This window comes from Azolla caroliniana, unplaced genomic scaffold (assembly GCF_043228905.1).
Source record: "Azolla caroliniana isolate FFs.n. ecotype wild unplaced genomic scaffold, voAzoCaro1.0.p SCAF_1, whole genome shotgun sequence".
Classification (NCBI taxonomy): domain Eukaryota; kingdom Viridiplantae; phylum Streptophyta; class Polypodiopsida; order Salviniales; family Salviniaceae; genus Azolla; species Azolla caroliniana.
In genome coordinates, this window is record NW_028230436.1 from 6,926,308 (window position 1) to 7,070,486 (window position 144,179).

Consider the following 144,179-nt stretch of genomic DNA (forward strand, 5'->3'; position numbering starts at 1 on the left):
TAAATATTTTCAATGATCAATGTTTAAACATTCAACCAAAATTTTAGGCATCATGATTCATAACTAGTTCCACACATGTGCCAACACTATCTCATTTGGGTTGGTTCATAATGATAACCTTTGGAAAATGAGATAACAGACTTTGATCCATTCCTTGTCCTCCACAATTATGAGGGAAGTAGGCCTTGTTGTTTTGAGGTGGAAGTATAGATGTTATGCTATGAATGCAACAACGAGATATTTTAAATTTCGAACAATCAAGTGATTTGAAAAAAAACATTTCTCTGATGTTTTTAGAATAAAGCTACTCTTTATCACATGGGGTACATGTCTTGGTTCAACAGTTTTTGTCTCCTGGAGAAAATCCCATCGCAATATGCCTCAAACATGTCTCGTCGTTTTTTCCTTGAATTCAACATCATTAACTTGAAGGTTTTGAGTTTGTCATATTCGATGTTTTCATATGTAATTACTTATGTCACTCTCATAATGTTGTGAAACCTACTTCTTGCAACTTGTTGAGGTATAACATTCAATCGACATTGAGAAGTGGTTCTTATACATTGTTCCAATTAACACATTACAACATCGTATTATATATGTAACATGCTTCCAACTCTAATTTTTTTCTCCAATCACGATTACTTGGCGATCTATTATTTTTGGTGCCAGAACATTGTCAAGTGTTTGTGCCATGAATAGTCTCTTTATTCAGGTGGGATTCCTTCTTCTTCTTTCTTAGTTTGTTATGAATGCAAGGCACTAGCCAATGATAACGTGTAGAGCTAGTTCTTGGTTAGGCATCTCAATCAATGAGCATTCTCCCTTTTGATAGAGTGATCACTAAACAAGCACAACATGTCCAATTCTATTGCAGGAACTTATCTCTAGCATTGATAGTGAAGGATTTCATTGCCGATGATCACAACTTATTTTTGTCTCGGCAAACCTCGTGTAAAAAAATTCAAGAATTTCAATGGGAAAGATCTTGAGCAACTTGACATTTCTTTTTACCCTCACCTACTTGTATGATGTGTATGCAAGTCCACGCTTCATTATGAAGATAGTGGCCATCCCCAAAGTAAAGAGCATTATAAAAGTGGCTCATGAACCTCAATGGTCATAGGTCATGGATGAGATTATATCGATTCTCTACCACGATGGAATGTGAACCTTATCCCAATTTCACCATATTCGCACCAAACGATAGTTATCTCAACCCAACAATTTTGAATGAAATTTCCCTGTGCCCACCTGATCCACTAAGATTGAGGCGGGATGCAAGAGCATTAGCAAAGTCCAAGAAGGAAATCCAAGCTCTTCATAGAAATTATTCAGCTTGTGTGAACGCTAACTCCTTGGGGAGTTTGTGTTAGATATGCCATTCACTCTACTTAAAGAGAAGTTCCTAAAAAACTATGTTCCCCCTACAATATAAAGTGTTATTATGCAATAAATTATGTGTTCATTATTTTATACTCATTGTTATTATAGTCTTCTTGTATTTGCAAATATTTTTGATGTATAATTGTGTGTGTTTCGTCATTCTAACACACATGATACTTAACTATCTATGTTGATCATGTAAGGACTACCTATCTAATTCTCTACACCTTTACAAAATCAACAATAATTGTCGAGCTAAATATTTTTGTAATATGAGAAGATAATTACAATTTTAATGACCTTTGAGTTAACAAATGAGAAGGAAAATTAGAGTTAACAAAGGACCAGAGAAGTTTGCCACGATTATCATCTTATTAGTATGCAAGACACTTTTGTAATTTCATCGATCTATTTTAGTACTCGATGAGGAAAATCATTACAACTTTCAAACAGTTTGTTGTGAGCACTAGGAAAGCTCATAGACAAAGTTGTTAAGAAAGTTATTGTACTTATTGCTTCCCTATGTCATTAGCATCTTCTTAAACCCTTTCTACTTTTAAATTGCTAGAAACTATGTTACTTATTTTTCCTTGATCTTACACTACGAATTACTCTCAAATGTATCAAGCTTAAATCATCAAATGGTTTTGAACAAGGCCAGCTAAGTAAGAGAGAACATCATAATCTTGCCACGATATAAATTTTGATATGGTATTATCTCACCTTGAACAACCTTAGAATTTCAAAGTGACCATGGAAGCCTACAAACAATGGGAAAGAAATGCAATTGTATGCATGCACATCGGAATGCCGGTAAAGACCTTCATCCTAGTTAAGGACAACTACTTGTACCTATCAAAGACCATTTGATCGATTGATCCCCTACACACACGACTCTTCTCAACAGGCAAATGAAAACCCTCAAGTGTGGACAATCTTCCTTTCCAATAGCTGCGATAACTCGCCCAAAGGCTAAAACCCGAAGTTATATAGCCTAAGGAGTCAATATTACTTCTACTCGAGGATCAAAGCTCCAAGAGATCGAGGTTGACTACATGTCACTATTCTTCTAGTGGCTAGAGTCTCTACTTTCTCGCTTATAAAGAAGAAGATCATGTTACAAGTGGGTTCCCTAAAATATACAATTTGTCTTGTGAATGGGACCCCCCCCTAGAGGGCTTGTGACCTCCATAACTTCTTTTGACTAAAACTGAAAGACTAAACAGAGGAATTAGTTTGGTCTATTGTATTCCTCTGTTTCTCCACTTGAGCTTCCCAGTGAAATTGTGCGATCTCGTACCATTAGCTTGATATGGCTACCCCCTGAAGCTTTAAGGATATCAAAACACTCCTCCAAGTCTGCATTACAAGTGAACATGACCCATTCTTCGTCATCATCCAAATACTTCAAATCAAAGGTATCCATCTTTAATCTGAACCTCCTTGCTACTTGTTCTTGTATATCGGCATACATGGAGTGAAAGCTTACTTTGAACCTTATGGTATCATCTCGATACCTCACTTTGACGATGATTGTCGCTTCTTCTAACGCGTGTCTTGCTCCTCTTTGAGAACTGCCTATTGATGGTGATCCCGAATCACTACCTTCCAAATTTGAGGGTTCGAACTCATGTTGATTCGGTGTTCCATCTAAATCGACAGATTGTTGGCTTGTTTCGATTTCAAGCTTTGGCTTCTTTTGCATCGGGATGTCCATATTAGCACTGGTTTTTGGAAAACACTGGCGCTGAGATAGGTTATCCACACTATCAAACTGTATAGCATCTGCCCTTGTCAATGCGGTATAAGCTTCCAAACATCCATGTACCCGAGACTCCAGCTTAACTCGATGCCATCGATTTTCATTGGTAGATTTTAGTGTACTCTTCTCTTCCCTGCTGTACGCAACTAAGCTTACTTGCTCGCTCGGTTCAACTTTAGGCAAAGGTGGACTTTCTCGAGACTTTTGTGGCAACGTAGTACCTGGAAATGGTTTACCTTTATATAAGACTATCCATGCATAATATAGTAGATGTTGAAATTGTTACTTGTGTTTGTGACATGATAATGTGTAAAAACTTTGATTCCAATCCTAACACAAACACTACATGAGAATTCCATCTTAGAATGAGCATAGAATTTTACCTGAATGAGAAACTGATCCATCTGGGGCCATATTGTCAAGACAACGGGAAAGAGGACTACCATCATTTATCTTATTGGTTTTCTTCATGCCATCTCCATTATTGGCTTGACCGCCAGTTGGTTCATGCAGAGTTAGGCTTTCCTCATTGTTGCCACTAAGAATCCCATTGGCTTTTGCTGACGTACACTGCGATAAAGAAGAAACATCGACACTCTGTGCCAATGATGTCCGAACAAATTGCATTTTAGAGGGAGAGAAACCTTTGTTTATTTGATCTTCTTTTCTTAACACACCCGAACGTTCTGGAGACTTACTAGAAACAACTGACAATGTCCGGGCTGCCATTTTGACCTTTGGCATCACACATGCAGTTTGCATCCCATTCACGGCACCAGCCACAGACACGAGTTCATCTTTCAAGGTATTGATTTTCAATGCCCCATCAGCATATTGGACTGAATCAATCACTCCCTGAAGCTTCTTAAGTGATCGGCTCACCTTGTTTATTTTCCTTGATGGCCACCTCGATATCCCGTGTTGTCTACAAATCCTCTTAAGAGTCGTTGGGCAAACTACAACAATCATCCAACAAAAGAAAGAGAAAACCTTTTTAGTCATCTCCAAACATGGCCTATATTTTTTTTCATATTATATTTCTATATGTCCAGAACTCTCCTATATTTTTGTCAAAATATTGCTTATTTGACAAATATGCTCTACATTTTGTCCAGGACCATAGCAGCACAAGAGCTCTTGGACATCTTCACAAATGATTACCACATCACTGATCAGAAAAATCACAGCACTATGAGCTTCTGTCAGCAGGCAGCGCATGCACAGCTAGGTATGCTGCACACCTTGCATACACAAGCTCCTAATGTTGAACACACAATGGAAACATGAGTAAAAGCGACTCTTTCAATTAACAAGAAACATTTTAACTAATTTCTTATGTATATAGATGCACAATGCATTAAAATTTTGAATGTTTGCATACCACCAATCGTCTTGGCTGCATCCTTCAAACTACCAGCAAAATATTGTTGCAAAACACTCAAGCTGATTGTCTTCTCCATCACCCCTCTCCTCCTCATGTCCAACCGCTTTTTACTCCCGATATTATTGTAATCATCCTTTGAGGAGTTGTGCTCATCCTTCATCTGGGTACCCAGAAGACCAGAAGAAGTTTCTGAATAAGAGGTGTGATCTGGCCCCGGAAAGGTTTCTAAACCATCAAGAGTATAACGAGGTAAAATATGCCGCTTCAACTTGACTTGTTGATTTAGACCAACCGTAGGCTTGTGTTGATTGAGCTCTTCTGATGCTGGCGATGGTTGACTTGAGAGACTCCCATCTACACCAAATGTTACATGATGGGTCCTTCCTAAAGCCAATGTAGGACCCATGTCATTGCTTTCATTGGCATTAGAATGTGATCCAAATGGATTGTAGCGGGCTCGATCTTCTTCCACTTCAGAATCTGTAACTGTCCTCAAGCTTCTGCAAACATGCTGCATCGTTACGGATATAGCATTCAATAACTCTTGTTGCTCTGTGGGGTCCATGCATGCTTGTGGCAAGAAGAACTCCAACACATAGTCATTCCCGCCTGTGTGAACACTCCGTAGGCGAATGGCAACAGCTGCACTGAGTCCAAAAACCCGAGCGAGATGACCAAGTGGATATTCAGCTTTGCTATGGTCTTTGACATCACTAGAAAAGAAAGGCTGGTTTGTTGTAAATGCTTTCCCAACAACACCTTGGTCCCGTTCCAGACAGTGTTCAGAGCACGCCTGTCGGAACCCTGTGATGGCAGAATCGTTAAGGCAATAAGGGCCATCACCAGTAAAGAGGCCAACTTTACTTGCATCATAGCTGGCGAGGCTGGCGAGGCCACATTCACGCATGTTGGAACCAACTTGAGAACAATACAATCTACAAGGGACCCAGGTCTGAGCTAAAGGAAGTCTATGAGTCCCACATACTGCCCTCAGTACCTCGGAGATTTCATCGAAGACAATTTGCCGAGCATCGGTTTGGACCTGACCACATGGCCGAAAAACCTATGAATGCACAAATGTTCTAAGAGGGAAAAAAATTTGTAGAAGTCATATACAGCATACAAATAAGGGTTGAAATACCTGCGATGGCAGACAATACAACCTTTTGGTGCTGCTGAGGTTGACTTCCTGCAGGGGGTCAAACAAGAACCATATAAAGGGGAGACCATAAGAAAAAAAAAAAAGGTTTTCAAAGTAGACATAATCAATGATAGGATTACTTTTAAGCCTTTTTTTTTATCAAGAAATGATTTCACATTGAGGATTATAACATCTAACATTATGAAAGTTCAGTAGGCGAGGCGGAGCATACCTAGCTAGGTATGCGGAGCCTCACCTCCAGAAGCTCATAAATGTTAACTTTGAACATGGTAGGATAAAACATGAGGAAAAGTGCGCTTTCTTTCCTATATCGAGAGCGTTCGGGCCCTGGGTCCCGGAAACCCCCTAGCTACATGTGTTCCGCGTCGCCACACCAAAAGCTCATAATGTTGAACACACTGTAGGGGAAAAACATGAGGAAAAACACTGGGGTCTTCCCCTGCATGGGGAAGTTTACAAGTATAAGTAACCCAGAGATTAAGTAGTCAAAATCAAGGCAAGAGAAAGAGCCCATTAGCTAATAGACAGCTTTGTAACTGGAAACAGACTGAAAGGCCATTATCGGGTATTAGTCTATTCTCAAAAAAGAGGCCCCTAAGTGAGTGGATGGCCCTTAACCTGACAAAGTTTAGTTGGCTACGATCTTTATAGGGCACATACAGAAACAAGATAGTCAACTCTCTGTCTCTCATCAACATATTCTAGATCTGTCTTTCATACCGTCGCCACCCAGAAGTGGGGGTAGCAACCCAGTTTCGTTGATCGATGCCCTAGATCTATCATGGTGCAGAGCATTTCCATAAGTAACATAAGTTGCAGAGCTTTTCCATAATTAATGGGGAGCAGAAGTTACGGCTTACAACCATAAAAGCTAATGAATGTTCTGATGATTAATAATACTTACAACATTTCCATTTAAAACTCACACAAAAGTCTTTGGGATTCAAGGATATACGTGCTTTCATCGACGTGTTAGGATTAATATGGTATTGATACCACTATTACAGACCGATACCCTAGATCAACCTTCTAAACGATGCATAATCTTCTATACTGTGTCTGGTAATGGGCTGTCCATAGGCTAATGGGGCTTCTCTCTGGCCTTGATTTTGATTCCTCAAATCTGGATTGTGCCAATGCTTGTAACAAGGAAAACTTAAAATAAAATCTACTAAACTTATTTTAGTTAATTGAAGAGATCGAGGTTGATTTCGATTACCTCAAGCACTTGACACATGTTCTCCATTTCGGCTCGATATTCAACCTTTTCCATCAACATCACAAGCTCGATCACTCCAACACAGCTTCCAGACACATTCTCGAGCACGGGCAATGCGAGCGAGCCTCTAACATTGCACTGCTCTGCATCGCCAATACGTAAGCACTCACTCTGCTTATAGAACTGTACATTTGGAGTCCATTCCGGGAGCTTCTTCATAAATACGCGTCCAGGAAGGCCGAGAAATCCCAACGAATCAGCTGAGAATGTATATTGGGTCGAGAAGTTTCGATACGCCGAAAGTCCATTATCTATATGTTGTTGTTGTTGCAGAAGAAATGGTTGGCCTTGTGTTGTGAGAATCATCCTTTTACCATCCTTTTGGGGTACCCAAACTTGGATGAGGATATCACTCTTCCATGAACGAAGAAAGTTGGTTAATGCATGGTTGATCCGATGCATCAAAGAAGAAGAAATAAGCATTGTTGATGATGATGACGACGACGACGATGATGGTGAAGATCCAACACTAGGTTGAATGTTGTTGAGAGATTCCACAGCCACATTTAAGGTGGGTTTTTCTTCAATATTATGATCACTATCTCTTCTCTCCCTTGGGATTCTAGATAATACCGCAGAAGGTTGTTGAGAGTGTATATTGGATAAATCAATTTCTGAGTCAAACCCTACAGATGGAGAATTGATGTGAAGAGGAGAGGTTTGATAAGCAAAAAAAGGAAGACTATATAAAGGAGGGGAAGAAGAAAAGCTCATTAGATATGGTGCGCCCATCTCTAATGAACCATTCCCTAGTGTTGTTGATGGATTAATATGGCCAGCTAAGTCACCAAAATCCATATACTCACATAGTTCATCATCTTCCATTAACTTCATGTGAGGGTTAGGGTTATGGCTAGAGCTAGGGTTGTGGTTAACGTTGGGATGAGGGTTGGGATTAGAATTTTGGCTATAATTCTGGTTAGGGTTTAGGTTAGTGCTAGGGTAAGGGTTTTGATTATGGTTAGGGTACGGATATGGATGAGGGTAAGGATAAGGGTTTTGGTTGTTATAATATTGGTTGTTAAATTGGTTAGAATTAGGGTTTTCGTTATTATATTGATCGAATGTATGGTTTTGTTTATAATATTGATCAAAACTAGGATTTTGGTTATATTGATCAAAGCTAGGATTTTGGTTACTATATTGGTTAGAAATAGGGTTTGGGTTTGGATTTAGGTTATTAAATTGGTCAGAATTGAGGTTTTGGTGATTATGTTGGTTGCAATCAGGGTTTTGGTTATGAATTTGGTTAGAGTTAGGATTAGGGTTTGTAATAGGAGTAAAGTTAAGATTTGGTGCAGCCGTAGGATAGATGGTAAGGAATAGATTAGGGTTAAAGATAGAATCATCAGAGGGAATTTGTTCTTGATCTGAGAACAGACCCATTAATGGGTTATATTGCAATAGGAATAAAACCAGAGTATTTTTGTATTAAAATAACAAAGAATTTGAAACAAAGAAGGAGAAAAAAACCGATGTGTTGTGATAAATAAGTCAAATAAACACTTCAAAGGTTTTTTTTTTTTGTGTTTTTAACCAGGGCTAGAAGCTGCCATAGCCATAGCTTCGATCCTTCTTTTTTGATGAATTAGACACGGAGAGATAAATAGAATGATAAAAGAAGAAAAACAGAGTAACCCACTAAATGATCTTACCTGCCCTATTCTTCTTCTTCTTCTTCTTCTTCTTCTTCTTCTGGTTTGCTTTTTTGCTTTTACCAATGTCTTTCTTCTTGTACCTCCACTCTATTTTTCTTCTTGTCCTTCTTCTGAATTTTTACCCCTCAACGAGACTGTTCCTCTAGTACTAGTCTTCTTCTTCTCCTTCTCCTCCTACTACTCTGATTCTGATTTGATTGTAATTGTAATTCTGATTCTGCTTTTGCTTTTCTTCTTCTTTTCTTGATTCTATTACTGGTGCTGCTGCAATTCTTCTTCTTCTTCTTCTTCTTCTTCTGATTCTGATTCTAATTTTGCTTTTGGTTTGTCTTCTTCGTTTGCATTTGCTGTTTCTTCTTCTCCTCCTCCATTTGCACTACTCCTCTGTTACTCTGTTTCTCCTTCTTATTCTTCTTTCTTTCTTTCTTTCTTTCTTTCTGTTAAAGCAAAGGCTATGGAGAGACCTTTCACAGGAATCTTCAAGGAATCTACAAGGAAATGAGGGAAGGGAGAAAAGTGCATATACAGAAAAACAAAGACTAAAATCATCATAAAGACCAAAAAGCAAAATCATTTATTGTTCATCTCTAGGATCAAATAAGTAAACAAAATGCATCAAAATTGAATCTGAATGAAACATTGAAAAACACTTTAGCATCATCACATGTTCTTCTTCTTCTCCTCCTCCTTTTTGGGTCATTGCTTTCTTGTTTGAATAATCTGCCTAATGTTTTTTGAATCAATGGAAACAAATCTCTTTCGAGCGCTCATTGGTTTCGAACTCGCAACCCTCTCCGTGGCGGGCGGGTCCCATCCCCACCCATTTGCATACACATGAGGCACACCAATGAAGACTTCCCTTCCTTCAATCTGCGCGAATCTCGGTTCCCTCTTTTTTCTTTCTTTTTTCTTTTGTCTATGGGATGTTTGTTTTATGTTTGAACGAGAGATCGTTCCCGTCTGACAGAGACGTTTCGTCCGAATGAGAATACTCTCGAGGGTTTCATTTAGGTCGTCCCCTTTGCTTTCGGCGAATGCGTTTAATTGTTAGGATGCTACAAAACAAAGAGTCGGTTTTAACATTTTTTCCATGCGGAAAGTTGTCCTCTACCCCACCCCGTCAGCGAGTATTTCAGATGCATGTATAGAGAATGCCCTCAATATCTTTTAACTTTTCCAAGTTGATGGAATGTTAGTTAGTTTGTTAATCACACTCAATCCTCATATATTTATGAATATGGGGCTTACATCTATGTTTCTTCCTTTTTTTTATCTTAGATATGAGGAATTTTTAAGTAGATATCCCTCAAATCTATGATTTTTTTCCATATTCCAATCATTTTATTGGCAGTAGTTCATATGGATCATATATATGCAATTACTATATCTAGGAATTCGTTGTGGAGGAACAAGGTCAATTGGTAATATCACATAGAAATCATAATGTTTGGTGATCTTCTTCATGACAATAATATATAGTTCAATCAATATTATACATGTAATGTAACAAACCGTAGGGGGCGAATGATGGTTCTAAAGTAACGAAATTATCTTTAACTCACCCATATAATCTGATATTATTTTTTAATTTACTTATCAAAACTGTATCACAAGCCTTGAAAACATACTCTGTGCCTCTAGTTTCAATGCGCCTTGAAAAGAATTGGAATCCCACTTTGTGTCTTGTCTTAATCATTATGATAGATGTAGGTAACATGAATATAGAAATCATGTACACACACTTAGTTTAAAATGTCACTCATTGATCATTTCTAAATGAATTCGTCTTATTTCATAACTGTTATCATGCCCCCGCGGGGGTCCATGGATAATGCCACAAAGTCACCTATTATTAAGGTTTTATATACATATTGGAAACATTATTGAAAGAGTAGAGGTAAATGAAAGTTGTCATGACATATTAAGCTCCATATAAGAAAAAGATTGCAAAGTCAACCTACATTTGCATACTCCCATTTTAGAAAATATATTTTAATGTACATCATGGCCACAGCTTATTCCTACGTGAGAATGATGTGAAGACATTTTGATATATTAACTCATGAATGGATTAAAACTACGTGCTAGGTATGCAAATAATGGAAAGCTACATAGTATTCCCTTGACTAGAGGTTGGTTTTTACCATAGATATAAGACAAGATCAAGTTTCTTGTTTGATCTACAAGTCATCAATACAAATGAAGCCTACAATAATAATTTTAGAAAAAGATTGATTAATACTATATAGACTCGTCGGAGCAATATGACTTGTGTTGGATCATCACACATGTATTGGGATAAAATAGTGACATTAGTTCCATGAACACGAGGATGGATGAGATGCAAATGGGATATTTCATTGTTGTATAACAAATTCAAATCAATGGCAAAACATGCTTAACATTTGCATCCCACCTTTGGCATGGTGTAAGGGATCATCCACCCTTGGCATGGTGTAAGGGATGATGGTCGGTTAAAACTTTAGTGTCTCCCCTCGAACTAGCCCCTCATAATTATTCACCACTCCCTACATTTAAGGAAGTGAATGGCCTCATGAGTCCATGACTATCTTTCCTTCCCACGAGGTGGCAAATTTCATTTTAACTATAACTCTTAACTACTTTCTTGTTTTTCGAAAAACAATTGCCTATACCGTGACGAAGGGAGTTAAAGGATTGCATTCAACATTGAATGCCTGAAGAGGACACCCTTACCAATCAAAGTATACGGTTAACTCAATGGAAATAGGATTTAATGGGGAATACCGCATGATTGAGTAGTGGCCAATTGTGTTTCAGTGAAAGAACAAAGGTAGCCAGACAACATGAACTTCAACAAATGTAAGTGAAATAATATCATAAGCACTGAGCAGATAGGTCAAATGTGCACAATCATGTTCTTTGAGAGGGAAACTTAAATATTGTGGGTAGATGATAAATGCACTTACGAATATCAATCTTTGATGTATTAAATGGTAAACCTTAATGGCAAGGGGTGCATTTTCTAACATGCTTTATGTTTTCTAATCAGCCGCTCACTTTCATTGGTCCACATGGGGCCACAACTAACAAACAACCATACTCTCGTCCAATGGCCAGGCTTGGGGTAACCCTTACATAAAGGGCAATGTGCGTCCGTACAAACTATTAAATTTGTAAAAAAATGTGTAATTTCTAGACACATTACATCATGAAGACATGATGTAATTATAAATCGTGTACTTAGAGAATCCAAGTTTTATTCGGGCCATTAATGTTTCAGGGAAAACCACGCTCTCACTTACTAAAACCACTGGTTGAATTTTCGAACTTGTTGGTTGGAGATATTTACAGAGGGAACAAAACGCGACAAGCATAATTAAATCATATATGTATATTAATATCTTGGATAAATGCATAGAGTTGTGTTTGCATTTTCTCACAATTTTCTATTATTTAAGAAGACTTGTCATGGAGACGAGGGCATATCAATGACCTTCTAGATAGGCTGTGTTATTTTTCGGTTAACTTTATCATTTTTCTAAAACTACATAAAAAGACAAAATAGAAGAAGAGCAAGCGCATATTTGTGATAATAACAATAAAAGCACTACATTAACTCTAGGTATGTTGGTGAAGTCACCATAGATTCTGTGCATTTCTCTCCACTACTCACATCTTCACACGTGGCACCGCACCCCATGTGACCCCTTTTTGGATGACGTGGGAAAAGGAGCAATCACACACTAATTTTAGTTATTTATCCTCAAACTAAATAATATAAAGGGTTTCAAAGGCTAAGAAAAACAAAATGTAATGTGCCACTTTGTCTTCATTCTTTTTAGTTTTTAAGGACTAAATTACATAATCAGTCATCATCTATAACATGAATCTTCATTGCTTGCAACTTGCAACATGAGAATCTCAACTTAACTTTCAAAAACTCAAATGCAACTCAATAATGCAACTTAAAAGTCACATGCCAATCCCCCCCTTTAGGGTCCCGCACACAAAGAAAGTATCTCATTCCATTGATTAGAGCACCTGCTTGCGATCAGGGTCCGTCACAATCTTGATGGAGAATTTACACACCTAAGACAACTAGGAGGTGACTACTTTTTAATTGTTAATAGATTATGAGCATCAATTGTTGAAGCCTTGAAAACTTTCAACTTGAAACATTGAGACCTTTCTTACAAGGTGAATCATCAAAAGTTGATTTGCTTGCATTATGGTCTTGTTCAAAATACAAGTCCAATACAATAAGAGAAGGAAGAATCTTGTTAGGCAAATTAACAATAGAGAGAGAGAGAGAGAGAGAGAGGAAGAGATATTCTTAGTTGGTAAAATGTAGTTCAACCAGAATTGTTGTCCAATGGAAACCAAAAGTCATGTGTTTAATTCCTACATTGCGCAATGGCATCTAGTAAAGTTGAGCATATAGTGAGATTTGAACTCGTGTATGGGCAAGTAAAAACTAGCTACCATTGTGTGCAAAAACAAAGGAAGAAATTCTCGATTAGAAAACTTACACACAAGCCATTCAAAATTACCAATTATATACCATTGATTCATCAACAAATTAACAAATGATCCTATCTTTCAACAACTAGAAGTTATAAAAGTGCACATACACTATTTTCTCCACACAACTTACAAGCTCAATAATAATGGCCTATAACACTTCAAGATTCCTTCTCACATTCTAATCATTGGAGGTTAAACACATGGGCATCGAGATGCTCTTGCAACATCTAATGATTTGATATGGAAGATATCCTCAAGGAATTCGAAATCATTGTGTGAAAGGCGTGTTTCCTTTTTGGTTTGTTGGCCTTAAAAACGCCAATTCTTTTTGTTCACCTTGAGACAATATCACTGAAAATATTGGCATTAGGATGTTTTACAAGCAAGTTGTATTGTTCATACCATAGTACGTAAAATTCGTGTTTGTCTAGCATAACATTCGTTTTCCAACGTTGGAAAACGAATGCGAATGTTATTCAAACATGCTTGTGTGTTTTTTTTTTGTTTTTTCCCATTTTTTTAATGTTTTTTTTTGTATTCATTTTTAGGTTTATTTATCTTATAATAAATAGTTAATCCAAAAGTATGGTATTTATCATTCGTTGAGGGTGTTTTTCTTACACGAATGATTGAAACATTCGCGAATGCAAATGCACGTATGGTACATACGGTTCATACTATGGTTCATACAATGTCTTAATCTATTTACTGTGTAGAGTATATATTGCTACGAAATGATTATTGACACATCATTGCATGCATCAATTGACCACTACATTACATTCCCATGTATGATAGTTGATTTTATTTATGGATTATTTAGTGAGAAAAGTAGGGCAAGTAGAAAAAGAGGAAGTGATTGTGGTAATTTGTTGTGGCTATTGTCTAGTGGAACTAGAAAGAGAGGGGAAAGTGAAGAGTGGGAGGTGAAGGTGGAGAGAATAGATAAACAAAATCTAAACGAGTAAGAGGACACCCTAGATTTCATTCACTAACTTACACACTTTGTATACGTCAGATCGTATTTTTTGTTCTCTTCAAACCAACAAGGTCTTGTTTTCTCTTTTGTTCCATGAATATGTTCGTTTATCTTATTTCAATATGAGATCAAGGATACAATGGATGAACATGGATTCCTCAAAATCGACTGCGGACATTCATATGGAAATAATTGCTCCAAAAAGGAGCAATATTATATTAGAATGTATTCATTTAAGTAAAGGATTGAGTGGTTCAAAAGCCTTAAGGTTGTTAAGGAAATATATTTAAAAAACAGTAACATGTTTTGAGGCAAGATTCCTAGAAGATGGTCACATTGATTATCCTAATTGTGATCGATTATTGGATTATGTCCATACATTGTTGCCTAATATGCTAAAGGAGAATGTGTATGAAGCAAAATAATTTCTTGATGAGGATGCGCACGATGTGGAAGTCAATTGCAATGCTATTTTGCAGTCTTATTCAATGACCATACAAATATATATTCTTTTATCGGAGAACTCTAACTCATCAATGAGATTAAACATTGGTTGAACATAATTGTATCACCTAACTTTGTTGAGGATATGTATACAAGCTTGTGAGGGTTTTAAAATGTCATGTTCTGCTCTCCTTAAAGTCATAGTACAATTTTGTCTTTGATGTTCATTATGGAGAAAGAGGGATAAGATGGGAGATCACAAGGGTTGTTAACTGGGTTGAATGGAATTATCTCACAACCCCTCTGCACTTACGGAGATACAACATTGGACTTATCTATGCATATGATGATGTATAGATTCTTATTATTGTAAGACGTGTGTTTGTACTCACAATTATGGATATCTATTATCCAATATTTCCTTGCGGACAGTGACACATGGAAGTACAACGATTACGGGATTATGGTGGCTATCACTTAATGGAAGTATTCCATTTAAAATTTGTTGTTCTTCATATGCTCAACTCTTGGTTATCTCATGGCACAAAACACTCCTTGTATGTTTATTTGACCCATCATCTAGTAGAGATCATTGTAATTCCTTGCAAAGGAGTTACTAAAATCTTCTCGATTATTATGGTGGCATGGAAGATAATGATTCATCTGTCAATTTAATCACTCATTACGTTTAGTGGTCAAAGAGTTGGGGGATGTCGTTGAGGCTCAATATCAAATATTTGTGGACTTTGCCGAGGGAAGATTATTATTTTTATTATTTTATTATTTTACCAAAAACATATTCTTCATTAGTAAAAATTCTACATACATGACAAAATGATTAGATTGACAACCTTATAAAGCTTGTAGCCGTGGTAGACGAATAAAAACTACAAAGAACGGTGAACACATATAGGAATCTTCTTTCCATTCATGTGATCATTGGCTTAAACACTAAACTGTAAACACTAAACGGTGTATATGCGTGGCAAGAAATCATGGCAAGAAATCATGAAAGCATGGCAAGAAATCAGAAAGGGGATCATATGTAGGTGGAGAAATTATGCATATGCGCGGATATACATGCCAATTGTGTGGAATCCATTGATTAGAGATGTGGATGGGCTGATGATAGGCCAAAAAACAGGTTTCAAATGGGCTGAGTTAATCAATTCCCAAGGGAATGCATTAGTGGAGTGGGAGAGGTTTTTGTCCAATGAGGTGGGCACTCAAAAGGCTAGAATATGGAGAATAAGCAGGGGTAAAGGCATGCTCAAGAGAATTACAGATGCCATTGCATGCTACAAGAATACATTGGAAGAGGAAGAAGTAACAACCTCTGAAATTGCGTGGACAGGTCTTATAGATGTTGAAAACTGTTTAATTGGCATTAAGGGAATGAAAGTAGAATCGAACGAGGTATGCTACTACAAACTAGAGCACGGAAGGGCAAGAGGTGAGCAACCAGTCTTTCAAAGAGAAAAGCCGATTAGGCTGATCGTAAAAACAGGCAAGAATATGATTATTGACCCTAAGCCAAGGGAGATCACACCGGCGACAGTGTGTTGGCCTATAGAAGGGCATTTGGATCAGTTATCATGGGACCCAGCCAGGTATTTTTGGAGAACTCAAGGACAAATTGATGGGGAAAAGTTGGTTCAATTTTTCAGGTATAACACGAAGATTGGGAGGCAAATTCTTCTAGAACAAAAACATGACAAGGTTGCGGCAAGGAAATTTTGGATGCAGGAGGGCATAAGTGAAAGGAGACTAGATAAATTCTGGACAATGATATGGCATGACAAATATGACCGCAAGATAATGATGTGTTTATAGCTTATTGCACATAGAGCCTTGCCGGTAGGGACGTGGGGTACAGGCCCCAATGTAGACCCTAGATGTATTGCATGTGGACAGATAGAAAGCATCTCCCATTGTCTATGGGAATGTCGTGATGCAATGGCTGTATGGGGAAGGGCACTTCGTTTGCTTTGCCATGCCTCTAGTTCGTTCACCCTCAACTGGGGACATGTTTGTTGGATGTGTCTTGACGTTGATGTGGCGACATACGATAGCACATGCAATGCTAAGTACAGAGGGGAGAATGGCATTGTTCGGCTTATCCCTGACAACGGGGTACCTACAACTTGTGTACAGAATCAAAAACTTGAAGATCTTTGGATGTTGCTTGCCCCCATTACTATATGGCATATATGGACAGCAAGGTGTACCAAGGTATTTTCCGCACACAAACGCCCTCCAGCTGAATCGATTAAGCTAATTTGGCACACACTCATAACTACACTAAGAGCTCAATATGAGCGGATTAATGGTACTAATGATGCTGCAGACCTAATGAGGCTGAAGTTTCGAAAAAGATGGTGTACGACACCGATGGCCGCAGCAAATGGAATGGATATACGATGGAAGTATGATGTACCCAGATGGTTGTTTCCCCCTCCCATTAGTTGAACGAGGGGCGTGAAAGACATGGCAAGTGGGATAGTGAAGGTAGGTGATGTATCTGAAAGGATGGCTTGAGTCATATGTAAAAGTGTAAGATAAATAAGTGAGATCTCGTATGTAGGCTAGGATAATGTTGGCACGGCCTACCTGAGAAAGGGATCGTGTTCATGTATATTTTAACTAATTGAGTATATTCTTTTTTGGAAAAAAAAAAAAAAAAAACACTAAATGGTGTATAAAACATTGAACGGTGAACTGTAGCCGTGGTAGACCTGAAAGAACTTTCATTTGTAAAAAATGTCGTTTGCCGAGGGAAGATATTATTACGTAATCCAATCAATTATGGGATTCTTTTGGCACCTACGTAATTTAACACTAGCGTGTCACCTAATGCACTATAAAGCAACCACAAGTTGATTGACAATACGTGGTCAAACTAAGTTTTTACAAATTACTATTGATTTGTTGTACTATTGCTCCATTGACTCTCATCGATGAATATCATCTAAGGCTGAATAAGAATGGAGAGTATGTAACTTTATTGTGGATGATGGCAGATCTTAAAACATTGTTGACATTCTATATTTTCACTTCTCAAAAATAATTTCATTAGGGAGCACGGATTGGGGGGTTTACCTTTGGGTTTATCTCTAAAGAGAGGTAAACTAGCAACAAGCAATTCTTAACATCAACAAAAACCTGTTGTGATCCATGTGACATGGCATAGTCCATGGTGAGGTTGTTGTGTAAATTTATGACCAGAGAGAGAGAGAGGTTTGTGGAATAGAAATTGGGGGAAGTCAACATAGACATCCTCTTTAGCCATAAACAATATATGGACATTTTATACTCTAGTCTTAAATTAATTTGTTTACAATTGAATTGTTTTACCGAATTGATATATTTCTACAAATTCATGAATGACTTAACATGTTTTCCACCTTATGTGTTACACTTGCTTTTATGCTAATTGAAGAAATAGATAAACCTCATCATTAAATAGAACAAAATCATGAAGATTGCACACTTGATAAGTGGTATTGAATCCTCTAATATGCAAAGAAGGATCTAACCCATCTAGTTCTTTTGGCTCCCATATCGTGCACCTTATGTATTACACTTTCTTTTATAACTATGAATGGATTACCATGTCTTGCACCTTTCATTTTTTAAATTTGTTATACCACTTTGCATGTTAGTTGAAGAAATAGATAAACCTCTCTGTGAAAATTAACGTGTAGAAGTGTATAGACACAACCAGCTCTGTCGGATAGCAACAGAAAACGGAATGAAGGTTTACTAGAAAGCTTCAAAATACACAGAGAATACGTGAGACGGACTGAGAGAGAGTAGAACACACAAAACTATATTAAAAAATACTTTGTATAAACTCTGTACATACAAGTGTGCTTTAGAACACTTTTTATACAATTCCTTAAAAGGACTGACAGAAATACTAACAAGTACTTCAATGCTCATACTGAGCTACTTACACTAACTCCGAGAACCATAACTACCTAGTAGACTAGGAGTGTAGGCCTCCAACGGCCTACCGATTCGCACATGGATCCAGCCCTCCAATCCGGCTCAGCGATCTGGCTCTCGGCTTATTCAACTGATCCGGCCCACGTTGAGCTTGCTTGCTCAACACTCCCCCTCAAGCTCAACTTGAGGTTGGGTCGTCGTGTTAGTGTCCGCCAGTCCTTTCCTTCGGCTCCTCCTAGCATTTTCTTGCCTTGCTCGCGCTCTTCGACCCATCTGGTTTCGCACACCTCAACCTTCTCAGTCCACTTGTCTACTCATAAGGCCCCTCTCATCTCCTTCCCTACTGTGACTTCGGCGCTTCTCGACCCGTCGACTTTCGTTGCCTTCTCATCCACTTGGCCTTCAATTGATTCGGTTCCTCTGAATCGAACTTGTCCGAATTGACCTTCTTCAATTCGCCTTCATTATTTAGGCCCTTCACCACATCAAACCATATCCGGGTCTTGGCCTTCATCTTTTGGTCGGCTTTGCCACTGTTGCCGCTTGTTTCGACTTTATCGTATGTGTCGACTTCTTCAGTCGACTCAACTTCCTTTTTCTCCTTGTCTCCCCATGTTTTGGTTTCGTTCTCCTTCTTTTCGACTTCTCTAGTGGCTTTACCTATTTTCCTAGTTCCTGTTGAAGTTCTCCCCCTCAACTGCAGCACATCGAGATGTTGTCGCCCTAGCATCTCTTAAAAGTGTTGCAACTTGTCCAATCCGAGTGGCTTGGTGAAGATGTCTACAACCTACCGATTGGTTTGAACATATTGGAGTTCGGCTTCACCACTCACACACAAAGTGATAATGCACTTCTATGTGCTTTGTCTGAGCATGGAACACAAGGTTCTTGGCCAACTGCATGCTAATGATGTTGTCGTAGTAGATCAGGATCGGAGTTGGTACTTCGATCTGGAGGTCTTACAGCGGCCGCTGAAACCAAATGGCTTCATAAGTTGCGACGATAGCTCTTCGATACTCAACCTCAGTGCTCGATAGAGCCATTGTTGGCTGCTTCATGCAACAACTACGCTACCAAGAGAAAACATGAAGCCAGATGTTGACCGACGATCCAACGCATCACTGGCCCAGTCGGCATCCGTATAGCCAACTAGTTGTTCGGCTATATCGTGTCGGTACAACACTCCCCGATCCTTAGTGCCACTCACGTATCGCAATAGTCGATGCGCACACTAAAGGTGCTCGACGGTTGGTAGCTGCATAAACTAGCTTAGCACCCCGACTAGATAGTTGATGTCACGTCAGGTGATAGTAAGATATATTCGTCTTGCGATAATTTGTCAGAACCGTTTCTCGTTGTAGGCTAGCCCTGAGTTGGGACGCAGTTTCTCATTCCGGTTAAGGGGTGTTGAGACCGGTCGCCAATCCGTCCTACTAAACTTGAACAACATATTCAGTACATAGTGGCTTTGTGACAACAATATATTGTCGGGGGTGTGAATCACTTCGATCCCGAGGACGTAATGAAGGTCCCCAAGGTCCTTCATCTCAAATGATGCCACAAGTTGAGACTTCACGCAACCGATTTCCACCGTGTCGGCGCCGGTGATGACTAAATCATCAACATAAAGTAAAAGACTTACCGGACCATTCCTACTTTGCCAGATGCAGAGTGAAGAGTCTGACTTGGATGTAACAAACCCCATCCAACACATGTGTTGCGTGATCTTCAGGCACGTAGGGTTTGCTTTAATCCGTAAAGAGACTTCTTCAATCGGCATACTGCTGAAGCATTCAATCCGGATGGAAATCCGAGTGGCTACACCATGTATATTTGTTCCTCAAGTTTTCCTTGTAGGAACGCGTTCTTCACATCCATCTGGTGCAAATGGCAACCCTTTGCTGCAGCGACCGCAAGCAAGACACGGATGATCGTCATCTTCGCGACCAATAGAAACGTCTCGTCGTAGTCGATATCGTGTGGCTCTACATAGCCCTTGGCCACTAACCAGACCTTGTACTGTTTGACAGAGCCGTCATTGTTGTACTTGATCTTGTACACCGACTTGCATCCGATCAGCTTCACACCTTTGGGGACGTCAACTAGGTCCCAAGTCTCATTCTCTATTAATGCTCACACCTCTTCCTCCATGGCGGCATGCCAATTCGCGTCTTTCGTCACATTTGTGTAGTTCTCCAGGTCACACACTTCTGCCACTTTCGTCAAACAAATCCGGATCTGGTAAAGCCAAACATGGAAATCGGCAGTGGCCACACTACGCTGAAGGATCAGAAAGATCCGGAACCAAAAAAACCAGAAAAGGGCCAACCTTTGTGATGAAGCACAAGGCGAAGTCGATGAAGAAAACCACCTTACAATCGGATTAGGTGTGGTACGTTGACTCCGGAGCATCAAATCACATGACAAGCCATGAAGAATGGTTCTCATATCTAGAGAAACCGGAGCAACCAGGAGTGATCAAAACCAGAGACGACAGTCTACACGTGATCGAAAATGTCGGTAAAGTTCCCTTAAGTCATGTCGGACAGAAAGGGAAACTCATGAACGTGTCGCACGTTCCGACAATCACAAAGAACCCGGTGTCGGTTGGGCAGATCCTCAACCAAAGGTTGCAAGTTTGATTCACACATCTCAAGTGCTTCATCGAGGAAGAGGGCCAAATCATCGCTCAAGGGTGTCGGGACGGGAGGATGTTCATCCTCGACACCAATGACATTGGCACCGCTTTGTTTGCGAAAGGACAGAAAGTCGAGTCGGATATTGACTTATGGCACAAGTGGATCAACCACGTCAACTACTAGAGGTTTCAAGATTTGCATCCAAAACAAGTTGTTTTCAATTAGCAAAAATTTAATGGCCGAAAGGCCCAAATTTGCGAAGCCTGTAAGCTTGGGAAGCAACATCGACTTCCATTCCCAACCGAATGAAACCAGAGCCGGAACAAGCTCGACTTGATACATTCGGATGTATGGGGACCGACACAGAATGTTAGTCTTGGCTAGAGTCGATATTTCGTCTCCTTCATCAATGACTACAGCCGACACACCTGGATCTACCTCATTGAGAAGAAGAGCAAAGTCTTCGACTATTTCTAGAACTTACAAAGTCTTGTCAAACGGGAAACGCTGAGGAAGATAAAATGTCTGCGGTCGGATGGTGGAAAAGAATACTTTTCCAGCCAATTCAATTGTTATTTGTATCTTATGGGAATTTGGAGAGAATTCAACTACAGATATACGTCGGAGCAAAACGGCGTACCCAAACAGAAGAACTAGTTGATTGTGGAAGCGGCACGGGCAATGCTGGGGGAGAAGAGCATGCCCAAGTTCTACTGGACCAAAGCAGTCTGAACCACCGTTTACATCCAAAACCGGAGCAGGGAAATAGTGTCAGCACATGAGCTATATTTCGGGCGAAAGCCAAATTTAAGGCACCTTAGGTTGTTCGACAACATTGCATATGTGCAGGTGCTGGATGAGAAGGGGAAGAAGTTGGACGCAAAGTCGGAGAAGTGCATATTGGTCGGCTACTCACATGAGCAGAAGGGGTATATTAAGTGTTATAACCTCCAGACCAAACAAGTTCAAGTGAGCGAAGGTATCGAATTCGACACATCTACATCTTGGTACTCCCTACCGACTCTGACTCTGACCCTTGACAACTCTGACCACTCGATCACTGAGGATGAGGCCAGTGAACCTGACATGATTCGGGAAGAGGAAGAAGAAGAAGACTTTGGTACTCTAGAATAGAGTCCGATCTCATTCCGGTTGAGTGGGCCAAATGAGAGACTGAATCGGATCGACTAGTCAGATGAAGGGCCGACGAGTGGTGAGGACTCGGTCGTGCAGTCCTCGCGCAAGGAACTGAGGAGACGGTTCACGCGTAAAGAGAAGGGGAAGAAGATGTCGGGGTACGACACAGACATGGAAACGTCGGATCGGAGCGACTCCAACACCATAAAGAATGAAGACACACCTTCGGAGACGAAGTCCAAGTCGGCCAAGAGGGCCCTAAAATCAGCAAACAAGAAGTTACGCTAATCAGCATCGATCGCAAGTCAAAGAAGGACAGTGGCTTCTCCCAAGTACATATTGTTGTCCGAATTGGCCCATACCTCTGCGCTAGACCATTGAGACAAATCTGCACCATTTCATCTTCGTCCACGGTCACGTGGATGGACCCTAGCTCATCGCAAATCTCCTTGATCTTGGTGGTGTAGTTGGTGACCGACATGTCCCTTTATTGGACACACTTGAGCTCTTGATGGAGCTGCAACTTGCGCCAAAAATCTTTTTGAGATTTTCTCAGGCTTCCTTCAACGTTTTCACATCTCTTATTTAGCCGAGCATCTGGTCATGCACACATGATGCGAGACAGTACAACACTATGCTCGCTCCTTGTTCCTATGTCGGGAAGTCTTTGTGTGTCGGCTCCGACACTACCTCGTCTGGTCCTTCGACATAACTCCAATACCCATGTCCAAGCAGGTATTGGTGCATCTTGTACGACCAAGACGCATAGTTGTTCTTGTCGAGCTTCTCCGTCAGAAGCGAGCTTGTTATGCTTCTATCCATCTTCTTCTTCTGTTTGTTCTCACTAGGTGTTAGAGTTTGTCTGTGTTACAACTCTTGTTGGCAGTAGAGGATACTCAACCCTCACGCTCTGATACCATGTGAAAGTTAACATGCGGAAGCATATAGACACAATCAACTCTGTTGGATAACAATAGAAAACAAAATGAAGGTTGGATGGAAAGCTTCAAAATACACAGAGAATACGTGAGAGAGACTGAGAGAGAGTAGAACACACAAAACTATATTAAAAAATACTCTATATAAACTCTGTACATACAAATGTGCTTTAGAACACTTTTTATACAAGTCCTTAAAAGGACTAACAGAAGTACTAACAAGTACTTCAATGCTCGTACTGAGCTACTGACACTAACTCCTAGAACCATAACTACCTAGTAGACTAGGAGCGTAGGCCTCCAACAGCCTACCGATTCGCACATGGATCCGGCTCTCCCATCCGGCTCTCGGCTTATTCAGCTGATGTGGCCCACGTTCAACTTGCTCGCATGGTTGCCATATCTTGCACCTTTTATTTTAAATTTGTTATACAACTTTGCATGTTAGTTGAAGAAGTAGATAAACCTCACCATTAAATAGAATAAAATTATGAGGATTGTAGTCTTTTAAGTTGTATTGAATCCTTTAAGATGTAGATTAGGATCTAACCCACCTACGTCTTTTTAGGCTCCCATCCTTGATAGAGAGAATATTGTTCGCACTAGGTCATTGATAATTGGGCCAAAGATTTGAGGAATGAATATGGTATTTTGGTTACATGATGGGCGGAGCACATGTTGGAAAGGTTGTCCCATCAATGTAAAACATTGAAATTATAAAACTTTCATTAGTATTTTTATTACCTTGGAAGATGGGATGGTGATGAGATACTATGCATTATCTTATGCTACATTTTGGGCTAGTTCTATTTCGTTTTTACATCAATATCCTTATAGTTTGAATTGAATTCACTAATATATATTGTTAGCATGTTTTGTAAACCATTTTCCCTAAGTTCATATAAGTGTGATTAGCAATGGGCACGGTTTCGGCTCGGACCGAACCGTTAAGCCATGGCTTAACGGTTTATTGGTTCAAAGATAAATAAACCGTTTGGTTTGGTTTCAAATATTATGATGTAGTTTGGTTTCGGTTCGGTTCGGTTTTGAATTTCATGGTTTAGCGGCTTATCGGTTTGGTTTGGTTTGGTTTTGAATTTCACAATTTAGCAATTTAGCAATTTCGGCTTATGTGGTTTGGTTTTAAGGTTTTAAGGTTAAAAAGTTTTGAAGGTTTAAAGGTTTATAGGTTTGGTTTTTTATTTATGATAAACCGATTTGGTTTGGTTCTAAAATTTTCATAAACGGTTCAGCTCTAAACGGTTTGGTTTAAATGGCTTCATAAAATTTAAACAGTTTGGTTTGGTTTTTAATATAAATAAATGGTTTGGTTTGGTTTGGTTTGGTTTGGTTTCAAGGCCAAGAAACCGAACCGCGCCCGTTGCTAAGTGTGATACAATTACGATTCTCCTTAATGGTCATATACCTCAAATGTTTATATGTCACCTTGATGGTATGTGACAACTAAAGCGCTTGAGTATAGACTTGAAGTAAGGCTTGGTGTGTCAAAAATGGAGAAGCTATGTGAGTTTGGTGCATGTGGAAAGTGGTTGTGAAAAGCATTCTCAAATTGTTGTGTATGTTTCACATTGTCGTGTGAGATTTGTGTCATCCTTGATCTCACGATTAGGGCAAAGTTTGCAAATACAATTTGTTGTAGCAAGTTCTCTTCATGGTCCATTTTTTAATTCATATCTTGACGAGTTGAGGATGATTGGCCTTCTTGTGTTAAATGTCATGGTGTGAGACGATGTGGTTAGATGTGTCCCTTATTACCGTTTAGGTGTTTCAACATGTTGGAATTATTATTGTAGTAGTATCACATCTCGTTCTTGGAATTCTTTTTCCATTTGGTTGTGATTGGAACATCAATAAACCCCGATTCAATGCTTGCCATAAGCATATCATTAGCGTGTAGCTTGGGTAACAATTCTTATTGTCTTTTAAACTATTCTTGTATTGTGTGCTGCACTAGAATAAAGAATATTGTTTCTTCTCCTTCCATGTTTTCTTGCCAACATTCCAAGCTTGGGTTGCTTGGTGATGTGACTCCATGCCCCTTAATTTAGTCACATACTTTTGGACGGTCATCAAAACCCCTATTTTCATGAGTTTGGCCCTTATTTGAAGGAGCATCAGAAAGTATGTGTGGTGATCTTGGTGCCAAGGTGGTGTCATAAAAGCATCATTTATAGATTCTCAATAATTATCCGTCTAGAAGAAAGCATGTTTCTTCCCTATACTTTCTCACCATACTAACAAGACTAGGACCAATTTCAAATGTGAATTTGCATTTGGATCCAAAACTGTGGTAGCTTGGCCAACCCATGGTATATGCAGTGTGCACGCAATAGGATTGGAGTCAACACCTAAGTCCTTGAAAGAGTTCACCAATTCAATAACATCGCTCTTATAAGTAAGTAGTGGGAAATCTAGGTATATGATATTCAACTATATATGTAATTGCTTTTCTCGGCATTCCACGAGAGGAACATTGACATCCCGTGAGAATAGCATTACATAGTTTGTAATATGTATAATGAAGTAACGTAACCAAATGTTTGCCTAACATTGGGTTTAGAGTTCCTCATTGTGTGTTGCTTATATGACGAAATATTGTAAGTGCTCTATGCAAAAACTAAATAGCATGAGTGAGAGAGCGTTATCCTAGCTTCATTTGATATTGCTTGTAGAATCATCAAAGAACCCATTTGTTTTTACATACAACACACTCTAATGAAGTTTTGTCCACTACAAATTGGTATTCTCTTTTGTAATCTTGCCTCAATTTTTGTGAAATCCATAAATCAAATTTTCCTTTGAATTGACCCTCCTAACCTTAAGGTTAATTGGATGACTATCATGGAGTGTTTGGGTTTGAAACTAGCTTCTTTGATGGGTCTTTTATTGTGTATTTCCAGTGCACAATTACTTCTTTTCTTCTTCATGATTGTCCCATATAGTTTTGCAAAAATAGAACTTACCAAGATGCACAATATGTAAAAAGCTTATTCGAGTTTCCATGCTTCTAGCTAAATGGCTACTTTTCTAGAATTTTGGAAACCTTTTGCTATTTTGATGTTGAAGAGTTTTCTAAGATTCACCCAATCTTGAAACACAATAAGGAGCAAGAAGTATATATATGTACACCATACAATATAAGTTAATTATTGTGGGATTTGAACATTTAACCCGACTATTGTTATGTTTGTGGGTTTATTACCTAACATTTAGTTATCCATGAGGTTCTTTATTTTATACCAATCCTCTACTTAACAAAGGAAATGTGTGAGGACGTAAAGGCATTGTGAGGTTTTAGAGATGTTATGTGTTAAGATCGATGCTAATGTTTCTTATTGTCAAACAGTCTTAGGATGTACAGTATTTATTGGGAAGACGCCCAATATCCCCAAGGAATTACCAAAATAATGCTACATTTTTTTCAAGGTGGTCGTATTTCCTCAAAATCGCCACAACTTACCCCTAAATTTCACAAACTTACAAAACCACCACTACTTTTGAATTGTAACCTTAATATCTAATTAGTTAGTTTCTAATTTGTATAGGTGATTAATATAAGTAAATGACTCACTTAGTATAGGTGATTAATGACATGAATCACCAAGTTTTTTGTGCCTAATTAGCAATCCCTTTTACCAATTAAGGACTAATAAGTTAAAGATTATTTATTGGAATATGGAATAAAGTAGGGGTATTTTGGTATTCTAATGAGTTTGAAAACCATCATGGTACTCTCTGAAAAGTTTGGAAGCATAGGAACTTCTTTTTCAGGTTTCGGTTGTTACTGGTTAGCATTTAGCCTTGTACTAGGAAACATGTTTCATGGAATCACCACAATCTACAATAGCTATATTTGATTAAACTTTACATGTTCAAAATATGCATGCCATTTAAAGTTAAAAAACAAGTGCCTCGTATCGATCAAGAATTGTACCATTCAAAGAAATACCCGTATATTCAACATTTATGGGCATCCTACATTGCTTCTACGATACCTATTCTAGAATAAGTGTTTGAATGTGTAATCTCCCCTTGGTTTGAGGAAGTCATGAAACCTTATAAAGGATAATAATATAGCTACATAATGCATTTGCCTATCGCTCATCTTTATGGTGAGATAAGAAGAACCAGATAGTATTTGCATTATGCTTTCCTACAAATAAAATATCGAGAACGCATTAACATTCATTTTCTTTATACCACCATTGTATAGTCAAGCTTACCTTCATGTGTAGTGATTACATTGATGTGGATGGTGAGGCGTGTATTTGCACCTTTCACCCTTTAGCATGAGAAAAAATTGAAGAAATAACGCTTCACAATGGAGAGCAGAGGGCCACCATTAAGCTGAGATTTTGCTAACAAATCATCTTTTATTAAGTTTATGTTTCTTACCTTTTTTCTTTTTCCTTCATATGCATAGAATCTAAGGTTAGTTTTTCGACAAGTCGCAATATTGCAAGGTTATTTCACATTAGCATTTATCTTGCTATAATAACTTCCAAGCTAAAATATTATATAACAATATTGTCTTGTTAAGAAAATAGGTCACTACACGTGAATTATATCTACTATCTCATATATGTACGAACAAGACACTTGTTTATCTATAGACAATATAGAAATTAATTTCGCAGTGACAATACTCTGAAAAGTTTCAATAGAATGGTATGTACTATTGATGTTCAAGTTCAACCAATTTGATTTGTCCCACATTCAACGTTCCACATCTATGCATATGTGAAAAAGAAGACAATAAAGATAGATGCTCCTGTATACAAACAAAATTTTGTAGTTGCAACAATCGAAATGGCTCGATCCTAAATTCTAAGAATTTAGTGGAAATATACACGCTAAATACATCGAGGCACAATTGAGTAATAAGAAATTCACATAGTGTATGTTTGCTTTAACTATTCCTTTCCTTCAATACCAAAATAAGATGGGTAAAGACGTACTCTTTTGCCAATCAATGATGTTAGCTTCAAGTGAAGCCATTCACTTACACATCATAAGCCTCTGGTGTAGATCAATGGCGTCGCTTTATCAAGGACGATTTGTGCTCCTCCAAAATTTGGATTACCTCATAAATCTATGCAAGCAAGAGAACCTAATATAAGATTTAAGTGTGCATTATTATATATACATATTGTCAATGCAATCCCAAGTGTGTTTGTGGTAAGAGTTAACAATTGCATATACGTAATCTTTCTTTCTATGCAAACCATGTATACCATGTGCATTCTAACGACATGATATGTCAACATTTGCGCAAATGAATGCATTCTTCTCAATTTCAGTACATGTATATTACAAAAAGTACTACCCTTACTATGTAAATAATATGTAAAAAGATGCATCTTTCTTTCGGATTCTAACCCCCCAAGTTTGTAGCAAATGGCACACTTCCAATGCCAAAAACAAAAGCTCGAAGCCATAAACTTATCAGTACCTGCGATTTAAACCGGCCGTTTGTTGTAGTCTCGTGAAGTGCCGAGAGAGCCAATAAAGGGTTCATATTCAAGACCATGGTCCTATGCCTGGAGCTATGCCTACAAAGTTGGAAAAGAATGAGAAGGGCCAACTCTTGGCTCTTCCTGGATCCTCTCTCATGAATGACCTCCAAGAGAAACTTGATCCCTCCTTCCGCAACAAAGGCAACCCTCCCTTCTTCTAAGCTCACAAGGTTCCTCAAGATAGCCATGGACTTCTCCATCATCCCTGCATTGAGGCCCTCGTCTGAAATGAACTGCAAGAGGAGCCTCGTCGCCCCGCCTCGCACCATCCTCCTCTTGTTGTCATCCATTGAAGACAAGCTATAGAGCGTAGTGGCCGCGTCTTTCTTTCCCCTATCTGACCCATTGTGCAACAATTCCAAGAGCGGGGGGATCACGCCCATCGACCCGACTTTCGCCTTGATGTCCTCGTCCTTCCCGACCAAGTTCACCAACGCAACGGCCGCATTCTCCATGGCAATGGAGCTCAACCCGTGCGAAATCGTGCGGACTAGAGACTCAATGGCATTGCCCGATGCAAGGATCCTTCCTCGTATGTGATGGTTAAGGGAGAGGTTGAGCAAGGTGGCGGTCGCCTCTTGTTGCGAGATTTGGTCAGGGTCGTCACCGTCGGCTCGGTCTGAGGTGTCGGGATCCATGAGCTTCAATAATGGGCCCACGGCCCCGGCATCGAAAATCACCATCCGCTTGTCATCATCGTGCTTCGCTAGCAACCGAAGCTCCTTAAGGGCAGCCCGGCGCGTCTCGAGGAGCTCGGATTGTAGCCGGAGCACGAGGGTGTGAACCCTCGACACCGTATATTGGATCGATTCTAGATCTCCCTCTCTTATCTGTAGACCAGCACCACCACCGATGTTTGAGTGTGGTGGTGCCACTTGATTATGCGAACCCGCATGTGACACCCTTTGGGGCGAACCTAATTCCGATACCATCTCGCCCTTGTGCTTCTGGGACAAGGGGAATGACATCGAGGCCGAACCGCTGGTGCTCGGGTACGAGGAGAAGCTTTCGTTGAGGGGTCCCCGGAAGACTTCCGGGAATGCGCGGCTGCTGGTTGTCGAGCACGAATTGATGGAAGTAGAAGAATTTGAGAGGCCGCCATCGCCATGGAAATGCCGAGGTTTGAAGCCCGACCAGGAGTGGTTGTTGGTAGGACAATGGGTTAGGGTTGGGTTTTGCTTTGTGTGGGTGGTGCGAGCCGGTGCCGGGTTGGTTGTGCCGGGGTCCCGGGAGGGAGTTCCGGAATGAGAGTTGGACTCGGGCTCGGATCGGCGCTGGGGCTGGGGCTGGGTGGAGGAGGGGCTACACTCATGGAGGTCTTGGAGGAGCTTGGGAAGAGGGCTGGACGACGACGACGAAGAAGAAGAAGAAGTGCAATGGCCGGAGAATTGGGCCTCCTCGAGGCCGCGGAAATGGCCGGACAAATCGTCGAGCCCCATACAAGGCCGGTGGATGGGCAATTCGCTGGACCGGGCTCCACGGAAGCGGGAAGCGGCGGCAACACGGCTGGACATGATGTTCTGGACCACATGAGACTTGTTTAGAGAAGGATCTATCTTCCCCATCTTCATGGGAAAGGGAGTGATGTGGCAGATTAGGGGAGGAAGGGTATGTATGGGAGAGGGATTAATTAGCAAAAGTGTGGCATGCTGAGTTTAACTAGTGGTTAGATATAGAGAGGCTGAGTGAGGTTTAGGGTTGTGGTGGCCATTGGCATTGGTTTTGGTTATGTGTGAGGCCACCATCGCTTGCTAAATCCACTTCATCTCCTTCCCTCACTCACACCATTTACTCTCTTCTTCTTCTTCTTCTTCTTCTTCTTTGGATCATCACCATCAATGGTCAGATAAACTTGGAAGATTTTCTCTTCTCTCTCTCTCTCCCCCTCCCCCTTTTCTTTTATTTTCCTTTTATTGCTTATCCCCCTTTCCTCTGCTTTACATATTGAAGAACAACAACAAAATCACATCAATTGTGAATTGTGTGTGTGTGTGTGTGCCTTTTGCTTTAAAAGTTTTTTTTTTGGGGGGGGGGTTAAATAAAAGCTTGTTTTCTTATTTTTATTCTTCTGTTTTTTTTTCCTCTTGCCTCCTCCAATGGTTGACCTGGTATTTTGATTTTTGATCAAAAATTAAGAATAAAGAAAAGAAAGAAACTAATTTAGAAAATTAGCAAAAATTAGTAGCACTACAAAATTACCCCCTTTAAAAATAAATCCCCTTTCCCCATCTCCCCTAGAACTCTCTCAACTGCTCCAACCAACTGATCCCACTTGCCCACTGGATGATAGTCTCCAATATGTTCATACATGGGAAAACAAGATTGCACGAGAATGAGCCTAACTCGTTTGGTTCGGTAACATCCGACAAGAAGGATTTGCACTTACCCCCCCCTCGACAATTTACCCTTCAAAACTTACCTTGCAGTTTAGCCGAATTACAAGAGTAGCGATCCCTTGTCTTTTTACAAAACCTTACAAAGTTGTGTTCATGGTGTTTAAGACACCCCCCCCTCCCCTCTCACCAAGACGAATAGCAGGTGGTGAAACATAAATGGGGCGTGGGTAAAAATTTCACAAAAGTGAGCCTCTACTTCACTTCAATAAGTGATATCACCCTATGCTTTTCCGGCAAAGAAAGATAAGGGCAACATAAATGTGGGGTGGTAAAAACGCAAAAACAAGCCTCTACTTCACCAAAATTAATAACACCATCCTACGCTTTTCCGACAAACCTCGAAAATCAGCCAATGTTCTGCTTAACTGGCTCACGCCAATAACGACTCGAGCATAATGGACCATCTACTGACTCTCTACTTCAATGGAGATGAAAGGCCCCCCAACTTTCAAGGAGCTACATATGGAGTTTGCAAAAGTGATCCTCAATATTGTGGTAGACAACTTTATAAAAGCTTGATATTAATAAATGATCCTTTATTTCACTAGAATTTAATGGAAGAGCGTTTTACAAAGATGGCCCTCGGGTGGGTTTGCTACAACTACGAAAGCAACTCCTAACTTCATGAAAATTGCAAATTTTCCAATGGCACTGAGATTGACAAAGGCTGGAACAGAATCATTGGGAAAGTTGCTTTGCAAATTTAACTTAATTTGAAATGGAAAATCAAACTCTCCTATTCAATAAACTTCTAAAGTTGATGAGGTCAATGATGACAATAGTATTAGCACAAAGCTCTAGGAGAATCATTATGCTCCCAAACTATTCTCTCCACTAGGCTTATAAATTGCTTGACATTGATACTATCAACATTAAGCTCCAAGAGAATCATAAATCTAACTTTCATTGTTGCCGAGTACGATAAGTGGGAACCCAGTTATCCTATGACTTGGGACACACCTATAAGGACCAGTGCCATGTGGGAATATGTGGTGGTTTGGGTGCCTTAGGTGTTTGGGCTATTAAGTAGACTAGATACCCCTTTCATTACGGTATCTTGAGATGGTGTTGAGACTCTATCGACGAGGTTAAGCTATCATCTTCACATTTGTTATTCAACAACCAAGGTAGAATATAAGGTAATGTTTGATGATATGGGACACTCATTGGTATTTTATATTTGTCTCATGTCTTTCATTTGGGGGTGTTAGGTGTCGTTAAGCACCTTTAATCCATTCTTTTCCATAATAACACCTAATTATATTGCTCATCATAATTTGATTCATAACACCTAGCCTTTCCAAGATCATGATCACATTGAGCTATGATGCATATCCCATTCTCAACGGGAGGCGGAGTTATCCTCACTAATGGCACATAATTAGAATGTGGGAATGAGCACAATGTTGTCCGATAAATTATGGTTGTATGTGAGCAATCTTTTGACCAATTTCACAAGTCATACATACATGGATTAGGAAATGAAATATGCACACATGGAACATGCATTCAAACATTTTCTTCTTGGACCAAGTATAATATTTTGATTTTTGTCATCAAATTAGTCATCCAAAACACAACGCCTATAGATAGAGCGAAACTGACCCCATAGATTTCTCATTCAATTGTGCGGATTTGAATTTGATCTAAATTATCATTGTAGTTTTGGACTTTTCATATCCAAACTTAAATGAACCTAGAATTTGTGACCATGTTTGTTTTGTTTTAAAACTATTCATGCATATTATATATCTTTCAAGTTGTGTTGCCCACTCATTATTGTTTTCTACCAACTTTTTCAACAAACAAAATAATATCGTAGTATGTATACACATCTAGAGAGAATTAGTGATGTATTCCACAGTGCATTATCATATGAGTATATAATATGCATAGCTATTGTGGACCTCTCTAAAATGGATGGATGGGTAATGATCGATTAAACCCAAGCCTTTCCTTATCCACAATATGGTTTCGCAAATGCCCACAAATGGCTTCTACTTATATGTCTCTACTTTGACTAATTTGCATCTACGTATATTTCTATATTGAAAAGATGGCAATCTTGTGTGTTTCAACTTTCACTTTGATGTGTTATAACCATATCACCCAAGCATTTCATGGTTTTTATTATTACATAAAGCTTCATATTTATTACACCCTATAAATAATTGGGATTATTATGATTACATACATGAAGGGTCATAGTTATTACTATCAAACACATGTTGCTTTGTTTTCGAAACTATGAAAGTATGCTTGCTTATTTAGAAATTGAATTACATTCTAATGAATAATTACCCTCTCATTGCAAAGTATTCATGCACATTTCATTTAACCAACTATACTATGACATGCCTTCACCACTGCATGCTAAAGTGATTGTAATTATTAGTCAAATTACACTAATTGATGATGCCTACACACAATTATTAGGCTAACTTCAATAATGCATGTTATAAATATATAATGTGCATATTCCTGATTTTTAAGTGAACCACGTGTGTAGGTAATTTTGCCAATAATCAAGCATACTCTTGGCCTTCAGATTTGATATGCCTATTTAGGTCATTTTTCCGTAATTTTGTTAGAATAGGCATTCCAGCTCAACACATGTGGTAAATAAAGCAAATCTAAACTTTAACACTGAACATATATTACAATACTTGCAACAGCTTCAATAAAATGGAAAACAACAATAAATGGATAAATCACATACCGTCGACATGTATTACCAACTAAAAGTAGAAAAACATCATGTAAACGTCATTTATCTAACTCGTTACATTTATCAAGGACAAATTTATGTCAATTTCTTGTTCAAATGAGGTAGTTTCGTGATTAAATAAGTCCTTCATTATTTCAAAATCAATTTTCTAAGGTTAGGTAGCTTTGTCTATACATACATATGTTAATTGTTCTATCTTCTCTCATCTATAGATCACTTTATACAACATACTGACATCGACGTTCATTGATTGCTTGCTTATCATTATATGACTATGTATTTTGAAGCCCTCTAGACTACTTTGTTGTTCACTTGGGACAAGCTTTTAGATCACTTGAACCACAAAATCAAGGATACTTTAAACTATTTTGCTTTCGTGCCAACATAGAAGTTTAGGAAAACTAGAATGATTAAGGTTGTGTGGATAAATTTAGCATAATTGTGAGCAACATGTTTAGAAAAATATTTTATCACCTTACAATATAAGACAAATTAAACTTTTATACATTTTCATCACATGCCACTGTAGTAAACATCAAGTTTTGTTATAGTTTAGAGGAAATAATAGAAGATGCATCTCATATGTTTACAATAACATCAACAATGCTCCTCACAATAGTTTAGTCAACACCTAGAATCTACCAACTAATAAGGTTTTTGTATACAACATGATTGCCCTCATATATTCCCAATAATATCATTGAGAGCCCTTGTGGTATTTTTCATTGAAATCTTGAATATGGATGCCAACAATACAATCAACTTTGTTTTATGTGCAAAAAGATACCCCTCATATGTTTGGGGTAATATTGACAATACCCTTCTTTGTAATTACTTCCAATGACGTCCAAATATACCCTATAAAATTGAGTTTCAGCTTAAAACTGCAAAGTGCCTAATGAAAAAAAATTCACCATTTTATTTTAGTTAAGATGTTTAATTGTCTAATAAATTGGCATATTTATCCAGCTCAATTGAATACCTTCTTAATATTATTGTCAAAACCATGCTTACATACTTGCATTCATAATTATTGTTCTTATTAGTAATGATATATTAAACAAAAAGATTGTTATCTAATTCTTATGGATTGTTTAGCATAGCAATTATTACAATTTGAATAATTGATTATTAGAGAAACTAACTAGAGGCTCATTAATTCCTAACTAGCCATTAAGACATGATTAGAAACTCAACAATAATCATGAGTAATAAAAACAACATCCAAGAGATATCAATCGGGTGAGAAAATTTGCATATCTAAGGAGTTTGCATCTTCTAACAAGTTGGGTTCTCTACTTTGAGAGCAACGGACATGTGTTGAAGTCACACACTAGAATGTAGTATGACCTTATGTAATGCGGTGAAGTGCAAGAGGTGTTAAGGGCATAATCCTTGGGTAATGGCGTGATCTATATTTGAATGTCGGTAGCCCTAAACATAATAAAACATGTCATTGTGGGACTATACTTTGTTTAGTCATCTAGAGAGAGTGTGTGAACATAAGAGATGTGACACATCCTATATGGGAGCTCTCTACTCAAGTGTGTGAGAGAGAGAGACAGAGACAGAGAGTCACATTGGAAACTGATGGCCTTTCGGACAATCATAAATAAGTTTCATATACCACATGGATAAGGGTATATTTGGCAATCAATATTGGCATTGCCTATATTAGTTTTCCCAATTCCAGAGTTGGTGGTCGAGGAGACATGGAAAGATTGGTCATTTGATATTGGGAAATCGATTTTTGTGGTGCACACTAATCATGTGTACCATAAGTTGGTTGAAGATAGAGCTTGGTTAACAAATAAGGTTTTGGAGATGGTACATTACTCGACATGTAAAGTGGTGGCATAGAGTTTTAAATGTAGGATGGTTGTCTCATCTTCCATTTCATGCAAAGGTGTTTCTTTGGCATGTCATAGTTGGTGGGTTGTCTTTGGCGATGGCCTTAAAACAAAGACATATTTCGAATGGGACATGTTTTTCCTATACGGTGGTTAAAGAATATGCCATACATAGGTTCATTAAATGTTTGGTTGCTAAAGCCATTTGGGTGATTATATCACAAATTTGGGCATGGTTAACAGAAAATATTTTGTTACCTTATAAGTGGGTTTTTATTGATGAGGATAAAGTTATGCCCGCACCATCATATAAGGTTGTGTTTGACTACCTTAGATATTGGGGGACATGGTTTAATTGGACAATGAGAATTGGGCCCTTGTTTGATGGACTTCATGGGGTAACACAACAACTTTGTAGGATGAAAGGGAAGTTGGTTTGGCAATTTCCACAACTATGTTGTATGGGAACATTGTCCCAAGAGGAGATAGACCAGTTTTACAACACTTGAGAGGGTTTCCCTTACACTATCACTATTTATGAAGTAGTGAAGATAGCAAGGGTTGTATTATCATCTTGTTTTAACAAACATTGATCTCTGAAAGGCAGGAAAGAGATAGAGCCTATATGGATGTAGCTTAGATGGTAAGGTTGTCTAATAGAGACCAGGAAGTCATGGGTTCAACCCCTACATTCTACATTGGCATCTAGTGAAATAACAAGTGAAAAAGGCAGGAAAGAGATAGAGCCTATATGGATGTAGCTTAGATGGTAAGGTTGCCTAATAGAGACCAGGAGGTCATGGGTTCAACCCCTACATTCTACATTGGCATCTAGTGAAATAACAAGTGAAATAACAGATATCTATGGAGAAATTGAGAGGTGAGGAAAAAAATGGCTTTTGAACCCACGATATAGTGCTCATTGTGTAAACGACTTACCACTAAGGTAAGCTAATTATAATAAAAGAGGAGTATTGTGGAGCAAAAGGATTTGCATTCCATTTTAGCACCTCAACATTAAACTTATCTTTGCATCTAATGGCTCACATATTTTTGTTATTGCAAGTCATGTGTTGACGCTCACGATTGTGAATATCCATTGTCCAGCATTTCAAAGGGTGCAACATATCAGGGGACCACAATTAAGGCATTGTGGTGGCAATTACGCAATAGACATATTCCACTTAAAATTCCATGATCTTCATGTGTTGAACACTTGGTTGTCTCGTGGCATGAAGTGTTCTCCTTATTTTTATGGGCACCATCATCTAGTAGAGAGCATTGTAATTCCGTTTGAACGGAGTTACACAATGGAAATGAGAAATTGCACTTTCAATTTAATCACGTGTACTATTTGGGGATCAAAGAGTTGGGAGATGCAATTGAAGCGCACTATGTCAAATATTTTTGGACTTTGTTATGGCACACGGATTATGACGCATCTCGTCCAATTCTGAGTTTGTTTGACAGGAATTACAAGGTATAACATTGATGGTGTGTGTTACCGATACCAACCAAAGAGTAACCACAAGTTGAGAGCAATTGGGGTTTATGTGGTAAGACTAAGTTTCTACAAGTGACGACAATTCCCCATCGAGTTGGGTTGTGTTGGGTTCTCTCGATGGTGATTATCTAGGGATGAGCAAGAATGGAAGGTATGAAACTCAGGCTATGGATGGTGACAGATCTGCATTGCCACTTCCAGAAAGAAAGAGAAGGTCTTGATCTGGAGAGTATTGATCAGCGGGTTTACATTTGGGATGAATTGTATGTAGCTCTAAAGAGACGCGGACTACTACTATTACTAGCCGGAATCAAGCAAAAGCACAACAAAGCATTTTGGCTACTTTTTTGCTATGTCCAAAGGCCAATGGAGATAGTATTGTCTCATTCCATTCCAACAGCCCATGCACACAAAAAAAGCTCCTGTATTTGGAAGAACAGAGAGGAAAAGGGTATTTTGGGGAATTTCCTGATCCCTGGCATATTCAGAGACAGTGGAAAGGGGCACTTCTGCAAATAAGGAAAACGCTCAGGCACTGCTTCTGAGGATTGCTCATGGCAGATGATGAGGAAGCAGAGCTCCAAGGAGTCGCCATGGCCATGGCATCTGGGATGAGGATGTCGGAAGAGCAGAGAAACCCTCCCCCATCTAAGCCTCTCTGGAAGAAATGCCATCAGATCCTGAACCGGAAGATGAGGATCGGAGTCTCTGATGGGCGATTCTTCTTGGGGAAATTCCATTGCCTCGATAAGCAAGGGAATATCATCCTTCAAGATACTGTTGAATGGAGAGAAAAAAATGGTCCCCGGTTAGTCGTGTTCTCTCTTTCTCTCTATCTCCGGGTTTTCTTCTGTTCTTTTCTTCCTGTTTGATGGAATTGTGTATCGTTCTGCTCTTCTTTTTAGGTCTTTCCTTTTCTTATGTTCAATTTTGGTCTTATCTCCATAGTTTTCCTTTCTTTTGTTTAGTTTGCTCGTTTTTTCGGCTTTCGTTTACTTGTTTTCTTGCTTTTTTTAGGGTTTCTATTGTGTAGTTTACTTGGTGGAAATGTGTTTCGTTTTACTCCTTTCTTTGCCTGTTACGTCTTTGTTCAATGAAAGCGTCTCTCCTGCTGGTGCTCTTTTCAGGGTTTCATTTTTTTGTTCAGTAAAAATGGGTTTTCTTTTGCGTTCCTCTTAGTGTTTCTTTTCATGTTAAGTGAAATTGTGATCCGTTTAAGGTTTAGTATGGCAGGTCAAAGAGGGTTTGTTGTCCAATATCAGAGTCCTTTTTTTGTAAAGTAAAAAAAGGATTTTGTTTTGAAGGTTTTCTGCACTCAAAAAGAAGTTCATTCATTTGCTTAGTATTAGACTTTCATATATGCAGAAAAGGATTTCAGCAACAAAACAGTTTTTCTTGTTTATACAGTATTAGGATTGTCTATGGACAGAAAGACTTTAATTTAATAAGGTTTTTTATGGACAGAAAAGGGTTTGGTTTTTAATCAGTTAAACAGTGCTTCTTTTAAGGGGGGATTTTCCCATTGGCAGAAATGTTTTCTTCTGTTAAGTATCAGGGTTTCTTTGTCTTCAGTATTAGGGTTATCTTTCTGTGTGGTGTTCTTATGGACGGAAGAGGTTTATTTTTGTTCTGAGAAAAAGGTTTCCTCCAATTTCTCATGGACAGAAAGGGTTTTTTCCCAGTAAAGATGATCTTTTTAGGTGTTTCCATGATTCCGAGCATGGATCAACAGGAAAAGGTTTCCTTTTGGTCTGTGAAACATAATGATTTCAAAGAAGGAAAGGGTGCAAAAGAGGTATTAGAGAAGGTAACTGAGAGGATGCCATTTAATGGCAACCTTATAATGTGGCATGCTTTGTTAAGTGCTTGTAGAACATGGGAAAATGTGACAGTTGCAAGATTAGCTTTCAGACATGCAACCCTACTCGATGAAACAGATGTTGCAACTTATATTTCCATGAGTAATAGAGGTTTGCCAGCCTCCGGAACAAAATGCATAGAAATGATTGGCAGAATTCATGCATGATGAAGAGAATGAGTAGAAATAATGGGCTGAATCAAAAGAATGTTGGATAGGGAATTGAGGGATTTATGTCATAAGAATGAAGAGTATGATGGCTATGTTTTGAACGCAACTGATCCTTCATTTGCAGGGATAGTGCCGATGCTTCATCGCCACCATCGATATTAGAGCAACGTAACCTTGGCCTGGTTCTCATCCCCGCCCGACACCGTATCTCATGCCTCATAGAAGGATCCCTAGATGAGCAATTCTCATTATTCTCACTACAAGAAAGGTGAAGTCATGGTTTTATATTATTGTATGATGTGCAACGTCATTGGCTCGGCTTCATTCCTTCACAATACAAATTTTCCGGTTTTGCCTCTATCGTTGTCAAAATGTTTAAACTATTTTACGGGATGTTGATGAGGATTGGAATTACTGGAGACAACCATGCAATGCTTGTGGAGGTACAAGGGTGAAGTTCATTGTTCAGATTTTTTTCAAGAGTTACTCTGATTTCAATAGACATAGCCTTCACTTCATAAATGTATGCAATGTATTTGTGATTGTATTGCTATAACCCTAAAGAACTTTATATAACTGATGCATTTGGAAATGAAATAAGCTAGTGACAATGTTGGTCTGAATTAGTGTTGGTATATTACAAGTTATTTTGCTTGGATTCCTCACCACACTAGGGGTTCAGAATTCAAGATTCAAGATTTCTTTGAAGCTTATATGGGGTAAAATTCAAGTGAATGCAAGAAGTCCTTTTATTTATAACTAGTAAACATATTGAATTATTTAGTTTTTAAATTTTAACTAATAATGTATCATTTATCTTATGATGCATGTGTTGCAAGTATCATTATTCACTCTACACTCCAGTTCTAGACTAAAAACAATGCAAGTCAAATTTCAATTGTAAGGTTGCCGAGACATTGTGTTCATTCTTCCTGCAATAAGGCCACATGTTCCTTGACTTTGGATATGCTGTACGTTTTGCTTGGGCAAGTGGACCTCGTTTAGGTCAAGTTTGGACATCCTCTTCCTCTTGATCCTTGGGTATTACAACAGTTATGGGAATGGATTTGGTCGAGGTTAGACTAGGATGAGGCTAGCATACTGAGCCTCAAGATGTGGATATGTTGTAAGCTGCTTGAGCAATTGGACATCTTTAGGTCAAGTTGGGATATCCTCTTCCTGTTGCTTCTTGGGTATGGAATCAATTATGGGAGTTAATTTGGCGGAGGTTAGGCAGTGAGACTTTCTTTGTTTTTGCTTTTGCTTAGCAAAGGTGAATCCTTGTTTCCTATGTTGCAATTTTTGTGCTAGTCATTGGGTTCGAGTGAACACATGAAGACCAACTTTGAAAGGGACAGTGGATAAACAAGTTTATCCTTGCTTTCTTGTATTTCAGCACTTTGAGATTGCATAGTCTTGGCCACAACGATGGCACATTGCCGCTTTATGGAACCACATTATCTTCCAAGGTGGTCTTCTTGGACCATAGTAAGTATCATGTCAATCCTCCTTTTTCTTTGTTCATATAGTTTGTGTTTCTTATGGAGGGTAAAATGTCTCATTCTGCCTCATGGAGTTTCTATCCTATATTGAAGTTCAAGCAATCTTGCTTCAATCATAGGTGAGGGGTGTTGTCTTGGTAGGATAGCAAGTTGTGGCAGTTCGGGAGCATGTGGGGTGACTCAAGACGCTCTATTAATTGGGGTTTGTGTTGATTTAATGAAGTGTTTTCATGCATATTGTAACATATTGGTCATTCTATTTTCTTAGGTTGGGTTACTTGTGTGTACGGGATACAATTCCTCTTGGTTTGGTAGCTATCATAGTCGACATTTGGATGCTTACCATAGAATCCTCCTTTACCGTCAATATAGATCGAGTATCCAAGAAAGAACAACATTGTTGCACAATTAATGACATAGTCAACATTTGGAGGCCTACCATAGAATCCTCCATTACCATCACAATTGAACAAGTATCAGAGCAAGCACAACATTGTTGCACAACTAAGAAGTTATGTAAGGTTGGATAAAAAAGATCCATGATGAACCAAGTTATAAGTTTGTCATAGACAACTTACCATTTGTTCATATAAATTATGTAAATTCTTAATGCACAGCATGGTATGAACCATACGTACAATCGCATTTGCGAATGATTCAATCATTCAAGTATGGTAAACACCCTAGAAGAATGGTAAATACCATACTTTTGGATTAACTATTTATTATGAGGTAAATAAACAAAAAAAAACATAAGAATGTTTGAATAACATTCGCATTCGTTTTCCAACATTGGAAAACGAATGTTGCGCTAGATGAACACGAATTTTACGTACTATGGTGCACAGTATAGTCACACAATCTCTATTGCTTCCTATTTTAAGGAGAACAATTGGTCTATGGGGTTCCATTTTGTAGCTTGTTATGAAAAAATTAGTGGTGAATATCTTCGATAAGTTTTAGTCATGTAATGAGTCCTCTAAAATGGTCCTAACCAAAGTAGTTTTGATGTGTTCCTTATGGGACCAAGAAAAATTTCCTCACCAACTATTGTTTCCGCTAGGTTACACACTTGAAGACCTATACAAAAAGTCAAAGAGGTTTCTAATGGTTACCAAGATTATTGTTGCTTGTAGCTTCTCAAAAGGACAATACATTGCCATCAATGTTGATTACATCTATGATAGTATTATTCCCATTTTTTAAGAGAACATATGCATTATAGTGCTATAATTTGGTTAACAACCTAGAAAAATGTGCACTATTGTAAACTTTCAAGTTTTATCGGTTCCCAAGATTGCCACTTAGCCTTCCCACTCAATATGTTCAATTTCTCTTTTTAGAAGTAACCAAATGAGTATTAAAAGCACACTTTAGCATTTTGCTTTCTTTAGGCTGACTAGGGATAACATCCCTAAATGAGATTGTCTATTAGAAATTATCAATCATAAGGTCACCATACAATGTTGCAAGCAAACCATTTGCATTCATGGTTGCTTTTATGCCATTGAAATTACAACACAAGTGCATGCTTAAGAATTACATTTGCTGAAGCCTGACACCATGTAAACATGAATATCTAAGGAATACAAGCTTTTTTATTATATTTACAAATGAGCTCCCCCACATGTGATAATGGCTCAATTATATAGGACACAAACGTGAGGTTAAAACATCAACAAACGCACACATGCCTATGCTTATGAAATTAAAAATGCCTTTTTATTCAAGTATTTTATGATGTTTAAAAAAGAAGTCCCTCCGAATTTGATAAAGGCTCGAGAACAAAGAAAGTAGACAACATGTGAGCTTGAAAGAAAGGCATGTCTTCTTAGGTAAATAGGCAAATTTAAATATAAAATTTTAGCATAGGAAAATGTTGTTCATAAACAAGATTTGAGACGTTTTCCCCTAGATACATGCCAATGAAGCATTGCTTATCAATTCACAAATTGCTTTGCAACAACTCTTAAAATTAAATATATAAGTAAGGCGATGTTGTGCAAAAGTTTCTTATTTGCAAACATAAAAATGTTGTGGGTGCAAGTCTCAAGAAATAAGTGTTCATTATAAGAATGTTTCATGTTTAGAGTTTCAAATCATGCACTATCATAGCGGATTTACAATTTCAAATTTTGAAAATCATAGAATTGGCTTGTACAAGGTAGTGCAAAAGAATATTATTGCATTACTGTATTAAGTGAAATATGAGAACTTAACAAAAGAGAGTAAGATGGACACATGCAAAGCTATGTACAAAGGGGAGAATGGAATTGTTCAACTGATCATTGACAACAGGTTACCCACAGTTATTGCGCAGAAGCAAAAACTTGGAGATCTATGGACGCTGCTTGCACCCATTACCATATGTTGCATATGGACAACAAGGTGTACTAGGGCATTTTAGCAAACAAACGCCCTCCAGCTGAACCGATTAAGCTAATATGGCACACACTCACTCAGAGCTCAAGATGAGCGGATTGATGGTACTGATGATGCTTCGAAATTAATGAGGCTGAATTTCAAGAAACGGTGGTGTACTACACCGATGGCCACAACAAATGGAATGTATATACGATGGCAGTATGTAGTACCCAGATGGTTGTTCCCCCCTCCCATTAGTTGAAAGAGGGGCGTGAACGAGATGTCATGTGGGATATTGAAAGCAGATTATGTGTAGGAAAGGATGGCTAGAGACACATGTGAAAGTGTAAGGTAAATAAGTGAGTTCACTTATGAAGGATTAGATAGTCTAGGTAAGGCCTACCCGAGAAAGGGATCGAAGTTGTGTATATTTTAACTAATCGAGTATATTCTTTTTTGGAAAAAAAAATGGACACATGCAACATTACTAAATACTAAATATTGAAAGACCTATGGATAGTAGTTCAAGAAGTACATGACTCTATGATTATGGAATAGAGAAATAAATTGCAATCACATGCTTTCTAGAATGTGATACACTATGACTTCGACAAATTGAGGATGAACTCATAATTCCTAACAAATGGAACCAATGCACAATGAATGCAATGACCAATGTTGCACCATCATTGCAAAGATATTTAATCGAATTGGAACCAATACACGACAAATGCAACAACTAATGTTGCATCTCCATTGCAAAGATATATAATCGAATTGGACAAGTACTTCGTGTTTTAGTACCATTCATAATCAAAAGTCGATCATTTGCCATCAACCCTAAACCCTCTTCTAATATAATTTCACAACCCAATAGAAAACTCATAGTATCTAGTAAACAAAGTCGAACGTTTCCTCTTATCAATCATTTTCATCGAGAAGAGTCTCTTAGAAAGTACCATTTCTACTTTTAGTGTGGTAATAATATGATTCAACTTTGCAACTGCATATGATTATGTATCCTGATGAAACTAACATCCTCAATTGTTCCAACTTACAATGGTATTGTTTCTTCATTAGAGGTGGAAAATATATGTAACACAAGTATTAAGGCTGTAAAATCCAGAATAATTCCACTTATTACTAGTGAGCATTACAATTAGCTGAGTGCTAGTGTGTTAAATGAATGGATTAATACTCCAATTTTGATACGATTCAACACTGTGGTGCACTAGCCTCGTACATGTGGTGATTATCGACTTTTGTTATATTAGATTGACCTGAAGGGTCCATTGGTTCCGAATGTGAAGCTTGACTAGAGCTCCAGTGTGGGGACAGAAGAGAGAGAGCACAACCATAATCTCGAACTTGATCAACCGAGCCAGTAACAGGCACAGTCTCAAAGCCTGAGAATATCTCTCCATGAGTTGCTGCTAATGGCAAACTCGATGGAGTCCTGGAATAACTTGCCAGGATGTCATTGTTCATCAACATCGTTCTTGGATTTTGTTGACACGGTGGAAAATTATCATACGTTAACGGAGAGAAACCAGTTGCTCTTGGGCTTTGCTGATGTAGAGGAGGATAATTATCACATGGTAGTAGATCAAAAGCCTTTGCTGGAACTTGGTTTTTGTAGTCATAGACTGGCCTACCTTCGCATTGATGCACGATACACTCTGGCCATGTGAAATCCCGATACACTTGCGACAATGATGCCGTCGTAGAGGAAAACTTTGGTTGATGCAAGAAAGACCATTCTATAGAAACATAGTGACAGAAGAAAGGGGTTATCTTCCAGAGGATGAAAAAAATCAACACATTTGCAAGTTAAAAGAATTAATATAACACAAGGAATGGAACCTTGTAGGGAAGCTTGTAATCGTGATTGCATAGCCAATGGATCCGGTTGAGGTTTCCGACGACGCTCATTATGCCCAGCAAGCCTTCTCCGACAACTTCTCTTTGCATTATCAAACTCAGGTAATTGATGAAACCTGTTTGTAAGTCGATACCAGCATGTGTTAGAATCCATACACAATTGAAGTAATACAAATGCAAGGATGCGTAACAATACAGCATCATCACAATAGGATGGAACCCTTAAAAACAATCATTACAATTTTTTTAAAGAGTAAGATGCGTACAGCAATCAAGAGTGCATATGTCAATAGTGATATGATGGTTTCTCTACTCTCACGATTATTATAATTCATGCGATGATATAAGAACATCCTTTGAAGGTGTTGCTGTTAATGTCATCACACAAATGGCTCTTGAACTCATAGTCAAAAGACTTCAGTTTGCAAATGATTTACTGGTTATTTAACCTTACTTCATGAGTTCATTTTTAACTACAAACAATTTCACTGTCATGCAAGATTTTTGGGGATTGTGAGCTATCTAGATATTACATAGCCATGTATGTACTGTAGACAAATTAATATGCTAAAAAGAAGTGCAAATTTGTAAAAGATGCCGGTTTGCATAAAACACAATGTTTTTCTCAAATATATAAATATAAAAACAATTAATAAAACTTGATAGTGTTTAAATATTTAAAAACAGGTAAAAAAACTATATTTGGTCAATACGAACTTCAACTATACCTGCTGCATTGTTGGCAAAACCGTTGCTCAAGGCCAGCAACAATTACTTTTACAGCTTTTGAATGTGCCTCACATACTTTATGCTTCCGATGATAAGCTTTGGCCGAAGTAAGATCAATCCCACATCCTTGAACTTGACATTTTGCTATTTTCGCTCCTGTCCTGGGTTTCTTTGATTCAATTGTGTCCATTTCTTGTGCTTTTTTGGTTTCCCGTGTTTTCGGGGAGCATTGTGAATACACCCTTTTACCCAATTGTAGCCCCGTAAGCGAATCACCAGAGCTACCCGAGTGTAAAGTGTTATTTGTACTATATTGCTCTTCGGTTAACATATCACCAAATGATACATTTTCAATGCCCTTATTTGGTTCCAAAAAGTTAAACTTTCCACATTCATTAGTAACCCTTGTTTGATTGCCATTATGAAAAAACCCATTTTGAAGATCAAATCCTCTATGATTACCCTCAATAAAGCCTTCCTTTTCAATACTGCGATAAGGCATAATGACTCCCCCATTTGTGAAGCATCCATTAACAATATGTACCTTTCCTTGTCCTATATTGACCATATCATTTTCAAGATCAATGGCATCAATAAAAACATTTGGTTTAGATTGAATTCCCTTATACCGAGGCCAATGGGTTGTTGAGCATTCTATGGTTGACGGAATAATAGCAGACGATCTACCCAAGTCCAAGTCATTGCTTCCATGTGAGTAGATACCATGGGTGGGATAACTTCGAAAGGGCATTGTTTCTCGTACTTGATCTTTCTTCGATATTCCATTCCTATGTCTTGATTGAAACTTTGGTGCTTCTTCCAACTCCCAGGAGGTTGAATTAGAATCCCAGCCAGCCATGCCGATAATGTAGTATCACACTTTAACTCACTGTCATACATGGAAAACAAATCTATTGTTAACATTCATCAGACAACAACAGCAACCATATTGAGGATTCGTGTGTATGATTCCTAGAAAAATTGCCGATAAGGACCTGACATTCCGAGCTTCTGTCAGTGAGACAAAGCATACCCACGTGAAATGGGCATAATTTTGCAGGTAAGGTGGGCTAACTCCTATGCAAAGTGGGTACTATCTCCCACTTGGGAAGTGCACACATGTGGTAAAGAACTTATTATCCCCATGGAAAAGAGCCATAATCTTGAACATTGCACAGGAGACATGCAGGGGAAGTGGACTATTTCCCATGTAGAAGTGTTGAAAGTGACTCCTCCCCATACACAGCAGGTCCCTTTCAATGTGAAATGGGTCATTTCTAACGTGGGAAAGTGCGAACTTGCCAGATGAGAAAGAACCCACATTTCCACTAGGGATAAGAATTCACAGTGTTAAACATTGTAGGTGAAACACAAGAGATTGTAGGCCCTTTCCCCATGTTCCTCACATGGGAAACAGCTCAGTTTCCTAAAGCAGAGAGGAGGTTAGAATGTTGAAATTTGTACTATGTCGAAACAGAGGGAGGGAAAGGGGGCTAAAAATCCTATTTCCCAGGTAGGAAACATGGAAAATAGCTCAATCTGCTCGACCTCCCCTATAGAAGCCCATCATGGTAAAAAAACAGGGGGAAATCACGAGGGAAAATAGAATCTAGTGTTCAATATGCTAAGAAAGAAATTGGACTTTTTCTTCATTATATTGACAAAATTAACAAAGACTCGCTTCTTCTCTGCATCTAAAGCTTGAGTAAGGCGACATAAATAACAAGATTTAAGGCTTGAAAATAATAATAATAATCACAAATTTTGGCAGAAAAACAAATTTGAAGTCTGAAATAGATCCATAAATTGACAGAAAAAACCACTTGAAACTTTTGGATAAAAAGAAAACCAGAAAACAGAACAATTGAGGCAAAATTTTGAAGCTTAGTAAAAAGAAAACCAAACATTCGTGGAAAAACAATCTTCGAAGCTTGCGAGAAAAAACAAACCCTAAACTTCGCAGAAAAAGAAGACCTAAAAATACCTAGAGATTCAAGAAAATCCAATTTGAATCTTAGTTTTAAAATAAATAAATAAAAAGCTAAAATCAGTGAACCTTAGAACTCTTAATGATTTGTCACAGAATCTTTGGGCGATTAATTCAGTTCAGACACACACTCACTCACTCACTTACTCACACTTCTGAATAAACCAGAAGACTAATTTAGTGATTTTGCAAGAAAAGGAAAAGTTCAAGGTACTGAATAACGGAGAAAGGAGAAGGGCGCACCTCAGAGAAGAAGCTCGGGAGCAGGAAAGCTCGATGATGAAGAAGAAGAAGAAGAAGAAGAAGAAGAAGAAGAAGAGAAGGAAGAGGAGGAGGAGGGTTTGAGGGATCGACGATGGATGGATCATAAGGAACTTATGTAATAAGGAGAGAAAAGGAACGCAGAAACGCAAGAGAAAGGAAATACATATACATATAGAGAATTTAAAGCTGATTGTTCGTTTTTCCCTCTGCTTTTTGCTTTTTTCTGCGTTTTTCGCTTTTTTGCGTTTTCCGAGCTCTAACTGAACAATGAGCCCAAGTGTGTGTGTGTGTGTGTGCTTGCTTGCTAGTTAGCGTTCTGGTTGTGGGGCCATACCAATGTCTTCTTCACTTCAGTTGCCTGAACTTCGAGTAGTATCACTTCACTTTCAAGTGTTTGCTACGTCTCTTTCGTACTCCTTCCTTCCCTCGCTCCGAGAGAGGGATCTCGAGACCATGTCTTGACTCTTGGTTTAGGGCTTAGGGTTTGCTCCATTTGCATTCGCGCATGTAAACTGTAATGTCTCGAGTCTCTTTGTTTCTATTCAACTTCGGCGACATGATTTTGCTCGCATTCATACATGCACATTGTAAACAAAGAGAGGGGTAATGTCATAGAGGAAGATGTTTAGTATCGTCTCTCTGTCGGCACGCTAAGCCTACGACTAATGTCCACGAGTGACTAACATACCTTTGTGGGACGTTCTTAGCGATCACAGTGTTATTGTATAAAACTCCATTGTGAAGTCGAATTGGAAACCTGTAACGCCCATAAAGAGGCCAACCTTCACCCACGGAACCTAAATACACCATCATTTTTGTCAAAGTCGATCTCCTTCCCCAAGAAGTGGTGTTCGTGCTTTTTTGGCACAAAAGTTTTTGTGTGAATAATGCACTCACACAAAGAGTTCGACCATGGCATCTAGGGTATCACACTCTCCTAAGATGTCTTCAAATGTCTCACAAATCACTACATGTCGAACATGTATAAAGCATAAAGCAAGTGATATTCATCCTCTACTAAATCTCTGTTGCATATGTCATCATACTTGATGTATTTTAATGCCATGATGCAACTCCAACATGTAGTTTGAAGTGCAAAGTAGTGTGGAGAGCTCTATGAGAATTAAGATTCATGGTTCTTGCATTATATCAAATCCAACCTTATTTTGATTTCTATTCCATCCAATAAAGTTTGTTAAGGCTTATGAACATTTGCCCCACAAATGCCCAATTGTGTATTGCATATTTTAGGAGTGCTCTAGAGGCTAGCAATAAGCTCCATTCATTCAAATGCAAATAAATTCAATATACTAGTGGTATGTATATGGCTAAGTTCTAACGCCACATTACAAAGAGTAGTTGTGATAGTTTAATGTAGACATGAAATTTACACAAGCACTAAGAACATATGAATGACACATTATCGATGTGAACTTGCTAGACGTTTGAATCATGTTTAATCTACATACTCTGCCCATTTAATTCTCAAAAATGCATTAATGCTACTTTAATAAGATGGCTTTGTAATACCTTGAAAGCATGTTTTTTGAGTGTCCAAAAATTAACACATGGTACATGTTAAAGTACAAAGTGAAAGCATTGACTTTCCGATAGATAGTTTACACACATGTCACTATCATTGACACACACACACACACACACACACACATTTTTTTATGGATATAAAAACACAAACAACATACATATTTGGCCAACAAATAAAGGCGGAGGACTACATTATGTGGAGTTTCCGATGATGGCATTTAGGTCAAGTGGTAAACTATGTGGTCTTATCTTATCAAAGGGCATGGAAACTAATAATAAATAGAACTCTCCAAGCTCGCTTTTCAAAGGGCATGGAAACTAATAGTAAAATAGAACTCTGCAAGCTCACTTTTCACTCCCCATTGGTGGAAAACAATCAATCACACCACCTACATCTAGGCCATGATAACCAAGTAATGGCAATTCTTGTAATGATCATTGGCAAGTTGGCATCATATCATAAGTGTGAGTGAACGGACTGTGACAACCCCTGCCATAGCATTGTACACCTTATCACAAGTGCAAGCAAAAGAATCACAAAATGTCACAAGTGAATACAAACCATTTTATCGTTATTATAAGTTCCACATGCTTAAACTACAAAGACTATGACCATTTTTATAGCTGTGGTCTATTGGATTTTAAATACTAGCTCTAAAACCAAAGTTAAAATATTTGGATTCCAAGCATATTAGGAGACACATGTCACTTTTGCTATTACAATCTCACATGGAGATCTAAACTAGCATGAAGTTTCGTATTTTATACATGTTATGGGTACTTTATCATTACATTTCGTAGCAATACTATGATAAAGCTATACATTACTAGGTACCGCTCTTTCTTTTAAAACTACAAAGTGGTATGACAAGAAAGAATATCTTTTAAATTAGCACGATAAAATATATTAACCATGTTTGTTGGTTCTTTTAGGAAATTATACATTTTCTAAAAAGTTTCGTTTCGAGAACTTTGGTTACATGGTATATTACCTAAGGACACATGGAAGGGATCTTTGCGTTAAGAAGCGGTCACCTTTATTAACATAGTTGGAAGAATACAATGGTACTGTTTTCAATGCCTAGGTTTCGGAATATGTTTTTGTAAGGACATATTTTAGAAGGCTGGAATTCAGGGGGCATCACCTCAGAACTAAAACCGTATATGCACTCTATATCACTTGTGGCATTACTCCCATTGTTAGAGACTCGAACCAACCCGAGTGAGATTGAAACTGATTATAAAACCTCACAAAGATCATCATATTTAGAATACGCAATTAGTAACAAAACATGGAGATTACTCAAGTTTTTGTAAGTAACACATTGTAAGGTCTAAGAAGAATATTATCGCTTGAATAAATATTATAGCTCTTGATCATTCCCATGGAGAGAGATATTGGAATTGAGAGTGACCATGAGACCATCTCCAAGGTCAAATGTCGTAAAAGGGGGATAATGATAATAAAAACAATATGGTGAGGAGAAGCCCTAAGAATGGTGGGGATTATTGTTACCTCGTATTGCAATGAAGAAGTGTGAAGCCAATTTCAATTTGCCTAAATTTTTTAATGCATCTGAGTCAGTTTCTTGTTTTTTGAATCTACTTATCCCACATAAGAGCATTACACGCAACATAAAAAAGAAACAAAGCAACACTAACATTGTTCAAGAATAGATGTTTTTTTTGCCAAGAAAAGATACAATATCAGTATAAAGAAATGCCCTAAGGTTGTACATGAAATATGTAGATATAGGTAATTACCTCCGTATTTTGACAAAGGTTATGTTCTAAGTTCTAATTATTAGCTTAAATAAATACTTTGGTGTAGACGACGATATATGTATCGATAATTTATTTTGGCAAAATTTTGAGAATGCACGACAATTTATTCATTCACACTGTTAAGGCATCCCATTTATGTTGTGACTTCGAAGTAAATAACGAATAGAAAACCTTCATAGAGTACAAAAAATAATCGACATTCTTGTATAGTTTTGTATGGTCCCAACCATGCATGTTTTTAATGTAGAAATAATTGAGTTAATGCTTAAAACTACGTCGTGAGTACGCATGATCATGATTAATTTAATGCGTGCAACATACAAGGAATATATGAAATAAATTTGATACTTATATTTGTATGAACACACGTACAAATAATCAAGAACAATAACATTCCACCATTTTCTAATTGTGGATATGACACTAAGAGTAGGTGGATGCATGATCTTCTTACATTCAATATAAAACTATGAGAGAGAGAGAGAGAGAGAACCATGCATTAATATCTTTTAAGAGACCAAAATGATCTATGAGACCAAATGTGTGTGTGAGTACAAATAAAAATTTGTTAGTGTAATAATCATCAGATCAACGATGATAGAGTTGCCACACAGTACAACCTTCTTATACGTTGTCAAAATGTGAATTTTGACAAGCATGTCATTTAAAAAGGATTGAACTCCATTTTGTAACAATTGTTAAATTTGAAAAACTATATTCAGAGAATAAAACCGGTTGGTTGCACTACAAGAATATGCACATATGATAGGAACATCTTAGAGAACTCTAAATGGATGGAAGTACCGTTATAGTCCTTCTTGTTGTTATTTTGTTCTCATTAATACTCACCAAGGGAGATACACCCTTTCAATATATTTGATTCTATAGTTATTATCCAATTAATTGCCATCCAACTAGACATCACAATTTGAGATATTGTTTGATTCATGGGAATGATAACCAAAATAAGTAAACTATGTGAAGCAACCCGTTAGTGTATTTAGATAGTTGGAATAGCAAACATGCTTTAGAGAGATAGAAAGGGAGTCGTCATAGGTATATTGGAAAGAAGTTGAAAAGAATGCCACTCCATGCTTCCTTTAAAGACAAGTTTCTGTGTGGCAGGTAGTTGTCTAAGGTTTACCAATGGGAAAACCTTTACATACTTTAAAGTTCCTCGACCTCTTTGACATAAGTTACATCATATCCCTTTTTAGTAGGTCATCACTCTTGACATACTTTCCCCATAGATCGGAAATGTGGCATGATTGGTTTACCATATGTACATTCTAGTTTGATGGTCTGAGTGGTATTATTAAACCACATTTGCAAAATGATAGGTTTCTTTGTTGTGGTGATTTATGACTTTATATACATGCACCATATCATCGCATGAGAATGATATTTGATATACACATTACGGTGATCCATCACATAAAGAATATCCATTTTGAATTTGATGTTATTGATAATAGTTGGATTTCGAGATTTCCCTTACTAGTAGCGTGACCTTGTGTGTTTTTTCAATACCCATAGAGAGACCTTATTATCAACAACTCTAGAACCAAAAAAGAACATAGAAATGAATGTGCAGCCACAGACAAATGACCCATGCAACCAAAGGCAACATACAAATGATACATAGGATAAGGAGGGGTCAAAGAGGAAAAAGAACAAAAGTAGGTGTGTGTGTGTGTGTGTGTGTGAGAGAGAGAGAGAGAGAGAGAGAATTTACTTCATAGAATATATTAAAGGGGTTTGTTAAAGATTCCATGGTAACACATGATAAAGTTGTTTGCAAATTGATGAGAATGAATGGTAGAGAGTAAAACGTTGATCAATTTTTTACATGTGAGGATATAATGACATTGATATTTTAAGATCCTTACGAAGCCATAAACATGACCAATGAGACTAAAAAAGAGTGTTACAAGAGAGCAACTTTGTTTGTGCAAAGGGTATGTGACCGTATGGCCTCAAAGTGCTTTGTGTGTTTTATCAAGATCACTCTATGATTAAATATAGACCAAACATATGCGGCTCAAATATGTGGTCTTGGTGCTTGACTTGCAAAAGTTGTGTGAGATTCAAGGTTGGTGCATGATAAAATTGTTGGTGGGAAGCAATGTTGAATGGTCGTGAATGCATCATATTATATGATGAGATGTTGTTAATCCTCAAATCCCTTATAGAGCATTATGTGTTGGTGCAATTTATTCTAGTTAGTCCTCTCCAACCCCTAATCCAATTCAAGACCATGATGATTCGTGCATGGAAGGGTTATTATCCTTTGTATTTTAAAGTGACATACGGGTGAAATATGAATTGTTGATGCTTCTTATTGTTTCCTTGTAAGCATCATAACATGTTGGTTATATGTGAGAACAATAGTATTGCAATTTCTTATTATTGATATCCTTGTTCCAACTAGATGTGACTGTATCGATAAGACATGATGTGATGTTTTCCTTTAACATATAATTGATGGTTGTTCAAGTAGTGTTGCTACATTCCATCTCTTAAACCATTTGTGTGTTGGCTAGTCAGTCCAAGAAGGATCTCGTTTTTATTTGTTCTCTTGATTTAGTTGCATGTTACTAACATATTGAGCTTGGATTAATAGGCAACCGACCTTCGTGTCCTTTACCTTGGCTACATAATTATGAGCCCTCATAAGACCTTTTAGTTCTTTGATTGCTTACAAATCTCGACCCAAGAGCAACATGTAAAACAATTTTCATATCGTCTTGATGTTTTTGCATTGAGAATGTTGTATACATTATCCTCAAGACTCTAGCCCATGTGAGAGCCACATGACTTGATTATTTTTTTCCACAATTTCAAATTCATTAAGCATACTAACCTTTGCCATGTGTTCCTTTGAGTCCCTTCACTATAGTGTATATGAATTATTTGAAATCCATATAGCAACAATGAAGGGTTTCCCCCTTAGTTTGATTTTCATTTGTTATGGCATGAGGGTAACCAAACATAGAGGTAGGTGCTGAATTGTGAAGAGATTGGAGGGTGTCTTTGCTGAATTTGGATTGTGTGAGGCTCTTGTTGAGGGGAGTCTGTCGAGTAATTTTGTGACGAGGTTTTGTTGCTTCATTTATACATGATGTTTTCTTGTAGCCATTTCAAAGTGGCTTGTAACATATGAGTTATATACTATCCTATGTACATTTTCATAACTAATGGAAGTAGAATTTTCTTGGAAAAAAAATAAAAATGGTATTGTCTACATGTACTTGGAAAGCTCAATTTTGTTTCCACTGTTATAGATGGCTTCAAAATTTACATCATTTTTTCAGGATACTGGCTCGATTAATCAAGATGCTTATACATTCTTGAGTGAAAGATCTAATCCACTTGACACGGTCTATGTTTATGTGAATCATACCTCACTTTCTCATGGCTATGGTACTTGTTAACCTAGGTCAACATCCACTTGGTCGACATTTAACGTCGAGTCTACAATGATTGAGCTAATTTTTCTTCTTTGATATCTTCGCTTACCTTCCCCCTTAAATTGAGATCATGCATCCCATGGTGTTTGTTGTTGCGAGTGGGCGAGTTCTGTTAAAGATTCCATGGTGAAGTTTATGAAACTAATGGTGTATTAATTAAGCATATCCAAAACACACGCATTATGTTTTTGTTAATACTCAAATACCAAAGGTCCAAATCACACATGTTTTTTCAGCGGACGCATATGTACATAGATTTAAACATGGTCACCACATGTGCTAGGTATAGTATGGATACCATACACATTCTACGTATTAATATGGGTTAAGTACGTCCCAAACTAAAAGTACTTTAAATACTTTTTTCATATTTGTCAAATACTTATAAAATATGTACATATGTATAGTACATTTGCTTCATTCCATTTCCTGAAACAAAGTTACAATCTAAATCAATCACAATAATAACAATGGGTTTACCATTTTAGATAATAGTTCCTACTATATTGCCCCTATTCCGTTTATGATATAGGTGACTCACTTTCGTAGTGGCATTTCAGATCTAGAATTAACCACACCTTTTTAAGAAGACCAACAACAATTCCGGATTACCTAAAGAATAATAAGAGCAATTAATTTTGGATTCCACAAAAAATGTCGTAGAGAAACTTCATGTAGGTTCTATAATATAACCAAAGTAACAAACATTCCAACATCATTTAGACATTAGAAAGAATTGCAAGGAGAACAAAATATTTATTATTAATACAAAATCATTGATAATACTTACCAAAGTGTCGTAGACTCTTCAACTTCAACATTAGCTACAAAGGATAAGCTTGTGTCAGACTCTTCACTTGTAGCCAAAAAGGACAAAAATGCATCAAACTCTTCAACTTTAGCTTTAGCTACAAAGGACAAAAAAGCAACCAAGGCATATGGGACAAAGGAATATTTTATAGGCAGTTTTTTGACAAGCTGGAGTAGTTTTACTCTACACTGCAATATTTATTTAAGCTGAACATAACCTTGATAAAAAAATGAGGGTTATTACCTATATGTATGTATTTCATGTACAACCTTAGGGTGTTCCTTAATACATACTAATATAGTATCTTTTCTTGGAAAGAAGAAGAAGAAGAAGGAACCAAGCCTTGAGTGAAAGTGAATGCCTACTTAGCATTCATTGTGTAGCTTTAATTTGGTTTAAGTGTAACAAATAGAGGGAAAACGGGTAAGGAAATTTGCCAAGTAATGAAGATTTTCTAACATCGGTTGCATAGTTTGGGTGTTATCTTTTATAAATCTTAGGTATGGGTCCAAGCAAAAAAGCGAACAATTTGGTAGAGTAACTTTAAGGTTTAGTATGCAAAGTACCATTTACGAGGTATGATACTTACCTAAACTTTGAATACTCTAACGCAAACAACCTTGGGTCTCACAAAACACACATGGTAAAGGTCATTACAATTCGTGGGATAACATTACCGAGAAGCAAATTCTCTTTTTTTAGCACATGAATACAATGTTCTTTTTTAACACACAAACAGAGAGAAAGAAAGAAGAAAGATATATTAACGTCTTCTAAGGCCAAAATTGGCCCATGAGACAAATGGTGTACAACAAAAATGGGATATTTACCCATTCATCGAAAGTAAAAATAAAAATAAGATAAAATAGAGTTTAAGCTAAATAGTTCTAAATAGAGAGAGAGAGAGAGAGAGAGAGAGAGAGAGAGAGAGAGAGAAACCTTTATTAAAATCAACATGTTATGAGATTGCTCGATTCACCTACACACAAATGAAGGGATAAAGAATAACAACCAAACTCTAACAAGTCAACATGAAAAGATTTGTCGTGTATTTATTTATTTAGCCTTTCCTTTTTAAGAATCTCCACACGTAAACATATATGTACATATGATATATGCTATTACTGTACATAGTACGTAATATACTCGGATGCATCGGCAAACATTCCTTTTCATACGAATGCGTATGTTATCAAAACATTCGTATATGCTTTTTTTTTACACTTTTTACCTTATAATAATAATGAATACAAAAGTATGGTATTTACCATACTTGGAGGGAGTTTAACATACTCGAATGCGAATGCAGGTATGGTACGTATGGTTCATACTATAGTCTATGGATATATCCATATACATCTACATATATGTACCTATACGGTATACCATATGCAATATACGTATACGGTATAAGTATACGTATATACACGTATGTACGTATATAGTACGCAAAAGCAGGAGAAAACAGAGTTGCTCTGTTTTCTTGGTAATCCAACAAACAAGCAGAGGGAGAGTGCAAGAGAGTTGCGATGGCGCTTGGTATTGACGAGAAGCCCGAGTATGAGTTCCTGAAGAAGCTCGGCCTCGAAGCTTCGAATTTTGGTTGCTATGGTGATGGCGTCTGGCGTGGCAGAGGACCCGCCATCACCTCTGTCAATCCCTCCACCAATAAGGTAAACAAACTAAAGTCTCCCGTACAAAAGTCTACCTTTCGTTTTCCTGAGCAGGTGTACCCAATTATGGTCATTTATCTGGTTTGCTTTGCTATAGCTTGATGACGTGTGCGCGCGTGAAATCATTTGTATAATCTGGTTCTTTACGATGCTGCTGTGTGGTCATATGCGAGTGTATGTATGTGTTTATGTATATAAGTTTGTTGAATGCTATATACTGAATTGCTAAAAAAGTGTACATGTTTATGTATGGGTGTATGTATGTGTGTATCTACGTTCTGAGTTCTTGTCTGTATGCGAGTACATGTGTGTAAATATCTGTGGATGTATGGATATGTGTGTCTATATGTGTGGATACGTGTTTGATATGTACATCAATGTAAATATCCATTGATATGTGTGTCTATATGTGTGGATACGTGTTTGATATGTACATCAATGTAAATATCCATTGATATGTGTGTCTATATGTGTGAATAGAGACATGTACACATCCACTATCTGCTGGGTCTATAATGACACCTTACTTATGTGCTCTGTCAATTGGAATGCTCACCAGTAAATTTCTTGAACATCGAGAGTCACTTACCAATTCCACAGACACAGTGGGAAAATGTTTCACATCTGAGGATGTTAATAAATTATATATACATATATCTATGTATCTAATACTCTTCCAGATGAGGAGTGAATAAGGGATTCCCAGTTTAAATGAGTGGATGTCACTCACAACCATTGTTATGACAGTTTTCATGCTGGAGTAAGTTCAGGCTTTAGATGGTTCAAAATTGCATTTGGAATGGTCGCAATAGATAGTCATATACTATATTGATCTAGATGATCATTCAAGAAGAGGTTCTAGAGATGACATGCATATATATGTGGTGGTGGTCAGAATTCCACCATTAATATCTGTCCTCAGAAGTAAGAGGCAAGATGGCCCAAGGCATACTCAATCGCATATAAGCTGCAAGTTCAAGGTTTCATAAATGATGTTTGACATTAAAAAACGTATTGTTGAGGGTCTATCAAAACATGCCAAGACATATTGGTAAGACACCCTGGGCGAGTTTATAAGCTGATGTTAAAAATCATCATAGACAGTTGTGGTTTAGTTGACTGTACCTTGGTTATCAAGGCAATTTGAGGCGCACATTCTTTTTATAGCTTTTCCATCTTAGACACATTCAGATAATGAGGTAGGTACCAGTGATTTGATTTGTGCAAACTTTTTAATTGCATTAGTATACACTTTCTGTTTCTATAGAGTTAGTATCTAACCATCCCGCTTGGCAAATAAATTCTAATTGGGGAAACTATATAACAACATTATGTTACTTACAGAAATTCTTTATATCATTCTTCTTTTATAGATGTGATATAAAGCATCCTTTTTGTTTTATATTATTTAGCACCTTATGCGAGTATTTTCAAGCTTTCTTTTTGGCTTTGTTTTGAAATTTGTATTTTCTATTTCATGTGAAGCCTCATTTCTTGTGTACCCATAACTTGTTGATACTTTCTCTTTGTTCATGCAAATAATTTTGGACCTATGGAGGTATAGATCTGACATTGGGCTCTTTGATATACAGCCTATTGCAAAAATTATTGAAGCATCACTGGAGGATTATGAAGAAAGTATGGAAGCATGCTCAGCTGCAAGGAAGATATGGATGCATGTGAGTTATCTCTCTGTGTTGTAGGGTGACATTGTTATATGTCACATGTTTCAATAAGTTTTTTTTTCTCCGAAACAGGTGCCTGCGCCCAAACGAGGTGAAATTGTAAGGCAAATTGGAGATTCTTTGAGATCCAATTTGCAATACCTTGGGAGACTAATTTCATTAGAGATGGGTAAAATACTTGCAGAGGGTATTGGTGAAGTACAGGTATGATGAGTTAAAATTTTGTTGGCACATATATGTTTTTTGGGTTGTGATATTGTTGTATTGGGCTCAATAAAAGCAGTGTTATTTTTGCCCTTCTTTTATAGGAAGTTATTGACATGTGTGACTATGCGGTGGGGCTCAGCAGACAGTTGAATGGATCTGTGTTGCCGTCTGAACGTAAGTAGGATGTTGAATTATTAATTTTAGTTGGGAAAGAACAATGTGTGTGTGTGTGTGTGTGTGAGAGAGAGAGAGAGAGAGAGAGAGAGAGAGAGAGAGAGAGAGAGAGAGAGAGAGAGAGAGAGAGTAAACAACTTCAACTGGAATTTACAGGGCCAAATCATGCAATGCTAGAGGTAAGCACTTTTAGTTTAGTCTGGCTTAGATTGCATGAATGAAGATAATTCAATGAAATCAATTAAAGAATGTCATCAATGAATGTTATATTCATGTTCAAATTGATCGTCTCATTGATGGTAAGGTTGCATAGGTATGGAACCCCCTTGGCATAGTTGGGGTTATAACTGCTTTCAATTTCCCTTGTGCTGTCCTTGGTAAGTCATGCTTTATTGTTTTCGTTAAGTGTTTCTTCTCAAGTGTGAGGAGAGTTTAATCATAGGTGATTGTTTTTTAACCAGGATGGAACGCATGTATCGCCCTTGTTTGTGGCAATTGTGTGGTGTGGTAAGTGGTTTAGTAGGTGTTTACTTTCTCTACAAAATAGATTAGCTGAACATTCTTGATTCATTTTTCTTTGTTATCTTTTTGTCTAGGAAGGGAGCTCCAACGACATCCTTGGTAACAATCGCAACAACAAAGATTATTGTGGATGTGTTTGAGAAGAATAACCTTCCGGGGGCCATCTTTACAACTGTTTGTGGAGGAGCTGAGATTGGAGAGGCCATCTCCAAGGATGCAAGAATTTCTTTGGTCTCATTTACCGGCAGCACAAAGGTTTGTTTCAAATCCTCTTTCTGCTTTATCATGAATCATCTTTATGATGAAGTTATAATCACAACGTCAAAGTAAACGAGCTAGAACTAATTTAAACTTTTCTTGGCTTACATGCTTTATACAAAGACATTACATGTGAGGGATGATGGTAAAGCATTGCTTTTATACATCCATCAGCATTATGATAAATGATTTAACTAGCTTTTATAATCGTGATGTCTGTTTTGAAAGTATATTAGGTAATGATATTTAAGGATGTGAAGGATACTTTGATATAAAAGGTTGTGGGTCGAAATCTAATACAATGACAGGATCTAATGTTACATGCATTGTAAAAAAAATGCATTTGTATTTTGATTTTGAGGTAATTATGCTAAAGTTAACTATTTTTATTCTCCTAAAGAAGACAGCTTTACAAAATCCGTTGTTTGACCACCCAAGGGTTGAGAGCAATTGAGTTATGTCATAAAAAAGGCATTGTGATTATTAGAATAAATACTGTCCTAGTTAAGTAACAGGTTTTCCTAAAAATGGCTTTCCAAAACTCATTTTCCACACAACCCAAAGAGTTCAAAACGGCCATTTGAGCCAAATAAAGTAGAGTTCATATAATAAAAATCTAAAAATTCTAAAAATTCTAAAAATTCTAAATTGGTTTCCAATTTTTGTTTTCCAGGTTGGCCAGATTGTGCAAAGAGTAGTAAGTGATAGATTTGGAAGATGTCTACTTGAGCTTAGTGGAAACAACGCAATAATAGTGATGGATGATGCCGATTTATCATTGGTTGTGCCATCTGTATTGTTTGCATCGGTTGGCACTGCTGGACAGCGCTGCACGAGCTGTCGGCGGTTGGTAATATAAAGATTTTTCTTCTGTCTGTTAGATATATATATATATATATACACATATATACATAGATACACACACAGACAGGCATACAATCATTCATACATATATAAATACATACATACATTTGTTCATACATACATATATACACATATTGCTTAGCTAAGTTTTGAATTTTCAGTGTGTTGTTTTGGTGAGAGACTTCTTTTTTGGCAGTTAATACATGAGAAGTTGTATAGTCAAGTGGTTGAAAAACTCGTGTACGCGTATGCACAAGTAAAAATCGGAGATCCTTTGGATGAAGGAACACTAATAGGCCCACTCCATACTCCATCCTCGAGAACTAGTTTTCAGCAAGGCATAGAAAAGATTAAATCCCAGGTGCTAATTACATATATTCTGTTTATATGATACCCTTATTTTTAAATATTGTTTTATTTTCGTTTATTATTATTATTTGTTTATGGATTTATGAGCATGCTTTTGCTATATAATACACCAACTATTTTCATTTTCATTTATATGGATTATTTTTCTTGTTAAAATTCCGGTATTCATGAACATATGTTTGTTATATAATAACCCTTGATTAGGTTAGTTTTTTTTGCTTTAGAAAAAAAAACATAGCATTGTTGATGTTTTTTCATCTAATAATAAACTTTTTATAATCATTATTGATGCTTATTCCGTGTAATAATAATAATAAATGTTATTTCAGGGAGGCAAGATTTTGACTGGAGGTTCTATTGTTGAAGGAGTTGGGAACTTTGTCCAGCCAACTGTTGTGGAGATCTCACATGATGTGGAAGTTGTCAAAGAAGAGCTTTTTGGGCCTGTTTTATATGTCTTCAAGTTCAAGGTTTGTTTTACAGATCTCAGTTTTTAATGCGATATATCAACATACTACACGCTGTTCTCATGTTGATTAAGTTTTCGTATTTTTGAGAAACTCTTCTGCATTAATTCTTAAACAGACTCTTGAGGAAGCCATCATCTTGAACAACTCTGTACCTCAAGGCTTGAGTAGTTCTATTTTCACACGAAATCCCGAGGCCATCTTTACTTGGATTGGGTATGGTCTCTACTTTTGGTTAAATTATTTCAAACTCTTATATGCATCTTAAGTTGGATTCATAAATGAAATATCTTTCACTGATGATGGAAGGTATTGAAAGATGTTACAATACGTAATTAAACAAATTGAAGTCCTTGATTTTGCATTAGAATATAGTGACAATCATAGAACGTAATAAACGTGTTCGTGCAAGCATACAAACGTTTGGAAACGAACATGTTTGAAAAGGGAAAAATGCGTGCTCCTTTTTTTACCCTTTTTTTCTTTTATTATTATTAGAAATTAGCTCATCCTAGTGGTAAGTTGCTATGCTACGGCTGTCTATGTCTTGGGTTCGATTCCCATTTTTCTCATCTCTCTCTCGTTAGTGTCATGTCATAGCAAAATTTTATGTTAGTGTCATGTTCCTTTTTTTTCTTTCTTTGTTATTAGAAATTAGTTCACCCTAGTGGTGAGTTGTTATGGTACAACTGCCTATGTCTTGGGTTTGATCCTCAATTTTCGCATCTCTCTCTCTCGTTAGTGTCATGTCATAGCAAAATTTTATGTTAGTGTCATGTTTTTCTTCATATTCTCGAATATACGTTTTATGAGTTTTTGAACGTTTGATTATAATTTATAATGACATATTTTGATTCAATCTCTATAGTTCATACTCATTTTTTTGTAAAGTTCTAAAGTGAAGAAATTGATACCTTCACTAGTTGCGAGATAAGAACATTGATAATTGCAAGATGAGCTCATCATCAATACAATTATGTCTTTGAACTATTTGTTTTTTATGTTCATGCTTTTTAATGTTCAGTAGTTAAGTAATTCGTAAGTTTTGAGCTTTCAATTGTGTTGACATTTGATTCAATCAATATATAATATAGACCATAGTCATTTTTTGAAATTCCAATCTTTATTTTTTTTTCCAACATATAAATCCAATCCAACTTTGAGATGATTTATCATACACGTTTGATTGAATCATTCTCGAATGCGAATGCGCGTATGGTACGTATGGTACATTCTATGGTGACAATAAACTGTCCCATACGATATAACATATGAAGTAATGATTAAAACTCAATTCTGATGCATAGATCTATATGAGGGGTATCATCATGATATGTCTGTCTTGAAAAATAGACCTAACATTAACTGGTATCTATATATAATACGAAGAGTAAGTATAATCATCCATTAATGTATATTTATGATTACGGTATTGTCAGTTACCAGAACAAAATTCTAATATATATTACAAATTTGATTGTTGAGTGGTTCCAGTCCCTCTGGTAGCGATTGTGGTATTGTGAATGTCAACATCCCGACAAGTGGTGCTGAGATTGGAGGAGCTTTTGGCGGAGAGAAAGCGACAGGTGGTGGCCGCGAAGCCGGGAGCGATTCTTGGAAGCAATATATGCGCCGTGCTACATGGTGAGGAGAGATTATATGTCATTATTATTATTATGTGCCGAATTGTTTTTATTGTGAATATAGATATAAAACGAACTGAACTTTTTTTTTTTGCATGTATTCTAGTACAATTAATCATGGAAGAGATCTACCTCTTGCTCAAGGCATCAACTTTGGGGCTTATTGAAAGATATTATCAGGTTAAAGAAGAAAGCAATGAAAGTGAAATTTTGAATCATCATGACTTCATACACAGAGAGCAACACAACAGACATAATTGGATCAAACCTTCTCTATTGCTTTTGTTTATGTTTTATTTGATCAAAGATTATGATTTCAATGTGATATAATAGTTTTGTGGAACTTCCAAATTCTATTTTTATGTGATATAAGTTCTGATTAACAGTTTTCTTATGCCCGATGTCAAGAAAATATGACCTAATGGTAGGTAACTACAATCTTTAACTAACTAAAACACAATGGGTGCAATGAATAACGCTTATTGGTAATTTACTGTACATTATATATATGGCTAGCTACCTTGAATAGAGGTAATAGAGTTTAGGCAAAGAACTTACGGGAAATATGTCTTAGTTAGAGAAAGAAACAAATATAAAAGTGATGATCCTCAATTTCGATTGTTTTCGAATAGCTTAAACATTAATTCATACTCCTCACTCATGCTTTGTCATGGACTGTCTTTTTAACTATCAAAAACAGAGTTCTCATTTTGTATCCATGCATAAGATTTTGTTATGATTTGGAATTAGAATATTCTACATGTGACGAAGAATTCTCAACTATGGTATGAGTTGGTACAAAGTAATGGTGTCTAGTTAATGACGCAGTGCTCTCTTTTTCAATATGTAGGAGACAAATATGTACATTGAAATGACGTTAAAGGACATGCAACGAGTATTCTCATTATTAAGGAAGGTTGATATAGAAATTCTAATGCATCAAAAGTTGCTTAAATGTTAGCGAATTCATGTTATGTATGTGATGTGCATTCGTCTCTTGAATTGACATTTATCATGTTAGAAATATATGATGACACTATATTTTTAAATGGATTTAACCTTAAATGTACATAAAAGGGACACCACAATGTTATAATATTTACTGTATCACTTTCTTCAATGCTATCACCTTGGATGCCTTCGGGATATCTCATGTTAGTGTGCTATTGGTGGGAATCTATCAATGGAATTTGACTTCCTTTCCCATCAAAGATTATACAACAATTGGAAGTTTAATGCAATATTCTTCAAGGTTAAAAAAAAGGATATATGTATGCTTTGTTGAGATCAAAGACGAGCATCTAGTTATAACATGGTTTTAATAGCATGTTTCGTGCTGATTGATCCATTACTAGTAATGAATTATTTTCTCCATTCAAGGTTTATTTAAAATCATGTGTATTGAGAAGTTTTGACTATTTTTTGTTTGGTTCCTGAAAGATGCTACCAAAGTATGCAAATGTTAGGTATGCCACAAAAAATTGTACACATCAAGCCTAGAACAATCAGCTACCAACTAAATTAATCGTGACCCAAAGGTTGTTTTCATTTCAATTCATAATACTAACTCCCAAGATACAACACCCAAAACTAGTTGGGTATAAAACAAACCACATTATGGCATTGTCATCCGATGTCCTCAAATGTAGATGAAAAGTAGGTAAACGAAAAGAAGAGATTTTGTTTTGTGAATAGTTTGCCTAATTGCGTATTGTTGCACACATGTTTCCTTACAAAGGTTTTGCATATGCTTCTTCCAACAAGTTGCAACCTCTTGAGCATGAAAGTCATTGTTCATTTGAAGATGTCTGACACTTCCAACATTCATGATGCATGTGCAACATCAACAATGTTATCACCTTTAATGTAACAAATATAATTTAGAACCATGAACATAATGTGTGCTAGGTGAGCTATAATGAATATTCATGTCAAACACCTATATTTATCAGCTTTGATAAGTCCTTGCGCCTTAGATTACCTACTTGTCTTTAAGATATGCACAAATAATACGTGAAAATCATCTGCGAAGAGAAGGTTTGTGACATTTCTCAAAATATTACACAAATATTACAAGCTTTAAACTAGGTATGGGCCATAGTATAAGTTGGATGTATATTGTTGTACTTTTGCATTACTTGTGTGTCATGATTGTATGAATACTTGATTGCAAAACATGTTGGGAGGTCCTCATTAAAGTTATACATAAATAAGTAAACATTGCATAATCTAGATTTAATAACCTAAAAGACGAAAATGGAGATTTCTAAGAGACATCATAATTTCTAATAACTTAATTACTCAAAAGAGGGCTTCACAACCCCAACCTAAACTAGTTGTTCTCTAGAGAGGTCACTTTGATGACATCTTCTCCTTATTCAACCCATCCCCCTCTTGAGCGCGCGTGTGTGTGTGCACACACACACACACATGCTTTTAGTGATGCATTATAATATTAATAGGAAACTTCGAAGTGAAGTAGAAAAACAAACAATTCATTTTAAAACCATGTTGGAGTAAAGACACACAAAAAACACCAATGACATCACAAACATCACACACACGAAGCTCATTGCACATGCACACACATTATGTTCTGTAATTAGTACATATGGAAACATCAAGATGAGACGAAGCCCCATACCAAATGGATAAAGGACATGAATGCATTTTCCTTCGTTGAAATATTGCAGGCTATCAAAGGTGTTGGGCCAGATGGAATGGGGAGAGATTTTTTCATTACATATTAGGATTTGGTTCTTGATTATTTACTTGCAACATTTCAAGAAATGTTCAATACAAGTATTATGTCACAAATGGGGAAAGAAGGATTGATATGCCTCATTCTGAAAGGTGATGTAGTTACGGATGAGGTTAAGGGTTGGCACCCCATTACTCTATTGAATACAATTTACAAAATTTATGCTAAGTTATTGGCTTTGAGATTACAATCCTTTCTTTAGGATATTGTGCATGAATCTCAGATGGGATATATGCAAGAACATAATATTTTTTATAATGTTTTTTTGTTTTGGGAATTAATAGGGATTGCAATGAAGAATAAAGAAGATCTTGCAGTCCTTTTATTAGATTTTGAAAAGGCATATGATAGAGTTGATTGGGACTTCATGCAAGGTTCATTTTTGAGATTAGGTTTTCTTGTCCAATGGATTAGGGTTGTAGCTTCGTTGCTTCGTTGTATTGTAAGGCCTTTAGTTCAGTCTTGGTAGCTGATGGTCAAACTAGAAAATTCTTTGTTCGCATTCTGTACGTTAAGGCTGTCCATCGGCTCCATTCCTGTTTTTGCTAGTAATGGAAACATTTTCAATATATTTAAATGCTTCTCAAGTTTATGTTAAGGGTTTGCCTTTGCCTACAATGCAACAATAATTGTTGGATTCAGAATTCGTTGATGATATTGCAATTTATGTCCAAGGTACTGATGATAATTTAAGAAAATTGCAAGTAGTTGTGGAAGAATTCTGTTTGGCCTCTAGAGCAAAGATAAATTGGCATAAATTTCTTGGTTTTTGGATATCACAAAATTCGTTGCCAACTTGGATGCCTTCGTAGGAATTCAAGTGGGTTCCTGATGGAACCACTACTTGTTACTTAGGCTGCCAAGTAGGAATTCATGTTAATGTAGATCTGTTAGTTGTTCCTCTACTTGTAAAGTTAAGGAGGAAATCGTTGCTTTGGGATTCGGTTAACTTGTCATTTGTAGGTCGGGTACTTATGACTAACCAAGTTCTTCTAGCAACTATTTTGTATATTGCTTCTACTACGTTGTTTGCTAGATCATGTATTTTGCAAGTGCAACACCTCATCGCAATTACATTTAGGGAGGAAAAACAGGTCAAGATAAAAGGCCTAAAGTAGCTTGGGCAATATTGATTGCTCCGAGACAAAATGGTGGGTTGGGGCTGGTGGATCCGAAATCACAATGTAAGACTTTGCTTTCTAAATTTGTGTGTAGAGCTATGTTGCCAATGCAAGATGTTTGGAGTTAGTTGATGATGCATAGGTTGTCTACTATATGTACGACAATAGGTGGAATGTAGCAACCCTCATTAAGGTGGGCCTTTATTCAGAATTTTCATTTGTTTAAAACAATCTTATCAAAAGATAGATTTTTTAATGGAATTCTCACAAGTTGGTTAGTTGTTAAAAAGTTTCTAGTTCGGAAGATGCCTTTGACAACGGATGACTTGTTGAGAGAACCTTTGACCTAGAATTTTCTCTTCTCTGATGCAAGGGGTTTGCTGCTTGGTAGCCGTCCTCGGCTAAATTGGGCTTCTTTGGATGCATCAGTTGCAGGTAATGTTCTATCATGGGGATATTATGTTATGAATCAATCGTTACAATCATTGTCGATGCTTTCAGTTTGAGGAGGTGACATTATGTGCAATGATATGCAAATGGCATTGGGACAATTTATGGCTTCATGGTCCCCTTCTAGCAATAAGATTTGGTTTGGTTATTTCTTTCCTTTAAAAGTTAGTTTAGGAGCTAAAGTAACTAACATTACAGGTGATGCTATATACTTTAATGTGGGTGATGATGGTAGGTTGTGGCATGTATTTTTTGCATCAGATGTGTGGATGTCCGCCAATGTTTCAACTATTTGAGTAGTTGCAAGAATTGGAAAAAAATGGTTCTTGGATCCACCCTTTCAAGGATGCTTCCTGTGTTTCTCATTGTCGGTTTTTCAAAAAAAGTCTCTTTACAATTTGGATTGATATCTAGTTGATTATCAATGGAAAAAGCCGAGTGCTAGTGGAAATGGTAATCATTTGGAGTTTTTCCAATATTCGGTTAAGCTAGGTAGAAATTTGTTGTTGCAATCAAAGTATAAATGCCTTTCTGCCATGAAGCATTGGACTGAAAATAATGTGCATGCATTGCAACTTACCAAATTTTGGAAATGGTTGTGGAGTATGCAATTGCTGAAAAAAGTGATTTGTTTTCGTTGGTTGTTGATGCCTTATGCTCTTCCTATTGGTGATTGGTTGAGGCAAAATCAACAATATGCTTGTGGAATGCATTGTGGTGCATCTATGGAATCTATTTTGCATGTGTTTTGGTTATGTCCTAGCATCAAGCAATTTTGGAGTAAGCTGTTTTTATTGTTGAGACAACTTTATTCTCGTTCTATTTTCTCATGGGGTGCAGTATTATGGGGTGTCCTTCATGGAGATCTTATGAATTATGAAAGTAGGCATGCTTCTCATGTCTTTCACTGTTCCCACAGACACCTCTATCTCACCTCATTTTCATCTTATATTCGATGGTTTAGAATTGAAATTTTGGTTATTTGGCGTACTATTACATCATTAGCTCTTTGGATAATATGGAATGCGAGATGTGATGTTGTTTTTAATAATGCTCACATACATCTCCGCACCATGCTTATTGAATTTTGGTTGTTATTTGTCCATACACTACGTGGTCAATATGATGCTTTGCAGGGTTCGGGTGATGTTCTATGGCAACGTCAAGTAGCCTTTAAGAAATAATGGCAATGGCTTCACTTATTTTCAGATACAACTTCTAGTCTGAGGCCGAATTATGTCATACCTTCTTTTCTGTTGCATAGCTCGTAGTTTTTGCTCCACTTGTTTCTTATATGATATCATCTGTTTGATCAAATGTTGGTACTAACCTTTGTATCACAATTGAAGCGAGATGAAATGTCTCCTTTTGTTTTCTCTACGTACATTTCTCAAGTAATATACTAAGGTTTATCTTTCATTTTCTTTTTATAAAAGAGAGGATATGAATGAATCTAAAGGTTTTGACATTGTTTAAGCTAAAACTATTCAAAGAAAAGGGCAAAACAATGGTCTAGGATATCATGAGAAGTATAACAACCATAGTATGAACCATACATACCATACGTGCATTCACATTCGAGAATGTTTCAATCAATCGAGTATGATAAACACCCTCGACATATGGTAAATACCATATTTTTTTGTATTCATTATTTATTATAAGTTTTTTTTAAGGTAAGAACATTAAGGTAAAAAGTGTAATAAAAAAACATAAGAATGTTTTGATAACATATGTATTCGTTTGCATTCGCATGAAAAAGAATGTTTGCCAATGCATTAAAGTATATTACATACTATGATAACAACCATGTAAACACAATGGTAATGATTGTATTATCAACAATTACTCACAGCGTATAGTGACAGGAAAACAAGAGTGCCTCCGGACACAAATGATTGTGATTCCTCTAGCCAAGACCTTGAACCACACCCGCAAAACGCCTTGAAATGGCTAGGTATTGGGCACAAGACAATGAAAAAAATAAGGGTACATGTATCAACAATACACAATAATGGAGTTCCGACGACCTGAATCTCCTTTCCACTTTTGTTTCCGACACATGAAGATTGGTCGAAATCCAAGATTAAAGATACGCTATGTAGCCAAGCAACATGTTTTGTAGCAAAAATAAGTGATGAAGACCTCATGAATGAACTAAAGCAGCATTGGCATAACACTAGATTCTAGTGCACCATAGATGAAGAGGAACCTCATCTCTGCCACATCCACCTGCGGACTATCATAGACACCCAACTAACTCCAAGCTTTTTCTATTTCTATGAGAAACATGAAGGGGCGATTGAAGCTCACAGGATAGCCCACAAACTCCACTCATGGATTTGGACCGTCATTCCATCAATGGAAATGACTGGCTGTCTAAATGGTGAGTGCTCCCCACTCACGACATGTTGTGCAAAGCATCAGGCACAAATCTCCCACTCCATTCCATGATTATGAAGATTGTAACATGGAATGTGCAAGGGCTCATGAGTCGACTAGACCAGCAAAATAGATGGAAACTGAGAAGAGATCTTGAGGAATATATATTAGGGGGTGCTGCTAACATCATCATGTTGCAGGAACACCACCTTGATAGTACTCGTTTAAAGGAAGTCAGAGATCTTTTACCAGGATCATGGCAAACAATTTGGGAGCCAGTAATAGGGGAGGATGGAAATCATGGTGGTATCTGCACTCTAATTCGGGAACATCTAGCCCAAGGCTTCATACGCCAGGAATCACTTATACTTGGTAGGGCACATTTTTGCACGTTGGCCATCCAATGGGAACACTCGAATTTCATGAATGTTTATGCTCCAAATAGCAGAACAGAAAGGGCAACATTCTGGGAACGCATCCGCCTAGAAGTAGCGGGTGCGGAAGAGTGGTGCATTGGAGGGGATTTTAATATGATCGAATCCATTCACGATAGCTCCAACAACAACCCCATAGTTCTACAAGGAAGGTTAACGTAAACAATGGGAGAAGCTATGTGTACACCTTAACCTACGAGACATCTGGCATTCTAACAACTTCCAACGAAAAAGGGACTCTCTCTTATTCTCCCGATCAGATGGGCGGAATAGTGGACCCACCCTTTCCCGCATTGACCGCATTTATGTGGGTGAGGCTCTAGAAGCGAAGGGAGGGTGGTGTCGCATAACTCTAGGCACGACTTTCTTTGACCATTACCCGGTCGTCGGTCATTTTCAATTGCACCGAAAATGGGGCCCATTCTAGGCTCACATCCCGCACACTATCTACACAGTTATAGAGGTGAAGGAACAACTCTCCAACCAATGGTCATCAACATCTGACAAACTTCTATCTAAATTAATAAGAGCTTCAACTCTCCTACATGAGTTTGTCAAGACCAGAAGCAAGGATGCTCAGGAAAAGCAACAGAGGACAAAACGGGGACTAATAGCCTTACAACAACTCCAACAGAGATACCTGTCATGTAGTTGGATTGCAGGACAAGTTGCCATGGCCAAACATGAACTCAGCATGGCGGTAAAGGAAATATACGACATGGAGTTTCATGGAAGCATGGCGCGATGGATTAGAGTAGGGGACAAAACCACGAAGGAATTCTTCCGCTCCAAAGGCCCGAGGCACGCTAGAACAATGATGCACAACCTCAACTGAGCGGATGGAACAACCAATGAGGATGGTGACGAAATGAGGAATATTGCCACAGGTTACTTTAAGCACCTACTTACCGAAGATGTTATGGCCACAGGGGAAGACATAAGAGAAGATATTATCCTCCAAAGCATACCCAAGAAAGTCACGCTGGAAATGAATACATGGCTCGTGCATCCCCTATCAACCATTGAGATATGGGAGGCCCTCTCTCATTTGGATGTAGATAGTTGCCCCGGAATCGATGGCCTCACCCCTCACCTTTTCACATGCCATTGGGACACTATTAAAGAAGACCTCCTCCAGGCATATGAGGAGATCATCACGTCTATAAACATGCCAGAGGAATTTGGACAAGGGACGATACATCTCATTCCTAAAAGTGGTGGTAGTGTCAATGACATTAGCAAGTGGCGGCCCATAACTCTTCTCAATACTGTCTATAAGTTGCTCGCAAAAATTGTGACATGCTAGTTAACACCTCGTCTCCCTCAATTCATTCATCCATCCCAGACAGGTTTCGTTAGAAATTGGAGCATCCTAGACAACCTCTTCTCATTCTGGGAAGCAGTAGCCCTTGCCATGCGTACCAACAACAAGGTAGCGGTGGTGCTACTAGATTCTGAGAAAGCATATGACAGGGTTTGCTGGAACTTTCTTGAAAGTGTGATGGGGAAACTCGGTTTTCAAGAGACATGGATCAAAGGCATTGTAGGACTTTATAGGAACATCAACAGTTGCGTTTCACTGTCAGGTGATGTAGCAAAACAGTGCTCGGCCACAACCGAGGAACAGGATCGATTCACAGAAAACGGGAAATACAACAATGCACGAAAACAATATAGAGAAGGGCACACTGGATGTTTTACGTGGAAAACCCTAAAATGGGAAAAACCACGGGAGTGCAAGACTCCAACTATCACTATACGCGGGAATGTACAATGGCGAGCTGCAAGGCGACGACCTTGAGCTCGCTGTCCTCGCCACAGGCGGCGGTATTACACAGAGGCGTCGACCTCTTCCTTCCTCCTTCTCTCTCACTCTCTCTCGGCTGCTCTCACTTCGCTCCCTCTTAGTGGAAAACAGAAAAATGAGCAACAACAGACTTAACTGTTTGCCCTAAGTCATATTTATACACATATGACTTTCGGGCTATTTACAAATATAGCCTCAAGGGCTCTTGGCAAACATATTCACAAATATGTCTCCGCATCCGGATCTCTCTCCGGGTACATTCGTCATCCGGCTCCGTAACCGGGGTCTTCATCATCCGGCTCCGTAGCCGGGGTCTTCATCATCCGGCTCCGTAGCCAGGGTCTTCATCATCCGGCTCCGTAGCCGGGGTCTTCATCATCCGGCTCCGTAACCGGGGTCTTCATCATCCGGCTCCGTAGCCGGGGTCTTCATCATCCGGCTCCGTAGCCGGGGTCTTCATCATCCGGCTCCGTAGCCGGGGTCTTCATCATCCGGCTCCGTAACCGGGGTCTTCATCATCCGGCTCCGTAACCGCAACCGGGCTTGCCGTCATTCATCTCCGGACATCCCATCCGGAGGGACCGAAATCCCAACAAACTCCCCCTTCACTTCGGCATGGGATGTCTCTCCAGTCCGATCCTCTTCCGGCATGCTTCCAGCTTGTCGGGTGTGAGCACCTTGGTCAGCATATCCGACCCGTTCTCGTCCGTGTGGACCTTTGTCAGCACGAACTCCTTGTCTTCTATCCTTTCCCGGATCCAGTGATATCTTCGCTGGATGTGCTTCGTCCGGGAGTGATAAGCCGCGTTCTTCGCAAGGTGGATGGCACTCTGACTGTCGCAGTAGAGTCGGTACTCCTCCTGCTGGATACCGAGCTCTCTAATGAAGTCCTTCATCCATATTATTTCCTTGCCGGCTTCAACAGCCGCCATGTACTCCGCCTCCGTGGTTGACAACGCAACCGTCTTCTGCAGCCTCGACTGCCACGAAACAGCTCCCCCTGCATACGTCATCACATACCCTGATGTGGACCGGCTGGTATCTGCATCAGCCGACATATCCGAATCGGTAAAGCCGTCGAGTTCGGGCTTACCGGAGCCGAATCGGAGGCACACGTTTGCCGTGCCCTTCAGGTATCGGAGTATCCACTTGACCGCGTTCCAGTGCTCTTTGCCGGGATTGCTCATGTACCGGCTCACCGCTCCTACTGCATATCCTATGTCCGGTCTTGTACACACCATTGCGTACATCAAGCTTCCGACGGCAGAGGCATATGGTACTTTCATCATGTCCTCCTTCTCAGCCTTTGTCTTGGGGCTTTGCTTGCTGGACAACTTGCAGTTTGCCGGGAGGGTTGACCCGATCGTTCTTGCTTCCGACATGTTGAACCGGTGAAGCACCTTTGTCACGTACTTCTCCTGTGACAGCCACAACTGCTTCTTCTTCCGGTCCCGGATGATGTGCATCCCTAGTATTTGCCTCGCCGGACCCAGGTCCTTCATTGAGAAGGTTCGGTGAAGCGCTTTCTTCAGCGCCCGTATCTTGACCTGGTCCCGTCCGACGATCAACATGTCGTCCACGTACAGGAGGAGTATTAGAGAGTCTCCTCCTTCGAACTTCTTCACAAACACGCAGTGATCAGACTGCGTTTTGTGGTACCCTTCGTCGGTCATGAAGGAGTCGAACTTCCGGTACCATTGCCGGGGAGCCTGCTTCAGTCCGTAAAGGCTCTTCTTCAACCGGCATACCAGGTGCTCCTTCCCTTTCTTCTCGAATCCTTCCGGTTGCTGCATGTAGATCTCTTCTTCGAGGTCACCGTGAAGGAATGCCGTCTTCACGTCCATCTGTTCTACCTCGAGGTCCATGCTTACCGATATGCTCAGCACCGTCATGATGGAGGTCATCTTCACTACCGGGGCAAATATCTCGTCGAAGTCGACGCCCTTCTTCTGCTGAAACCCCTTCACCACGATCCTGGCTTTGTATCTCGGGGGGTTTCCGGCATCTCCCGGTTTCAGCTTGAACACCCACTTGTTTCGAAGTGCTCGCTTTCCTTTCGGCAACTCCACAAGTTCATATGTGTGGTTCTCATGCAGGGAATCCATCTCGTCCTGCATGGCACTCAACCACCTGCGGCTCTGGGTGTCATGCTTTGCTTCTTCAAAGCTCTCCGGCTCCCCTTCGTCGGTTAGCAGCACGTGCTCTGGTTCCGGAAATCTCCGGGGGGCCCTTCTCTCTCTTAGAGGATATCTCCGTTCCGGAGCTTCGGTAACCGGTTCTTCCGATTCTTCTTCATCCGAATCCATTTCGGGATCGGGGCCGGTTCCGGTATCATTTTCATCTTCTTCGGCCGGTTCTGTTTCTTCATAGTCTTCGGCCGGATCCTCGAGTGTTAACCAGTCCCTTGCCGGTCGGGACTGCTCCTCGTAGAGTTGATCCTCACCGGTCGACTTGGAGCTCTTCATCTTCTTCTCCGACTCCCAGTCGGCGAGTGTCTTGTCCTCCATGAAGATGATGTCTCGACTCCTGAATATCTTCTTGTCGACCGAGTCCCATACTCGGTAGCCGAACTCGTCGTCGCCGTAACCGAGGAATATGCATGGCCGGGTCTTTGGATCTAGCTTTCCTCTCCGGTCCTTTGCCACATGCACGTATGCGAGACACCCAAACACCTTCAGATGCCGGTAGGACACTTCCTTACCGGTCCACACTTTCTGCGGCGTGTCTCCGTCCAGAGGTACTGAGGGTGATCTATTTATCACGTATGTCGCCGTCGACATCGCCTCAGCCCAAAACCCCTTGGGTAATTTCGCATGCGCTAGCATACTCCGGACCCTCTCCATTATGGTCCGGTTCATCCTCTCAGCCAACCCGTTCAGTTCCGGCGTCTTCGGCACAGTAAACTCGAGCCGGATTCCCTTCGAGCGACAGTACTCCTGGAACTGTCCCCGGTATTCCCCTCCGTTATCCGCTCGTATCGCTTTCAGCTTCTTGCCGGATTCCCTTTCCACTCTCGCGTGGAGTTCTTTGAAGACGGACAACACTTGGTCCTTTGTCTTCAACGGCGCCGTCCACAGCTTCCGGCTGTGATCATCAATGAAAGTCACGAAGTACTGGGCTCCGCCATGTGACTTCGTTTCTACCTGACACACATCCGTGTGCACCAACTCCAATGGTGCGCTACGTCTCATCGGTGGCCTTGAGTGGAAGGAGGTTCGGTTCTGCTTACCGGCCAGGCAATCGGTGCACTTCTCCAGATGCACATGCTTCACTGGAATGAGGTTGTCTTCTGCAAGCCTCTTCATCCCCTTCTCGCTCATGTGGCACAGTCTCTTGTGCCACAGCTCACCGGCAGTGTCGGCTGCCACGTTCAGCTCCTCCGGACATAGCCGGGAATTCATCAGGTACAGGGTGTTGACCTTCCGGGCCCGAGCCACTATCAGGCTCCCCTTGCTGAACTTCATGACACCGTTCCGGATGCTACCCGTGTAGCCTTCATCATCTAGCCTCCCGGCCGAGATCAGGTTCAATCGGACCTCCGGAACGTGTCGAACATCCTTCAGCAGCATCTTGCATCCGGTTGATGTCATCAGCCACACGTCTCCTATGCCGGCAATCCGGCATGTGCCTTCATTTCCCATCCGGACACAGCCGTGCTCACCGGCTGTGTAGGATGAGAAGTATTTATTCTCCGGGGTCAGGTGGAAGACGCTCCGGAATCGACCACCCAGGTCATCTCTACACCGGCAAGGTTCAGCTCCCTCTCTTCGGTAATAAGCATTATCTCTTCTTCACTTGCCGCGAGTGCCGTCGTTCCTTTCCGGTCCTGCCCTCGCCGATCCGGACCTCTCCGGTCCGTGGCTCCCCGGTATGCGCCGTTTCGCTCCGGTGACATCTTCGAATCGGTGTCGCCGGCTCCGTTGTCTTTTCGGTAATGCCGACAATTCTTCCGGAAGTGCCCCGGCTTCCCACAGTGGAAGCATGTGGGTCTTCCTCTTGACTGCGACCGGGTCCCCGACTTCTCCCGTCTTTGCGGACTCCGGTTCCACTGTCTTCCCCGTTCCGATTCGGTAAGCAGCGCCTTCGAGTCGGAGACCGGTTCTTTATCTCTCCGACGCGCTTCTTCGTTCAAAATACTTGTCTTTACCGTTTGTAGGGACAAGTTATCTTCGGCGCAGGAGGTGCTGAGAGTCACCACCAAGTTCTCCCAGCTGTCTGGCAATGTACACATCAGGATGATGGCTTGCATTGCATCCTCCAACGGGAACTTGATCGCCGCAAGCTGGTTCACGAATCCCATGAACGTGCTTACGTGTTCCACCATACTCTCGCCGTCCCGGTACTTGAGGTTCACAATCTTTCTCATCAGGGAGGTCCGGTTCAACGCATTCTTCCTCTCGTAGAGGCCCGACAGCTTCCTCCACATCTCATATGCGTTGGTGTCGTTCGCCACGTGTTGTAGAACGCTCACGTCGACATATTGCCGAATGGTTGCAACGGCTTTCCGGTTCAGAAGCCTCCACTCCGTCTCAAGTACCCCCTTGGGTATTTCCGACCTGTCGATCGGTTCATACAGGTCCCGAACAATGAGCAGATCCTCCATCTTTATCTTCCAGTCGGCGTAGTTCTGCGAATTCAGCACCATCATCCCCGGCTGCCCGCTGCTGCCGCCTTCCATTTTCTGTGTTACCGTCGCTCTGATACCAATTTGTAGCAAAACAGTGCTCGGCCACAACCGAGGAACAGGATCGATTCACAGAAAACGGGAAATACAACAATGCACGAAAACAATAGAGAGAAGGGCACACTGGATGTTTTACGTGGAAAACCCTAAAATGGGAAAAACCACGGGAGTGCAAGACTCCAACTATCACTATACGCGGGAATGTACAATGGCGAGCTGCAAGGCGACGACCTTGAGCTCGCTGTCCTCGCCACAGGCGGCGGTATTACACAGAGGCGTCGACCTCTTCCTTCCTCCTTCTCTCTCACTCTCTCTCGGCTGCTCTCACTTCGCTCCCTCTTAGTGGAAAACAGAAAAATGAGCAACAACAGACTTAACTGTTTGCCCTAAGTCATATTTATACACATATGACTTTCGGGCTATTTACAAATATAGCCTCAAGGGCTCTTGGCAAACATATTCACAAATATGTCTCCGCATCCGGATCTCTCTCCGGGTACATTCGTCATCCGGCTCCGTAACCGGGGTCTTCATCATCCGGCTCCGTAGCCGGGGTCTTCATCATCCGGCTCCGTAACCGGGGTCTTCATCATCCGGCTCCGTAACCGCAACCGGGCTTGCCGTCATTCATCTCCGGACATCCCATCCGGAGGGACCGAAATCCCAACAGGTGAAAGGGGCCCCTTTCTCTGAATATCCCGAGTTGTACGACAGGGATGCCCACTAGCTCCATCCTTATTTCTATTATACGTCGAATCACTCTCTTGCTTTCTCAACTCGCAGAATCTCAACCTACGTGGTCTTCCCGTGCCTCATTCTCATCAAGGCGTCCTGGATATAGAATTTGCAGATGACACAGCGGTCTACCTGCAAGGGGACTTGGAAAACCTACAAAAGCTCGAAAGTGGGTTAGCCATATTTTGCAAGAGATCTAATGCCATGATCAATTGGCACAAATCCTGTGCAATATGGCTTTCTCATGAAACACATCCTGCATGGCACCCACATCCCATTTTCAAATGGATCAATCAAGGAGTGAGCAACAAATATTTGGGTTTCCAAATTGGTTTCAACATACCGTCGGAGACTATGATTACACCCGTTATCCATTTCATTCGACAAAAGTTGATAAATTGGAGTTCGAAAAAACTATCGCTAGCGGGTCACATCATAGTGGCAAATTAGGTACTACTCGCAACAACACTGTACAGTCTATCATTTTGGACAATCTCCAAGGACAATATACATCGCAACTACATTTGGTCTGGTATGGAAGATCATGTAACTCGCGCCAAGGTGGCATGGCCTATACTCACAACACCTAAGTCGAGAGGGGGATTGGGTCTGGTTGATCCCCTCTCACAATCAAAAGCCTCACTTGCCAAATTTGTGGTGCGAGGACTCCAACTAGGAAATGACTGTTGGAAAATGCTATTGCGGTTACGTTTCGCTTACTTTAGGCCACGAAAAGGGGTTAATTGGGCCCCCTAAACGGGATGGATTCTAAGCATGGATCTCAAACCTAGTTTCTCCTGCCAATTCGAGGATAGATTCAGTGCATCCATGTGGAAAGCATGGTGTGACATTAGATGAGGGCTCAAGTGTGATCAACCGAGTTCCGAACCTACCTGGCTCAATCAAAGTATCCTATGGAAGCCATGTATCAAGGATGAATCTAATCAACTACTTGGATCAAGTAAGGGGTTGTCATGGGGATACATTGCAGAAGGTCCGGGAAAAAGTATAGAATGTTGGAGATGGTTTATGTCACTGCCACTACAAGATCAAGCCAACATACTCCATGGCATCAGGGGCGGATGGGCTATGAGATCGGAAATCAATAACGCTCTATTGATTAGGGAAGTCGCTACTCATAGGACGACAATGGAGAAATGGATAGGCTACGAGGAGGAGGGATCTTTGATCCCAAGAGGTAGGGGATCACTAGACAGGATCGAAGGCTCTGAATTGCGAGACATTGAGCCACTAACACAGAATAACGCAATTCGAGTACTCGCGTATACTGGTCATAAATGGATTGTAGATCCTGATCCGATCAAAGTACAACCTGATTGGCACATATGTACTCATGAAAACACATGGCTACGTAAGGTCAGTTGGGACCCTTTGCAATGGACATGGAGTGATCCATACGTGGAGCAAGGAAGCAAACCCATCCCTTTCTTCCAATTAACAAGTAGATTGGGTCGCCACATCCTAGCTGCTCAAACTGCCCGAGAGCCGGTTGTTGCAAAGGTTTGGCACACATATCAAGTTCCTCACACAATTATCACCTAGTTTTGGCAGAAAATCTGGAAACAACAACATGCGAGGCGAATTTCCACGTTCCAATGGCTATTAATACATAAGTCACTACCAGTGGGAACCTTAGCTATCCTAATTGTGTAGAGTGTCCAAATGTAGTAGAATCAATACGACACACTCTGTGGGATTGCCCAGTGTCCCATCGAATATGGTGGGGGGTTGGCCGCTTGTTGCAATTATGCCAGGTGCAAGGCTCAATCAAGTGGGGAAATATATGTTGGCTATCATGGTAAACCCCAGTTGGCAGATACGAGCATCAGGAGGAGGGGATGACTTTGGTGATAAAAGCACAAGAGGTTTTTTTCTCCACCATCGGCAATGTCCACTCAACTCCTCTTAATGACAAATCTCAAGTTGTGTTGGAATTGGTCAACCCAATAACTCTTTGGATTCTATGGAAACAACGGTGTAGACGGGTCTTCTCCAACCAAAACGCGCATCCAACAATGTTGTTGCAAGAGATATGGAGTGAAATTGTAACCACTCTAAAGAGCCAATATGATGGCCTCAAGGGCAACTCTGATGGAGTTGAAAGACAACGAATAGCCTTCATCCAACAATGGTTGTCCTCTCCCTTTCTTGAGTCAGTGGGCTTCCACATAAGATGGAACTATCACGTCCCTACAGGGATTTGTACATAATCATCTCATTTATAAAATTTTATAACTAATGGAAGGAGTTTTTTTTGGAAAAAAGAAAGATTGCCTATAGAGCGATAATCTGGCCTAATTGAAAATTTCCATATGGGTGCATTGCCACACAAGTATAACTAAATTTCCAAAACTATGAGTAACATGGCTTAATTTTCAGAAATATTATATTTGTCTCAGAAAATAATGTATTCGTTGACAAGTTCACGACAAACGTAGTATGTTTTCATTAATACGTTTGCATCTTTCGAGATTTTCTACTACCCCAAAGGTAATACTCCCAACAAACATCTCATGAGAGGATAGGTTCCTTGAATCGTCAATAAACACTTGGAAAAACATGCCAATTGAGTAGACAATCTTATTCACTAAAAGATGGAACAAAGACATTAGCGTCTATGAGGATTTGAATAGTGGACCCATGACATATATTCTTTTGCCTATTGGAAATGCAATAACTCCTCGCTAGGGTTGGTGATATATTGACTTGGGATTTTCGTGGATTCTCAAAAGATTGCACTCTGTTCCTTTCCAGCCCCATTGATTTTCCCCCTTGACCATCTTGGCGTTTTCATTGAAAAGTTGCAACGCTTTCTTCCAACTAAATCTTAAACCAATTCTCAAAGAGAAACTCAATGTAGATCCTTCTAAATGACCAAATGTAACTTCCTAGTTCGATATGGCCAAAGGTAATTTCCTAGTTCGAAATGACAAAAGATTACTTCCTAGTTCAAGATGACCAAAGTAAGCAAATATGTGTAAACAACACATGCACATGCACACATGCAATGCCAACATAAAAAAAACTTTATTTGGCATTAAGGTATATACTATAACCCATTGTCCTCATAGTCCAAAGAAATGAGAATATTTGTCTAGTATAATGGGTCCTTGCGCATTACCAACAAATATTAGTTTTACAAGTGTATACATTGTCAATATTGCAAACACCTGTTGACATATGTTGGAGATGAATGTTTTGCACACATTTGGTTGACATGCTTTTGTTTAATTGATTGATGTAGGTCACATAAGCTAAAAAAGGCTTTTAAAGCTTATTTGTATGTAATTGAAGTAGCGAACTTCTTTGAAGGTGTTACAAAAAGAAACACACGAGGATGAAATGGAGGAAGAGTACCGTTGTGAGCAAATAAGTGAAAAGTTTTTGAAGGTCCGTTAGGAAATGGTACGAAACTTTCGAAGGCTGACGAAAGTTTGTGATGGCAGATTACTATCCAAATGAAATCCGCCTTTTCTTTTTCTTTCAATTCACCATTTGTGTACGAGTTCTTTGCTAATGTTTGATGTAAGTTTTGGCTTAATGTTTTAGGGAGCCTTTGTAATAAGTAATCAAAATTTGGGAAAGTTGTTCTTTGAACAACACACTCAAAAAGTTTTTTAATCATTTTCTCTACCACCTTTTTGGATATAAAAAGATTCCTTCTTGCCTTTTATAATGCCTTGATAATTGCCCAAAAGCAAATTGAAAGGGATAGATAGTTCCCTTTTTTGTTGCATTATCTCTCACTTTCTCTCTCAACAAGAAAAGATGTTTCAAACAAACACACTCTAATTTCTTTTTGCTAAACCTAACACAAAATGTATAAAAACTATTTCGTTGCACATGGGATTGTCATTGTATGAGTACACTTAGTTAAAAAAGAAAATGATACTTGAAGATCTTGATCACCCATTTGATCAAATTAAAATTTGACATGAGTGGACAAGGATCAAAACAATCTTGCTAATGAGTAAAGATGGTGTTCATCTAATAGTTCATTTTTAAGATGACGACCTCTTATCCAATTGCTTTTCTATGTGAAACCTTTGGGATTTAAGTATCAACTATGATACATCACTCTTCCCAAGGGTGAATGCCTCCAATGTTGCTTGAATCCCCCCCAACGTTCAATATAGAGTTAATATAGATGCTCAAACTCTCAAGGTATGTGGTTGAAATCTAGTATCATGCATAGTTTAAGCATGTTGGTTACATGTTGGTATACATATAGTGAAAGAGTGGAGGCCATTGTGGATGTAGTGACTGGATTTTGCACAATCTCAAAACCCAAATCCCATAATTCTTTTGATGTGCCATTAGATGTATTATTTTGTAAGTGCCAGAATCAAATGAGAAAACTTATGAGAACATTTAACTACCTACTTCTTTCCATGATCTTGAAGTGTGTTTAAGGTGCCATGTCCAAATTATAATTTTGATGGAGGAAACTAAAGAAGCCTAGAAATAAGATTTGGAGGTAGGGTGTGACGACAAAAATGAAAAAACTATGATTTTTCAAGGGGTTCACGAAGACCCTAACATGTCGAGCACACACATATACAAGAGAGATAATTTTGCCATGGAAAATGATCCATGGTCGTGCAACACAATTAAGAAATTATGTTACGACAACTATTCAGGGGATGTGCAACATAGATAACCAAATATTGCTTTAGGGCATCTATCATGAGAATCCCAAGGCAAAGACTAAGAAGCTAGGACATTAATGAAGTTTGGACATTGCTTAGGAATATGACACAAGGGATTCTCCAGCATAACGTGTGAACAAAATGAAAAAATTGTGATTTGTCAAGGGGCCCATGAATATGTTAACACAAAGACCACACATATATGGGCAATGTCTTTTAATATGATTGGGCGGAAAACCTGCAACACATTTCATTACTTTTGTCTGTGCATGCTTGATCAACCAATGCCCATTCAATAATTTGTGGATTAAGCAAAGCAATGAGAAGAGAGAGAGAGAGACTGAGGTGGGGATATTCCACATGTTTCAAGAAAAGTTTGTAAATTTCTTTAATGGTGATTTCTAGCCACTTTAATAATGAGTTGGTCCACTTGAATTTAACAAATTCCCTTTGATCATTTAAGTCAATTGATTCTTCTTCCATGTTTTATAGTTTTAGATGTTTTTATCACTTTGCATGGTCCATTTATTGTTACAAAAAGAAGGGATGCTCATGAAGAAGGATTTTCAAGGGCATGCTAACTTGATATACAAATACCAGGCACTTATGGCATAGATAGCTAGCATGTCTACCATCTTTGGTGAGGTTTTTGAAGGTTAGGAATCATATAAAGACTTAGCTTTGTGCTTGGATCATCAATTTGCCCATGTGTAATGTTATGATATTGTATGCATATGTCACATGCTTGTGACCTTGTCCACCATTTTAACCTTCGTGGAAGAAGGGCAAGTTGGAAAATGGCCAAAACATCAAGCATGTGAATTTTCTAGATGTTTTGGTTGTCATACTTAGTATAATGGGTGTGATAAACTAGAGATGTTGAGATTAGAAAAACTTACATAAGGAGAATTGTGGATGCCATTTTCTGCTCAACAATTGAAAATTTCTCAAAAGCCTAATCTAGTATCAACTTGCTCACAGTTACATAAAGCCCCTCGTTATTGAGCACTTGCTTACTTTTGGGATATGAAACAACAAGGACATCAATTTTTAAAATTTTGAACATGAACAAATGTGTGTGTGTGTGAGAGAGAGAGAGAGACAGAGAGAGACAGAGTGTGTGTGTGTGTGTCGACTTGCTCCAATAACAAAACAGTTGCATCAATACTCCATTAAACTTTCGTAGATATGCTCTGACTCCACACGCCTACCGTAAAATTCAAAAGCATTGCACATATCCCAACTACGATGCAAAATCTCCAATATCTAATAAAGAGTAAAATGATCTCCATATGTGATCTTTTCGTTAGAGTTGTGTGAATCATGCAAAAACAGTCATGGCATCAAATAACAAATGGATAAAACTTGTCAAATCTGTCAAATGTAACCCTAAATTTGACGAACAATCGCACATTGCATGAAATGATGAGTACTATCTGCTACTTGAACAATGCAAAAGATGCAATTGCTTGTTGCCAATCCACATCTCGTTAGAGGAAATCAACCCCCAACAAATACTATGCACTTCAATTTGTTAAGGTAAAGACCATGCATCAATGTTATACTCCGCGGTTGTTGCCAAATAAACCATTAGTGGACCCAACAATCTCTAAGATCAAGCATCAAGTACATTTCTCACCTTATTGACCTCCAAACGAAATGTGTGATAATTCTGAGAGCGCATCTTTCCTTTCCACGCCAATATAATATTTCTTTCCTGAGTGGAGTGTGTGTCTTTCCTATTGGTGAGTCAACATGCCCCACTACCCATTAGCAGTGACATTGCTTAGTTGTAGTCCCATTGTAGTTGAAGGTTTGGTGATGAGAACTCTTGATGATATTTCAATGTCCTCGAGGAATTGCCCACTTTCCTCGTCTACGAGTCTGATGCATCTTCATGAATTCCTCCTCTTTGTGTTTAAGTTTGTGTCAAAGTCAACCCTTGCATTCGTAGAGGCATCTACTAAGTTAGACCCAATGCATTGGCTAATAAATGTATTTATCACAAGTGTAGAACCATATCATGAAAAAACATGTAGGAATGCATACCAAGAATTGAAGTTTTGATAGATCCATACGAACTTACCACAAATGTAACTGTGCTAATACTTGTTTGTTTTGTTTTCTAGATTGCCAATCTTGGAAATTTCTAGGTATGAATTGTATTCCATTGGGAGATATCCTTTTTTACTTGTTTACAAATGTTTATGTTCTACAAGCTAGAGGGACGGTTTTTACAAGGATAATACGTAATATTTGGGATGTACCTTGCACAATTACAAGTCCTTAGTTGCATGCATAAAGTGTGCGAAAATTTATCAGGCAACATACCTTCATCCATGATTCCCCTGAAACAACAATAGCATACAATGCCAGCTCTTTTAAGGATGAATTGGAGGTGATTGTTGGTTTCATGCCCCACTTTCATCATTGGGCCTAGTAAGCACCAACGAGGATGCAATAGTGAAGATAGAACAAGTGCATGTTTTTTTGCAAGGAGGCATGTGACAAATGTTATAATAATAGCTGTTAATGCTCCTCTAGAATATATGTATGGCACTATTTGTAGTCCCAACAATCCCAAATATAGCCATCTCTCCAATGCCATAGACATAACTGTCTCTCGAATGCCCTAGACATAACCATCTCTCCAATGCCCTACCTAACACTCTTACACAATACAACTAAGACCATCTAAAGTCCTGATATGTGCACATTCATGTTATGATGTGGATGCAGTTCTTAGTCATCATCACCAACACCACCACCACCATCCTCATTACCACCACCATCAACATCATTATGATGAGCATGAGTGAAGGAGAGAAATGGGAGAGAATGGCCAAGAAAAGGCATTACTTTTATGTACTACCTCTATTACTAGTTACTCCTACTACAATGTATGTACTTGGGAGAACATGTTTACAAATTGAAATAGGTATGTATATGGATGGGGGGGGGGGGGGGGGGGGGGGGTTGCCAATGTTGTGGTTGCATGGGTTGGGCCAAAAAGAAAGAAGAGATACTTTATTATGTGTCTACATATACATATACATGCATGCATACATATACTGTTATACATATACATGCATACATACATATACATCTACATATACATGCATACATACATATACATATACATCTACATCTACATCTACATATACATATACATGCATACATACATATACATCTACATCTACATCTACATATACATATACATGCATACATACATATACATCTACATGCATACATATACATATACATTCATACATACATATACATCTACATGCATACATATACATATACATTCATACATATACATATGTATATAAGGTAGGAGAGAGAAAGTGAGAGATTATGTTCCATCTCTCTCTCTCTCCCTCTCTCTCACATCTAAATACAAATAGTCAGTGACTGAGAAGACAGAGGAAGGAGGAGGAGGAGGAGGAGGAGGAAGAAGAAGAAGAAGACATACAGACAGACTGCAGACATACATACATGCAGACATACAGACATACAGAGAGATAGACAGATAGATTAGGTTAGATTAGGTTAGATTAGATTAGATTAGGGTTTAAATGCAGATGAAAGAGGAGGAGGAGAAGGTGGAGGTTGTGGGAGAGGGTAGTAATAGTAGTAGTAATAGTAGTAGTAGTAATAGTAGTAGTAATAGTAGCAGTGTTTGTAGCATGTGTGGAGACGTTGGGATCCCTCACCTTCTCTGCCTCTGCATCAAATGTTGCCATCGTTACCAGCACATGTATGTATTATATATATATATATATATATTTGGCTTCCACAGACTCGATTCTTCTCCGATTTCTCAGTCTGACATTCTAAGTAGTCATGTTAATCGGTTCTTTAATGTTGGTGTTAATCGCTTTTCCACACCAAAATCGATATTGAATTGAAAATCTCCTTGGGTTTTTTGGATCAGGTATTGCAGCAGATCTTACCCTAAAGTGGGCTCCCATGGATCCGTGATTTGCGACTGGTGTCTGCATGAAGAAGATCTAATGGTCATGCCTGGACATGATTCGACGCCACATGATCATGCCATGCTAATTAGTGACACCCCCGAGGTAATTAACGACCCCGTTAGTCATCTTAATCGCGAGGGGCTTAATTATTATTGCCCACGATCCATGAGCGCTAAGATTGCGAGCTTGGGTAAGCTTGATAGCAATTGTAGCCCACGGTCCAGCACAAATCGCCCACAATCAGGCACTAATTGCCAACAGCTAATCATTAAATGCCCAGATCTAAGAAACAGTTCTCCACAATCTCCCATAGATTGCCCAAAATCAAGCATTGCTTATCCGAAATTAAGCAAGAATCACGATTTATGTCACTGTAATGGAGAGGTTGGTTGCACACAATCAAGCATTATTAATCAGCCACAATCCAGGAGAACGAGTGGAGGTTTGGATCCTCATCCAAGCCAAGATTCTAAACGCCCACAAATAATGAACGGCAATCAAGGTTTGGGTAATGTTAATTGTCCTCAATTAACCACTAAATACTCACAATTAACAACTAATCATCCGCATCGAAGAATCGGGCCGAAGGAAGCGATTACGAAGACTCGATCGAATCACAGCAAAGCATTCGATTACTTGCTGATGATAATAGCAGAATCATTTCCAGAGGAGAAGTCAGAGTCTAATAAGAACAACAGCAGCAACAATCATCATAAGAATGATATAATTCTTAAACAGAGAATAATTAGTAGAGAGGGTGGATTCATGAGAACCTCAGAGAAGGAGAAAAACATGAATGATCTAAAGAAGAGCTATAGCATGAAGAGCACGGTGAACAAGTTAGGTATTTCAGATCACCTGAAATATAGGAAGAAAGGGCTTCATGAATTAAGCCCCCCAGTTAAAGCTAATTACAGGAGATATAAACTCTTAGCCGATGTGCTCTGCTGATGGTTTAATCAAGTAACCAAGGTCCACTTGATTAGCATAGATCAGCTTAATTTTCAGGTAATTAAGGCTTGATTAGTTGGATGCTAGCGATAGCTAATCAGCTAGTTAACTGTCAGAAGGCTTGATTAATAGACTGTGGATTAACTAATCAGTAATTAATGTTTGATGTAGTAGAGATTGCTGGCTTAACTAATCTGTAATTAATGTTTCATGGAGTAGAGATTGGCTTGAGAAATCAGGTATTAAGGCTTGATTTGGTATCGAGTTTTGTAACAAAATTTAATTTGTATTTGTGCCAGCACACACTACACTAATTAAAGCAAACATTTTGGGTTCAATTCTGATCTTTTGCAAAATTATGGTGGCTTCTTTGTTTTCTCGTCTGGATTAGTGATTGTGTGTAATAATTAGTGTAACTCATCTTTCATCTACTCAAGTAAATAATGGAAGCCTGTCTTTGCGTTGGGTCATCTAATCCCTTAGATTAGCGCCTTACATAGTAATTAGTGTGAAATCTTCATCTAATCATGCAATCAAATCCCTATTATTTATGAGGGCTACTTACTAATCATCAGAGGGTGTATAATCCCCCCCTATTATGAGGGTTACTAATCTGCAGACCTGATTGACACCCAACTTACCAAGGATTGCTGCAGGCCATGAGTCATCATCACCATCTCAATCTGATCGAAACTTCGGTATGCGCTTCTAATAAACTGGATCGAGCAGTAGCGATCCAAAACAGTGGCGCTTGACCGGAAGGCTCTATGGATCTGTCCTCAAATTAGAAAGACCACATACCAAATTGGGAATAATCGGGGAAAATGTATTATATGCACAGGCAAATGCTAAATTAACTAGAAATTACAAGCACGCCTCAGAGGATCGATCGGTATTTGATACACAATCTCTCAAGAGTATCTGTCAAACGCTCAAGTAAGAACTAGGGCTCTCTAATTATAGAGGTCTAGCTAGGACGCATGGAATGTAAGAATTAGCTGCAACCATGAGTCTGAGCCGTTAAATCCATATCCAGCAGAATTATGATTTAAATCATTGAATTAGCACCGAGTTTGAAGTAGTAATCATCCCAAATTGGTGGTACTGGTTTGTTGTCTTAATTCTCCAGTGGCTTGATCCGATTGTAAGACGCTGATAAGTTAGAATGCATCCATGATCAATACTTAATTAATCTAGTTACAGCACTTCTAACACACTAAATTAAGTACTCTTTGGTCCGATTACAAGACTTAATTAAGAAGACACAAACATCTGACAATGAATCACCGAACACTAATTCACAGCTAAGATAAACATAATCACACTTCCTTGATGATTAGTATACCCAATTTAGCCCAGAGCATCCCCATTCTTATTATTATGAGATTACCATCTTTGTATAGGTTGGACAAACTGCAAAGCACCTCATCATAAATCCCTACAAATCCACGTATATATATATATATATAGAGAGAGAGAGAGAGAGAGAATTTCTCTTGCAAGAATCAAATTCATGTCTAGAATCCCTGCACATCCATGACATATATTTTCATTCAAATTTCATTATAATGTACCATCATTGGTCGGACTTTGACAACTCTCCCTGCTAATCTGTAATTTCTAAGAAACAAATCAACACCTCAACAAACATCTTGTCTGATTAATATCTACATATTAAGGGTTTATTGCACAGGAATCATAGAACACAGAATGCATGGCTTTCAAAAAGTGAGCACCAAAAAGATTTAAAACACATTCAGAGTGAAAAAGCACGCTTTTGCTTTCCATAATCAAAAGGATCGAATTGAAGGATTGTAGCACTTAAACATTGCAAGTAAAAGTTGATGCATAAATGTTTTGGATCAATACGCTCAATAAGCATATTAATTTAAATGCAAACAAACATACGTGTAGAAGTATAACTTCAAATTTACTCCATGTGTATGTATATGTATATGTATATATAGAGAGAGACAGAGAGATATGGAAAGTAAAAAGAACTCAATAATATTGAAGTTAATGTCTATAAAAAAATTTGTTTGTTGGCATGCATGATCATCAAGTGCTAATAATTATATGTAATGAATGACTATTGTTAGGAATTAAACTTTGTTTCACCCCAACATGCATGCATGCATGCAGAATCATTCCATTGATAAAACTAATGATTTACCCAAATACTTCCTTCCCATCAACATTATGGAGTGGCCCCCCTTCAACATCTTTTAAACGTAAAATTAATAATCGTCGCCATTAATGGTGATATCTCTACAACCATTTGGACCTCAATCAACACTAGTGTTGTTAAGTTAAAAAAAGGAATGTATATAAGGCTAAAAGTTTGGATGAAGATATGTCAATGAAGTTTAACCAAGCAACCTTAAAGACTTTAAACATCTTATTTCACGCCAAATGTATTAGGCATTGGCTTTACTCTCCACATTAACAACACTTCAAAACAAATCATTGTGTTTGATCATTTGCATGGGAGGAGGCATTTTCTTCTACGATAACCACTATAGTGTCTCACGTGCAAGTCTAATCGAAAGTCTCTCTCAGGGTATAAATATGCATGAGGAGGAAGCAAGCACACATCACCAATTATTTGACTAACTCATAACCTCTATAATTATGTTTTCTAAATTGTAACAGATATCCGCAGAATGTAGGAATTGGCCCACGAGCATCTTTTGAGATATTATGTGGAGGAAATTCATGTACCAAGTGCATATTTGCTTGCAATGTCTAGCACTTACGCAAACATGAAACATTATGTGCACTAATTGTGCTAAAAAAACATTATCACTGTCACTAGCATAATTTGGGTCAGGTATTGATGAATTGGACAAAATGGTTGAAATGTGTACACAATTAGTAGACCTTAAAGAACGAGCTTTTCTATGGCTTCAAGTGTGGGGTCGTCACATCTTTAAGACCCCAGAAAAAGAGGTTGAAAATGTTCGATACTTGTTTTCTTTTCAATTTTCTTCACGTCAATATACCAATATAATATATATTGCTACTTTTTTGAGACTGAATCACTACCCATCGAGATAGTATGCATGTATTAAGGAGAATAATATCACGCTCCTTAGTTTTATTACCCCTATGAGGCATAATATTTCCGATCTAGATTATTGGTCATAAGCCAAATGTCTGAAAGAATTTTGCCCATATTGTAATTTGTGGACAATTACCCTTGATTAGGTAGCAAGCACTATTGTCCAATGGGTTGTAATATGAAAGGGACCCTTTAGGGTTTCCAACGTGTATAAAGGGGAAGTGGTCTCGAGTAAAAAGGGCTTTTGTGTGCCCCAACTTTGGGGCTACCTTTTGGTCCCCATTGTCTCCCATTTATATCTACTAAAAGTCAATTTTCTGTATGTAGCTTTTTTTACATAATATCAACTTAGCTATAATATGTTTGATCATGACACCACATCTGTTTCTTTATCTTTTTTTAATTATTGATTTCACTTAGACAAATATAGTTTTTAGTTGGTATAGTGATTAGAGTGAGTTAACATTAGTTTAACTTCAAGAAATCCTTTAGGTTTCCATGGTTGCATGGAGTCAATAGGTAAGTGCTTTTTAAGTGTTGAAGTATGATGTGGCCTTTGTCATTAGGCAGTGATGCCCCTAATCCTCAATTAGCCGAATTGTCACGTAGGAAACCCCTTAGGACTTAGTAATGACCCTTAGAAGTGCAACACTCCAAGGTATGAGTTGTGTTGCTCCTTTGAGAAAATATAATTCATGATGTTGATGGATATGGAGGCACATTCTTAAGTTTTTTATAAAGAACTCACACTGATTTCCTAGAATTGCAAGAGATGAAATTAAAATATTGAGTTCTTATGAATGCATGGAATATATGTATAAATAATGTTTTTGAAAATTGTTCCATTGCGACCATTGGTGTTAAGAATCTCTAACTAATCAATATACCAAATAAAAGTAAAAGAAAGGTGAATAGATTGGCTAGAATAACCTAATCCTCCCGACTACCCCTGAGCTATGATCAAGACATAGCCAATGTACCATCAATATTAGAGACATGAACTAATGTAAGCATTAGATAAGGATAGAATATAGATAGATAGATAGAAAGGAGAGAGAAAAAGAAGGGTGCCGATCCACCCGACCACCCCCGAGCGAAGGGATCGAGATGGACTCGAGCCTCGATCGGCGTCCCATACCACCGCCGTGGCATTGAGTCGTACCTGGTGTTGGCCCGCTCACTACAAGAGTTGACCCACCACAAGACAGAGTCTCGACGTAGTAGTCAACAAGATGATCAAATGAGGGTAGCTAGGCCTCTTATTTATAGCGAAACCCAAGGCCCCCATGCAAGTTCACACTTGGCCTAATGGGTTGTCTCAATCCCAAGAATTAAAAGTAATCCTCCCCTTCTTTACACTCTCGTTTAACCCTCACACTTATCCACGTGTATAGAATACCACGGTAAATTCTCACCACGAGATATTATATGGTCATGCCCGTAACAATCAATGTCCCATACCAGTGAATATTAGGATGACTGGTACCTTGGAAGATATAACCTGGTCGTCACAACAAAAGCCTAGCCTACACCACTAGTGTCTCAAGACTTCAACCGTTTGACGTAATGTGTCTTATGACGGAAGCTAGGCCTCATATTTATAATTCTTCTTATGCCCCTTGAATAGATTTGATTTTCTAAATGACTCTCTATTCGTTGGTTGTCAAGATCATCCATAGACTACATACACCTACCATTCCCCCTATCCAATCACATTGGTCCATTTCTAACATTAGTGAACATGCCCATCACTTATGTTTTGTATATATTAGTTACCTACCCTCGCTTACGTTATGCATACATAACAATTGGCCTCTAAATGGTAACACATAATCTTATATATCAAGGCCAATATTATTGTTTGTAAATAAGCCCATGATACCAATTAGGTTGCTTATGGGACATGAAGAGCCCAAATTAACTCATTTACAAAAGTCAAACAAATAGACATTAAATTAGTTAGAAGGTAAAGTGTGTTGCTCCACTAAATAGATATTAAATTAGTTAAGAAGGAGGTAAAGGATGTCGCTTGATTGACATACTTGTTTATTTTAATCTGTATAAAGTATGCGTAAATGACTTTAAATGCACGAGGGGGAGTTCTAACCTAATAAAATTGGCATTGCGTTATTCACTATATCGTTTCTCTGTGTCCTCATCCTCCTTTTCTTCCTATTTGAATGTGCTCTAATTAATAGTACATAAGACATGATCAAAAGGTAAGTCAGACTATCCATTTTCCCTCTCTCCCCTATTAAATATTGGTGCATTCTTGAATATATGTTGTATATGTGAATGTGATCCACATAAAACACCTATCATGATCTAAGTTCACATATATTGGCTAATCTACTTTGGGTAATGATCAATAGTTGGGTATTTTAGTAATTGTCTTGTGCATGCCTAAACCTAGAGGTGGTTGGACTATGAAAGCTAGTGACACTCATGATCATTGAACGTCATGTGCAAACAACACTCGAATCACCTCTAGAGAGATGACCCAGTTCCCATAGCAACAAGACTTCATGGATGGCAGATGATGGTCCTAATATGACCTCCACGATTGCAAACATTCCTTATATGCACGCCCAAAGGGACATACAAGTCATTCATTGCACAAATGATGCTTAAGAGGTAACTATGACTTTTTTAGTTGGTTCCCACTAGCAACAATAAACTATGTTCCATTCATTCAACCCACTATACAACACCATTATTAACTATTACACCATGGGAATGTGAAGAATGATGTAACCCTCCTAATGACGAAATATCAAACTCCACAAAGTCAAGTACCTCTCAATGAAACACCTTTGATATCAGCACCGTTAAAATGCCCTCATGGCTCCACTCAAAGTGGTAATGCATGGGTTACCTCAAAATGGTACAACCGTTTGGGTTGAACAAACGACAAAGGCCATCCGGTAGATGGAGCCCAAAAAGCTCTCCATTACCATCACATGTCAACAAAATTGTCCTACAGAAAGGATATCGAGACTTTCTTGAGAGAATGTCCACCATTACCCATATGTCAACGACAACCGAGAGAATACAACAAGATGATGATTGATCTTGAGGAGGGCGTAGGTAAGCCAAGTGTGAGCATCGACAATGGCGACCAAAAAATCATGGTTCCAAAATCAAGCTAGCACTAACTGATTAGATAGCCACAGTCAAAATCAAAATGCACCTCAACAACAATTGTGTATGGACATGAGAAGTGCAATATCAAATAGCCTCAACTCATAGGGCAACAAGAGACCATGGACCTAGAATTGGCCTAAACACCACAACCTATACCATCCATTGATATGTTACAAGGGCCAACAATTAGGCCAATTCAAAAACTAATGCCCTCTCCACCGAACCAACAACATGGGAAAGGGGCCAATTGTGAATGTAAAATTTAACTTCACATTTCACATTGAATCATGTGGGTTTTTCCTTGTGGACCATGAGATTGTCCCTTGCATCACTCTAAAGAGACAACACCCATTGGTACATATTCTCTTCTACCTCTACATTGTAAGAAACCACCTCATGGTGTTTACTTTGCTCATATCTTCACCGTGTTCGTTTTTCTAAGTAAGATCCCCCCCCCCCCCCCCCCCTCTTTCAACTTTAGTCTCAACCTTATGGACATATTTATGCTCGGCCAATCTAGTTGATTGGACTCTAGAAAATCTCTCTTGTTATGCTTGAGGAAAAGGGGAATCGTGTCAGTCCTTGCTCAATAGAATTTTCAAATTTCAACCAGTCGTTGGCAAGCGAACACATGAACATTGCCCAAGTGTTTTGAGGTTTCAATATTCAGGACACTTCAACCACAAGAGAAAAGGTAAAAGGCCAAGATGGGATTGAAAACACCACAATAAAAATCATTCAAGAAATGAAAGATAAGATAATATGCTCGAAATTGTATAAATGCCTAAAATTTTGCAGCTCATATTATTACCATGATTATTTCTGTAAATAATAAATATTATGAAGTTGGAGTTGTGAGTGTGAGCTAGCTTAAAATTTGTAGTCCAAGTCAAAAAAAATCAAAGAATATGTGTTCTCTTTGTTTACAAAACATCTCTTTGTTCTAACATGTGTCATGTGGGAGACAGACTTAACAAATTATCAGCATGTACCCAAGAATCTTTCTTTTTGGTTAGATAACCCAAGTTTAGGTAGAATGTTTGTTGTATTTGAATGGGCATTATATAATAATATTTATCCAGTAGACCCCTTTCATATTGATGTGCTGTTAGGAACACCCTTACATGTCCTACCAGGGCTTGAGTTTGGCACCAATAGTTCATACGGTAAAACTCCCACACCATTCCTGTGCTTTAGTTTTGGATCCTTGTTCCTCTTAGCTATTTCTTTCTCAATTATAAACATGCTCATTGAGAATCTCTGAAAAGCTTCAATAGCTCTCATGTCGTTCGTCCACTTTGTTTGAGCTCGTTCCCCAAGGTACTCTTCGTCTAGTGAATGTGTACTCAAAGTGTCCACAATAGACATGGTTGTGGTAGCTTGGAATTTGTTGGGAATGCAAGACAAGAAGAATTTCTCAGGGTTCTTAGAGAATTCACGATATGCAACAATGTCATCCTCGTCAGGGATTAAGCGACGAGTCATGCAAGGTCGATTTGGAACATAAGCACCATAGGCGTATTGGCCAAAATTGACAGCTGCATGGAAACCCGACACAATCCAAATGATAGTGGACAGTATGTTTTTAAGGTCACTAGGGGTGTTAAGTTGAGGCCACCATGACTCATCCTTTTTGTCAGGATGACCTTTATTCTTTATCTCCTCCCACCATGCTTGGATCTCTACATCACCTTGGACATCCTTCTCATCCTTGTAATATAGGGACACATACTCATCCACCCAACTTGTTATTGAGGTCCACACTAACAGGCCATCTGATGCATAGGGATAATCTTCTAATACCAGCTTTATTCCATTAGGTGCATTTGTGTCCTCGATGGCCATCCCCCTATTTGTAATGCACAAATTGTAATTTGTAACGAATTAGTAATATCCCACATATGATTAATTTGAGGTTCACTTTGCTAAGTCAAAAACTACCATGAAGTACAGAAAAGAATGATATGATTTATCATGCAAAGAATTGATGTCTCTTACATTTTAACCAATTGACTGTAAAACAAATAAAATTATACCATTTAATGACACGAAATCATTGATTGGCCTAGTACTTGTACTTTACGCAATTTCTTTTGAATCATCAAATAGTCTCAATAGCCTAGAACTTGATCTTTTTATTTATATATTTCAGACCGAATGGATAAGAATCTATCCTTCATGTGCTCCTTACCCTCGTCTAGTCAATTTTTAGCATAGACACACATATGCAAAGAAAATTGTAGATATTTAAACTATCATTGAATGCCTGCCAATGTTCATGGAACATTCACACACACTTCTTGCAAGCCTTTGTCAATTTTAATGTTGAGACTTTACAAGAGTAGTATTATGAGTCTAACAAGGACAGCTTCTTGACGTTCAAGTTAACCAAGTCAAAAGCATTCCCTAAGTTATGTGATTGAGAGCTAACTCCTTCCAAAAAATCAAAGGGTAGCTAGCAAAACAACCAAAAACTACGAAGAAAGCAAGAAATAAACCTTAATAGCTTCCCAAACTCATGACTGAGCAAACAAGCACATTATGAAAATGACCAACCACAAACATTAAAAGAATTTATGTTTTTTTGTTGTTTCACCCAACCAACCTTTTCAAAAGGTCCATCGGCAAGCTTTCATGGTCAAATCTCCATGACGACTTATAGGCAGCAGAGCTAATGGCTAAAGAGAAAGGACCTGTTGTGAAAGTGTTCTCAATGATACCACCCGCATTGATGAGGAGTTGACGGGCAGAGGCATTTATCGCTAGTGTGTAACGAAAGTGAGGCTTAAGAAGCTTAAAAATGGGATGCATTTGGCTAAGCTGTCTGTTAGAAGTGATCACAAAAGGCTCTACCACTGCATGACTTCGTAACCTATAAAGAGCAAAGTTAAAGATTTAATAAAGTTTACCATGGTCCATGCATTCTTGTAATATCTCATGAGTCCATCTTATGAAACATGAAGCACACAACTTTTTATTCTAGTACATTTTTTTAATGACTTATCAATGGTTTGATAGCTAAAGAATAAGCTAGCCAAACTAAAAAATCATTATACAATCCTATTTTGAGCAAGAATATATCATCCTTTTAAGAAATATAAAGCATATAAATGGTCATGATACACTAAAGAAGTGTGCACCATGAAGCGTATGTCTTTTTACTAATGCCTCCCTAAAGTGACTATCTATTTTTTGAGGATCCTCATTTATAAGTTTACGTGATACATTTTTCCGAGAATGAAAGAATCTTTTGGCATTTCTCTACTATATATGACTAAATGTCTTCATCTTTTGTGTTGTTTACTAATATGTTATTAGTCCTGCCTTTTTGGTCCCCTATTTTTTATGTTAATTCATAGTTCATACCAATGATTGACGAGTTGATGATACCCTGCATCGTTTGAGCTTACGTGAGCTTTGGCCAATTGCCATTTCCAATAGGCACCCCCATCGCCATTGTAGTCACCACGTGTGAACACTCGCCTCCAAGCATTGTGCCCCCTCGTACTTGGTGGTAAGCTCAACTCAATGATGATGGGGATAAGAACATTTTCCCTAGTGTAGAACAAGATTGTCCTTGTCGCATACATCTTCCTACCCTTCATCTTGTTCACTTTGCTCACAAACGGCATGAAGGCGTCATGATAGTCCAACATATACAATCGCTTTTCATTTATTGCCTGATTAAAACATGTGAAAAATTCATTTAATAGTTTATATTAGCATAGGCATGACCATATATTTATGGATGGATGGTCTTAACTTTATACTTGTGGGGTCAAATACACTAGAGATAACCCTAGTTATATAACATTCACATTAATTAGGTCAAATAGGACAACAAGAGGATCATTAAATTGTAACCAAGCGGGGAGTCAAATAAACTAGAGATTAACGAATGCTCATGAGATTAAATGAATGGACTTAACGTAAAACCAAACCATGTGGATGGGGTCAAATCTAAACAAACATAGACCCATTATCTTAGTTTGGATTGAGAGTTTTATTGTTACATTACTTGGGTATCCATTGGAGTATACATAAACCAAACATTATCTCAGTGTAACATTTACAATATCACATTATTGAATTTTTTTAAGTTGTGGTCCATACTTGTTCTACACTTAACCCTTCCAAATGAGCAATCAAATGTTCCTCCGTGATTGTTGATATGGGCGAACCATATACCATAGGGTCCAATCCACTCTTGATTGGAAACTCCTACAACAAATATAGATTTATGTCACTTGGACTATTCCGATGACACAAAATGTTACTTTAAAAGATTCCATGCATTTGAATATTTAAGAAATTTAAAATGTTTTCATATGTAGAAAATTACTCATTTGCCCTAGGAGTATTATTCCCAACAATGTTCACATCACAAGGTATGGAAGTATATTAGGAAGGTATGCTTCATGGTCGATGGAACCCGTAGTGTGAAAATGTATAAAGTTTATTGTGACATACATTGTCTAGCCTAAGCATATAATTGTTTTTGTGATGTCAATGCCCTAACCTGAAGCCTTTGGATGTCCACAGGATTTGCCCCAGCAAGTAATTGCCGCCCAAACTCCTCATCTCGCATCCATCGAAAGTGATCCCCTAATCAACAAATCCATCCACAAACATTCATGAGAGAGTAAATAAAATGCAGCCAATGCCCAAAAATGATGGGATCAAATTAGCCTCAATGTATAGTCAATTGTACTTGAGATGACATGTGGTTGAGCATATTGAAATAGGTCAGATATTTGGTCACTTGATTCTTGCATTTTATCAAGCAATTGAGTTCCAAGGAATGTTTTAAGAATTTTGTTGTCAAGTGCTCCAAAGTTTCTCAATCCGATTCCATCCTCATAAAGTTTGTCAATGCATTGAAAACATTGAAATTCATCATTGCCTTCCTTTAGGCTATTAGCCAAAATGGGCATAACCTGGTGTACTGCCCCTTTAAGCGACTTTGCCATGAAATCGTCTCTTTTAACTTCTTCAAAGGCTTCATCTCTTGGCACGTAATAGTTATTCCCTAATCCCGATGGACTCTCTGCATTAGCATCTGCATAATAAAAGAAGATATGCAATGTCAAACATGACCAATAAGAAAGTCGCATGCAATAACCAGTAAGAAAACTTGGAGAACATTCCTAGTTAAGATATTAAAGCATACTAATTAATTACCTAGGTATGATAAGGAAGAGGGGGTCATTGTAGGCATTGAAAGGCCAAAGAATGACCCCCTACATTCCACCACACGTAGCCAAGAATTTGAGACCTCATTGTTTATAGAAGTTGATCATATCAAGCATAATATGGAAATGGAATTCAAATTTGGCACGTTAGAAAGTGTGTTAAAACTACACAAATATAACATTGTCAAGCCCTAACCTGCTTTTGTGCAACTTCGACCTGTTCGAAGTCGTCGAGGGTATGGCAAATTGACTCCTCCAAGATTTGGTCGTGCCAAATCCTCATCCTTGTCAGGGTCGCCAATATCATTATATACATCATAGTCATAAATCCTATCCCACTCTTGCATACATGTTCTTGTGCCAAAGCCTCTAAAAAAACCCATGTCATATTCTCTCAATTTCTTCAAGCCGTTTGGAGTCTCTGAAGGTAGATAGACATTGTTGCTAAAGAAGATAGTCTCATGTGGATATTTAGATTTAGGTTGTACCCAAGAGTAGCAAGAGAAATAAACCTTGCCAAATGCAAGACTGTGGAGGGCAATAGTCTCAAGGAAGAATTCATTATTATGGTTATTTACAAGAGTGATGGCCCCTGGGATACCAAAGTTGCTACTAACAATAAACTCAACAATGTATTGAACCTTGGTGGCTTTAATGTTTGCCTTTTGGGCCCAATCTTGTATTGAAGCTTTGTTGCTTCGTTTGCCAAAGCCCGTTTCTGCAACATATTTCAAAGAGTAAATAATAATCCTTGAATCACATAATGTAAATGTGCCAATGCATTCAAAGTACGATATGATGTGTTTCTAAAGCTATTGTTTAGAAATCTTATGTTGAGTCCACCTTCAAGATTGAAAAGAGAGGCGGAAGAATCATCCAACAAAATATAAATATTTACAAGAGTTGTAAATGACATGGTTGTATCTAGAGAGAGAACGCACAATTATTTTGTTATCCTCAAATATACAAGCTTAACGGTAACTTCTCCTACTAGTTCGGAATGTGATGTGATTTACACGAGAGCATTTCCATCCTAAAGTATAGTAGGTTTTAACAATAAAAGAATCCAAACATCTAGACATTTTTTTATTTTGAAACAAAGTCTTAACAATAACTTTTCAAACTTAGGCTATTTGAAACAAATTGACAAATTATTTCCTCCCAATTTTTAACAATCACTTTTCAAAACTTAGGTGTCTCCAAATGTTAGACTATAACAACCACCTTTCTATAACATTAAACTACAAGTGACCATTATTTTGACTAGGCTTCTTGAAACAAAAAATAATAACTTTTTTTAAATATGGATGATTGCATTGTACATATATGAGTGTAGTTACAATTGTTATGGTTTTAGAGAGCTTACTTGAATCCACTTGTGAGCTACTGACAAGCTGTAAGTCCACCTTTTGTCCGGACAAGTCTAAAATGCAATCAAGTTGGTCCAAAGCTCTCTCTTGGGGGCTAGGATAACACTTGCGCTTTACTGTCACAACTACTGTGAGCTTGGTCATGTTGCTGAAGTGGACGTGTGGACGTTGAGGTGACGAGGTGACATTAAAACTAGGACGTTGTGCTTGTGAGGTAACATGGATGCACGCACAATGTCTTAGCAAGGGGACGTTGAAGTGAGGATGATGAGCTAGGAAGGGGTGCAGATCGACATGGACACCAGGGTGGTGCCCTAAAGTGGTTCGACGTGGCAAACATATATTAGTGGAAGACCGTGATATAGGTCTTGATGATGAGAGGGTTGGAGGATGCATTAACATGGCACGAATTTGATGAGGGACAAATATTAACTATATGATATTCAAGGGTTAAAATGAAAGAGAAGAAAGAAGTTCAAAGGAAACCGAGTTACAATTTGACAGCATGAAAACTTAGGATGGGCAAGTTCGAAAACTTAGGTTGGATCAAATGCAAGATGGAGGAGGTAACTAGATATAGAAGAAATTGTGAGTGATGATGATGAAGAAGAAGAGCACAAGATCACATCAAACAAGAATGAGAGAGAGAGAGAGAGAGAGAGATGGTTGGTATTTGAATGCATAGAACACTCTTTATACAAGGCAATGCAATGCTTACAAAATCGCATAAATTAAAATTTATTTATTTTTAATATTTTCTTTCGCTAGTCAAACTAGCATCGAAAGTCGTCATTTTTAGTTTATTTTGTATGATAATTAATTTATTAATACTCGTGGTTTACCATTTTGCTATTTATTTATTAGTGTGTTTTTATGCAATGTGTTTCTAGTTAGTAAACTGCCATATTATGATTGGAGAGGATTTTTGTCACTTGCACAATTAATTAATTTTAATTCTAAAGAATCTTATTGGGCAATATTTCATGTGAAACGACAAGTCGGCAAGCATCTGGAAAGTTTTTGAACGCATCACTTATTGACATGACAAGATAGTGAATTGAACTTTCTAACCTTGACTACTAAACATGTCGGGATCTTCCTCCGGACATGGGATATCACAAGAATCCATTCTAAACTATTGGTTTTATAAAAAAAAGCGAGTCTTTACATGCATCATGCAATTGATTGACTTGACTAACCACTATTTTAATTAAAGTTGTAAATTGGTTCTTATATCCTTTAAAATTTTGTTGACCTTGTAAGTTGCACTATAAGACAATAGTGTTATGAAGACAACCTTGTCCCTTGCAAGCCAAGGCTCCCCATACCCTGTATCATACCTTCTTTTGGGTTCATCATTCATTTGACTTAGTAATAAATAGGTTCCTTTCATGATCTCTATATCTAATAGACAAAGAGACAAAGAGATGTTATTGTTGTTATGAGAGATCAAATATTATCTATGAGGAATATAGTACATGGTAGAGAGATTTGCCTTACACCCATTGTTTCAAACAAAAAAATATGTGTATGTGTTTTTAGAGGAAGGGAGAGTGACAATTTCAACAAGGCAATCAAGACCACAAACTTGCAAGAATCACTTGTCTAGAGCTTTAAATCAATCATGGTAGTTGTGTGTGTGTGTGTGTGTGTGTGTGTGTGTGTGTGTGTGTGTGTGTTAGGAAAGAGGTCACATGACCAAATCCACAAAGTCAATCTAGAAAACAAATTAAACAACACATATCCTTTTTTAGAACCTTGGAGCATACCATAAAGACAACATTCTATGATGAATATTGACAATCCTCCCAATCGGCACTAGCACCAGAATGTAATAATTATTCCACAAGAACATTTACTTTGTGATGATAGGAACCCACACCATTTCTTTTTAAGGATTTTTGTATTAACATGAATACAATTTCCTTTGTATATATTGTCAACAATTACATTCGTTTTACATTCAAAAAATCATTATTTTCAAAGGGTTAGTAAGAGTTCATATAAGGCTATCTTCATGGCATTTAACTCCAAAACTTAATTTATGATAGGTTGATAACTCATTAAAATTAATCCTACTTTAAACCTAAATATGCTCATTGATCAAACGAATAAGCAGTTAGCAAGCTGCTAGACTACAAACTAAAAATAGATTCTAGTTAGTTCAATACAAAGATCAAAACAAAAAGATATAAAAAAATATCATTGCTCTTAAAGAAGGGAAATTTGGAAAAGTCACAAAAAGGGCAAATGAGACTTGATTAGAGATGTTTGTTGTTGATGGAGAGGTTCCACCTACCTCAACACATTGCTTGTTACTAAGTTTTCACGCACCAAGAAATTTTTTATTTTGATTGGGAATTGCATGAGTATGGGTCCATTGGGGGGGAATAGTTTCATGGTTAAAAAACATGTATGCATTGCCAATCCTAGCATCGATATGGGCCGTTAATTTTGTAGTATGATATATAGTTATTCATTCTAAAAACAAATTGCCACATTTTCCACATTATAAAGAGCGATGACAAGTTGGGTCAAAACTTAAACGAATTTACAACATCGAGACTAGAACATTTTTTTAAATAGTTAAGAGACATATATGAATCAAGGTAAAGCCTCTATTTCAAATTTTATCATGGAGTAGCCTTACATAAGAACAATCACAAAATGACAAAAATAATTAGGTGGTTGCACTAGAGAACACTATATGTTTTATCGAGCTTATAAGATTATAACATAGGGAAAGTGTGGCAACGACATCACATATCACTAACCTGAGATATGGTTGCGCCAATATAAGTAACAAGTAATTAAGCAACCTCACATATTTCTAGTATCGGCAAACATCATAGATTTATGGCCATGAAGAATAATGCCCTCATAAATATAAGCTAAAAGCATCGTAGGTTCCTAACCTTAAGGATAACTTTTTGTTGACAAAGGATCGCTAGTGGGTGAATTATTGTGGAAATATTTACATCTCTCATTAACCATAAAGTGGATATAGTGGAAGACTTTGAGATTTCCTTTCTCGTGGAATGTTTGTTGTCAAATGAATTGTAATGATTTGTTGCGCATCCATAAAAGCATGTTTGTAAAATTACATGAACGATTTAGCTTCAAGATAGGTGTAAGGCATATACATTGAAGAAACTAGGGCATCGCGACAATATGTGCAAGGAAAACAATCAACACATGATTATGACATGTCAAGAATGAAATTTTCAGATGATACATTAAGAAGGGAATTGCATGCAATGTAAGGTTCATAATGACATATTTGGAGTACATCAAGAAGGGAAATTCATGCAATGTAAGGAAGATAATGACATTTTTGGAGGCACATCTATCAAAAAGCAAGGGATTTTATGTAATGTAAGGTTGATGATGTTAAGATAGAAGCTCCAATTTCACACCCTCAAAAGGCCATAAACATGACCTATGGAGTATGGGACTCTTGCATGTGGAAGCATAATGCTTGGGTACAAGAGGAATTGCTTCTATGTGAATGATACCAACCTTTCATAATATTGTATTATTATTTCACTAAGATCAATGTATGATCGGACGGAGAATGTATCATGCTATTAGTGAGCATTGTACCTCTTGTAACCCAAGGAATCTTTAATGAAATGTATATTAGTGCTTTGTTAGACCTTGAGTGGTGTTAGAGCTAGATAAAGGGTGAGTCACAAGTGTTTATGGATGCACCCCACTGTATAAATATCCATGGTCTCTATTGCAATAATAAAGTGAGAGAGAGATTCACATTTTCACCCTAGTTTTGACATATAAACCTTAAGTACAACCTGTATGAATGCAGGTTCGAAAGTCCAACCTTGAAATAAATGTATGGGAATATGTTTTGAATGGAATGAATATTTATAATACCCCCCCACTCCTACCATGTAGGATTCTATGTAGTTATACAAAGCACAATGACCTAAAAGAAATTGTTCCCAACCTCTCCACCATGTATTGAGGTATTGATCTTTAGTTGATCCATCATTTTATAACTATCTACCATTTCGTTTAATATATTTGTGTTTTGTAATCGTGTGTCCTCTCGCTTTCTCTCATGCCAAAATTTGTCTTAGGAGACATTACTCTCTCTCTCTCTCTCTTTGTAATTATCATACCCTAATGATTGCACTATCAACTCAAACTCGAGGCTTGACTATCACACCTTTTTTCTAGTTCTCTATATGCCACTATGGAATGTAGGGGTTAAACACATGACCATCTAATATCTACAAGACCACTTTACCAACCAAGCAACATTCAACTACCTTTTTTTTGTTTATGAAATTAATCCTCTCTCTCTCTCTCTCTCTCTCTCCACAAATGTGTATATTACTATACCTTCTCAAATGTAGCAATACTAAGTGACATAATGGCACCTCTTGTAGGGACAAAGTGCTCATAGAGCTTAGTTGCAAAATTGTCAAATAAATTTTCCTTTTACCCTACAAACCTATCATTGTACTCCATGGAAACCATCAAACAATAACCCATTTGTCAAACTCCAATCATACCACATATCCAACACTTAAGGTAATAAAACATAATCTCACAACATGTGAGGGTACAACTTTGCCTCGAACAGAACCCCACTAAAAGGGTGACAATACATCCTAGTTAATGATGCCCAAAGGCATGAGATAACAATCCAAATTTATAGCAATTGGGAGTGCATGGAATCTATGCTTGTTTTGACATGTAAGGAATCTATTTATTGCATCCTCTTTGATCACTATTAAAAAAAGCACGCCCCATTGCAAATGTGTTGATGTTTTGAAGTCATTGCGAAAGCCAACCCACCCACTCGTGCACAAAATTGAATACGAGAATGCCATCCTATATGCAAAATCCGATGCCACCATTATATAAATGGGCAATATGCCATGTACTTGAAACCTTTAGCACTAACCAAGCTCTATCTTCAATCAATTTATGATATGTATCATTGGATTGAAATGCTAGTATCAATTTCTTACAATCAAATAACCAATATTTCCACAATTCCTTTACCACCAAGTCTAGAATTAGGGCCACAAGAATAAGCATTTCAACTACTAACCACCAATATTGTCATATCCACGAGTACATGAAACTTGGTGTCCATTGTCCTAAAGTCCTTGATCTATTTGTGTGACTTTAAAATAACCTTTTGTGCACCATAATAGCTTTTTATCATGTTAAGATATCAAGCTCAACTTAGTTTAGCCATTTAGTTAACCATGTAACTTAGTAGTTACCTAGATAGAATCTAGTTAGTGTGTTGTTGACCTTAAAGCCTTAAAATAAGATTTTGTACTTGATTGGGATACATTCTAGATCCTCCACTCATATGTTCATTTAATATAGGACTTACACCTTTATACCTATATTCTCCTCATACATGTGCACCCTTGCACCGGAGATGTATATATACCTCATTGAGGATATCGTTGTATTTTGATGCTTATTAATATAGAGGAAAGGTCTTTAGCTACACTCTTGTTAATCATCCCCCATTTACATTATTGTTCATAAGTGTATCTTCCTCTCTCTCTTCCTCTCATACACATACGCACACATATCACATAATCTTCCGTTGCTTAACTACTCACATAATTAGTCACTAATTAACCCTAATTAATTACCTAATTATTAACATATCATTTAAATGGTCAACCATTATTAACAACATGCCACCAAGAAGGTACAATTTTGTGGTATTGTGGATGGCAAGATGTAAATGTGTATTTCAAAAAGTCAAACAAAATGCAGTTGAGTTAGTCATGGAGATATGATTGATACTTTTGCATACTGTAAGAGGCCAATATGAGGCAATAACTGGCGAGTCTGATGTTGTGTTTCGTAAGCAATAACATTTTAGAGAAACGTGGAAAAAGGCCTAAGTTTTCACCTCTTTTGGGGAGAGAATAAAGTGGAGATATGCTCCACCAAGATGGCTTTCTTTGCCCCTGTTTTGGAAGGACCCCGCTTTCACGCTCATTTAGATGCATGAGAGATTTTGCTACTCCACATGTTGGTTGATGCAGGTATGATGGTCATGTTTTCCTATATGAGTTATATGAGTTCTTTGTAGCCTTTGGGCATCTTTCCATTAATACCAAGGTGAATCTTTTATAATAATAAAATGTACAATTTTGTGTTTTCACTTAGTGTATACCAATCTTCTCCATAAAATAAGAAATACGAATATGTTTTAGAAGGCTAAATATTTGAGCAAGCATATGATCCTCGAAATTTAGTAGGGATGATGCCCTAAGGCATTTTGGAGTACATTGTACGTGTATGGCTCCATGAAACCCAATTCATACCAATTATTGTCTATGTCTTCCATAATGTAAATGATCACGTGATTTCTTTGTCTATGGTAATGATAACAAAAATAATAAATAATCGAAATAATTATTTCTTGCACCACTTTGGACTAGTATACAAATTTATCCATGATTGCACTTAATATACAAGTCAAACATTAAGAGAGTTAGATATTAACACCAATAGGGTAATCTAAATGGTGACAAACCTCACCTTGGTCCACTATTTTCCAATCACATCCAAGATAACTAAATGTCTCTCGATGCTTTTGATAAGGACAAATTTACGCATAATTAATATTTATACCTACTACCAGTGCAAACGTTTCCACTTCCATAGTCTAGCTATAATATTAGGTACAGGTTGAGGGACCAATATTGAATTATTTGCCAATGCCTAAGCAATTTCCACAATTTCATGATGTTTGAGCAAGCCCCACAATTTCCCACATTCTACCAAGTTATGCAGCACAACAAGATGTTTGTCAGTAGTAATGGCAAACAAACAGGGTCAATGGGCACCCTTTTCGTGTGGACCATGCCAAAGGTATTGCCCTAGTCACTCTACCATGCGAATAACTGTGACACTACACCTACCCTGAACATGAACATGAGGTTGGATACCCTTGCACTAAAACCCATATGAGACATATGTTGAGAAATAAACTACTAACTTACATGAAACTAAGCCTTCTCAATATTTAATTTAATCATTTATTGTTTGATTCCTCGGCATAATCCACAATCATTTGCACATTCGAAATATCATGAAAGATTTGAGTGTGTAAACGTTGTCAATGGTCATCCTTTCTTTGTTGATATACTTTGGCTTGCCTTAAGGAGGAAACCCTTGATCCTCATGTCTTCCAAATAGCCAATAATAGAAACAACTTGTTAATATACCAAACCATTAGTTTAGTTAATGTTACCGAATGATCTTCCTACTTCCCACGTCACTCTAAAGGTGAACGAGGGCATCCTTACGATGCTCTCATTTGAACACCCTCCTTATGACCTCTTGCCCAATATCTTGCTGTAAATTGAAATTGGACTACCTGAGTGACAATAGGTTAGTGTTCTTACATCAAAGAGATGGCTTAAGACCAATTATACAAGAGCATTCACAGATATAGACAAAAGACCCATATAAGTTAGTTTACAAAATCTACATTATTTGGTTATTATTATAAACTTGATTTATCCTTGATTATAATTATCCCCTGACAAACCCTAAACCCTTATTTGTTGGTCGCATGGCCAATGATCACAATCATCGTAAATTATTCCCACAACCTCTTCAAAATAGATTTACTTTTCCTATGTGCCTTCTGCAAATTTCACACCCGTCAAATGGCAAACATTAGATGTGGGACATTGGATTCCGACAATGAGCACGCCTCAACAACAAAGGGGGCTAGACATGGAAATTTAATTGTTTATACTGGTTAGCATTAATGTGTGTGTGTTGCCCTAGTGTTGTTAAAAGAGTGTGGTGGTCTCTCAAGATGTTCGACACCACTTATTTGGGTGTATTCGATTCTATCGGCTCTCTCTCTATCTTCCTATTTATCGACCATTCTCGCTCCTCCTTCCCTCAGGCTGGCCTCTCGACCACCTGACTTTGCTTCTCTTGAAGTAAAATAGCTTCTTGACCCTACTCTCCCGAGTCAATAAAGCCCTCCCACCCCCCATATCATATTTGTTTGACTCTTGACTTTGCTAGCCCTTTCCCGCCAGAATGCCCAACCAAATTCAAAATTCAAAATTCAAAATTTTGAAATCCAAAAGCGCGCGCGTTTTAAGAAATTCCCTCTCTCTCTTTCTCTCTTTCTCTGTCTGTCTGTTTTGATTTCTTAGGGTTTCGGGAAGGCAGAAGCAGAAGCAGAAGGAGGCAGTAAGAACCTCAGAGTCAGTAGGACGAGCAAGCACAAGGACGACACAGAAGAACCAAGTGAACTTGTAGGAAGCAGAGGTAGAAAAATTGAAGAGATGCTCCGCTTGGTAGCCAGTGTCTTGGCGGCTTTTGTTGGATTCTCTGTTGGCCATTCCATACCTAAATGGATTGAAAACAGAAGCGAGAAAATTAAGCAGAAGCAGAAGGTGAGCGCAAACTCCTCTTCAGGTTTCATTCAGGATCCATCTCCATCTCCTCATCGTCCTATCAAAAAATTATCCATGCGTAAAAATTCGGTCAGAAGGTTCAAACTCTCTGTCAAGAAACATCATCTGATTGATGTTAAACATAGTCGTAAGAATGACCGAACTAATGATGTCGCCAGTGGGCATAGTAATGCTGAAAATAATATTTTCAATGGTCTTAGGGATGTTCAGAATGTTCGTAATGAAGCCTCTAAAATTCCATCCACCTCCCTTAAATCATCTGTTACTTCTCGTAGCTACTCGGATATTGAGAATTCCGCATCCGAAGCTGGTGTTCGCTCAGGACTTCACGAAATCTCTTCAGAATCAATGGAAGCAGCCAAAGCTTCCCGTCTTCGTCAATGGAAAGCAAAGCTTCTCGTCTTGAAATGCAGGGCTTTGGCAAATGATCATAGAATGTGGTCTTCATCAAATCAGAAGCTTGAAACAGAATGTATTTCGCCTCCCCCAAAATGGAAGATGGATAACAATGCAAATCTGTTGTTGAGAAATGCGAAATCTGATTCTCAGTGGATGAGACATGCAATATCGTCATCATCATTGCGTTTCCTCGCTCTAGAAACTAAGTCGGAGAGGGAGAGGTAAAACTAACTATCTCCATATGCTTTACTTCTATGTATGAAGCGGGCGCTCTAGCTGTACAGCAATGCTTCCATTGTTAATTGAACTTTTTCAGTTCATGTACAATGCAATCTAGTATATATTCAGGCAAATTTCTGCAGATCTTGTTGCTATTGTGTTTATGTATGTATTTTAACCCGACTGCAAGCTTTGCATAGATCCCTGATTTTACTGTTTATATATTTCTGTGTGTGTTACAGCTGATGAAATGTGTGTTGAAATATTGAATAATCTGCATAGCATGAAGTTTATTGCTTAAACATGTCAGGAATTGATTCCTGTAGATATTCTTGGATTTTGTGGTCAACGTAATGGTTTGTGATTATGGAAATTGGTGCGCTTTACAATCTTGAACTTTCTTGTGCAGATGATAATGAAAATGGAAGTCAGGGGATTGATGGCACCTACATTTTTTGTTCTCCTCTTGTTGCGGTCATGGTTATGTTTTCCCCCTTGTATACATCTATTATGGTTGTAAATATGATTCTCTCACATCAATAGAGGCAAAATCTACCATTTTCATATTTCTGAAATTCTCTCCATTATTACGCGTTTAGCTATTGTGGATATGTTACAGCTGGTCGTTGACTTTTCGATTCCACCTTTACAATAGTCTGCTACTTTCCATTGATACCTCCCAACTGCTCACGCTGCCCATTCCTACCCTACCACAACCCAAACATACACTTTATTAGTCACTATTGTGTCTCTGTTTGTTGAATCGTTTCCAATGTATACTCCTATGTTTTAGACTCGAATGTTCAAGATATTATTCATTATTAAGACCATTCCAGATGTTATTCTTTGTTATCTCTAAGCTAAACTGTTCAAGATATTATTCACCATAAAATTTTCATGTTTGCACCTAAGCAAATTGATAGTTTTTGTGGTGATGTTTAAGTACAGTAGAGTCCTATCACATTGTAAGATGGACCTACTCAAGACTTTGGCACAAAGAAGTTTCACTAAGTATTAACAAACACATTTTAGCATACATTGTATAAAATGTCCTTATTTTGAGTTTGTTAGTGTTAATACATGTGTTGTATAGATGTTGTAATTCTTGAACAGCTGATAGATTTGAGACTAATTGGTGACCCACGTGACATGTGCTTGGCTAGTAAAGTTTATAAATCTCTCTCTAGCCATTCTAAACACATGAATCTTTTGATATCAAGGTCAAAATCTATTAGTCACATTTCAAAATTTGGAATGGACTGTTCTTTACAACCTAATGAAAACCTAAGTGGTTGCATCTTTTGCATTTAACCCTGAAAATACCTACTCCTAAAGTAATGGTGTCTTGGAATAGTAAACATTCATAACCTAGGTCTTTGAATTCTTCTGCACAAATAGAGGGGAATACTTTTGTATGGTAGGTTCTTTTGCTTCATTCCTAAATGACCAGCCAACCCGAAGGAAAATGTCTTTTTATTCTAGCGTCTTGAAACTAAATGGCTTGGAATATACTTATAAATATTTTTTAATCATCGACAGTCAAGTTTGGTATTTGATCAATCGAATTAGAATTGAGACATGATGGCATATGAATATCCATAAGGGCAAACATGGTCCATGGGATCAATAATTGTTACCAAGCTCTTTGGGTAGTAATGAGGATTTAAAAATGGTAAAACAAAAAGAAAAATCTTAAATGAAGAATGAGACTCATTTCATAACATTTTTTTGTTGTAGTGGAGTAGATGAGCAAAGAGTATTCCGACATGGAGAGAGAGATAGAGGTAGAGGGTGGCTTGTGGAGATTCAAGTAACCTTTTGTGACTTAAAACGGGGTTGAATGTTATATGGAATAGAATGTTTTCATGTCAAATTAGTCACCTTGTTTCAAGGTTATATATGATAGAATGTGATGCTATGGTTCCATTGACAATTTCTAATAAGAATGTTGTAAATGAAAAGTGGTCCAATCTATGGTTTGAACCACATAAAAATGTGTCTTCTTATTGTGGGTTCAAACTTGGTTCTTATTATATTTACAACGATGTTACAAAAACATGGTTCTACTCTTCAGTTCATTAATTCCATCATCTATGAGTATTTTCTCTCATAACCAATTCAAATGACATAATTAACAAGGCGTGTTTTGTGGCATGTTGTATCAATAACACGTAAAAATTTAGCCCAATCTCTTTGTTGTGTTCATGTTTCGAAATTTACATTTACTTCATTTCAACTTTCACATTCAAACTATGTGAGTCAATTGTGCTTACCTTGCACTCGACTAATAGATTAGAACACTCAACTACCTCCTAAATGATTATAGGCCATGCTTGCAATTCAATTTGCACTCGTATAGCTTCCATTGAAGTAAAGATCCTTGTAGGTATTTGGTTGAAATATGAAGATAAGTTACAGTTAATGACATGGGTTGGATAGTAACAAATGGCAAAGATGAGAATTTTGAGTGAAACAACTAAAGGAAATTGTTATGAACCTTTATCTCTACCTTCTACATTTTTCTAGCAATCTATATGGACTATGTTGAGCCCCTTGGTCAACGTTTGTCTTACATGTTTTGTAAGAAAATCCTAATGACATGTGTTTATGCCATGTCCATTGAATGATTGCATATAATGCCTCTTTGGACATGTCATGGGTTGTGTTAACAAAGACTTAGTAGATGAACCAACGATATTGCATTATCAAGTAAGTTCATTAAATTTACAAAAATCGAACGAAATAATTAATGATGAATAACATATAAAAAAAGAACCTACATGAATATAGCTAATTCCAACCACATGCTTCGTTCACTCACCCCATTCAAAGAAATTGAGTCCAACATACCATTTGCAATAATCCGTTATGACCAAAATCGTTCGTGGTAACCAATCCCTCTTTGTAGTTTCATTAAATTAGCTGATGGCTTTGTTCCCTTGCTATGTTGGTGAGAAACTCAATCGATTGATCCTGTTACACACTTCAATCAACTCCATAATCTCTATAAAGATTCGGAATTTTTGTTTCGATAGAGTTCAAGATTCCCATGATTTTAACATAATCTGTAATGTCACTTGCCGCTTTCTAATGATAATTGAAATCGAAACTCCTTTTTGTTTCTAAAAGACTGTATGTAATGGCAATTATCATCAGGTGCTTCGAAACGCCGATCCTACCCAAGGCCATTTGGGTAACCTGTGGATTGACCAGTTTTGTAATTTTACCATTCATCGTCATCACTCTATAGAGTCCGAGGGACTCTGTTTCTGCTTAGGCTCTCGGATGCAGACTTCGTAAAAACCCTAAAAGAAGAAGGAATAGAAAGAATGTGTTTTCGGCATGAATCATTCCTGGATTCCTCTGTTCTGAGATATTTCCACAGGGATCTATCTCTTCTTCACTTGAACAGACCTCAACAATGGTGGTCTTCTGGTTAATGGGTTCATGAGACTTCTCTCGGTGATGCTGCCTCATCCTTCCACAAAGACATTCTTCCATACTTTCCAAAGTTTCATCAAAGCGAAGAAAGACATAACTGGTCATTTGCAGAGGTACGGCCTTCAGACCCGTCACTGCCTAATCTCTATGCTAGAAGAATTTCAACATATATATATTGCCAGGAATGCCTTTGATGAAGGGTTTCCTTTAAGACGAAGAGAAGAATCTCTGTCATCTCTTATCCAAAGGTATGTTAAATGTGGCGAATTGAGGTATGCTCTCACGCTGTATGAGATGGGCTCTCCATGTCTCGTAGATGGGAGTGCTTTTCTCTCTCTATTGAAAGCTTGTGGTCAGCTTAAAGATGCCGAAAGTGGCCGTGGGATCTATGCGGAAGTTGCTCGAAATGGTCTTCTAGACCATGATCCTTTCATTGGTAGTGCGCTTGTTGATATGCAGGCCAAATGTGGCTTATTAGTAGAATCTCGGGAGGTTTTTGATAATCTTAGGGTCAAGGATGTGGTGACCTGGACGGCATTGATTGGTGGATATGCTGATCACGGCTATGGCATAGAAGCACTCGAATGCTTTCAACTTATGCAACTCGCTCGAGTCTTCCCCAATGAGGTCACATATGCATGCTGTTTGAAAGCTTGCGGTGCCATTAGCGCGACTGAGAAAGGAAAAGAGATCCATGATGTTATTGAAAGAAAAGGATTCTTGAAAACATGTGGGCTCGTTAGTAACACACTAATCGACATGTATGGGAAATGTGGTATGCTAGGAAAAGCAAAGGAAGTATTCAATAAGCTTAAGAAACGTGATGTGGTATCGTGGACTGCCCTTATTGGTGGGTATATTCAACATGGGCATTCTGAAGAGGCATTGAAGTGCTTCGAACAGATGCAACACAACGGTGTTTCTCCAAGTGCTCTCACATTCTCCTGCATCCTCAAAGCTTGTGGCACCCTTGGAGCCCTAGATAAGGGCAGGGAGGTGCATTCTAAGCTTTTAAGTGAAGGATTATTAAAGACAAACCTCTTTGTTGGCAATGCATTGATCGATATGTATGCGAAATGTGGTATTTTATCAAAAGCACAAGAAGTTTTCGATGAGCTGCCTGTTCATGATTTGGTCTCGTGGAATGCATTGGTAACTGGATATGCTCTCCTTGCAGAGGTCGAAAATGTCATTTTTGTTTTTGAAAGAATGAAGAGGGAAGGAAGGAAACCTGACATGGTCACATTTGTTAGTATTCTAAACGCTTGTAGTCATTCAGGTCTCATAGAGATGGGAGAAATGTACTATAAACTCATATGTGTCGATTATGGCATTGCTCCAACTTTAGAGCATTATACATGCATGATTGATCTCCTTAGTAGAGCTGGTCAACTAGAGCAAGCAGTTGCAATGATGAAAAGCACACAATTGCATCCGAACATGGTTTTATGGCTTACTATACTAGGTGCTTGTTGTAAGTGGGGTGATGTGGAACTTGGAAGGCATGCTTTTGAGGAGATATTGCGGCTGGATGAGAAAGAAGATTCGGCTTATGTGTGTATGTATAATATCTATGCATATGCAGACATGCCATGTGAAGCAAAGGAAGTGGATGCGATGAGAGAGAAAAACGAAACAAGGAGAAATTTGTGCATGCTTGATTGAAGACTTCCAAAGGTTGTCCTGATAATTATTCATTACCCAATTCATGAATCCATAAGATAAAACAGTTGATTGACCAAATATTATTCGGTTGGATTTGTGAACGCTCATTTGCTCATGATGGTCTGTAAAGAATTGGCGACAGGGAACATTGATTGCCTTGAGGATAAAAGTAAGGGGGATGAAATCTTTCATTGGGTTCGGTCATTTGATCATGGAGTCTAAACCTTCTTAGTGATCCATTATGTCCTGAAGGGATTGGGTTAGTGAGGCTACACATTACACACTGGCCAGTTATGAAGTTGGGACAAAGTAAGAAACTATTAATAATATTTGACAATGGTATGGTTTGGAAACCTGCTACCTGGACATGATTTCCAATGGAAGTAAACTAATGGCTTCAACAAACTATTGGTGCATGACATCTGGTGCATGGTCGGAAGGAATCACATATTAACTTTATTTCAAATGTGACTTTTAAGATATTATCATAGCCCCCCCTTACTATAATGGACAGTAGAGGACATAAACAACAACTTTCATAATCGTTGGAATTTGATACCTCTGGTTACACTCTTCTTGTGCTCATAAACATATAATTTAGACTGTTGTCGCATGTAGAGCTGTGTTATGAAGAATGATTGGATTCAACTTGTTCAAGCTTCTTCCTTAATCGCGGTCCTCATTTATCATATGTTACACAAACTCCATGATGTGATTTGAAATGCAGAGCAAGCAACTCTTTCTCGTTTCTTCTTTATGGCTTCTCACCAATGGTTGCCAATCGACCTACTTACCATTTATCCTATATAACTAACTTCTTTTTTATTATAACTGTCTTAAGGGTGGCTTATTTAAAAGCTCTACTTAACCAATTCTTATGCTTGTTTTAGTTATTTTCTTTGGATGCAAACTCAAACTTACATGATTACATCCCATAGATTAACAATCAATTGCTCTATTGACAGATCTAGTATTAGATGAGAAAAAAATTATTGAGTGGAAAGAAGTTGACCTTGCACCTGGCAATGCGTTTTTATCCCCATCTCTGGGAGTTGGCAATGGTTGGGTTTGAGTCAAATCAAACTGCAAAACCATGATGTAATGTCTTAACCCCTCGGTTTATATTCACAAATGTAAATAGTTTGGTTTGACTTGGGAGTTCACGGGTTTGTTTTGAGCCTTTATTTGCTTAATGGTTTGCGGTTTACCATGTAATATGTATATAAATTTTTGACGTTGAATGCCAATGGTTGAAGTCCACTTATCTCTAGCTTGTGATCCTAGTCAATTCATTTGTGGCTTGTTCATGTCTTAAGTTGTGACCGAGGGGTGGAACCAAATGAAGTAAGGTAAGTGGAGGGGGTGATACAAACAACCAATACCTTTTGTAGGCGACGAGTGAATATGCATGCTAGCCCTTGTGCATTTGGACTAGTATGTAAATGCAAGTCTCAAGCTTGAGAAGACAAACTTTAGAACACACCATGACTTTGTTAATAGTCTTGCTCCTCTTTTTCCTTCACTCACATATTTCTTCTATTTTTGAGACAGAGCATGAGTACACGGTTGTTAAACCAAGAAAACGTAAAAAAACCATTGCAACTTTGCTAATCTACTAGAACATTTGTTGAGCATTCTTTGGAATGTTGAAAAGAGCTTTTGAGATTTCAAAGAGTGCATATATACCAATATAGAATTAAAGCACACTCCCCAATTAGTTACAACTTTGTATTGCGTAATTTTGCATGGTGTAGTTGAATGTTGGGTTGTATATATGGAGTAATGACTTCAAGCTAATTGTTTTGGATTAGCAAATCAATTAATCAAAGAGAAAGTTTTCTATTATTCATAATGAAAATCAAGGTAATTTTACGAAATAGATATTCTTGTTTTTTGCACAATTGAAGGGTCAACTAATTTAACAATCTATAGCTTGCAATACAAAAATAATTATATTTATTTCCATGAATTTTCTACTATTTAAGAAGGGAAAAACTCCTCACAAGTCTATCAGCCTGAGATAAGTAAAATCGGCAATGATTTGGTTTAGTTTGGGAGTTTCGAATCAAAAAATTTGAAATGCAAACTGAATTGTGAAACCTTTAAATCAAAACCATTCAAACCAAACTATTGAGGATTTTCAATCTCTAACTAAACTAGACCATACCTCCCTGCTTACAACATTACTCCATCTAACCCCATTCCAAATAATGTTTCCCCTTTTCAACATACCTCTCTGTACCTTGCAACTTGCCCATGCCCTCGCCCTCTCGATCCCTCGTCTAATCATATTAGACCCCTCCCACCTTCCCTACTTGAGTGTACCCATACGTTTTCTATAAGTGTTCCTAAGTTTGTAATCACTTTGGCAACTTTGGGCATCCCCACCCCTCTACCTAACCTTACTAAACATCACATCACCAACGACACCCACAACATGTTTGGCGACACCCCACACTACACCATACACGTAGCTCAAATGGCTACTCATTAGCCACCCCACGATGTTTTTTCAGATGACTTACTTGATGCAAATGTTCCCATAGAACCAATCTTTTCAAATTATGAAAATCAAACTCTGACTTTGAACCATAGAGCCAATATTAGCTTATTATGGGCTTAAAACCACCAACACATGCCCCCTAGCCCATGACAAAACATGTCACATACCACCAACCCCATACTACACATATTTGTCGTTTCTTAAATAGTTTTGTATTGAAAGAAATACAAAAGACAGATACAAGAATTGTTGAAACACTCCCCATATGTTAGAACAAAAATGTGTCTAGTTTCATATTCACAAAATCTTGTTCTAGTGTTTAAACCAAACCCAATTTTGCCATCATATGAAATTGTTGATCTAAAGAAATCTTACTCTTCCCATCTTGAAATTCATGTTGTTCATAAAACCTCTCTTTGCAAGAAAATGACTTTCTCCTTCCTCAACATGACACCATTGCACGCATTTCAACACACTTTGCCAAGAATTGAACAAGTGTTAAACCATCACAAATCTTGAAAATTGTGTTGGCTTATCACTTTCACTATGTTCTACTAGGAAGCCACCATTTTGTTTTTACAAATATAATCCTTGCTTTTTCTATAAAGTAAATAACCATTTCTATTCAAGTTTATTTACCCTAAAACATTGCTCGTCAAAACAGAGATCTTTGAGCCAAATATGTTCATATATATCACATTGCAATGATTTACAAGGCCATAATAACAACAATCCATGAGTCTCAAACATAGTAGTAAAGATAAAAATCAATGGACAAACATATGTTTGTATAGATCACAAGTAAACCCACAACAACATCAATCTAGAAGTGTTCATCATTTGATGATTATTTTTTATGTGAGAAGATGTTGACAAGACACGAGCCTTGAAACTCACATGTCCTATAATGCAATACATAGTAGTGCCTATTGCCCACCATGTATATAGCAACATGTATGGATATGTTATTGGAAGTCGACACCTACCTTAGGTTTCCTACACACTTAACTATAGTGTTGAGTAGTTATAACAACTATGTTCTAACCCAAAGTGTCCTTAGAAGGGGTCGTTTATGCTGCTTGTCCTCCTTCTAACTAAGGCCTAAGGTACATTGAATATTTGGTCCCTTAAGGTCGAACAACGTTGTTGTCCATCCAAGCATAACATTCCTCGTAACAACAGAAGGCAATTCACATCATCATTTTCCTCTTCATTGTGGATCCTCTAACATAAGGTAGGTTTTAGATCAACGAGAGCATATGAAGCTGAGCTTTATTCCCCTATGGATCATATTTGGTTCATTTAACTCTTAGGCATTTGGACATCAAAGTGATTGAGGCTGTGTTGGACAATTGTTGGCCACTTGGGAAGAGGTGATTGTTTGGATAATTTGTTCGCCCGACCGATTACTCACCAAATATATAAGTAACGAAATAATCTCCTATGCAACAAATGAGTAGCGAGACATTAATACTAATGAAGGAAATCTCCCCTTCATTAGTATTAATCACCTATGCAACAAAAAAGAGTAGCGAGACACACTGATTTTACTTAGTAAAATAGGGATATGTATAGATTAAATCGTCGAAAATAGCTAATTAAGAAATAGATAAATAAATATAGTATATATATACATACAATTCAAGGGACTCCGTCTGTGCAGAGAGGGGTGCCCCCTGTTGCAGGGCGCCATCATCAACATCCCTCGCCTTTTTCCTCCACCATACACACATACTCAGGTAAATTCCTTGTAAACCCTAACCCTAATCTTCGCATTTCCTCTGCTTTTGCCCCCCCCCCCCCCTCCGTACTCCGACCTGCTTTTGAGCAGAGTTTGTTTGCTTTGTTTTAGGGTTCTGATCCCTCTAGGTTTTCACCGACGAAGTGAGTTGTCTTTTTCGTTAGAACACCCTAACCCTTTCTTTGTTTTTTTCCCTGCGCTTTTTTTTTGGGGAGAGGAACCAAAAGTTTGTAGGGCTATATCTCTGTATTTTTTGCACAGGAAAAGTGGGATTTCGCCGACTTTTTTGTATTTTGGAAGATCCATGTAATGGTGTAGAATGATTCGCAGGAAACCCTAACTTCCGTCATTATGCACAGAAAGCCCTAATTTTTTTCATGATTCCATTTGTAAACATACCTTTTTCACGATTATATGACTTATGACTCTGCGTGAAAACCTAATTTATTGAATGATGGTTAGGAATCTCTAGTACTTGTTTCCTGTGATGCTTACCATGAACAGAAAATAGATTCCAATCTCTGTCATTAGCTTACTATACAATTATACTTTTTGTCAACATTTTATGCTTTTCTTTAAAATTTTGATGGCTTGATGCTTTCTTAGGTATTTTTCATGTTGTTTGTTTTCGTTTATGGCATAAAGCACACCGTTTAAAAGGAGATCCTGTATATCAAATTTCAGGTTCTTCAATCCCTCTTTCATTGGGATCTATCTGTGGTGTTTAAACATTCTGGTTGGAATCTTCTAGGTAAGATTTAAAGCCATGATGTGAATGGATATGTATGCAAATGGAACTCCATGATAGAACTAATGGTTACATGTGTATTACAATGTCTTTATCTGCCTGTGAATTGTATACATATATATGATGAAATTAATATGTATGATGTGTCGTGAAATGCCTGTTTATGTGTTTGTGTATGGCTTTGAATGTGTATAAGTAGATTTGACACCATGATGAAATTAATAACATCTCCAAAGGTGTACAAATGTCTGGAGGTGTGTATCTTCATATACATACACACATGTAAGCCATGCATCTGCATATCATATTTCTATATCTTCGTGGACATACATACACAGTACTTACGCATATCACATTTTGAAGGTGTTCTGAACTTGTATGCAGAGAAAGGGCTCTTGAGAGAGATGTTTATTCCCTGTGAAGTGTTAAATAAGTTGTATATTGACTTTGCGTTTCTCCCTGTAGTTTTGTTTCTGTACTCAACATACATCCACAAATGTTGACAAACATACATACACAAACACATTCTTCGATAAAGTATATTCTTTGGCTAATTATCTAGCAAGTTCAGGAGGCATCATATTATGCTCAATTTCTGTTTTGGAAGCCTGCTTCTTACAGGATTCTTGGAAGAGTGGGTTTACTGTGTGTAATAGAAATGGAGCAAGAGAGCCGAGTGGAGAATGAAGAGACCGCATCTCGCCAACCGCCAGAGGGACCGGTACTATGTGTAAACAATTGTGGCTTCTTTGGAAATGCCACAACAATGAACCTTTGCTCCCAGTGCTACCGAAATGTTGTGATGAAGCAAGCAAAAGCCACAGAATCAATTGCATCCACATCATCCAAACAGAATATTCCGGAAGAACCTCAACCAATTCAACCAGTGCTTGTCACAGAGGTTGAGATCAAATCGGGAAATGAGTACTTATCGTCATCGACACCATCTGTACCGCCCACTCCTAATCGGTGTTTCACATGCAATAAAAGAGTTGGTCTAACTGGATTCAAGTGTAAATGTGGAAATCAGTTCTGTGGTCTCCATCGATACACAGATAAGCATAACTGCTCCTTCGATTATCGTGCTGCAGGGAGAGAAGCAATATCAAAGGCTAACCCCATCATCAAAGCTGAAAAGATTGACAAAATATGAAAGCTGTGCTTTGGTCCTTGGCATTTGTGGTATTTGGCATATGTTTGTTGCTTCATTTCCTGTGGTTCGGTTTTGTTTTGTCAATCTATTCTAGACTTTATTATAAGCATCCCCTAAAGATTGACAACTCTTCACTTCTCGTCATTGTAATTGTGTAGATAAATTAGTAAATTTGGTCTACCTTTGGTTCATGCAAAGGCTTCTATGTTCTATGATGTTTTTGTTGTAATTCGTTGAGCACGGTGTGGCCAGTTGTTACAGTATGGTTTGTTGGCTATTACGTCCTATGTTTTGTTCAGCTGATTGATAGCAAAAGTGTACCCAATTGTGTTATAGGTATGTTGTTGACTGGCTTCTATGTTCTACATTTGTTTGTGCAACAGTTTTTATGTAATTGGTTTTTTTATAAACAAGTAATAGAGTTGGCATTTATTCAATTATATCTTCTGTCTGAATCCTGATCAAGTAATTGTCTTTACAAAGCTTTAAGCTTAGTTCTAGAAATGCTAAATTTGTATTTATGCACTTTCTTATTCACTACAGAACAAGGAAAAGAATGTCTGAAACTATGATGAATTTATTTATGCAATTGCATAGTAAAGAATGTAAATGTGGGTGGCTTGAAGAAACCAAGTACTTACGAGGAATTAAGTGCTTATAAAACATATTCAACTTTCAATTGAGTTGCAGCTTTTTTTTTAAGTTCGTTTCTCCACATATTCAATGGAAGTGTTAGGTGATATCCATCCAATATAAGCATCATTCAATCTTTACATAATTTTCCGAAAATGAAGTGTCGTACAACGACAGGAATTATACATGATTGTTCTAGTATATGAAAGGTTTTCCAACATTGAAATAGCTGGAAAACCTACATGGCATATACTATTTTGATTATGTAGATTTTAACCATGTAATTTGCCATTTTAAACCCAACATTTCTTTTTCAAACATGATGAAGTTCATTGCTATCGTGATTTGGTCAAAGAATCATTTAAGAACATAGGGGCATATGGACAGCCATATACTATACATATACAAAATGGATGCAAGATAAATACATATACAAGAGGATAATTCAATACAAGATTAAACCATGAATTAGGTCAAAGCTTAATATGTAACAAATTTGCAAATTGCAACTGTGAAATATATGACAGTTCATAATATGGCATATAGAATATTGGTTACGAGGAGTTCGATATGCACCAACTGAAAAGAGTTCTAATCATCAAGTTCTGTACAGTCATTGACATCATGAACTTGTGTATTGATACGTCCTCTCATGCGCAATTCCTGTATCTCAACTTTGAGCATTGGATCACACACGAGGCGTTCCATGACCAAAGGTTTTGGGCAACCTGTTGTTTCACAGACATTCATTCACATATGACTCTGAGGAGAAAGAGCTCTCTCACAAATGTATGTATCTAAAAATGTTTGGAATTTAAGAGCAATTCCTATATGAGCTGACTAAATTTATTCAGAAAAAAATTAAAAAACCAAACTACAACCTGGGAAAACTAACTAAAAATTCAATACCAGAAGAAATCTATATATATTTAAGACCAGGAAATCTACATATTTTTAAGACCAGAGAAAATCTTTTAAAAAACGTTTTGCAAAAGTTCTTACCAGCAGCAGCACATGGGCATGGCCGTCGACTGTGTTTCCAACTTGCCAAATAGTTCATAACTGCTGCTCTATCATAGATGTGCATGCAATCCAAGCTGTGATAAACATAGACTTCTAATTAAGTCTGTGATAAACATAGACATCTTAAGACTTCTAATTATTTTCATTCTTATCTGCTTAAAGCCAGGGATAATATCAGCTTAATCAAACAATCAGCCTAAAATTTTTACATTACACAAGGGAAAAAACATCAACATATATTCTATTTTTTGGATATTTACAAAAAAACAAAACAGAATACCATGATGTAGTGGTAAATATTTGAAGGCTGAGGAGTACTCTGCTTCTTTTTGCAAAACTGAGGGTATTCTAATAAATATACAAAAACCATATATCCTATTTTTGGATATTTACAAAAAAACAAAACAGAATACCATGATGTAGTGGTAAATATTTGAAGGCTGAGGAGTACTCTGCTTCTTTTGGCAAAACTGACGGTATTCTAATAAATATAACAAAACCGATGGTGTTTTCTGGGTTTCTTGTACCTTACAAAATACTCGTACTGCAAGAAGTGCCAGACACAATGGACAATAATATAGCAAGGCCATAGCGATTTTATTGAAATGTCCCAAAATCTAATGTCTATGTTAAAAAATGAACAATATTACCTTCGCACAGGATCATTGAGTTCAATAACCGGCTTGCCAGAAATGGGACAATTTCTATTCACAACATTGAACTGTGAGCAAGAAATGATCAAGTCCTCCTTTTCTTGTCCAGGCATTGGTTCACCAGCATGATGTATTTTCTGTTATACATATCAACACCAAATTTATACATATGTTTTGTGATTTTGATGGTTAGCGTGTTATACATCCCTTAACACTACCATACCCAAATTGTCTCTCTGAACTGTTTATATAAAATGTGTTGTTCAGGTGGTGGCAATGGAGACTGCTCTTTGCATTGATCTGCTTGTTCTGATAAAAGGCTCTCAAAGTCTGTCAGCTTTTTTTAATAAGACAAAGCAAGAAAACTTAAATCAGAACATGTTAAGCAGACACCAATAATTCATGAGAATAAGAAGCCTTACTTCATCGCCAATATTGTATACATCCTTAACTACTTGCAATGACCTGTTGTAACATTCAAAGTCTCCCATTAATCTAACAATTTCTTTTGTGGCTTCTCCAAGTTCCTCGACCTGTGGTCAGAATAAAAGAACACCAGCAAAAAAAACTCAGTGACCTAAACAGAGCGAGGGTTTATGTGCATCCCAAACATCATTCAACATGTGTAAATGCAAGACTCGAGACCAATATAAACAACTGTTTTCTCATTACATTATTAGAGACCAGTCAAGATTAGAAAAGAGCTACTTCTCCTGAATGTGAGTAATGACAATCTTCAAAATCTTGATCACTTTTTTCCCATATTATACAAATGCAATTTCGATATTGTTGAATTATTGCACTGGAATGAATGCTATCCATCGTCATTAATCCCCTGGCATTCTCGTCGGCATGTTCTCTGGGCTAATGGCCAAGCTTGGAATTTTCGGAAAGTAGAATGAAGTGTCTCAAAACTATCTCTGAAAATGAATTCGCCTAGCAGTTTAAAAACACATACTAAGCTATGTTTGAAATTCACATCTTAAATATTACATGTCTTTTGTGATACAAAATATTCTATATTCAGCACCAGTTTATCTAATAATTCCAAATATTCTTCAATCTAATGAAGTATTTCTATTTTCATGAACTTTCTTCATGAGACATGTGCCTCCTCTGTACACAATATGTTTCAGTACTTTCTTCTAAGCATCTAACAATCGGCAACGGTTCGGTTCGGTTCGGTTTGAGAGGGTCCAATCCAAACCGGTTTGGAACCGAACTGTTTAAAAATTTTGAAACCTGAACCAAACCGAACCGAACCACGAAACCAAAAAAGTTTAATGGTTTAACAGTTTGAAAAAAATTTAACGGTTCGGTTTAGCGGTTTCGTGGTTCGGTTTCGGTTTTCAACATAGGTCCAATTTTTTATTTTTTAAAATTTATAATACTTCATTATTTTAAAATTTAAATTTTTTAAAGATGTTCCTAAAATGTGAGAATAAGGTCTAAAAATGAAAGGATTGTTTAAAAACAATTTTTAAAATTTTTATAAAAAAATAAAAAACCGTTAAACCGTTTAAACTACAGGTTTTGACTGTTGAAACCAAACCGAGACCAAACCGAACCGTTGAACCGTTAAACCATGGTTTCGCGGTTTGGTTCGATTCAAACCGAACCATTGCCGATTGTTATAAGCATCATTGATGTGAAGCAAAGATAGCCACTCCCCCATCCTTTTCAGATTTCTCTGGCTGTTGGTTTACAATGTAGCATCGTATTCATAGAATTCAGAGAACCCAAATTCAATTATCGCCATGGGCTAGACACCGTCCTATATATCGCAATCCATCTCCCATGGATGATTAAACAATATTGATCTATTTATCTACAACAAGAAGGTGGCAGACTACATCATATGTAGAGGTGACAAAAGAATTGATATATTAGGTATACCCATTCACATCCTTCTTCATGTTGATGATATAATCTTGGTCTCTGAACCTCATGCAAGTCTACAACATAATCTCAATGTACCAGATGTTTTTTACTGCGAAAAAGGGTTCAAGGTAAACTTAGAAAACACCAAGGCCATAATCTTCTAAACATCTGCACGGATTTATCGACAAACTCTCTTCACTCTATCAATTGGGCAAGTTGAGATAGTGGATTCCTATGTATATCTAGGAGTCACATTTACAAGTATGTGTTAGCGCTTCTCTATGATCGAAGTCGCCAAAGATCAACTCACTCTAGGAAATGCAGCTCTAGCCATACTAGAACAAAGTCACCAGGCACACTTCTGAGATTCCCATACCGAAGTATGGTTATTCAACACCCTAATCAACCCTGCACTCATGTACAGTGCACTGATATAGGTAGACTCCAGGCCTCCCCATGTACATGTGGACACAAATAGAGAGTCCACTAATCATGATGCTGTCATGAATGATATGTAGCAAAGCATCCATTCCAAAATGAGATCATAAGAGCTGAATTAGAATCATCCCCATGATGGTAGAAGCATTATTCCAAACAGTGAACCTCATCAAGCAGATTCGAACCATGCCACCTCAAAGAATTACATGTACGGCATTTGAAGCATCAAAACAAACAGTGACAACAGAATGTGCACGAGGATCGTGGCACTCATCGGTGATGAAGTGGTTCAACAACAATGACCTTGACATCAAGAACTTGCCACCCTTTTGATATTGTACATTTCTCCAAAATGATGAAAGGAACAAGGTACTGCAGCAAAATCCATGCCAGGTACAGTCAAAAGACTTGGCCACATTAAGGGAGCCACTTCCCCAATAAATGGCCTACAACAAAGATCACTTCAGATGATGGATTCATACCAAGAACAGGGTACATGGAGCAGTGGCAAACCAATAGGTCAACTCAGAGTTTCCTCCTGCTAACAAGAGATTGAGTCAGGATGGGTACTTCGCATACCTAGAGCTGAAAGATTGTGCAAATTATGAGAAGGAGAGATTGAAAGTGATGAACATTTTGTGTATAGGTTCCCAAATTTCAACCAGGTCAAAGAAAAGTATGCCACCCTATATGCAAACTCCATCACCATTCAACAAATGATGGGGAAGGCTGACCCACAACAGTTAGGCCAGATGTTGCTCAAGCTTCATCTGGCATAGGGAACCAATCCTGATGTTAGCATGCGGGATGCAATGACAATTGCATGTCACTGATTTTCTTTCATAGTTTCTCCCCTCCACTAACAACGTGCTGAGGAGTCACCCACAGAGAGAGAGCAGAGGAATTCAGACAACAATGAAGGCCTCAAGTACCATGACATAAGGTGCATGGCCATACCATCGCCGGATCATGAATATCATCGCTTGCCATGTCTGATTTCCATGAGGACACCCATATGCAGTTGCTAAACATCATCACAGCATGATTTCACCACACCAGCCAACCTTGAAAACAGATTCTGGTAATCACTACTCTCATACAAATTAGCTATGAACTTTATGCTGGTAAACCATCTCAAAACTTATTCCACCACATACGTTGAGATAATGATCGAGGAACTTTAGGAAACCTAGAGCTTTTATTTTTGTTTTGGTATGAATGGCATGAATTCATCCATATGTGTAATCAAGGTTAGTCTCATAGGCCAATTTTGGCCTCTTGCAGATATTAACCTCTCTCTCTCTCTCTCTCTCTCTCTCTCTCTCTCTCTCTATATATATATATATATATATATATATATATAATTTTATTTTTATATTTATTTATTTATTTATTTAATATCATTACCATTGTTCATTTTGCATTTCCAAATATTCAATTTGTTTAGTCATGACAACTTGAAACTACTCATATTTGAAATCATGATTTTTTATAAGCCAATTTCAGCCTCTAGTAGACATTAATATATCTTTCTTTAGTTCTTCTTTTCTTTTCTTCGTTTTTCTTGTTATAAGACATTGTATCATATCTCTCAGATATGCAATTTCTTCGCTTGCATTGGTCATTTTGGTCTTTTCAAGACGTTAATATTCCATTCCGCATTTATATTCAATATTTTCAGATTATTGAGAGTGGTAGGCTTATGCCCAATCTCAAGTCTCGAGACTGAGGATTGAGCACGTACGACGTGATGTACAAGAAACAGAGCATGTCACTTTGGAGATCAAGTATGAATTTGAGGAATTCCTACAACGATGTATTAATTTCAAAAACTATTTTTTTGGAAAAAAGAAAATATTAAAAAGGATTGTACAATCCCTGAAACAACGGTCAGTATTATGCTCTTTGTTCCTCTGCTTGAAAACAGGACCAAAACCACATAGGATCCAAATAGTAAAATTAGAAAACAAGGTTAGTTTTCCATCTCAGCTATTACTTTTTCTTTTGTTCTACTGTTTTAAAATCCACCACCTATAAGGCTGGGTAGAGTGATTTGTATCAATTGTTTATCCCATGGTCAAATTCACTCCCCTCCCACGGGTGTTAATCTATGATCAATCATCAGTTCTCCATTTTTAGCTGTTGGCTTGTTGGTTTATACTGTAGAATCAAAAGTCATAAAATTGGGAGAGCCCAAGTTTGATCCTCACTGTGGTCTCACCTCCAACTCATGGATTGTATCATTCTCCTGCAGACATTATAAATACATATAGATGTATATACCTCACATACACATATATTGGGAGACATACCAAATTGGATTGGTTTTCTGCTTCAAGATCCTCTGCAACCATCTTGAACAAGAGCGCATTTGAACCCAATTCCTGAAATTTTGTACATATAATGCTTTGAAAAAGTTACAGCCAAACCAAGAAATTTTCAAAACATAATAGTGTAAGGACACTCCATTCATAACATAACATGAAAAAAAAAGTGGATGTAAAAGTTGTTCCTTACCGTTAGTAAAGCTTGGTTGCTGTCATCGAGAGCTCTCATGGCGGATCTCATACGCTCAGCACCAACAGACATTGTAACTGTGCTCTCTCTCTCTCTCTCTCTCTCTCTCTCTCTCTCTATGTATGTATGTTGCTCTGTTTCTATTTCTATGTGGAAGTGAAAGGAAGGAAGTTTTTGAAGTTGTTCTGCTTATATTTCTTTCCAGAATAGACCTCACTTTTAATTTGAGCTACCAAGGCGTGAGCAGTTGCTTAAGTGTAACTAGTTGCAATCCAATTAGTTTAACTCATTTCGAATTTGAATTGGTCAGGTTTGGCTCGCTTAGTTAGTTTGTGATTGGTAGGGTAAATAATTTGTGAGCAACTAATTAGTGATTGATTGGCTAGCTAATTAAACAACCCACTTATTGATAATCAAGACAACTTCCGTGAATTTGTAAACTTGTTTTGCAAATACAATGACCTTCACAATTGGGAACTACCTTGGTTTTTAATGTTGTATAAACAAAAATGCCAAACGTGGATTGGGAACATTGTGGAGCAATGCAAAACTTCAATCAACCTAGTCATTTGTTTGGTGTTGTGGGGGAGATCGAAGTTTGTTAGCTTGAAGCAATTACATACATATTTTAGGAATCGGCAACGGCTTGGCCGAAGCCTAAAACGAACCACCAAACCGTTTTTAAACGGTTTGGTGATTCGGTTCGGTTCAAGCTTGAGCTTCCTTAACTTGTTTGAGCTCGGTTTGGGATTGCTCAAACCAGTTCGGTCTAGGTTTGGAAACCCCCAAACCGGTTTAGGCTTATCCTACCTAAACCAAACTGTTGCCGATTCCTACACTTTTTGGGACCAAACACTTAATCCTTCCTCGTGTGACATAAAATCGATGGTCTCAAGAAAGTTGGGCATGACTTGTTTGTTTGGCATTTTCAAACACCTTTTGTGGAAAAAACTAAGTGTATTGTGCATAATTCCATCACGATGAGACATCATCAATACATAGTTGATGGTTGAATCAACGAGATGCTAAGAAGTATGCTTATTGTAGAGTGTGTTGAAGATGCGACACATTATTTTCACGCGAACAAGTAGTTGAGATTTCTTATACTATTGATTCACTATGTTATGTTGGGTTAAGTCTATTTAGGATGAGTTTTGTTGGTTATGTGATTCGACAATTAAGCTAATTCCATTTCATTGAATGGACCAAGATTTTATTTCCCTTTTATAAATTGGGACCTTACACAACTTTGAGACAAACAAATATTCGAATTAATTTGTTTCATTGATTGTGATCTAATATATACGAACTTTAAAAGTTAAGAACATGGAATGGTGTGTTAATGGATGGATGAGGAATTTAAGACCTTTTATTAGTTAAAACTCAAAAATGCTATAAACCATCTTATACTTAACCAATAAATTATCTAAGTATTTACATTGAGATTATTTTTCATGCCATATGGGACAACGATATACTTTATAAGCGGTTCAGTATTTATTTAAGGCAAGACTTAGAAGTTAACCGTGGTCCATAAAACATGGGTAATCATCACTCATTTTCAATTTCAAATAGATGTTTACGTTGTTAGCATTGCAATTAAGAGGCCAATGGACTCAATTTTGATGTGGAAAAATGTCAATAACAATGTTGTGAAGTTGTTTTCAAGATTACTTTAGGGACTAGCTGGTGTATGTGTTTGTTCAAGACTTTAACATGCAACCTTAATATTGCAAATCGAATTTTTAGGTTTATAAACAATGAACATCTAAAATCTTTTAAAAAGAGTGATGCGCTCATAATGTGTTTTAGCATCTAATATACCGTTCTAGTGATGTTGAGTGTCCATCATGAACCCTAGATAAACCATCAACCATCAGAAAAATGTGTTTGCGAATTCGACCCATCCCCGATATAACTTTGATTGTTTAAATGTAAAGTGGGATACATATAGCTTTTGTTGGGCATGTTAAGCAAGGTGGACAACTCATTAGCCACTTCGTGTTTTGTGAGCAACTAACTTCTTTTACTCATTTTAGTTAAGTGATAATATGGATAACCCCTTGGGACTATGAAATGCTACCATTAATGGATGATGCAACTTTTTATTTTTATTTCCTGGAAAATATCATTTCATTAGTTATAAAGAGTTATTACAAGAATGTTGACCTACTGTCAAGCTACCATTGATATGTTGCATTCTTCCTTAGGTCCCAATCAATATCAACACTCCACCACTCCATAACCTAGTTAGGTGATTGGATGATGCAACTTTTTAGACAAGAAAACCTTTTGATAATGCCCCATACGTCAATCATCACTCAAAGTCTTAATTGATTTATGTGTCTTCGAATTCATACAATTGTGTAGCTCAATGTGATGACTCTTAACATAACACAAACAATAGGAATTTTTTGACAAGCAACAATCTATGGGCATCAATATAATTTCAATGAATGTGCGCATACATACACCCACATATTCAAGTGCATATATGTACATAAACATATTCATACATATATGTAGATAGACACACACACACACACACACACACACACACACATATATACATACATCAACATGTAAGAAAATTGGAGGATAGATATACAATATCTTACAATGATATATTTTGAAGTTGTTCTTCAAATGCTCAACTTATGGTTTGTCTTTACAAAATAGCAAACAGAGTGACATGATTACACTAAAAAGAACCCAGAGCATGCTCTTCAGGATTCATTAATCAGTTATGCGTGCACTATCTCGCAAATGCTGCATTCCATGGTGAAACAGCTCAAATCAGATTGTTCATGTGAAAGGATTACGGACTTATGGAAACAATTCTTCATAGATCCATCTATTTGGTCTGATTATCGCACTGTCAAGGTAAAGAAAGGATATTGTGGATATTTATTCATGTGCATTTTTGTATATACGTATGTTTGAATGTAGTTTATGTATATTTTTGTCTGTCTGTAATCAATGTTTGTATGCATGCATATATATTGAGAGGGAGAGAGAGGATTTTCTTTTATGCAGAGTGCATCCTTATTTCCGGATCTTCGGCATAGAATAAATGGTGGTTCCTTGTGGATTGATGAATGCTACAATCCCTATTGGGTTTATGAAGAGCTCAAAAGGAGAGTAAATGCTCCAGCAAGCCATGGAAAAAGCATAGTAAAAGAGAGTTTGATTAACTATGGAAATTCAAAGGAAGATATTGCATTTATAATGGCCTTACTGAAAGATTGTGGCAAGAAGAAGGACGTTTGTAAAGGTTCTCAACTACATTCTGAGATTCTCAAGACTGATTTGCTTGAGAAAAACCCTTATATAGGCAGCACTTTAATCAGTATGTATGCCAAATGTGGTATGCTTGCAACAGCACAAAAAGTGTTCGAAGAGCTTCCATTTCGGAATGTCTTCGCGTGGTCTTCATTGATTTCAGGCTATTCACAACAAGGGCAAAGTCGTAAAGCTCTAAACTGTTTTGAAAAAATGAAAAGCGAGGGTGTTACTCCAGATGTAGTCACTTTCACAAGCATCTTCAAGGCTTGTGGTAGTATAGGTGAAATAGAGAAGGGCAAAGAAATTCATGAGGAGATAATAAGCAAGGGATTTCTCGAGAAGGATATCATGCTAGGTACTGCTTTAGTGGATATGTATGTGAAATTTGGCATGCTTATGAAAGCACGTGAAGTTCTCGAAGAGCTTCATGTCCGAAATGTAGTATCTTGGAATGCTCTTATCACAGGGTACTCTCAACAAGGACAGTGTGATGAAGCATTGGATTGTCTTGCACGATTGCTAAGTGAGGGTATCTTTCCAGACACAATCACCTTCATTTGCATATTGAAAACTTGTGCCAGAACAGGAGCAATAGAAAAGGGGAAACAAATTCACATTCTAAGTAATAGGAGTTTGTTGAGGAAGGATATTGTGCTCGGTACTGCTCTAGTGGATATGTATGCCAAATGTGGCTTGCTTTCCATGGCACGGCAGGTGCTTGAAGAAATTCCTGTCCGGGACGTAGTCTCATGGTCTACATTAATAACAGGTTATACTCAACATGGGCAAGGTCAAGAAGCATTGAACTGTTTCGAAAGAATGCAAAGTGAGGGCCTTTCTCCTGATGCTGTCACTTTAATCTGTATCTTGAAGGCTTGTGGGAACATAAGAGCTATAAGCATAGGTGAAAAAATTCATGAACAGATTATTGCTAGTGGAATGCTCGGGAAGGAAGATGTTATGCTTGGCACTGCGCTGGTGGATATGTATGCGAAATGTGGTGCACTTGAAAAGGCACAAGAGGTGATTGAAGAACTTCCAGCCCGAGATGTAATCTCCTGGTCGGTGCTTATCACAGGGTATGCTCAACAGGGCCGATGCCAAGAAGCATTGAATTGTTTTGATCGCATGAGGAACGAAGGCCTCTGTCCTGATGCTGTCACCTTTGTTTGCATCTTAAAAGCTTGTAGCGTCACAGGAGCTATAACCATCGGCGAACAAATTCATAATGAGATTCTCAGGAAGGGTTTTCTCCAGAAGGATGTCATGGTTGGCAATGCTCTGGTGGACATGTATGCAAAAAGTGGCCTTCTGTCAAAAGCACGAGAAGTGCTCGAACAACTCCCTTGTCGAGATGTTGTATCTTGGAATTCACTAATAGCGGGATATGCCCAACAAAGACAAGGCCATGAAGCTCTAGTATGTTTTGAACAGATGCAAGAGGATGGCCTTTCCCCAGATGACGTCACATTCCTATGTGTGTTGAGTTCTTGTAGTCACTCAGGTCTATTAGATAAGCCCCAAATGCTTTTCAAGGATATGACTAGGAAATATGGCATTATCCCTAACTTAGACCATCATAATTGCATGGTAGTAGCTTTTGGACATGCTGGAGACTTTGACAATGCAATATCAGTGATTAAAGCCTTGCCGACTTCGGACTGTCCTGAAGTTTGGCTTGCACTTTTGGGTGCTTGTAAGAAATGGGGGAATGTGAAACTGGGAAAGTTAGCCTTTGATCAAGCTGTACAACAAGATCATAGTTATTCAGCAGCGTATACATTGATGGCCAATATTTTTGAAGCTGCAGGCATGCAAGAAGATGCAAAGAAAGTCGAGGCCATGAGGCTACAATATGCTGTTGGTATGAAGTGAGAAGGCTATGTGTAGAATGCCAGATTCCATGGTGTGAACAAAAGTCTCAGTGAGCACTATAGTGATGAATTTAGCGAGTTTCAGATGGCAACCACGACATTACAACATGCTTTATGATGTGAAGGAACGCACTCTTGAACATCATAAGAGCATCACAGACTGGAAATTACCTAAACCTGTCTATAAGATATCAGTCTCTGTGGGCCACATGTGAGCGAGAATGATGAATTCAACTTGTTTACCAGTATACCGATAGGCTTCAACTGTGCAACATTAAGAGGGAGAGAAGTTAGTTTATTTCGTAATTCATTGGGGCGATCATTTTGTACTTCAGGACCGCATGTCATTGATAACCACGGTAGATAACCAGGATGGCTTTACGTGCCTAGGGTTCAACAGATAAGCTACCATGGTATGAACACCAGAATGTGGTCTATAGCCTAAATATAGCACTGGGATGTTGAAAAGGCATGGCTTCTCTATTTCTTTCATAGGCCATGTTCTAATGGTGTATGGAATCTACATCTACTTATTTGGTGATGATAGAGCATGGATAGCATATATTCAAATCCTCTTGGGCAAAAAAAAGTTACTTGTATGATTGAAAGAAGGGTCGTGACTTGCAACGTGGACATAGTAAAAGGATCGTTTATGAATGCATACCAAGAACTTGGCCATCATACTGAGGTGAAGTTTCAAATGTACACCTTTGGATTCAGTTGTGTGTCCTACTCTTAAGAACCTGGAAATAAAGAGATAGTGGTGGAAGATGCAAACTCTCTTCCTTTCATTGGTTTTGAAGAATATATGCTCCTGCTCAATCTGACACGATGTTGTCTTGGCTGTCCAAGTTCTTGTGCTGTCATACTGAACATTTCCGTGTTGAGAGGAGGAAGTAGAGATGTATGAATCGATGGATGGATTATAATGTCGACAAGGGACCAAATACAGTATATGCAATGGGGCCGATCCCATGGTGAGGATATTGAGCTTGGGTTCTCTCAATTTTATGACTTCTTATTTATTTATTTTTCATGAGCAACAGGATTATATGTAGAAAACAATACATATTGGTACCAAGATTTTGATGAAGCACCCTGCCCATGCACTTCTAATCATGAAAACATACCGTTTAATGGATTAGGACTTGATGAATTTCGATTCTATTCTGTAAACATCCAAACTAACAAACAGCCAGAGAGAAGAAGTCACGAGGGAATGGATTTTAGTGTTATTATCATCAGATTATCATCAAATTGTCATAGTTTTCCTTCTATTTCCGTCATGTTTTGTACTTTTGGTTTTTTACTAAACTCCCTAAATGGCCCTAGTGTTATCGAATTTCATTTCATCTGAGTTTCTTCAAAATAGCTGAGTTTCTTCAAAATAGTATTTGTACCTTTCTCCCTTTCACTCCACCAAAAAACAAAAAGAAAAGACGCTAAAAACGAACGTGAAGATGAGAGCGAGAGAGAGAAGGGAATGATGGCAGGATTACGAGGATCAGTAATCAAAGAGTACGGAAAATCAAAAGTTGGTACGGAGGCTCCGTACAATGGGGATGACGGCTCGTCTACGTGGCGTACGGAAGGTGCACCATGGACCTAATCATTGGCTACCCTGACAGCCATCAATCACAACATTTTCCTCTTTAAATACTAGGATTAGCAACAAAAAAAAAAATATCCTCATTGAATGAAGAGATCTCTGTCTTCATTCCTCTGCCATATTTATGTTCTCTTCGATTTCCGGGTCGTACGATGTCTGTACGGACGGAGGGGGGAGCGCTCAAAAACAATAATATACATATGAGGTCTCCTGTTTTTTTTTTAGTGTTTTTACATGAATCATGATATCTTCAATTAATTTTAATTACTCGAGATATGCCTCCTTTTCATCCCAAGCTTATTCTCGTTTTTATTCCTTTGTTCTTTTTCAATGCTGATATTTATATTGAATCTTGATCAACCAAGCTACTCTCAAATCATTAATTATCATTCTTTTGTACACATATATATGTATACGCTTGTATATATATATATATATAATACATATATATATATAGCACAATCTCGGAGTCAGAATTGATCCAATCTCCTCATTTCAGGAATGTAATGTGAACATTCGTTGCCTACAAACAAATCTGACTTCAATTGAAAATATCTGGTTATTCTAACTAAAATCTAAAAGCACACTGATAATGCATTGATCGGCCTCTTTCGATCCATATGGATCTATCTCAATCCCCATAGTCCGAGAAATCCATGTGAAAAACCTTGCTTGAGCATGCCACTTGTACATGCAATGATATACATATGTAAGAAGAAGCTAATTGATTTTAATACTAGGGTGTAGTTAAGTAGGGGTTTGATGAAAAGGATCATTATTAAAGTATTAGCATTCCATGGTGCAAAACAGTGATTATGATTATTAGGATTCAAATTTCAGTGGGATGGGTGACCGACCAGGTAAAAATGTGGGGGCTTTCCTAAATATGGTTGCTATTGGATTTGATTTAGCTAAAGTTAGTGGAAGAATCCAATAGGTATGTAAAAGAATTCATGATGGCATTAATGTGTTTTGAAAGTAATCTGTATGTATATGATTGATGCTCGGGAAAAAAAAAAAGGCCACTCAAAATCATTAGCATCATCAATTCATTCATGTGCAGCGAGCAATCACGTGATGTCCGGCACGTGCCATTGCTTTTTAATTTAAATGTCACGTGACATCCTCTCTCGCAGGCAGGCAGCCACGGCGTCTCTTCTTGTTTGGTTCCCCCCCCGCCCACCCTGGCCTGGGAAACCCCAACATGTGGGCAATTCTTGCTTCACTGATGAATTAATTCACTTTTTAACTCATTCAATCATTTCCTCCGTGCAACTATGCATGATTGCTCGATTCATTACTCAGCATATAACCTTATGACCTTCGACCAGCATCCTTGATCGCTAGTATAAATTGATTCTAACTTTCTCCACCCACCTGATTACCTTACAATTCATCCCTTTTCACTAATCTGGCTTCTGCTAGTTATAATTAATTTTATCCACTAATCCTCTGGGCCTAATTTTCTAATTGATCCCTGATTTCCAATTCCGAGTGTTCGATACTAGTACCCATCAATCAATCAATCAATCAATATCCAATGGATTCGCAGTGTCTGGATCCGATGATTAGATCAGTGGAATTATTAACCCAATTCGGGGATTCCAATTGTCTCTCTGGTTATATGAATAATAATAATAATGATAACGCCGATGATTGTTGCTACTATCATGTGGGGCCTGCTCCTCCTGCTGCTGCTGCAACGAAATCACTGATCCGGAGTAATTACCATGAATTATCGACAACGCTGGAGGATATGATTAGCCACATCCAGTATAATCACGGTGCTACTAATGGCTATACTCATTTAAAAGACAACGATAATGACAATCGACTGTCAAGCAAGTGTGTTGTTGGAGCAGAGCCTATTGTGCAGCCACAGGTGGTGGCGAGCCTCGAAGCTTACCTGGGCGTTCTGCAGCAAAATCAGGAGAATTACACACAAATTGGCAATTACAACAACAACAACAACAACAACAACGATAACGATGAGAATGAGAATGATCATGATACGTATAGCAATAGTAATAATCGTAATAGTAATTATAATTATTGCGATCCTAACGGTCAGTGTGAGTTGGATTCTGATGCAATTGTGGAGGCGTCCGTGGAGGTGGTTGGCCAGGGCGGCGGTGACTACTACGGGCGGCGGAATGGAGTTGTGCCGTGGAGGAGGTGTGGACATGAGCTGCCGCCTCTGACGAGTGTCCAGGCGGCGCCATCAGCAGGAGCGCCACCTAGGAAGAAGGCGGCGGCGGCGGAGCTGGAGCCATGGTTTTGGTCGCCATGGCTCACAGCCGCCCACCCTACGAGGGATTCGCGTTCTCCGCCGCCCGATGGCCCGATCCCCATGGCCATGGCGGCCACGAATCATGAGGAGGAGGAGGAGGAGGCAGCAGCAGCAGCAGCAGCAGCATCCAGGAGCCCGAGGAGGAGGAGGAAGCGGGCGGCGCAGTCGCGCGCGGCCGCCGCCAGGAGGCGGAGGATCGGCGAGCGGCTCAAGGAGCTGCGGGAGCTGGTGCCCGGCGGGCGGCGTGTGGGCGTGGACCTCGCCACCATGCTCCACAACGCCGCCGCCTACGTCCGCTTCATGCGCGCCCAGCACCTCTGCCTGCTCCGACACCTCCGCCTGCCATCCGACGTGGCCAGGCCCGGGCCGCCGCCGTCCACGTCGCGCCCATCATCCGCCGCCGCCGCCCTCGACCTGCTCTGCCACCTCGCCTCCTCTCACCTGCTGCAAGAGCGCCTCGCCCACGCGGGCCTCTGCCTCATGACCCTGGACCATGCCAACTCTCCACTCATCTCTCTCCAATCCACTTCTAATTACCTTCTCCACCCCAACCCTAACCCTAACCCTAACCCTAACCCTAACGCTAAGCCTTCCATTAACCCTAAGCCTCACCCTAACGTAATGTACCATAGCCTTTTACACCCCACCCCTAACCCTAGTCCTAAGCCCACTCCTAACCCTAACATAATGTACCATCACATTTTACACCCCGCCCCTAACCCTAATCCTAAGCCCACGCCTAACCCTAACATAATGTACCATCACGTTTTACATCCCACCCCTAACCCCAACATTAACCGGAAGACTTGCCCTTACCCTAACCTTAACAATATTAACTTTGCTGCATTAGTCTAATGTAATGTTTCCAGATTGAACGCGGTATGATTAACTCATTGATACCCATAATTACTTAGTCCCTCATTTTCCCATTATAATCATTTTAATCATTCCTAAGCTGCCCTTATATATATATCTTATCATCATTGTTAAATTTGCGATTATTTTCGTTATGTTCAGTATTATTATTATGATCATAAGAAACTATCTCCATTTGTAATTGAATGAGTAACGACTATTATTGCTATTATGGCAACGTTACAAATATATTAATGCAATGCGCAATTGAAGATAAAAATTCGGCTACACTAAAACCATCCACACTAGAATTTTAAAATGCCTATTTTTTTCTCCGTAGCATCTAAAAAAGGCTATAATTAATCCAATATATGTAGTGATTTTCCACCACCACCACCACCCTAGTTATGCCAAAATAGTAGTTAGTAGTAGTGGTAAATATTGATCACTAATCTTGGTCATGATTTCTTATAGTTGTGTGTTATCGTAATTCAATTTATTATTCTACTTCCCAAAGGCTCCACACATTGGGCTAATGTAAAAGTTTGGTAATTACTAGTGTTATACTTGTAGGTTCCTTATGACTCTCGAGTCATGTCACATGTATGCTTCATATACGCGAGATTTTCAAAACCAACTACAAAAAACAAATTAACATAGTGGTATGGTATGCTCACTACTTGCATTGTGGATCTAGTCGATGACATGCTCTGTATTCATATTGGGACATTCAATGACTCTCTTAATTATTTCATCAACCATGTCTCATTCGACGTCTTGTTTGAAGATATGGTTCTAGTACAAGGAAATGCATGGCACAACACTATGAGACATCTTCGAGTGGGTCATTGATACATAGTTATGCTATAATGAATACATGGCACAACATTGTGTGGCTTTAGGATAAAATGTGGTCATCCCCCAAGTCAAAAATCAAACTTAAATGGACTGATACCACGTATGGGGAGATTTAAGGTTCTTACAGTAATGAAACTTTCATACCTCGTCCCGACTCCATAATATTTGCATTGATCACTAAACACTAACGGATATGTTGTTGGCACTTGGCCTACTTCCACCTAATCCACGGAGCTTTAAGGGGAGTGAAAGAAAGAAAGCTCGTTCTTCACGTGAAAATATTGAATTCCCACGGTTGAGCTTGAAGGAGTGTATTGGGATAACAAGCTCAACCTTGCACACTCCTTAGGGTACCTTACACACTCCATGGAGCTTGAGGGGGAATGAACAAAAGAAAGCTCTTTTTGCGCCTAAAAATAATATGTCATAGTCGAGCTTGAAAGAGTGTATTGAGATAACAACCTCAACCTTACACACTCTTTTGACTTAACGAAGAAGAGATTTTGTTCCATTGAATGAAGTGGATACCTTAGATATCCCATTCACTCATCCATCATTGCTAAAGTGTTCATGATTGTTGCATGTAATTGCATAGAATCACTATATGAACCACACCCTCTCTCTTGTATAAAGTGTTGATTGTAGGTTGGCTATCCTTCAATATTTATAGTCGGTTTACAATTGGTTTCATTTGTAACGTCATTGTATTATAATCATTCGCCATTTTTCTTAATACATTTTCTTGATGAATTTAGAGAGGGAGAGAGATGGAGACCGAAATTCCATGTGTTCAACCCCTACATTCCATTGTGGCATCTAGTAAATTAAGATGGTAGGAGTAATAGAGAACCACTCTGGTAAACTAATTACAAAGAAAAAAGATAGAGATGGAGAGATCCATGGAAGTTCAATTGCGATCTATGAGACAATGCCAAGCCCGTGGCAAGAATGAAACTTGAGTAAAGAGAGAAAACAAACATTTTTAACTTCCATGGAAGACCAATTATGATATATGAGAGGGGGCCTCGCCCATGGTGAGAATCAAACTTGGGTTCTCTCAAAATTATGACTTCAATGCTATAGTGTAAAGCACATAAACGAGTAGAGCAAGAGAGACAAAGACAAAGGATAGAGGAGGAGAGGCCTAGATGGTTGTAGCTCAATTGGTAAGGTTGTTCGATGGAGACCAAAATGTTATGTGTTTAACCCCCTACATCACACAATGGCATCTAGTAAGTTAAGAACCTATCGCTACAGGGGTTGACTTTATGTCAATTAGTATCACAAGTTCACAACACCATAGTGGGTTTTACCGTGCCATAAGAACCTTGCGACCATTGGAGTAGTTAAGGTAGCAAGGTTGTTTGAATTGACATGTGTTAGTACGCACATACTTTTTACGGACAAGGACGAAGATGAAGAGAGCATGCACTACTACTAAGGAGTATGTGATGTTAGGTCCCTCGGACACGGACAACGTCGGTAAAAACATACGAAGCCTTGCCATGGACACGATGAGAGTTGTAACACACACACACACACACACACACACACACACACACATGATATATGTATAGTTATAAGTTATAAGTTATAAGTTATTATACATAATGAAACTCAATCCTATGAGGATGGGGGGTGCCTTATCTTATACATACAACAAGTATACAGATTTACATACATATATGTATGTATGTATATGTTACACAGGGAAAGAGAGAGAGAGAGACACACACACACACAGGACAGGGTTAGAGAGGGAGAGGGAGAGGGAGAGGGAGACAGAGTATCAGAGGGTTGGGTTAGGTATACGCAGGTTGATGGCTACCACAATGCTCCTCAACCTTCCATCACCATCACCATCACCATCCTCATCATCAACATTCTCTAATCCCATTCGCAGACACATCAATATCATCACACCCCCTCCTCATCGCAATCAGTGTATCCTCCCATCGCACGCTGGCAAGAATGTTGGAACTACATTTCCACCTCAGTACAGGGATCATGCTGCTGATAATGATAACGATGGAGTAGTGCAGGTTTTCCATCCATCCATCGTCATCATTGCATCATTTTACCTCACCTTCAGTTTTCTCATTTTAAAAGGATATAAGAATCACATTCATATGCATACTCATAGACGAGAGATAGGTCACAAATTTGATGTCTCCATGGTATAGGTTATGCGACACAAATCTATCTCCGTAAAAAAAAACTTATTTCAATGTTGGGGCTTACCACATGGAAGGTTCAATATAGCATTGTGGATTGTATCTACAAATTGACATGTATTTTTTTTTTATGTAATACACTCAAATGCTTTCCTTTTTTGATGTTCAACATGATGATGGTAGTGTGAAACACATATCATGAAGCTGAACAGGTTCCTACCTATACACTGCTGTAGACAAAAAGGGTTTCTTTAGGCTAAACTGATATGGAGACTAGCATGTATGCAATGGTTTTTTTTATGCTCAGTATGGTAAATTGTGAATTATATCTGCTAATTGAAAGGCTCTTACTATATGGTAGACATGCAAATTATTACTTCTTTATCCTCTGCATTGTAAGGCAGTTTTATAAAATTAGGATTTCCCTTGGATTTTCAACACTGCATGAAATGGTTTGTTTTCCATCTAGTGCTACAAATATGGGACATAAATGTCCTGCAAATTGCAACATGGCACCGTTCACCTGATGTAATGTATTTTATAGCAGATTATGCTAATATTTCTGAATTTTTTCAAATGTCTCAAGGTGTAACCTACCTAAAAATAGGATAAATTGTTGAGAAACAGCGATAGATACTCTTTTTGTTGATGTGAGTGGCATAAAAATAAATAAGAACATGAGTGTCAGCAACATTAATATATATATATATATATATATATATATATATATATTAGATAGATAGATAGATAGATAGATAGAGAGAGAGAGAGAGAGAGAGAGAGAGAGAGAGAGAGAGAGAGAGAGAGAGAGATATTGTGACATTTATGTGCAGGCCACATGGAGCTCTAACATTGGAACAGTGTTGATGATTGGATTAACCGCGTTTCAAATGTCTGCACCATTTTCTTTGGAGAATGGCAATTTAAATTGGCATTTAGGAATAGCTGAAGCAGTGTTGTACTCCCCAGATACCAAAGTTCCTAGAAATGCAGAAGTGGCACTTAGGAGGGCTATTCCAGCTGTGAACCCAGCTACAAAAAGTATACAGGTATTTATCTCATTAACTCAGTTCATTTATGTCATTGGATGTATCATTTTGATCCCATATAACACATTGGCATTGCTAAAAAATGTGAATGTATATCTTTCTTTCCTTGCGACATATGAAGTCCATTGCTTATTTGTGTAGGATTCTCTTGAAGATCTATTTTATTTGCTTCGAATACCTCAGAGGAAACCATTTGGCACCATGGAAAGTGATGTTAGGAAAGCTTTAAAGGTGAAGTTGCGACTTCTATTTTAGGGTATGCAACTCTTGTATATATAGCTAATTAACTTTGGGATTGGATTATCAACTGTTTTGTATATATAGCCATGATTATTATAGTGCATATCTTGTTGTGGTGGATATTTGAAAATGTTGAATCAAGCTAACATTTCCTCTTTGCCTCCAACTCCAAGGAAACCAACAAACCAATTTTATATTAAAAAACATTGTTAGTAAATTGTTGCATATTTGACCTTTGCACGCTGATACCCAGCTTATATTGTTATTGTAGTAATACTTTATTCTATCGCCGGAAAACTTCAAGGGGTGGTGAAAATCCACAGAACAATGTTTACTAGGAAATAACCAAGAGGTTGCTATCTGATGTCAGACTGGAAACATTGAAAGAATCAGACACATATTTGATATTGTGTTGAACATAACAAGCAAACATGCAAAAATGAGTGAAAGAAATAAAGCTGATTGTAAGATTCCATACTGTTAATAAATCTCATATCTGACCCACACAAAAACATTGCCCCAATTGTGGAAGATCTTGTGGTGTAACAAAATAGTCAAGAAAAGCTTTCAGAACTTATAATTTATCAGCAGGAATTTGTAGGTGTACAATCTAGGAAGCGATCGACTTTGTCCTAAGAAGGTGGCATTTTGTGGACTAGTCTAGAGCAGATGGAATAGAGTTTCATCTATGATAAGAATGAATGCTATTCACAAAATTACCTTACTCAAAATTTCAAAGGTCGGAGTTCTCTATCTTTGATGCCACACAAAGCTGCTTCTAAAATTCAGTGCTAGCATGAGAGGTTTTAAATTGTGTTCTGGATGATGAGGTTTTATGGTGCCAAGCAAAGAGGGAAAATATATTTGAATTTATGGCTTGAAGCAATCACCTTTCTTTTACTGGTATGAGAAAAGAGGACCTACATACATCTTATGTTGTGGTCAGGGAGCGCTTGTAGTTGAAATGTTTATAAAAGCACCAATCATTTTCCAGCTGCCATTTACCTAGTGTAATTCATTATATCACGGACACTTGGCAAGTGAAGCAGATTATATTTGATCGAGACAGAAAAACTTCCGACACTCAATAATGCAGTACTGCTTAAAAAGCTACTTACTGACTGAGAATATTTTGTTTGCACTTAGGATGTGGATGTGATCAACTAGCTCTGTATATCTACTAGATATTGAAGATATATATGAAATTAACCATCAAACTGTCCTACAGTTAGGCTAGGTTTTCCTAGATTACTGGGATATGCCCTACCATAGAAGTCATTGGCTCCATTGGCTCCCACTATCTCCAATCAATCCTCCATGGAAGCACTAAGATTAAGAATCAATTTTCGCCATATATCTAAAGCCTTTTAGATGGTTGAAATGAGATCCATTTGTGAGCTGGTTTTGCTGTCTAGAATCCTCTTTATGGAGTACGCAATTTAACATGTACTGAAACATTTTATCTGGGAAGTGTTACACATCCACAAACGATTTTGTACTCTTAAGTGAAGCAATGGTAGATCTCTAATCAAGTCATTCTGTAACATGAATGATGTAGTGCCTTTCTTACATTGTTGAAACTATACGTTAAAATCGTATGGCAGATTGCAACAGAAGAGAAGGATTCAATTTTAGCTGCTGTGCCTGATAATGAGAAAGAGCAGGGTGCAAAATTGTTGGAAGACTTAATATCAGCCAAGGTAAACTCTACCTTACTTCCGTGTTGATTGAAAGATTCTATGCTTGTGCTTCAAACACTAATCTTTCTCCATAGAATTTCTCTCAGAGAATAAGTTTCCTTGATGTTGATTATTGAATGCACGCTGCACTTGTCCTTTGTAGCAATATCTGTATCATAACTTAGATCACTTATTTTTATAACTCGACAATCCCAAAATTTGAAAAATCATATTGTGCTTTAAATAATGAATGTCAGATCTTGCTTTCTGGTTCAATGGTTCCTTCTTCAACAATCTTCAAACAGAAGAATTTATGTCTCTGAACATCAAATCATATCACTTAACACTTTGTACAATAATCAATTTTTGAGATGCTAGAGTTGAATAAAGTAACAAGGAAATAGTGGAAGTGTTGATGTTGCTTTGGTTGTTGTTTCATTAGGGAGGACTTCAAACACTTTTAGGTTCTATTTCTGATAAAGATCCCGATAAAATATCTTTAAGATTGGCATCTTCACTTGAATCAATTGCTCAATTGGAGCTTTTGCAGGTAGAATCCATAGCTCATTTAACTCCGATCTTTCAAATTGA

The 144,179-nt window shown here is 38.2% G+C and overlaps 13 protein-coding genes and 1 long non-coding RNA gene across 23 annotated transcripts in view; 8 read left to right on the forward strand and 6 right to left on the reverse strand.

Moving 5' to 3' along the window:
- Positions 1–1,782: 1,782 nt before the first annotated feature.
- Positions 1,783–9,053, reverse strand: LOC147868696 (protein NLP6-like). 4 transcript variants are annotated; one of them, XM_087322440.1, is made up of 6 exons: positions 6,914–9,053; positions 5,674–5,721; positions 4,825–5,595; positions 4,530–4,692; positions 3,532–4,104; positions 1,783–3,369 (listed from the first exon to the last, which is right to left on the reverse strand). In XM_087322440.1, the coding sequence occupies exons 1-6, from the start codon at positions 8,357–8,359 to the stop codon at positions 2,618–2,620; spliced, it is 3,753 nt and encodes a 1,250-aa protein (XP_087178566.1). In that variant the 5' UTR covers positions 8,360–9,053; the 3' UTR covers positions 1,783–2,617. The 4 variants fall into 4 exon arrangements, with proteins under 4 accessions (XP_087178566.1, XP_087178555.1, XP_087178561.1 ...); XM_087322429.1 differs by having other exon boundaries at positions 4,530–5,595; XM_087322435.1 differs by having other exon boundaries at positions 4,530–5,574; positions 6,914–9,052.
- Positions 9,054–27,982: 18,929 nt separating this feature from the next.
- LOC147868697 (U-box domain-containing protein 4-like) lies at positions 27,983–30,632 on the reverse strand. Its single transcript, XM_087322461.1, has 2 exons — positions 28,696–30,632; positions 27,983–28,335 (listed from the first exon to the last, which is right to left on the reverse strand). Exons 1-2 carry the CDS (start codon positions 30,328–30,330, stop codon positions 28,273–28,275), a joined length of 1,698 nt encoding a protein of 565 aa, XP_087178587.1. The 5' UTR covers positions 30,331–30,632; the 3' UTR covers positions 27,983–28,272.
- Positions 30,633–37,736: 7,104 nt separating this feature from the next.
- On the forward strand, positions 37,737–39,889 carry LOC147868698 (Small nuclear ribonucleoprotein family protein). Its single transcript, XM_087322470.1, has 2 exons — positions 37,737–38,045; positions 39,391–39,889. The coding sequence occupies exons 1-2, from the start codon at positions 37,792–37,794 to the stop codon at positions 39,536–39,538; spliced, it is 402 nt and encodes a 133-aa protein (XP_087178596.1). The 5' UTR covers positions 37,737–37,791; the 3' UTR covers positions 39,539–39,889.
- A 4,350-nt stretch (positions 39,890–44,239) lies between these two features.
- Positions 44,240–48,084, reverse strand: LOC147868699 (uncharacterized). The gene is made up of 4 exons (XM_087322480.1): positions 47,973–48,084; positions 45,742–46,631; positions 44,996–45,129; positions 44,240–44,892 (listed from the first exon to the last, which is right to left on the reverse strand). Exons 2-4 carry the CDS (start codon positions 46,599–46,601, stop codon positions 44,348–44,350), a joined length of 1,539 nt encoding a protein of 512 aa, XP_087178606.1. The 5' UTR covers positions 46,602–46,631; positions 47,973–48,084; the 3' UTR covers positions 44,240–44,347.
- Positions 48,085–57,071: 8,987 nt separating this feature from the next.
- Positions 57,072–63,796, forward strand: ALDH7B4 (aldehyde dehydrogenase 7B4). 2 transcript variants are annotated; one of them, XM_087322492.1, is made up of 14 exons: positions 57,072–57,277; positions 58,870–58,956; positions 59,035–59,166; positions 59,271–59,343; positions 59,500–59,522; positions 59,657–59,720; positions 59,805–59,850; positions 59,940–60,120; positions 60,797–60,973; positions 61,184–61,348; positions 61,686–61,826; positions 61,942–62,039; positions 63,318–63,467; positions 63,573–63,796. In XM_087322492.1, the coding sequence occupies exons 1-14, from the start codon at positions 57,134–57,136 to the stop codon at positions 63,631–63,633; spliced, it is 1,542 nt and encodes a 513-aa protein (XP_087178618.1). In that variant the 5' UTR covers positions 57,072–57,133; the 3' UTR covers positions 63,634–63,796. The 2 variants fall into 2 exon arrangements, with proteins under 2 accessions (XP_087178618.1, XP_087178625.1); XM_087322499.1 differs by lacking the exon at positions 60,797–60,973.
- Positions 63,797–83,871: 20,075 nt separating this feature from the next.
- On the reverse strand, positions 83,872–84,666 carry LOC147868701 (uncharacterized). Its single transcript, XR_015531442.1, has 2 exons — positions 84,597–84,666; positions 83,872–84,451 (listed from the first exon to the last, which is right to left on the reverse strand). It is a non-coding gene; the product is annotated as an uncharacterized LOC147868701 (long non-coding RNA).
- A 1,407-nt stretch (positions 84,667–86,073) lies between these two features.
- Positions 86,074–87,774, forward strand: LOC147868702 (uncharacterized). Its single transcript, XM_087322512.1, has 2 exons — positions 86,074–86,270; positions 86,448–87,774. Exons 1-2 carry the CDS (start codon positions 86,089–86,091, stop codon positions 87,439–87,441), a joined length of 1,176 nt encoding a protein of 391 aa, XP_087178638.1. The 5' UTR covers positions 86,074–86,088; the 3' UTR covers positions 87,442–87,774.
- A 6,749-nt stretch (positions 87,775–94,523) lies between these two features.
- Positions 94,524–100,894, reverse strand: LOC147868703 (lipoxygenase 3, chloroplastic-like). 2 transcript variants are annotated; one of them, XM_087322524.1, is made up of 8 exons: positions 100,205–100,893; positions 99,035–99,556; positions 98,358–98,705; positions 98,166–98,251; positions 97,760–97,867; positions 97,013–97,326; positions 96,252–96,518; positions 94,525–95,495 (listed from the first exon to the last, which is right to left on the reverse strand). In XM_087322524.1, exons 1-8 carry the CDS (start codon positions 100,608–100,610, stop codon positions 94,739–94,741), a joined length of 2,808 nt encoding a protein of 935 aa, XP_087178650.1. In that variant the 5' UTR covers positions 100,611–100,893; the 3' UTR covers positions 94,525–94,738. The 2 variants fall into 2 exon arrangements, with proteins under 2 accessions (XP_087178657.1, XP_087178650.1); XM_087322531.1 differs by lacking the exon at positions 96,252–96,518 and having other exon boundaries at positions 94,524–95,495; positions 100,205–100,894.
- Positions 100,895–108,395: 7,501 nt separating this feature from the next.
- On the forward strand, positions 108,396–109,854 carry LOC147868704 (uncharacterized). Its single transcript, XM_087322543.1, has 2 exons — positions 108,396–109,281; positions 109,689–109,854. Exons 1-2 carry the CDS (start codon positions 108,530–108,532, stop codon positions 109,690–109,692), a joined length of 756 nt encoding a protein of 251 aa, XP_087178669.1. The 5' UTR covers positions 108,396–108,529; the 3' UTR covers positions 109,693–109,854.
- Positions 109,855–112,473: 2,619 nt separating this feature from the next.
- On the forward strand, positions 112,474–115,261 carry LOC147868705 (pentatricopeptide repeat-containing protein At2g13600-like). The gene has a single exon (XM_087322556.1). The coding sequence runs from the start codon at positions 112,727–112,729 to the stop codon at positions 114,383–114,385; it is 1,659 nt and encodes a 552-aa protein (XP_087178682.1). The 5' UTR covers positions 112,474–112,726; the 3' UTR covers positions 114,386–115,261.
- Positions 115,262–118,519: 3,258 nt separating this feature from the next.
- LOC147868706 (zinc finger A20 and AN1 domain-containing stress-associated protein 2-like) lies at positions 118,520–120,721 on the forward strand. 5 transcript variants are annotated; one of them, XM_087322588.1, is made up of 3 exons: positions 118,534–118,627; positions 119,314–119,380; positions 119,999–120,721. In XM_087322588.1, exon 3 carries the CDS (start codon positions 120,036–120,038, stop codon positions 120,528–120,530), a length of 495 nt encoding a protein of 164 aa, XP_087178714.1. In that variant the 5' UTR covers positions 118,534–118,627; positions 119,314–119,380; positions 119,999–120,035; the 3' UTR covers positions 120,531–120,721. The 5 variants fall into 5 exon arrangements, with proteins under 5 accessions (XP_087178693.1, XP_087178700.1, XP_087178720.1 ...); XM_087322567.1 differs by lacking the exon at positions 119,314–119,380 and having other exon boundaries at positions 118,520–118,638; positions 120,011–120,721; XM_087322574.1 differs by lacking the exon at positions 119,314–119,380 and having other exon boundaries at positions 118,520–118,627.
- A 922-nt stretch (positions 120,722–121,643) lies between these two features.
- On the reverse strand, positions 121,644–127,824 carry HPY2 (RING/U-box superfamily protein). Its single transcript, XM_087322606.1, has 7 exons — positions 127,676–127,824; positions 127,471–127,542; positions 123,262–123,372; positions 123,063–123,176; positions 122,837–122,976; positions 122,166–122,260; positions 121,644–121,891 (listed from the first exon to the last, which is right to left on the reverse strand). Exons 1-7 carry the CDS (start codon positions 127,745–127,747, stop codon positions 121,755–121,757), a joined length of 741 nt encoding a protein of 246 aa, XP_087178732.1. The 5' UTR covers positions 127,748–127,824; the 3' UTR covers positions 121,644–121,754.
- Positions 127,825–130,356: 2,532 nt separating this feature from the next.
- On the forward strand, positions 130,357–133,412 carry LOC147868708 (pentatricopeptide repeat-containing protein At1g06140, mitochondrial-like). Its single transcript, XM_087322619.1, has 2 exons — positions 130,357–130,558; positions 130,712–133,412. Exons 1-2 carry the CDS (start codon positions 130,442–130,444, stop codon positions 132,833–132,835), a joined length of 2,241 nt encoding a protein of 746 aa, XP_087178745.1. The 5' UTR covers positions 130,357–130,441; the 3' UTR covers positions 132,836–133,412.
- A 6,839-nt stretch (positions 133,413–140,251) lies between these two features.
- LOC147868709 (Cyclophilin-like peptidyl-prolyl cis-trans isomerase family protein) overlaps positions 140,252–144,179 on the forward strand; it is a 7,440-nt gene continuing 3,512 nt past the window's right edge. The window contains exons 1-5 of the mRNA XM_087322629.1: positions 140,252–140,488; positions 141,454–141,669; positions 141,811–141,900; positions 143,514–143,609; positions 144,031–144,138. Coding sequence (XP_087178755.1) covers positions 140,267–140,488; positions 141,454–141,669; positions 141,811–141,900; positions 143,514–143,609; positions 144,031–144,138 — 732 coding nt within the window. The 5' untranslated portion in view covers positions 140,252–140,266. The remainder of the gene's footprint in view (positions 140,489–141,453; positions 141,670–141,810; positions 141,901–143,513; positions 143,610–144,030; positions 144,139–144,179) is intronic.

Bases quoted from the DNA above. Each gene is read 5' to 3' on its own strand.
- LOC147868699 (XM_087322480.1), bottom strand. From the start codon at position 46,601: ATGGCTGGCTGGGATTCTAATTCAACCTCCTGGGAGTTGGAAGAAGCA. The intron at 45,130-45,741 runs GTATAGTTGAAG...ACTTACAAACAG, and splicing joins TTTTGCCAACAATGCAGCAG to GTTTCATCAATTACCTGAGT. The intron at 44,893-44,995 runs GTTCCATTCCTT...ATGTTTCTATAG, and splicing joins ATTACAAGCTTCCCTACAAG to AATGGTCTTTCTTGCATCAA.
- ALDH7B4 (XM_087322492.1), top strand. From the start codon at position 57,134: ATGGCGCTTGGTATTGACGAGAAGCCCGAGTATGAGTTCCTGAAGAAG. The intron at 59,523-59,656 runs GTAAGCACTTTT...AAGGTTGCATAG, and splicing joins CAAATCATGCAATGCTAGAG to GTATGGAACCCCCTTGGCAT. The intron at 59,721-59,804 runs GTAAGTCATGCT...TTTTTTAACCAG, and splicing joins TTTCCCTTGTGCTGTCCTTG to GATGGAACGCATGTATCGCC.
- LOC147868703 (XM_087322524.1), bottom strand. From the start codon at position 100,610: ATGTTAATGCATCCTCCAACCCTCTCATCATCAAGACCTATATCACGG. The intron at 97,868-98,165 runs GTTAGGGCATTG...TATTTGTTGTAG, and splicing joins TGGACATCCAAAGGCTTCAG to GAGTTTCCAATCAAGAGTGG. The intron at 96,519-97,012 runs GTATGAACTATG...TGCTCTTTATAG, and splicing joins CATCAACTCGTCAATCATTG to GTTACGAAGTCATGCAGTGG.
- LOC147868696 (XM_087322429.1), bottom strand. From the start codon at position 8,359: ATGGGTCTGTTCTCAGATCAAGAACAAATTCCCTCTGATGATTCTATC. The intron at 4,105-4,529 runs GTATGCAAACAT...TGATTGTTGTAG, and splicing joins TGCAGCCAAGACGATTGGTG to TTTGCCCAACGACTCTTAAG. The intron at 3,370-3,531 runs GTAAAATTCTAT...AACCATTTCCAG, and splicing joins TGGATCAGTTTCTCATTCAG to GTACTACGTTGCCACAAAAG.
- LOC147868705 (XM_087322556.1), top strand. From the start codon at position 112,727: ATGAGACTTCTCTCGGTGATGCTGCCTCATCCTTCCACAAAGACATTC.
- LOC147868698 (XM_087322470.1), top strand. From the start codon at position 37,792: ATGGCAGATGATGAGGAAGCAGAGCTCCAAGGAGTCGCCATGGCCATG. The intron at 38,046-39,390 runs GTTAGTCGTGTT...CTTCATTTGCAG, and splicing joins AGAGAAAAAAATGGTCCCCG to GGATAGTGCCGATGCTTCAT.
- LOC147868704 (XM_087322543.1), top strand. From the start codon at position 108,530: ATGCTCCGCTTGGTAGCCAGTGTCTTGGCGGCTTTTGTTGGATTCTCT.
- LOC147868708 (XM_087322619.1), top strand. From the start codon at position 130,442: ATGCTGCATTCCATGGTGAAACAGCTCAAATCAGATTGTTCATGTGAA. The intron at 130,559-130,711 runs GTAAAGAAAGGA...TCTTTTATGCAG, and splicing joins CTGATTATCGCACTGTCAAG to AGTGCATCCTTATTTCCGGA.
- LOC147868697 (XM_087322461.1), bottom strand. From the start codon at position 30,330: ATGAAGATGGGGAAGATAGATCCTTCTCTAAACAAGTCTCATGTGGTC. The intron at 28,336-28,695 runs GTACTGATAAGT...TTGCTTGCATAG, and splicing joins ACGGCCGGTTTAAATCGCAG to ATTTATGAGGTAATCCAAAT.
- LOC147868702 (XM_087322512.1), top strand. From the start codon at position 86,089: ATGCAGATGAAAGAGGAGGAGGAGAAGGTGGAGGTTGTGGGAGAGGGT. The intron at 86,271-86,447 runs GTATGTATTATA...TTTTTGGATCAG, and splicing joins TGCCATCGTTACCAGCACAT to GTATTGCAGCAGATCTTACC.
- LOC147868706 (XM_087322567.1), top strand. From the start codon at position 120,036: ATGGAGCAAGAGAGCCGAGTGGAGAATGAAGAGACCGCATCTCGCCAA.
- HPY2 (XM_087322606.1), bottom strand. From the start codon at position 127,747: ATGTCTGTTGGTGCTGAGCGTATGAGATCCGCCATGAGAGCTCTCGAT. The intron at 127,543-127,675 runs GTAAGGAACAAC...ACAAAATTTCAG, and splicing joins GCAACCAAGCTTTACTAACG to GAATTGGGTTCAAATGCGCT. The intron at 121,892-122,165 runs GTAAGAACTTTT...GTGAAACAACAG, and splicing joins ATGCCCATGTGCTGCTGCTG to GTTGCCCAAAACCTTTGGTC.